General features: G+C 32.0%; 2 protein-coding genes across 3 annotated transcripts; one reads left to right on the forward strand and one right to left on the reverse strand.

The window, feature by feature from the left end:
- Nucleotides 1-27,014: 27,014 nt before the first annotated feature.
- Nucleotides 27,015-61,343, reverse strand: LOC140441852 (TATA box-binding protein-like 1). 2 transcript variants are annotated; one of them, XM_072532803.1, is made up of 5 exons: nucleotides 61,000-61,343; nucleotides 59,347-59,934; nucleotides 37,260-37,354; nucleotides 32,867-33,060; nucleotides 27,015-28,550 (listed from the first exon to the last, which is right to left on the reverse strand). In XM_072532803.1, the coding sequence occupies exons 2-5, from the start codon at nucleotides 59,913-59,915 to the stop codon at nucleotides 28,545-28,547; spliced, it is 864 nt and encodes a 287-aa protein (XP_072388904.1). In that variant the 5' UTR covers nucleotides 59,916-59,934; nucleotides 61,000-61,343; the 3' UTR covers nucleotides 27,015-28,544. The 2 variants fall into 2 exon arrangements, with proteins under 2 accessions (XP_072388904.1, XP_072388903.1); XM_072532802.1 differs by having other exon boundaries at nucleotides 27,015-33,060; nucleotides 61,000-61,340.
- Nucleotides 61,344-68,413: 7,070 nt separating this feature from the next.
- Nucleotides 68,414-98,899, forward strand: LOC140441854 (uncharacterized). The gene is made up of 6 exons (XM_072532804.1): nucleotides 68,414-68,733; nucleotides 69,184-69,251; nucleotides 82,237-82,575; nucleotides 86,979-87,456; nucleotides 92,513-93,079; nucleotides 98,483-98,899. The coding sequence occupies exons 1-6, from the start codon at nucleotides 68,642-68,644 to the stop codon at nucleotides 98,775-98,777; spliced, it is 1,839 nt and encodes a 612-aa protein (XP_072388905.1). The 5' UTR covers nucleotides 68,414-68,641; the 3' UTR covers nucleotides 98,778-98,899.
- Nucleotides 98,900-105,347: the final 6,448 nt, after the last annotated feature.

A 105,347-nucleotide genomic window follows, 5' to 3' on the forward strand; every position in this document is an offset into this window, starting at 1 on the left:
CTGTGCTGTTCTACGGAATGGAGTCATGGACGTTGAAAAAGATTGATACCAAAAAATTAGAGGCATTTGAACTGTGGATGTATCGCAGAATCCTGAGAATATCATGGACCGAGAGAGTCACAAATGTCGAGGTTTTGAGAAGAATGAATAAAGAAAAGGAAGTCATATTTACGATCAAAAAACGAAAACTGCAATACTTGGGACACATTACAAGAGGCGAAAGATATGAACTGCTTCGAATAATTATGCAAGGGAAAATAGCAGGAAAAAGGTCCATAGGAAGAAGACGAAACTCCTGGCTAAAGAATCTACGGGAATGGTATAGCTGTAGCAGCAACGAATTGTTTCGGTCAGCAGTTTCGAAAATACGTATAGCCCTGATGATCGCCAACCTTCGGAACGAAGATGGCACTTGAAGAAGAAGAAACTTTGAACAGAAATATTTTCTTTTTATTATATATTATCTATTTGTATACAACTAGTAAAAACACAACCTACAGGTATACATTTGTAGGTAAATGACAAAAATGACCGTATTTTATTTCGCGAATAATATAAATGTCTTCATTTTTCACAACAGTTTGGATATATGAACACTTTCATGCAAACATTAACTATGGTTTAAGGTATTTTTATTACTATCAATAAGGCTCAAGGGTTTACAATTGCTTCTACTTTTGGATTTTAAAGGTAAGTAAACATAAAGACAACCATCGAATGTACAGTCTATTGTACAATATGCAAGTCCAACGTTGTAGTGAACATAGCTGCAAGAATTTTAATATAATCAATACGCCATTTTATGATTATTTTTTGCAGCTAAGTTCTAATTTTGTGAATATTGTACTTTGAAAGTTTGAGTAAAGAACAAGTTTTACACGTAGGGAGGCAGGTTATGACAAAATGCCTGAACCACAAATTTGTTGTTTACAAGTGTCTGTTACGTTAAAATAATTACAACAAAGCAATCGTAAAGAAATATATTTGCTTTCACTACCATGATCTTGAAGCCTACTTATTTAAAAAAATCATATATCAAATCGGTAAAATCTATATGAATTGCTCATCAAAATTAAATTTTTACTCTTCTTTGGGATATTAATAATTTGATATGAAAAAATAACTTAATTATTTTTAAACATTGATACTAAATATGTAATATCTATTGCGATTGACACATTCCTTCTAGACCAAAGGCTTAAAATCCACTGATCGATTCATTAGTCGATAATACATATATCGAGAAATCTGGAAGAGGAAGAAGAAATCAGTATTTTAAGCAACAACCTTCCAGTTTCGACTCCTTATCTTGTTTATGAAGTGAAAAACCATTAGACCCCAATATCGATGTCCAAGGATAACTTGTTAATTAGTTACTTCAACCTTAAAACCATCAGACTATACAAAAGACTAAATATCTAGAACTCACCCTAAATAATAAACTCATCCGTACAATAATGAAAAAGGGATGATCGGCAAGATCAAAAAAAGCCTAATATTACACAAAATTCCTGAGGTACACAACAATAGTGAGATCATCACGGTAATCATCACTTACGGGGTAGTGGTCTGAGAAAATTAATGAGACTCAGCAATACGAGAAACAAACACGTGAATATCCAAAGACTTGTGTATGCAAGGAACGATTAAATCCAATTCTTGGTTCAATTTTGATGAAAAACATGCTGATGCATATTGAGGCATGCTCCAAGACATTCCAAGAAAGCATAATTTTGAGAACAGATTTAGTATTAAGTTAAAAACGAATGGGACAAAGATACCATTTCTAAGATAAACAAGAATACCATAAAGTGGTAGATAAACGGCTCTAAAAACCGCTGAAAGAACTGGGGTACGAGAGTATGGATCTAGAACCAAACATCGATAAAACCTATGAAAAATGCCTAGTATTTTTAAGCGGAAATCCATGCGATTGAAAGATGTGACAAGAGATTTTCATAATGTCCGATAGTCAAGCAACTATCAAAGCCCTGAAAATAACTGCACTGGAATGTTAAGAATTTAAATAAAATAATCAAGTAAATTTAGTTACTTTCCTATGGATGATTTTGGGCTATACTGGAATAGAGGAGGACGAAAAGAATCGGAACTCTTTTGCGGAATTAGTAAGAATTCTGGAAGAAATCGAAAGGGAAGTAGATCGAAGAAGATCCAGACATTGGGAACACTTACAAGGAAATAGAGCATGCTTATAGGAAACTATAACCAATAAATGAAGATCTAAATATTCTATTAGTTTAAACAAAAAAGTACTCATGTGTTAGGCCATTGTCGACTGAGAAAACACCTGAAAACATTCAATAGATGAAGCAGAATTATTCAGATCCCGTGAGTAACGAAGAATGCAGATTCTGTACGGTAGTGGATGAAACCTCTATACATAAAATATTCTTTTAAACTGCTGTGCCCTAAGGAACTCCAGACTTTATCTGGGGACATATGAGATAAAAAAAAATCAAAAATAAATATCAACGAAGTTTCTGAAGAAGATTCTCAAGAAGAAAGTGAAATGTTGGAGTCGGCATCGCAGCAAACAAAGTTTGGCAAAGATATAGAAGATACAGCAGTGCTAGACTCCGCTTTTGTCGTTTTTCCTTTGTTTTGCAGCGTTTCAATTATAAATAAATAATTTAGCAATAAAGCTATAATTCAAAAGTCACCTTTTTTTCCTGCAAAAATCCTAAGGATGTATAAGGATATTTAGTCCGAATATTAATTATTTGACCGTTCAGAATAAGAAGGGTCCAAGTGCTTTTCTTTCAAAATACAGCTAAAGTGGTTATTTTTTTGAAAACTTGTGTGGGTATACTGATTTTCTGATCCTTTAATAATAACATAATACGATATTCGACCGTAGTTAATGTACAGCTTGTCAAATTTAAGGTGATACTTGACAAATTTGTCCACTTGCGTAGAAAATTAAGTGAGAACGCATTCGGAAGAAAACAGATACATAATGCGCTCGGTCTCTTCGCCTCATTGGTACACTCCATACTACAAGTTTACAGAGAGTGACCTTATTTATTAATGGAACTTCTATGATATGTCTATATTGTATGTTATTTTGACGTTTCAATTTTTCCTTCTTAAATTTTTCTCAAAATACAAAATATTTTGTTTTTGTTACTTGGTATAAAAATTCTTCTAATAAATATATTTTATTTGACTCATTAATATTGACCAGTAAACTGTATAAGAATAAAAGAACAGTAGTTCTAAATTTTAGTAGGTCATAAATATTTTAATCTGTTTATATCTTTACAATAGAATAATACCAGCCCCGTTGGAATGGCTGTCAACATCCGGTATTTAGGTACTAAACTGTATTAACTTATATTTAACTTATATATAACTTATATAACCCGAATATTTTATTTTTGTAAGGAGATTTTGTAGAAATATATCGTATAAAATATATCTCAAATAGTGACTGAGTTGTCAATATGAATAAGTCAGATAAAATAAAATTATTAGAAGAATTTTTTTACCAAGTAACAAAAACAAAATTTGTTTAATTTATTGGTATTTCGTATTGTGAGTTAACGATTTTAAAAGTGGAACTCGAAACTTCAAAATAAACTTATTTTAAACTAAAATTGTGGCTTATTCCCAATAAAAATAGTAAATTACAATATTATGCCATAATAAAATAGATTAAGAATAATTTTTATTTTAAATAAAAACACACACAAGCGTACAACTCAGCTCCTACAGAGATATGTGTGTTAACCATTTCTTCATTTCGTCTTTTCTACACCCCTTAGTGGGACATTTTTGCATTTGGACATTGTGGTATGATGCATTGTCTATAACCAATACACTACGGGCCGGTATATTAGGAATAAGTTTTTCATGAATCCATTTTTTATAATTATTATAGATCATTTCGCTATGATAATCTCCAGACTTCGTACCAGATTTAAATGTCAAACATGCGTTTTTTATGAACCGGCGTGAACAATAATCAGCCTTTGCCCTTTGGACACTGGCTTGTGCAAACCTTCGGTGGTATTGTCTCCCCAGTATCTGTCATGGGTATGAGAGGAATGAATATAAGTTTCATCCATGTAAATTATGGGCCGATTTTTTCCCCTATATTGTTTAATATTTCTGAGAAACTTCCTCCGGAGCACTTGTATATCGGGTTTTCCATTAGGATTTTCCTGTTATTCTTCGCTTTCTTCCATCAAAATCCCATATCTCTCATCACTTTTCTCAAAGTTTCATGCGACCCTGTATAAATATTGTCTTCATTATTTTTTTGTTATATGTCGCAATGTAGGAACTCGTTTTTCCGTGACATAATAATTTATTATTATACGCCGAAGTAAACCTTTGTCAAAATCGCCAAAGTTGGATTTTGGGGCAGATCTCATTCTTTTGTTAGGCGTCGAAAATGATGTAGAAGCACCTTCTTCTGTATTTTTTATTTCACGAGAGATCCGTTTTATGGTGGCTATACTTATTCCCGTTGCTAAGGAAGCACGCTCTTGAACTTTTTTAAAATCTTTAACATGCGGATTTTGCATCGCTTCTCTCTGCATAAAAATAATTACATTTGCTATTATCTCCCTCGTTTGTCCAGACAAGACTTTGCCTTCTAATTTTGAATGAAAATCCATGTTTATAATTTAAAATACTTAACAATAATTATTTAAAAAGTCTAATCTATTGTAATACGATATTTCTTCAACACACAGTAACTTTAAACATAAGTAAAATAAAAAAAACTTTGTCGCAGACTATACAAGTATCTTGCACTTCGAAGGGCCATAGGGCCAAGAAATAATAAGGACGAATTGTGTTATGGTCGAATGCGCATCGTGGGTGGAGCATAATTTCAAATCGGCCAAGTATCACGTTAAATTTGACAAGCAATACAAGTAATTTTAATCATTCAAAGAACTTTAACCTTAAATATCTCAAAACTAGTAAAATTGCACTTACATCCCTTTTATTCTAAGCTCCTCAAATATTCGCGTAAAATGCAAAATTTACATTGGGCTCAATGCAAAGATCAGATCAAAATGGGTAAACATAAATTTAGAAATAGGTGTCCAAGATCAGACACAGACACTTCCAGGTAACCTCAGAAATATAAAATACAATTTATAAAGTTGCAAAAGCAGATTATTATTACTATTAAATCTATTTTCAGATTTTGAAATAATATAAAATTTAGAAAAAATTCAGAAATGCTTCAAGATCAGAAATAAGTTCAAAAAAGGTACTTTATCCCCTCGATATTTAGTATACTTTTTGCTCCGCATTGTCATGGTGTGAAAACTTTAGTCTGAAATTCAATTCTACTCTTAGGTTATATCAAATGTGTTAAATGTTAAATCTAGTACATAATTATTTTAAACTTTGTAAAAAAAATAACCAAAAAATTAGCTGAATGCAATATTCTTGTATAAAACTAAAAAATTACAAAACTTTTATATATTTAGTTGTATAAATTGGACCCACAATTTAACAATTTATTAAATAGTGAACAAATTTGGCAAGAAAGTAGATTTTGCACATATTTGTTGTCAAATTTATTAAAAAATTTAGAATATATGTTAATATTTAAATACTAATAATTAAATAATATATCTTTTAATTTACAGTAAATAGTAGTCAGCTATTAAGAAGAATGAAGAAAGAAAAAAGTTAAAAGACAATAAAATAAACAAAAGTACGGTATCTCGCAGCTCATTACAAGAATTACGAGAAGACGAATATCTTGGTTGAAATACCTAATAGAATGGTATAGTTGTACTTCAAAACAACTCTTCAGAGCAGTTGTTTCGAAGGTTAGAGTGGGCATGCTGATTGCCAACCTCCGTAACGAAGATGGCACTTAAAAAAGAAATAGTCTGCTACAAAAGTTATTAAAATGGATCATTAAAATCACCCTCTACCTTGAATGGACTTGGTGCATCCTGTTCTTACTAACAAGGCTCTGACGACCGAGCGGTATCGGTTTATGCCACCTTTAGGGACATAAGCCTACACCAAAGATGAAGAACTATTTCAGATAATACTCCCAAGGGCATTTAAGACTGTTGCTGATAAATTAAAAAAATCAAGGACCGAGAAAAGAATGGCTCTCAATCCCGGAAATGTATTAGATCACCAGAGGGTAACCTAATATCTCGCGGCTCGGTAGAAGAATTTATTTAGCCAGATAGCAACATGGAACGTGGAACGCATGCAATTTATTGCAGCTTGCAAATCTGCTAAATGTGAAAAATGGATGAAAATAGACACGCGCCAGTGTTAAATATCACACGTACATCCTGAGTAACGCTAAATGAGCTAGAACGATCGGATAATATCTCTGATCTCCTAGGTATTTACATAGAGGAAAAATTGAAACAATGGTACGTATCAGAACCTCCAGACAATAAAACTAGGTGACAGAATCCGAATTTGCCAACTTAACGCCGAAAAACTTCATACCGTATCAGAACAAAATATCGACATGACCATTATGTCATAAACAAATATAGAGAACGAAGATCAACAACGCTAAAAGAAGCCACCTGCAACTGTTTTTACGGTGTAGCGACATGTCCGGAACAATATAGACAACTGATACTTACTTCAAACCAATGTATGAGGAGACATACACCAAGTTGTCATTAAAATAGATAACATTAGTGTCGTTAATATACACAAGACTCCATGAAGCTCATCGCCACCAACCACACTGGAAACACACACACACACACACACACACACACACACACACACCAGCCCAAAAAATATGCGGACGAATTCAACAGCCACCATGTCAAAAGATACGAGTTTCTTTAAATCAGCAGCTTGGCATACCGAAACTAATGCGGATTTGTTTTATAACTGAGGGCACCCATAGTCGTCACATTTCAATTTCTAGATAAGTTCTAAATAACTTCTCATACAGCTAACACCCTCCCCCCCTCCAATTATTTATTCACTCAACTCCTAGACCAAGATGGAACTTCAAAAAGGCTAACTGGGTTAAGTTTAATGATGAACTGGGCATAATTGTCAGATGGGTTCCACCATCGACTCGTGAAGAGCACGAAGTTCCGTCCAGATGGCTGCGCGGGTGGTAAAGCTTTTCAAAGTTTAAAGAACACCACACGGCAATTAAAAAAGAACTTAGGAATCTTCGCCAAACAGTCGGAGCCCGAACCCTGAATATAATAAAGCTGGCAAAGCAGCAGGATTTGAATTCACCCAGAATGTCTAAACGTTGTGAATAAGCCAGCAGATTTCAAAAAAGGAAAAATAATTGCAATGCTTATACCCAATAAACCTAAAAACGAAATGAAAAGCTACCGCCCGATAGCGCTGCTAAGGCCGCGTTACAAGCTACTTAAGAGATTAATCACAAACAGACTCCGCTCAACAATTCTGAAGAACGTTCCAGACTGGTTTCCCTCCCCATCACAGCTGCGCAGACCAAGTACTTAGACTCACCATACACCAAGAAGCTGTTGCAAATAATAAGTAGGTATGAAATTTGCAAAATGGACTCCCTCAAGGATCGGTGCTTGCCACAATCTTCTTCAATCTTTATATATCTGACATCACTTCAAAGATGACAAAAAAATATGCATGTGCTGGTGAACTAGTACTAGCCTCCCGCCATAACATAATAGAAAGTTCAAGCAACATACTAATAGAATATTTGCAGTTTTCGGCAAATACTTCAGTGACTGGAGGTTTAACCCAAACACGAATAAAACATCTCAAGAAATAGAAATACGCAGAGGAGAACGACATGGATGTTTCCTGTCACCATTGTTATTTAATGTCTATAGTGAAAGCATCAGCCAGGAAGCTATTTTACTTCCTGGCTGTACTTTAATAAATGAAACTGGAGACCAAAACGATGAAATAAAAAGACTTATCGAAATTACCAGGGCCACTTTTATTAATCCGAAAAAAATTCTTCTGCAATAGAGAACATAAGTATTCCTCTACGACTAAGAATATTTAGAGGCTATGTATTTAACACCCTATTATACGGAGTAGACTAGCTCGTTTTCTATACGGAGTCATATAGGAAAAGAGCCGGAGGTTATGTTAACTATAAAGTGAGGAAAACTCGAATTGGGCAACCTAATGATGAAGAGTGAAGGATATTTTGAAGACCACTTCAAAATATAATGAAGGGAAAAATAGACGAAAAAGGAATCTGGGCCGTAGAAGAATGTCATGGTTGCGAAATTTGGGAGACTGATTTGGCTGCACCACGAATGAGCTCTTTTGACCAGTGATAAATAAGATCAGGTTAGCTTCGATGATTTCCAATCTCCGATAGGAGTGGCACAAAAAGCATAAGTATGACCGGGATAGATGAACAAGTACTAATGGCGAAGTGGCTCTACGGAGAGCGAAGTCTTATGGCAGGAGTAAAAAGAACTAGAAATTATTGAGACATTGTGCACATAAGACATTCCGCACAGTGTCGAAACGTACACTTACAGCTTTTAGTTCATCTTCTTCAGGTTCCTTCTCCTATCGGAGGTTGGAAATCATCATCGCTATCTTAATTTTATTGGCCGCGCTTCTGAATAATTCTAATGAGTTCTAATTCTTCTAAAATAATTAATTTAAAACGGAACAGTTTAAACCGCGAGAAAGAAATATTTAAGTAATTTTGGTAGAATTTACGTTATGATTTGAATAAAAACAGTGCAATAGCCATTACTTCACTTACAATCGTGCAAAATCTATTCTGTCAATCGAAATTTTTAAAATAGTAATTCATTTCAAAAATATAAAACAATAAAATAAAAAGGTTTAAAATTTTTCTCTCAATGTTATACAAACTGATTTTTATGTGAATACAAATTGCCTTAATTACATGTGGTGAAATCGTCAATCGTTATTGGGAGTTTTCTTTTAACAGCTGTGGGTTTAAAAAGCAAGTTACTTGGCATTGTTACTCGTTTATTTGGAACTAGTTTAAAAGTCGCTAATGTAACAATCCTACCTCAGGTATTTTGTAAACATTGTAAGTAGAACGGAAGGCCTAGACAAATTAATCGTCGAGAGTAAAACGAATAGCAAAGGACGAGGAAGGCCTTCCACACGCTGGTATCAAGTCACAGGAATTATTGGCCATGGTTAATACGAAGCTTCTATTGCAGCCCAAGACAGAGAAGGACGGAGATATTTTTCGAGAGTCAACAGACAGGAAATAATGAATGTAACATATTATGATGCGCGTTAAACAGAACTTAGACATTTGTTTAAAAACCTTTTCATCATTGGTCCAGCAATGCTGCAAGTTCAGCTAAATTGTTAGTAGGCTATGAGGGAAGTGTATTGGTACCTATACCAAAAAGAATAGAGGAATAGTTTTAAGGATTATTAAATGTACAGTAGTTGAAAACAAATCTTTATTTGAAACATCATACGAAGATGATTGGTATTATACAGAATAATTAATTAACTTTGGTATGGACCCCCTCGGAAATAAAGTAAAATTCGTTGAAATCAACTCCATTAAATTTAGTGAAGACGAGTATATTTTAGACGTTGTATTTTGAAAAAACGTTGTTTCCATAAAGTTTTAGATAATCACTTCTATATTTTTAAAGTACCTTCTGTATTTTCTACTAACCATTTTAAAGATGGACATTTTTCTACACGAAACAATTTTTTAAATTTTGCTGTCATGAGAATTTGTAGATGAAATGCAAATGGATTGATTGAAAACTGCTACTTTCGTCGTAAAAATATCAATAATCATCATTGGTCAGAGGGCATGACCTTCAAACACGAGATTATGTGAGCTTGCATTCTGATGATGTCACGGCCGCCATATTGAAAAGTGGTCCAGAATCGGCCCTATCTAACTACTGGCAGTTTATATAATTCTCTACGAGATCTGTCTCACAAGTATATTTTAGACGTTGTATTTTGGAAAAACCTTGTTTCCATAAAGTTTTAGATAATCACTTCTGTATTTTTAAAGTACCTTCTGTATTTTCTACTAACCATTTTAAAAATGGACATTTTTCTACGTGAAACAATTCTTTTAAATTTTGCTGTCATGAGAATTTGTAGATGAAATGCAAATGGATTGGTTGAAAACTGCTACTTTCGTCTTAAAAATATTAATAATCACCATTGGTCAGAAGGCGTGAACTTCAAACACGAGAATATGTGAGCTTGCATTTTGATGATGCCACGGCCGAAATATTGAAAAATGGCCCAGAACCGGCCCTATCTAACTACTGGAAGTTTATATAATTTTCTACGAGATCTGTCTCAAAACTATTTGACCTTTGTAAAAGTATCTATTTCGTAATAGTGATTTCTAACAATTCATTGTTAATGTACTTGAAGAAGATTGCCTTGATTTTGTGAGAATTAGAAAGTGCCCTTGAAATTAAGAAATTACTCGCGTGTGTGCCAAATTCATTCCTAAACTTGCTCACGGTAGATCAGAAAAATATTAGCTTATAAGTCGCTTTAGCAAACTTGGAAATGGCCAGTAATATTGAAGATATGATTAAAAAGATCCTTACTATTACAAGTTGCGGGTTTTTTTTCGATTATGAAGGTGTTATCATGAATATGCTCCAAAAGGTCTAATGATCAACAGAGAATTTTACGTTTAACTGTGAAAAATATTACGTGTCGCAATTAGTAGAAAACTACCTTGTTAGTTGAACGGCGACTGGCTTCTAGATTACTGTAATGATTTAGGAAATTCATCTAACTTTGTTTCATAAAGCAGAACAGTTTTTCACAAAGCACAAAATAATTCCATAACTTCAGTCACCGTACAATCCCGACATAGCTTCCTGTAACTTTTCATGTTTCCAAAACTATAATTTTTAAGATTTTCTTCTTTCTTGTTGATCTAGCAATATCTTTTGATCTCGCGATATTCCGCGAATTCTCGACATACATCTCCAACAAAACATCTCAAAAGCATTTATTGTTATATTGTCTTTATTTAAACATTTAATATATTGACAGCCTAAAACTAGCAATGTCAAATATCTGACCAGTCTATCTAGGGTTAACCGCTTGCAGATAGCTTTATTTTTAATAAACTCTGCTGTTGATTCGAGCAAGTCGGTTCAATATAGCAATTCTTACATGTTTGAATTACTTTGGTATAGTGCAGGACAAGATGTACAACTTTTCAGAGCAGCAGCCAACAAAGTGACCATAACCGTTATGATATCCAACCTCCGATAGGAGATGGAACTTTAAGAAGAAGGACAAGATGTGATGTTTTTATGGCTTTTACTATTAAATCTTTTTAATCATTTTTAACGCCAGTCGTCTTTTGTACAGACCGTGTTTCATACCTCTTATATGTGTAAAAGAATAAAGACGTGACACTTACAATATATCTTGACCTAAACTTTACTAAATTACTTGATCACTTGACTCAACTAACGGTGTTTTTAACAATGCCAAGTATTAAAGTACGTTATACATATTAATTAAAAAGATACTTTTGGTGACGACTAATTTATAATATAGCAAACAGTGTAAAAAGTTGCCCAACCCAAATGTAAAATTGAAGTAAACTGTTTTAATTTAGATATAAATCTATAACATTAACAACAATTTTTATTTCCCGCGAATTCTTAAGCAATCTTTTATTCCGTTTATATTATCAAAAGTCTTTCTAATGTATCTAGTATTGTTTAGCACTTGATATTAAGTACTTATTATTTTTATCTTAAATCACTCGTTTCTAGAAAAACAGATTCCAAATTTACAAATGTTATCCACAATTTTCTTTTAATGCAAAATACACACGCACATTAAATATGTATCCTGTAACAACGGAATAGTATAATTGATCATCACTTTTTCAATAATAAAATTCCCCAATCGTAATTAGCTATAAAAACATTTAAAATTTTCGTGTACTTTCACCCACAACATAGAATTTTTCCCACCAATTTTTTTTCCTACCAAAAGGTAATTTTCAGTTCTATATAACTAGCCAAGTCTGACCTTTGCAACATGAAATATACTATAACGAACATAGACGCATATAGAGGCACATTTTGAATGGAAGAAAAAATGGTCACGGTTAGTATACTTCAAAATATTCCTGTAGATGGCGACTGCATAAACTTTATTATATTATTTGCAGATATTTAAATTAAAAATTTAAATCACAATATCGTTAATAGTTTTAAAAATATTCATCTATTTTAAAGTATTAAAAGTAAAATATTTTATTTTCTACTAAAAACAAATGGTGCATGAGTAGGATTTGATCTCTAATTTTATAAAAGCATTCCCAGCCCGACACTTTCATATTTTAGAAGCAGTAGTACTTGGTGGACAAGGGACGGTGCGGTGGTGAAGAGGGGATTACATGAGCGCTCCCTGGTGTTGCAGAACAGAAGTAAAAAAGTAAAATGTTCCCGCACAACATACACTAAAAAATTATTTTGAAATGTGCTGTTATTCTTATATATCACTATCCCTTACATCCGTTGTAATGTAAGGGATAGTGATGCGCAACATATAGCCTCTCCGATCCAAATGTCAACCTCACCTGCCCGTGTAATGGTCTTGATCCTGACTATTCGGTGCATCCTGCCAGATAACAAACGAGGCTCTGACGTCCGAGAGATTGCCGGTATAAGCAATTCCCCCACTTACTGGCCAACGGCTTCGGACGGATGAGCTGGTAAGTGGCAGGGCACTCCTTTGTCCTAGGGTTGGGAAACTGGCCCTAAAGGCGGATGAGCTAAGACATTAGCCAACGGCATAAGAATATAGAAGCCAACGGGAAACCACTGTATTAAAGATCGTAAGATATCCCTAGTCGAATCATCATGAAATGAGAAGACAGAGTAAGCAGACGTGTACTGATCATGGGTATCGGAGATCAAGATCCGGCAGTAAATGAGTCAGGGCTTTTCAAGTCGTCAATCAGCGAAATCCCTACCAGAAAAAGGAAAAAGACGACCGTCAATTTAAAATTAAAACGTGGAATGCGACCAGCATGTTCGAATCCGGAAAACACACAATGTAATCCAAGAAATGAAAAGAATTAACACCAATATTTTAGGAATAAGTGAAACTCGATGGATAGGAAATGAAAAATGTAAAGTTAGAGACCATACGATATACTATTCGAACAGAAAGTGAAATAAAACACACAATCAAAGAAATGAAAACTGGGAAAGAAGTAGGACCAGACCAAATACCGACACAAATATTGCAACTTATCGCCGACTGCAATATACATGTTATTGTCAAATTATTTATTATCATATACATAACACGTATATTACCTAAAGAATGGCTTCTATCAACATTCGTGACAATACCGAAAAAGAAAAACGCCAGACAATGTTGCGATCACCGTACCACATAATGTGCCACATACTAAAAGTATTCCTAAAGATTATTCATCGTAGAATATATAAAAAGTTAGAACAAGACATTGGACAAACTCAGTTCGGATTTAGAAATGCTCAAGGAACCAGCGAAACATTATATGCAGTCAATGTGCTAATACAGAGATGTTTAGATGTAACCCAGGACATCTATGTCTGCTTCCTAGATTACAACAAGGCATTCGATACAGTGAAACATAATCCGTTAATAAAACTACTGAGAACAAAGAACATCAACACACGGGATATAAGAATAATAAATAACCGGTATTATGAACAAGAAGCTGTCATAAGAATAAATAATTTAAAAACTAATAAAATAAAAATCAAAAGAGGTGTTAGACAGGGCTGTGTCTTGTCGCCATCACTGTTTAATGCATACTCAGGAAAAGTATACATTAGAAGGGGAAATATTCAAAAAAGCACTAGATGAAATATTCAAAAAAGCATTAGAAGGTGAAGTAGCAGGCATAAAAATAAATAGGTTACCCATAAGTCAAATTAGATATGCTGATGATACAATACTAATATCAGAAAATATTATAGATCTACAAAGAATTTTAGATAAGGTTGTTACTGCGAGTGAAGAATTTGGTCTGTCACTAAACATAAAGAAAACAAAAGTCATGGTTATATCAAAGAAAAATATTAGATACATCAATCTACACGTAAATAATAAGACAATAGAAAGAGTTCAGAATTATAACTATTTAGGGGCAAACATTAATGAAACAAACGATTATACCAAAGAAATTAGAGTTAGAATAGAAAAGGCTAGAAATGCATTCAATAATATGAAACAAATATGTTGTAGAGGCCTCAGCCTAAATCTTAGAAAACGAGTACTTAAGTATTATGTATTTTCTGTTCTTTTGTATGGTGTGGAGACATGGACTTTAAATAAACAATGTCTCAATAAACTGGAAGCATTTTAAATGTGGACATATCGAAGAATGCTGGGAATCTCCTGGACAGACAGAATAACCGATGAAGAAGTACTAAGAAGAATAGAGAACATCACGGGAGATACTGGATTCCATCAAAATAAGAAAACTACAATATCTGAGTCATATAACACGTGATGACAGATATGAATTTCTAAAACTAATATTGCTGGGGAAGATTCAAGGAAAGCGCAGCATAGGTAGAAGAAGAATGTCCTGGCTGAAAAACCTCAGAGAATGGTTTGGATGCAGCTCAACTGAACTCTTTCGGGCTGTGGCACGTAAAGAAGAAGTGCTTTTATATTCGTTGATACAGCGTTCCTTCCCGTATGCGTTGTAGATATTTTTTGGAAGTAAGCTATTTGTTTTAAATATTTTATCTACTTAGATATTTGGATATTTTCAGCAACTGTTAGTTTTAAATCAATTGTGTATAATAGAGCCTCTTGTCCATTTTCCCTGTGACCATAAGGTTACATTGAACCTGAGAATACAATATTATGAAATCCTATTTTCAGAATAAAAGTACCTATAAATTCTGACGATATTCCAAATCAAAAGTTTGACCCTAATGTGTCTGATCTTTCACATGGCCCCAAATGAGATACAGAAAACGCCGTAAGTGTTCGTTATCTTGAAGGTGATAACGAAGAACTTCTTCCCAATTATTGAAGAAGTATGTCTTGAGGTTGAAGGTCAGCTTCATTGGCTTTACAGAGTCCCATTCGACAAAAACGAGAATTACTCGCGCTCTGCCCACTGCGCTACCTAGTTGGTCTCCATTGTTACAAAATACATATTTAATAACATCTACCTCAATATAAAACGTCTGTTTTTTGAAATAATTAAGACACTTCGGGAGGGTAAAATTTCAAGGGTACACGTGTAAAAATACAAATTGACGTTACTAGACTTAGTTATAATTACACCGAACACAACATGCATCTAAAACAACTAACAATATTGTTACATCGAGTAAGCGCTGCAAAGAAAACAATTTTATATTGGGTATGGTCTTATTTCAGTCAGAGAGAAGAAAATATCACAGAACAGAAATACGTACAGAAGCAAGACAGGGTTGCATCATTGACAGTATGTTATTGTTATATTGTCCTAGACTTAATTACAACTCAATTTGAAATATTCTACAATTTTTCTATTTTTCACTTATTAGAAATATTTAGCTCGTTAATATATATATATATATATATATATATATATATATATATATATATATATATATATATATATATATATATTTGGCATTTGTGGACCTGAGAAAGGCGTATGACTGTACCAAGGTCAGAACTATGGGAGGCAATGTATAAATTAGAAATACAGATGGAACTCATAGAAGCTACAAAAGCTTTGTATAAAGAAAATAAAGTGTCCATTAAACCATGGGAACAATAATCATAGGAGACTTCAACACAACAAAAGGGCTCCTGCAGGGTTGTTCCACATCTCCAACCCTATTCAAAATATACTTAGAGAAAGCCTTGACATGGAAAAGAAAATGCGAAACGTGGGAGTACCGGTACGGAACGAATACCTATATACGTTAAGCTTTGCAGACGATCAAGTAGTGATTGCTTATCGATCAGGGTGTAAAAGTTTTTGGTAAAACACAAGATTACACAACTTTATCAGTCTGGGCATTGCACCTTGTATTTTTTCGCCTTTCCAAAACTAAAAAAACAGTTTAAATTACAAGGTTTCGATGAAATAATATAAATGATCGAAACGAATACGACGACAGCACTAAAGTCCATTACAAAATCTGAATTTGGAAACTGTTTCAGATACTTAAACTAGCGATGGGAGTGTGTCGTTAAGTCAAATGGGAATTACTTTGAAGTATGCCACAAGCGGGATGACAAAGAAAATAGCATTGTGAGGTTATCAACAAACATCGAATATTTTTTTGGACATCATCTTATTTATATTCACAAATATACAAAAACATTGGTGAAAATAACACATTGAGATATGATACTTTTGGAAATATATTTTATGTACTTTATAGCATGATAAGTTAAATTGAGAATAAAAATTTTTGTTTCTATATTGCACACAGACCATTTTTTGCTAATTATTAAACAATATCTTTTTTATCAGTCTAATTATCGGACGTAAACGACTATTGCGCCCAATGAACAATGTATCGCTTCTGTATTTATGTATTCTGTGGAAATATGTAGAACATGATCAGTCAATTACTCTTATGACTTACTTATACCTAGGTATTAGACCATTCAAAATAATTTCTTCCAAAAGTCAATAGGCTAGTGTAATAATTTTGCGGAGCATAATTGCAAAGATAACTCACTGTTAACACTGAATCTATTGTTTAAGTTAACATTAAAACATATGTCATAATTTATATAAAATAATGTATTTTAAATTAAAATGGCAGACATTTATGTTTGGTACTAAAAATTTATATAAATACGTCATTCCGATTTTTTGTGACAAGTTTGTTTAATATGTTTCTTAATATCAAAATAGAGTATAAATGCAACTAAAAAGTCATCAGATTTTAATTTGTGATGAAAAATGCCAATAATGGTGAAGTTACGTCGAGAAGGTTTTAAAAGATTACATTTTGGCGGCTAATTTTCATTATGCCCTAGGAAACGAAGCAGACAAAGCACTGAAAAAATTACTGGGCATTATTTTTCAACTGGAATATCTTAGAGAAGTCAATAGAAAAGCAGTACCATCTCATAAGTCTCGAAATCTTTATTGCGTCATGGTTTTTTGTATCAACATTTAAACAAAAAAGCGACTTTCATTCATTGCAATATTGTGAATAAACTACACATTCTAGATAAAAACTTAAACACGACTTTCTTTAAAATGAGATTTTGTAAATTAAAAAATGTTTATAAACAAAAAAGTTATCGCAAATTAAACCCGAAAATAAGCATTTTTTTCAATTGTTTATAATTATTAAAATAAGCAATAAACACATTTAAAACACACTTCACAATTGAAAGTAAGTTCTTATGTAAGTAGTTACTATATTCCAGCAAAGAGCAAAGAAATAATGAAATAAGTCATACGCGTGATATCGTAAGTTATTGTATAATTTAGCTTATGAGTTTTACTAAGAAGCGTATCAGTAGCGGAGAATTTACTTTTTATTTACCGTTTGGCATATTCAGAACACATAATTAAAAGCAATATTTTTATAAAAAACGTTAAATGGAGTATTACAAAGGAACATCTAATATATCAATATAATCTAAAACATTTTTGGTCTCATTCAGGAATTCCATCTTAGTTTTTCTTGCTGTTCTTTCAATAAGTAAGTCCGTCTGGTGATTTGCAGATGCCTTTGTAAATATATCTTTTCGAGCGAAGATAAAATTATACCATCGATTCAAAAAAAAACACTACTATGAAAAAGAAGTCACTTTGGAAATGAGAGCATCAAAAATATTTAAAATTTGTTATTTCTCAAGCACCAAATTTTTTCATTTTGTTGGGCTGTGTTATCATTCCTGTTCCATACCATGCAAGTTAAACGTTAACTTTGTATTTCAGTTCTTCCTTTGACAGAATTTTTAGTTTTTTATTGAAGCTTATAAAATGAAAGTAGTTGCTTCGTTGTGTAGTTGCGACAATCTGCTGATTCAGCTGTTGATTCATCTGTTGTGTCTTTATTTTGCCGTAAAAACGCATTTCGACATAATTAAAATTAAATTTGAAATTAAAATTATGTTTTAACTAAATTAAAACATAAGGACATTGATTAATTCTGTTATTAAATAGACTTTTCGGTTATTTGACACTCAAGAGAATTAAAGTTTTCTCAGATATAAACTTCGAATCTCGATAATTGCGTTTTGTTCCATTTACTGCCGTAAATGCAATACGTAGAAATAATTGCGGTGAATATTGTATTTGTAACAATATGCTATATGCAATATCCAAGGGACAAAAGTGGAACATGTAGAAGAATACATATATCTGGGTCAGAATATCAAGGTAAACAAAGAAAACCAAAACTACCGAAATAAGCAGACGAGTAAGAATGGGATCGGCCGCATTTGGAAAACTCTCATACATACTGAAAGACAAAAAGATACCCCAAAACCTTCGAACCAAAGTGTTCGATTCTTGTATCCTTCCCGTTCTCACTTACGGAGCTCAAACCTGGACATTCACAAAAAAGAACATGGACAAGATTCGAAAAACTCAGCCAGCCATGGAACGACAGATGCTTGGTATCTCACTAATAGATCGGCAAACGAACGAAGCAATCCGGAACAAAACAAAAATAAAGGACGCCGCGAAACAAGCAGCTAAATTAAAATGTCTCGAAGATGGTAGATGGAACAAAGAAGTCGGAAACTGGCGACCGTACGATGCGAAGAGACCAAGAGAAAGACCTCAAGAAGACGATATCAAAAGAGTCGCAGGACCAATGTGGAAACGCCTAGCACACAACAGGGATGAATGGCGAGAAATGGGAGAGGCCTTTATTCGACAATTCGGATAGAAAAAGGGCTATAAAAAAAAACAATATGCTTCATTGTCATGCATGACTCGATGTATAACTTCTTCCAAATAAACACGTTTTGGGATGTTTTTAAGAGAAATTATGTGTGTTTTTAAAGAATTCTATTTGTTTATCCCATTTGAGAGAAAAAAAAGTCCCTTTCAAATGGCTGTACAGGTGCTTCGTCAAAACTTAAAACGGTTTTTTTGATCTGATTCTCTTCACAAGATCTCAAATTTTCATGTTTTTAAGAAAGTATATTATTTTTAATTGTTTACTTATAAATAACTGATGCAGAATGAAGTACCATTTTTCGCCTTATAAACAATTTAATTATCTGCGCCATTTTTTACATTTACAAAAAAAAAACAAAATACACCATCTGAAAGGTTATAAAAAACACATCTTTAAAAAAAGAAGTTTGTTTATGGTTTTCATCCAGAATACGTAGTTTATTTACAATATTTGAAATGAATGAAAAAAGTCGCTTTTTTGCTAAAATATTAGTAAAAAACAATGATGCAATAAAAATTTCGAGACTGATGAGATAGTACGCCTTTTCTACTGACTTCTCTCAGATATTCTAGGTGAAAAATAGCGCCCAGTAATTTTTCAGGTGCTTTTACGGGCTTCGTTTCATGGGGTATTAGGTAAATTGTAGCAATAAAACAATAAGCTGTACTTTGTGCACAAAAAGCTAATTGTCTGCAGTAGAACCGGCGTATAATAGACGGTTTTCAGAAAAACCGGCTGCATAATTGGCGTTTGGAATCATAATGTTACTTTAGAAGTACACTATTGTATTTTAAAAAACAAATATGTAATAATACATAGATAGAAAATAATTAATAAACGTATATATGCAGTTTTTCAATATTTAGAAAATATAGATCTTCCGAATAGCTGTATTTTTACTCAAAATGTGCAACTAAGAATCATTCAAAGATTTCAAATTGGGTAAACATATTAATCAATAGCCACAACGAGTTTTACTTATTATCTCTGTTCCACGAAGTTTACTAAATCACTTTAATTTCATTGAAATTAATTAAAAACACCAAAAATCAACAAAATAAATATTTAAACATAATATCATATCTACGTTTCATATTTCTCTTTTTGGTCGAAAACGGAAAGTACTTCGAGGGCAGGAATTATATCCTCCTAAACCATAATTTACAGTAGAATTGAATGGTCTATGAGTTAATAAATAACATATTATCTAAAGTGAGTGTCCCGTAAGACAGACTTATCAAGAAAACTAAAAATATGCATCTCATATTTTTTAATATTGGCGGATCATATATTCCAAGAGCTACCGAACAATTTTAGCGAAATAGTTTTGTTTATATCATTCTCATATTACATATCGTCTATAAGCTTTTTTTAGTTCAACAATGAACCAAAAATCAAATACTTCTATCTTACAGAAACAAATTGCTGTAATTCCCTTTATACAGGGCGGGGTACTACGCACTAGAAGACATGAATGTCCTGTCCTTTCTGTCTAAAAAGTATACGGTGGGATGCATCCTATATTGGCTCATCAGATAGTGATGATAGGTTGAAAACAAATTTCTCACGAGTATCTAGGAGCCATCTATATTGAATTGCAGAAACTAGAGACCACTGTGTATTTCTTAACTACATACCCTTCAATGAACTACGTACGTACTAATGAAAAATTTGGTTACGATGCCTGCTTTTTCATTACCAGTATCTGATGAGTCCCTATATAGGGAAAACATGTCATGGTGAGCGCGGAGCACAAACTTTTACAAAGAAGGAACAGTGCATTCATTTTATTAGTCATTTTTTGCACAGCGACGATATGTTGAATATACAGAGTGAAGATATAAATGAATCAGTAAGACTCAAATTTGAAAAAGAATTGCAAATTAAAAAATATGAAAACAAAAGGAAGATCAGATCTTACATTAGATTTCGTGGTATTAGTATTTGGGTCTAAATTATATATACACAGCACTGGTTTCTGTTCCCTCGATATCTTCAATGTAAATAATTTTTTCTTCACAAGCTGACGCATAATGCTGGTAATAATTAGTACTTAACCGTCTGGCATTTTCAGGCTTGCATATTATTGCTAATAAAAATTTCAGTTGGTATAAAATACTTTATGAAACTTATGTATCAGCCCTTGGCGCAGTGCTAAGCATACAAACAAGTTATTTATTAAATGAATTAACAAAATCCACCGTTAAATAACTGTTAATAAAGACTGGAAATATTGTAGAATTTAATGATTAAGCACTGTAATGATATTATAAAACTGAGATGCAAATTTTCAGGTGTGTATTATTTGTGGAACCTCACCGTGATATACTATATACATAAGTGTTTTTCAACAGTCAAATTTTAGTATTTTACATATATTTACGGTTTCTGTAACTTCACCTTATACTTACTGGTTGTTTTGCTTTGTGATAGATATCGCAGAATATTCCAGAGTTTCAACATTATGATATATAGATAGTTCATTTATGTAAATAATTCAACTCCTGTACTAAATTACTACTATTGTAAAAGAAAAAAGAATGTGCTATATATTGCATGGTTGTAAAGTGATATATTGAAATTATTGACGGCATATTTGCTCGTCACCGGGCGTGGAATGTACCGGCAATCAGTGCCAGATGTATTTACAGTTTCATCAACCAAAATTGAAGTCAGTATATTGATAGATATACAGAGTTGGAATAAAATAAGGAACCATGTAAATACCTTTGAGATTAAAAAGACGATATTCATGAAACTTTGCATACACATACAATGACACATAATGCATCTGGTACCATATATGTTCGGTTACTACTCTACTTCCGGTTTCACCGGAAATACCCTGTAAATCTGTATATTTTTATGGATTTTAAAAGAACTTGTTACTCCTAACTCAACACCAAGCAATATTGGGACAGTTAACCGCCATAACTTTAGGTATTGATCAAATCAGAATCCTCAAAAGCATCCAAACAAGTTTAATGTTTCGATGAGAATGTTTCCAGGAGAATAGGCCCATTTTTCATAGACGGAAACTGGTATTTCTGATAACCTGAAATTTAGATTTTCTAAATAACCAAATTCCTGCACTTAAACACAATGTTAAGTTACCACAAAATTTTTAGTTTCAACAATATGGAGCGCCTCCCCACTACGGACTACCTAAGTCTGACGTCAGAATGGGCGGGTCATTTTAAAAACCTTTCCAAACATTTCCAACTTCTGTGTATTTGTCCCATAAGTTTTTCATTGTTTGAAGAATAAATAATGACTTTTTGTTATAAACATTCATTCTGTGCGATTGGTAATATTTGTTGTTTGTGAATTTGTGAGGTAAGAATATCAAAGTATTAAGATATTTTTTATGAATATTCATATTTTAAGGTTATGTTAGGATTTGATTGAAACTTCAATTATTTTGTACTGTATTTCAAGTTATTTTGTTGTTGTTTTTATCAGGGTTATTTCAAAATAAATCAATGAATTTATTTATGAAGTTGAAAAATATTTGAATTAATGTTTTATTATTTTTTCGTTGACAGTGATTTCATCCTGTTAAATGCTAAAAATATTCTTTTTCTCGTAGTTTAAGTTGTAATATAACATTCTGTGGAAACCTTTCTATCAAATTGCCATAATGAGTGTTTAAAAAAATGTTTTTTTAATATTTTTTGAGTTTATTTTTTAGACCTGGGCATATAATGGCTAGTAAATATGTATTGAGTATATCCAGTATTACTGAATTTTTAAGTAATGACAACAAAACTACTATTAACTATTTAAACTACAAGAAAACGAATATATTTAGTATTTTTAGGGGATAAAATCACTAGCACTTAAAAAATGAATTTAACTTTGATCAAATAAAAGGCAGATATCGAGCACAGTTTTATTAATTTAATTTTGCCCAATTAATTTAACTATTTTTTACCTTCGTAAATAAATTCAATGATTTATTGATTAATTTTTAAATAACCCCGATAAAAACAAAAATACCTTGAAATACAGTAAAAAATAATTAAACTTTTAATCAAACCATAACATAATCTTAAAATATGAACATTCATGTGTTCATGTTCATTTAATGTTCATAACCATAGTCCTTGTGGTTATTATATTAAAACCAATATTTCTAACTTCTTATGGAACAAATACACACAAATTAGAAATGTTTGGAAAGGTTTTTAAAAACCTTTGTCCATTGTGACGTCAGAGCTTAGGTACTCCATTACCGACGGGTTAGAGATTTTTGAATGCGAATTTTTTAAATCGATGTTTATCACGTGTTTATATTAGGCAACCAACAGGCTTGCAAGATTTGAGACAAACAATTAGTGATGAATTTGAACTAATAGATGGGAAGTTTTAGAAAGAGTGACCCACGAATTTATTAATACTCTTGCACATTGTCAGGAGGTAAACGGTGAGCGGTTTGAACATTTGAAGTGATTTTTGAAATTATTATTCTTATTGGTCCTAGTAAATAAATTTATCTATTCTTTAACTTTAAAGTGATTTATATCTCGGGTTAATAATTTTTTTAAATAAGTTATTTTAAAATCTGCAAAAATATATAGTGTTTCCCACTTAATCAAATAAGTTAAAGAGTATTTCCAGTGAAACCGCAAGTTTCATGAATATCGTCTTTTTCGTTTCCAAGATATTTACTTGGTTTCATACTTTATTTCAACTCTGTATATTTTATTACACACAGGGAACATATTAACTTGCATTTGACAAAACTTCTCTGTTTGCTACTGAAGTTTTAAGATCTATTATTTTGTTTGAAGTGTTTTTATACAGGGTGGTCCTTAAGTAATTGTACAAAAAGAAACAGTAGATTCTACACTTTAAAATATTACGATTTACGCTAAATTGCTTTAATAAAATGTTGATATTAAGAAAGATACAGGGTGTTAAAGTGTATAACTATAACTTTCATGTTTGTAAACATTTATGCATAAAAATTTACAACTGGGTACTTTTAAATATGAGAAATTATAATTTGATGCACACTTTGATGTAGCGGATAGAGGGCGCCACATATGCCACATATGTGACATAAATTTGCACTTACTTTTTTGCTCTTTGAGTGAACTGTATTTGTGATACAAAATATTAAAGATACATTATTTCAACAAAAAAAAGGTATACCTGTTAATAACTTTTAAACTCAATAGTTTTCGAGATAATCGCATTTTACAAATCAGCTGCATATTTCTGAGTTAAGGCAATTACCCCAGGCAACGAAGCAAAAATAGACAAAAACATTAATAAATCTAAATTTTGGTATAAAATACCAATAACTAAAGTTAATAGTTAACGAAATATTAAATAAAATAAATATATCAGCAGGATAATTAATAATAGGATATGACAAAAAACAGAATAATAGGATTTTACATCAAACATTTTATATTTTATGTTAAATTAAAGTCGTAATCAAAACATTTTGTTTACAAACCAAATTAAGAAATAGTTAAACTAAATTACTAAACTTTTTGTTAAAGTAAGTGTTCGATATGTCTACCATTTTCATTAATTCATTTGTCAATATATTCCATAAAAATCATCTCATATTAAATAGCATCATTGGTTCTAAAGAAACTGTTGCAGTATTTATTTCTTCCCATATTTGGTTGCAAATGTTTATGGCATTCTTATAGACACGTTGTTTTAATACGCCCCATACACCAAAATCAAGCGGATTAAATTCTGGGCTACGTGGTGGCTATAATGTATAATGGACGAATCTATATCCAAATCTTATAGTATATTATGTCGCAAAGGTTAAATAATGTATTAAACTGTGATGTATCTCATTCATTGGTTACTTATATACACTCATATAAGCTTACGAGAACTATAATTACATATCGAACAAATGGACTATTATGATAATGATGATAATATTATGAACTAACGAACTAATATTATGCTGAACTAAATTGCCTGTTTGTTTACTATATTTATAACAATATCGGTTATTAGGCCAACGATGATGTTTTTGTAAAAATGCTGAGTCTTTAAGGTAAGATTTGTAGCAAAAGTATTATGAAACAAGACACGTGTGTTATTTCATACCTGTGCTTTAGTTTCCATTTGTCATAATAAAAATGGGTAAACAACAATTTACGTAATGAATAATAAGTATTATTTTGGGTTTTTTTATAAACTAAATAATTATATCAATATCTCACCACATTGCCAATGAATATGACTGCCACGTCCAATCCAACGTTCAGAAAAGGTATATTTAACTATGTTCTCAACGCCTTCTCTCTAGAATGTGGTGGTGTACCATCTTACATAAACCATATATTTTGGTTTTTCAGCATTTTACAATAGGGAAAAAGTAATACAACGCCAGTAGGTATAGAAATTTAAGAAGCGATAGAAAAGGGAAATTGTATACATGATGACGGCCAGCGTCTGAATACGGACACGGCACCTAAAGAAGAAGATGAAGAATATTTTCTCCAATAAGACATTTAGCAGCCATAACAAAAATTTTGTAATGTTACATTATCATCTTTGAGTTGTTTTAATAAGAATAAACTATGAATTATGCTTATCTACAGGTATTGAGTGCTTTACCGCACAAATATCACAACTAAGAATTATGAGGCAGCTGACTTATAAAATGCGATTATCTCGAAAACGGTTAAATTTTGAGGTTACTAACAAGTATACCTTTTCTTTGTAAAAATAATGTATGTTTAATATTTTTTAACACAAATAGAGGTAACTTTAAGAGCAAAAAAGTTAAGCGCAAATCTATGCCACACCTGTGGCATATGTGGCGCCATCTATCAGTAACATTAATTTATGTATAAAATTATAATTTATCCTACTTAAAAGCGTCCAATTATAAATTTTTGTCCAAAAATATTTACAAACGTAAAAGTTATAGCGAAAAATAGAATTTTAAATTTCCACTTTAACACCCTGTATCTTTCTTAATATCAACATTTTATTAAAGCAAGTTGGCTTAAAGCGTAATATTTTATTTAAAGTGCAGAATCTATGGTTTCTGTTTGTACAATTACTTTAGGACCACCCTGTATACGATATTGGTTTCTTTTTCGCAGAGATTCGATAGAAAGGCTAAGAAATGAATATACAACAGATGGCGCAAAGCAGCAAATGTTTAATATTCTATATTCACTACCACAGTTCATAGATTAAGAGCCTAGTACGCATTTGTTTTAAAAATCTGTGCATAACCTATATAGCAATGCTTAAACACAAAACTGGAATCCATATTCACTTAGTATCCCAGTTAAAACTGACTTAAATATAATTTTGTACAATTTATAATTGGTTTTCGAATTTGTCTAAAACTAGCATAACGTCTGACTCTTGATGTATATTACCGTTTCTTCTTCGATAATCTTTTCTACTTTTTTTAGATCTATGATTACTCTTAACACTTTTCTTTTGAATCTCTTTTTCTGCTTTTATTTCGAGTAAGGGTCAGTATGTTCCCTTTGGGTTAAATCTTAAATTATCGACATCATATCGTTTTAATTTTAATTCTTAACATTTAAAACGTAAATCAAAGATTTTTATACCGTTTTGGAAGTGGCACAAGTAAGTAATCATACCACCGGTCTATATTAACAGTCAAAATTTTACTCATATTGTTTATAAAATTAAAGTGGGATTACTTACTTTCAGGTTTCATTGTTGATGGTCTGATAGGACCGAACGTTTTAAAAATTGTAATCTTTTTGGATATTGTCATAATTTTATTAATTTTTATAAATATATTAATTACACTAGAAATTTTTACTTTATTGTAAGTCTTTTTAAACTATTGGGAATTTTCATTTTATACGATCTTCTGAGTTTCTTATAGAAATATACTCAGTAGAAAGTATTAACGATATGTCTTATAAAGTATAAATCTACAAAAAACGTATAAAATATAGAATTAATAAAGGATGTAGGTAGTAGAGAGTTTTTTAGTAACAAAAGTCCTACCACAGAAATATTTTATATTCTAAAGTTTTTCGAAATATGTAAGTAACGAATTAAAGGAAGAGAGTATCACTAAAAGCTTTACTATTTAGCAAATTGAAAACAAAAAATTGTTGATCCCTATATCCTTGAAAAATATAAAAAGTAAGAACAAATTCTAAAGACATTTAGAACACATTTTATTTTCGGTAATGCGATACAACTTACATATTTGTATTGTAATTCGTTATGATTCAGGTATTGCATTGCTTTTCGCAATATAAAGTGGCTTTAAATGATGAATATTTTGGATGATCACTATCAGTCTCGTATTCTTTTCAGTTGGTATACCAAATTTCGCTGTTTCAGTAGTAAAAATCTCAAGGAACTAATATTTCGAACGAATTTATTATTAAATTAGTACAACTCATTTTTAATATAAATAGAAGTTTTATTTTGAATCAAAAATTATAAAACTAAAAATATCTACACAAACATAGGTATCTGTTGATTCTAAGGAAAACGCAAATGTTATGTATCGGAAATTAAAAGTAAAATACAAACCGGTTACTTTATAAAACCAAATAAAACTAAAAACTGATTCTACTTTAATATTGTTTCACAGCAGACTGCCAGTATCATCATTTAGATCCGATGTAACAATGGTAAAAGTTTACACAATTTTGAATAAATATTCATACTCTCATTCAAGATTAATATTATAAAATACCATAAAATTAGTTTTAAAATAAAATGAATAAAATCAATAACAACAAATCTTACAATTTTGAGATAAGATGTAGCATTTAGAAAAAAAAATTATAATTTGTGCTGGCATCGTTTTTTTCTCAATACCATGAAAAATATGGCTTTTGATAGAAAGAATTATTCCAGCGAGTATTCATTCAATTTAAAAATCAGAGTCTTTCTCACTATATCATTTTCCTCATTCTTTTCACGCCATTTTGGCTGTTCAATTTCTAACACAACAATGCAGGGTTGGTACTGCAAGAAATAAACATACAATAGACATTCCATTACATCTTCAGACACAGCAAATACTATTCCGTTGTTCCCTGTCAACTTCACTTCGAAGTCCGTGAGCTACACAATTTTAAGCAGGTATTTGAATAACATGAAAATTGGTGTAAAATACATTTAAAATTGTCTTAAACACAAAATCGAATCAGTTGAATTTAGTAAGTTGCATTTTTTTTTTTTTTAATAAATGAGGAATTTGGCGAACGACAACTCCGACCATTATGAAATTGTACTTTGATGTGATTTTAGGTTATTGTTTAATAACTGTTATTTACTATCTTTTATAACGTCTAAGTAATATTGAAATTAAGTATAGGAGAGCGGTTCGGTAAGTACTTCGATAGCGCCACTATCGCAAAAGAAATTTACTACCTTGTAGTACTTTCTCGTAGACGGCTACTGTCAAAATTTCAGCCGAATCGGATCCGTAATTTTATTTTGACCGCGTGTCGCGTGAAATCGCGAAGTGAAATCAAACAGCGCTGGGATGATGGGTACGGTGACTCTTCTTCTTCGATGATCACCGTGAAAAATTGGTTTAACGGGTTTCAACGTTGTCGCACGTTGGTTTTTGATGAGCCACGCACATGTACCAGTAAAACGGCTATCGCGGAGTATAACTTGACAAAATTCACGATCTCGTACTGGCAGACCACTGATTGAAGATGCCCTTCATAGCTGAAACAATAAATATTTTAAGAAATTGCATGGATCATATACTATCAAATCCTACATGAAATTTTAGGATTGAGAAAACTGTCGGCGCGATGTGTACTTCGTTTGCTTGGGTTAGTGTTAACGGAAGTTTTTTTATCCTGGTATTATTATTTTCTTTTCTCATTCACAAACAATTTAATTAAAAATGGCTTGAAAATTTGAGGATAAAAGACCCTTAACCTAATTAGAATTGGAATTGGGAGGACGAAAAAATATTGATGGGTGAATTAGATGATGGCAGCCTTCAATCAAATGACGAAACTTCCAGTAATTCAGAAAGTGAAGACAGAGTGCAAAATTGTTTCAGCACGTAGAATCTGAGTACGAGCCAGAATTTTCTGGTGTTAAAAGCAGCTATTTTGAGTGTAGCAGTCCTAAAACGAAAAAAAGAAAGCCTAATAACCACTCTACTTCTGTTTCTATGCCTAGCACTTCATGTAGAGTTCAATATGAGATTTCTTCTGTGGGTATACTCAGCCTCAGCCTCATTAAAACCAAAAAGGTAATGAAGAAGTGTGTTTTCAACAAGTTAAGGAGCGAGAAACCGAAAACATCGTGGACGAATCTGAACCGCATACTTCCACTTTGACTACGAGCTTCAAAGGCAACAATGGTCATAGCTGGTGTACTGTATCTAATCTTCGGAAACGTGCTACAAAAAGGAATATTTTGCATATTGTTCAAGGACTATCTAGACAGACAAAACATGCTAATACACCATTAGATGTATTTCAGTGTTTAATGAACGATTCTATGTTCGAAAAAATTCTGTTGCACACCAATACTCAAAGTCTAAAAATTTTAAAGCTTTTAAACATACTAATTCTCTCGTAACAAGGGATGAACTAAATGCTCTTGTTAGACTACTAAAATTTTCTGGAGCACAAAAAGATAACCATCTTCATAGTGGAGAGGTGCTTGATACCAAAATTTCTAGCTCCGTTTATAGAGCAACAATGAGCTGCGAAAGATTTGATTTTCTTCTACATAATCTTAGGTTCGGTGATAAAACCACAAGAACTGAAAGAAAAAATATAGATAGGTTTGCCCCTATCCGGGAAATATGGGAGGAATTTATTTTTCATTGTAAAGAGTCCTATCGACCAGGTAACTATTGACGAGCAGTTATTAGCCGGCCTAGTATAATCCCGAATAAGCCGGCCAAGTACGGAATTAAAATTGTGATGACTCGCCACGTTGGCACCAAGTACGCAGACCCTTATCTCGGCAAACATACGCACAAAAATGGAGAATCTCTAGGAGAATACCGTGTTAAAAAATTGATTGAAACTATTTACGGAAGTTACCGAAACGTCACAATGCACAATTGGTTCACTTCAGTGAACCTTGCGGATACTCTTTTGAAGCCTCCTCACAACCTTACAATTATTGGTACTTGGTGGAAAAATGAACGAGAGATACCTCCTGAAATGATTAATCTTAAAAATAGAGAAATCGGAAATTCAAGATTTTGCTTTGACCTAGAGAAGACGTTAGTGTCGTATAAATCCAAAAAGAACAAAACCGTTCTAGTTTTATCGACAATGCACGAAGGTTCAGTTGCTTGTCCAACTACTAAAAAACCAGAAATAATATTGCCCTATAACCAAACAAAGGTTGGTGTGGACACTTTCGACCAAATGTGTGGTCACCGAAGTTGCTCTCGAGAAACTCGAAGATGGCCTCTTTGTATATTCTATGGTATGATCAACATAGGGTATACACTCTTGGATTATTATATAATCATAATTTATTATGAAATAATCAGGAACCAATCACGAGAAAGGCTTTTATGTTAAATCTACATCAACAACTCAAGATTATGGCTTGAAAAGCGTTTTGCGATACCGACTTTGCAACGTTCGGTGAAGCTTCTTATTAGCGATTTAATTCAAATTCTATTGGAAGTTGCTGACCTCAATCAACCTTCTAACAAACGTACTACATGTTACATCTGTCCCTCCAAAAAAAGAAGAATGAAGTCACTTCATTGCAATCACTGCAGACGAGCATCTTGCGCAGAACACCGTGCACCTGTGACGTAGATAAATAAATTTTGAATTGTTTCGCATATTTTAAGCATAAAAATGTTTCTTTGTTCATTTTAAAAATTAATCAAAATTTTATCTTAATTTTTTGTTTTACTTTTTTGGAATTGAAAAAAAAAATCGTAAACGTTACGAATGGTTAGTACCTACGAGAGTGGAAATTAAGGTTAACGTTCTGGGGTTAAAAATAATCTGTCTTATGCCTTGTCACAAATTATACCTTGATGTGAGCTGTACTTTAGACTAAGTCTTTTTTGCCCTTTCGCGCAATTCAGTTTGAAATTAAAATAGTTAATGTTTTCAGGATTTATTTTTATTCGGACATGCGTATTTCCAAGGTTCATAATGTTTTGCAAAAACTTGACTTGTTCCAATGCTAATATAAAAATTAAACGTAGCTTACTGGTGTAATTTATTTCTTGGAGTACCAACCTTGTATGTAATATATTATTACCAAAACAAAATGTATCACTGTGCTTGATTTTATGTTGATATAACCTTGTTTATAGTTGTATTCTGTTGCGCAAATACGATTCATATCTAATTTGTAGGTATATAACGACATAATATGTATCAGGTAGCTGGTGAACATTATTATATCTTAAAAACTGGCCCGAACAGTACCTAGTAATAAATAACGATAGTCAACAATAAAGAAACGTACTAAATTAACAAAATTATTTGATTAAATTTCAGTGTATGCAATATCCTATAGTATCAATTCGTTTTGCTTTGGTATAATGTGAAAGTGGGATCAAAGTGATATCGGAAATTAAATAGCACTACGCAAATTTATACGTTCAGTATGTTTTACGAACATAAATTATTTAACAATCATAATTCGTTTTGCTTTGGTATAAATGTAAAAATGAAATCAAAAATAATATCGAACATTAACAGTTATTACGCAAATTTGTATCTTTAATAAGTTTTAAATCCTACAGATATCCATAGTATGTATGGACGCAAATCGTCCGAACGAAAAACAAAAATCATCACAAAGAAAAACTTCTTTCAGTCTTCATCTACCGAAAATATTTACCTGACTAGGTTCAAGCATTATATTAAAAACTGCTAGGCCAGACCTCAGAAAAACAAAAAAAAAAACAATAAAAAAGAAAAAATAAAACATTGCTATTGGAACAATAATAAACATTAAACGTATATAATTTCACTTAAAATAGTTCAATTAAAGAGTCATGAAGTTTTATTCAATATTTAGCTTAACAGTTAGACAGTTTCTATTTTTCAATTAATCACTTTTAATCGGTGTTTCTGATTATCTCTATTGAAAAGTGTTTCTTTTAAATTGATTCTACGACAGTAGAAGCCTGTTGAGTTTAATGATGACATTAGTAATTTATCTGCATCATCATCTGATAATTATATACCTCCAGAACAACACTCGTCTGCAGAATCGGAATTAGTCAAATGTGATCAACTGTCCTTAAAAATAGCTGCAGCAACTGAACCTTAGACATCCAATTCACTTATTACGAATTATGGATTGGTCCTTCGAGCCGGATTAATATACCGACTAAAATATTTACCTTTTATAAATTATTTTTGGCTACTCAGTTATTGACCCTTAAAGAATATATCTTCTGTAAAGCTCTTACAACTATTATACAGTTGTCGTTTCTTGAAACATTTCTCGAGAATCAATAAAAAGGTCGACTTTTCAAAAAGACACACTCATCAATACTACATTATTGAAGATTTTTCTAATAGATCCTACCGTTTTTTTATAATTTTCTTACTATTTTAATTTGAGAAAACAAAATCTTTAATAGCGGATTTGTATTACGACATTAGCCTCAGAATTAAAGTCGATTTTCCCGACAAAATTGAAACACTGAAAAAAATACTGGTCGGCAACTTTAATTCTTTAGAAATTGAGACAATTGATTTTAATATAAATAAAAATATATAATCAAGTGCCAATGGTAATAAGCACTTAGCGTTTTGTTTTAGATGTATTTTGATGACAAACAAGATACAAATGTTCAATTTTCAATGCAAACCAATCAGTTTTACCACATGTAATGTAAAAAAAATTGAATTCCAACAAATAGTTTGAATTGATTGAATTCCAACAAATAGTTTTATTTTTTCGTTTTTAAGAGTCCAAGGTCTGGTCTTTGGTGAGGTTATAGAAACTTAGGAAAGGTGTATAAATCAATTAAATAATAACGCAAGAGTTTAATCCCACATATCGGATTCTCTTACACTGTTCGATTCGCAGATATTTTCAGTATCTTCTTCATCGTCATATTCGGCAAAAGGCATGTCACCCGTTTGTTGTTGTTTTTGTTTTTTTCTGCGCAGCGCCTCCCGTTCTTCTTTGGTGAATTCTTTACGAAATTCGTAAACTAAAGGATAAATATATTCGATAGCGGCTTGGACGTCTGCTACGCTTGGAGCTGAAATGAGAGAATTGTTTAGTACTTGCACATGCAACACATGGAATAAATATTTATTTATCCCTTTCCTTGAATTTTAACCATAAATCGTGATAAATCCAACAAAAAATAACAACAATAACCGTATATAATACGAGCACTAACAACTATATATTGAGACAAATTTAAATGTATAACAAATTTAGGTTTTATGTGCTAAATAAGCAATATTTATTTTAATTGACAAAAAATCACAAAACGTACAGTGCACAGATTCTAAATGTGCCGGTGGGAGATGGCTTCTATGCGCTGTATTATAGTCGATGTATGAGAGAAAGTTTTCAAAATAATGAAATAACAAATAATAATACAAAATTTGTTATTTCATTATTTCGAAAACTTTTTCTCTCATACACCAACTATAATACAACGCAAAGAAGCCATCTCCCACCGGCATGTTTAGAATCTGTGCACTATAATTAATATTTTCTTATACAACCCATATAACGTATTAATGTCACAAGAATCATAAAAATGTATGTAAAAATTATTATTATTATGATTATACATAAGCAACTGGACAAGTGCCTATTATACCCAAAAACAAAGAAATTACTTTAGTACCTAACCTACTAGTAAATTACAAAATTACAAAAAAATACAAAATGTTATTACGGCATAAGTGGGCTATTTTTACCAATTCGAAGCATTACATATTTTTCTGCATTTAAGGGTAGTAGCTAATGGCAACACCAAGTTAAAATAGATTCCAAGTCCATTTCGAGGGTTAGCTGGTTTGTGATTGGATTGACATATATTTTTGTGTCACCAGTCTAGAACGATATTTTACTTGAAATATAATAAGGAAAATCGCTGGTATAAACTGTACCAAGCAGGGGTCCAAGGGCAGAACCCTGAGGCATTCCATTTTCCACTAACCTGTCTTGTGAGAAAGATTCGCCAACTCTAACTTTCTAATGTCGATCTATCAGGAAATCATCTATCCAATGAAGTTAAGTACCGCGAACTCTGAAATGTTTTAGCTTATGTAAAAGTCTGCGCTTAGGTACACGGTCAAAGGCTATAGAGAAATCGAGATAGACAACTTCAACCGGCTGCGAACTGTTAAGTGATGACGTCCAGTCTACACAATGTAGAATATTGGTGAGAGTAGAGCGACCAGAGACAAATCCATGTTGTTGTGTTGGAATAACATGTTCCTGGAGAAGGAATTTGATCATCTCCTCGGAAATAATTCCATGACTTTGCCAACTACTGGCAGCAAGCTAATCGGACGATAATTGTTGGGGTCGAGTTTGTTGGCTTTATTAAAAATAAGGGTGATGGATACTAATTTCCAACTAGGGGGCAAGGAATTCTGGATAAAAGAAGTTTGTATAATTAGCGTTAGTCCGAAGTTTAATTAAGTGCTGTTTGACATGATCCACTGTGAATTCAACTTACTGTAAGGATGCGCCGACACGATTACAGTTAATAGCAGGTAGATAGCCATCATTCGATTCTTTAGTAAAAACCTGTGAAAATACTAAAGAGAAAGTTTCGGAAGATTCTTTGTCAGAAGAGCATAAAGTCCGGTTGGTTTTTCTAGTAGAGGAATCGAAACTTTAGACGTCAAGGAGGATCGTATGTATTTGTACTTTTTTAATGTTACCACTTTCAATAACACTTGTTTTTTTGCAAAGCAAAACACTGCAAAATTTTGTCTTAGAGTTTTTAGAGATGTTTGTAAGTTATTTGAAATCTGCGGTGGTTTTGGAAATCACTGAGAAGCCTGGTGTATTTAAATTTCCGCCATAGATGTCGTTTGTGAATAATTTGTTTTATTGCTGTTCGATTTATCCAGGGTTTAAGGTTGTTTTTATAAATATTACGGAAGGTGGTATTTGTAGAAATTATATTGTGAACGGTATCGAGAAATGCAGTCCATTTTAATGAGGGGTCGTTTAAGTCTGCAAAAAATAAATGCCAGTCGATTTGAGGGAGTTCAGTGTCAACTTCAGAAAAGTCGGTAGTAGCATATGTTACAATATTATTTTTGCGGGTAGTATTTGATTGAACTCGATGTGAGCCGTTATAACTGCATGATCTAACATTTCTATAGGAGAACTGACTTCGAGAGATGAAATCAGCTGTTTGTCGTTAACAAGCACTAGATCTAAAGTAGAAGGTTGGTTATTAATTCTAAATCTAGTAGGTTCTGTGATGAGTATCAAGATTTAATTTACTACAAAGCTTTTAAAGTATGAGCGTTTTCGGCGTCAGATAATGAAGTTATTGGCCAGGTGATCTCTGCGAAATTAACATCTGGACGAAACAGATGGACGATATATACATACTAAATTAAGCCAAATTTAATAATTTAATTATTAAAGGATTTTTAATAACAGATAAGTATCTATTCGTGGTAAAAATATTAGATAAATAAATGCATACACCGCTACCCATACGATTTTCTCTGTCTTTACGATATATTGCATCCCTTTATATTAACAAGGAGTCAGGAATTGTGGGTTTAAGTCAGGATTCGGCAAGACAAATAATGTCAGGTTTAAGTTGCACTGTGCATAAAAATACGTGCGGAATGATTGCTGGGTTTCGCAAGTTGTGAATTTATACTATGAACAGCTAACTCCTCCTGAACCGGTCGATTTCTATATTTTTCTGTCATTGGGGAGACTTTGTTACTGATTGCAAAGAATAAAATAGTCCACTACAAAAAAAAAGATGGTCTGCATATACGAAGACTATCAGTGTGAATATCTTCCCGTTAACGGTACCGTAGATCACATCTTATGCTTCAAGAAATGGAACCGTGCCAGAAGTATGATATAGACCTGCACAAGATGTTCATAGATTTCCTTAAAGAATTTAATTGTAAGATAAGCAGTGAACAGGAATGATTAATGCAAAGCTTTAGGATACCAATGAAACTCACGATTTTGAACAGCTGCCAGGGGGAGGCATACGTAGAAGGAAAGTCTTAAAGGACTTATGTTAAGTGTAAGCATTGTACACAGGTCAAAAATGGCATGCACTTCCGCGGAAGCCTATCAGGACTCTTCAGAGCGATAAGCAGAAGCTCTAAACGTGAAATATTTTTTCCGTCTAAAACAAACAGTTGAAATCCGAGTATTTCTTAGTTTTTCGAAATCAAAATTCAGATTGTTGCCTATATCTATTTTATTGTTATTTAACTATTTTTTTGTCAACAGGTACTCCCATCCGAAAAAACAACACATATAACGTCGACACAGTTAACACACTGTATGTATAAATTTTTTGACATTGACATTTGACATTTTGAAATTGACAAATGTCAAGGTAAGCAATGCAAATCAGACTACCGAAATAAGCAGACGTGTAAAAATGGGATGGGCAGCATTCGGAAGACTCTCATACATACTTAAAAATAAAAATATACCTCAAAGACTGCGAACCAAAATGTTTAATTCCTGTATCCTACCTGTACTTACATATGGAGCTCAAACCTGGACATTCACTAAAATAAACATGGAGAAGATCAGAAAAACTCAGAGAGCTATGGAACGATAGATGCTGGGTATCTCACTCAAAGACCATAAAACCAATGAAGACATTCGTAATAGAACAAAAATGAAAGATGCTGTCGAACATGGAGCTAAACTGAAATGTAAATGGGCTGGACATAACGAACGTCTTAAGGATGGCCGGTGGAATAAAGAAATCGGAAATTGGCGGCCTTATGAAGCCATATGAGGAAAACCGCAAATGCGATGGAGCGACGATATTAAAAGAACTGCAGGACCAATGGGGAAACGTCTTACAAACAACAGAGATGAATGGCGAGAATTAGGAGAGGCATATATTCGGCAATCCGAATAGAGAGAAGGGCTTAATAAAATGTATAAATTTTTAAGAGATTAGGGTTTTAAATAAATGAATCATCAATGTTCAAGATCTTATCTGTTAAAATTTTTGCAAAAGGATAAATAACTCCAAAAATATAAATTTTTCATCTGATACCTTATACCTAATAGATCCAAAATGTTGCACAGAATATAAAAATATCATATGTTCAAACCTAACAAGAATAGAGATAATTTGAATTTTCAGCCTACATGAAACATTCATAATAACACCTTATTGGGAATAAACATTACTAAAAAAAACATACACAATTATACAATAAAGTTTACTGTTTAATGTCTATATGGTCTTACCAGTTACTGTAACACTTCCGGTAGAGAAAATTTTTAGAGTAGCTTTTGGAGTTTTCAGTTTATAAGTAACTCCTGGGTGCAGTTCTGGTTCATACCTGTAATAATAATTTTATTATCAGTACGCATACTTCACAAATCGTTTAAATATTAATTTTATGTTTGTGGAAGTAATTAAGATTTGATAAATCTATCATAATTATGTATATGCTGTAATTGCGATTAATTTTATAGACTTGTATTGATATTGTATTGTTGTTTTTATTAACGTCACCGAACGTGACTGAAAATAAGTGAATTGGAATATCTTCCAATCATGGTGATCAGTTAAATCGGTTTCAGATTAGAAAATATTAATCAAAAACTCAAATTACAGACGCCATTAAGTAATAAGAATTTTTGGTATGCTAGTAAGAATACTGACATCCAATGGATACATTGAAAACCGATCATTATCCGACTGAGAAACATCTAACTGAAACTAGTGTCTGTACTACAGTGCCAACAGAACCAATAGAACCGACATAAAAAGCAGTATCGAAAAAACTTCTCAATGTCTAATCAGATAGATAAGCACAATTTTAATAGTAATCTTTCTAATGCTAATTACTCAAATAATAACAACATAAACAACAATGACGATAATAAAAACTTGAAATCGACCTCCCGTCAAAACAATATTAAAAAATGTCCGGTATTTAATTCCTCTAATGCAGTATATCGCAAACTTTCTTAACCCTGCTGTACCGTTCGACTTATGCAAACGTACTCTTCGGGTCAATATGGCCCAAGTATGGTTTACGGTCCTTAATCGAAATAAAATAAGCTAATGATGCTAAACAAAACTTTGTTAACAAAAAATATAGTTAATTAAACAAAAATTATGTTGCTACTGTAAATTAAACCTTATTAACAAAAATAAAAGGCTTTTTTTTCTTTCCCAGAAAAGCCTAAGAAGAAATACCTACAAAATTTAATTTAGTTTACAACTGGGACAGTAATAAAAAGAATGGGTTTTACAAATATGTTTGTGATATACACAACATTAAATATTAGTCTTGTTATCGTTTTTAGAGCAAAATTTACAGCGTGCTTGTTTAGCAGGCGGAGTTGGATTGTACATAGACGGTTCATTAGAATTTTCATCTTCTCTACTCGCTTCTGTTCGTGTTCTTTTTACCAGTTCTTGTGAGTCTTTAGTTCTTGGTAAATTTTTCCTGGAAAGGATAAGTGGTTTCACCGGTGTTTTTCTCAATTCCTCAAGAAAAATTCGCCGTTTTGTAAGTTTGTTGATGTTCCATTGGGGATTTATTGATGTCCATAAAACGAACGCGTTGTGGGCAGAAATGTTCAGCATATTATAAAAACAATCATAGACCAGCGATTTGTCTTTCTCTTACATGTAGTACTAAAAAGCTGATCTAGTATTCACTGCTCCCTTACTGGAATTGTATTCTAAAATAATTTGGGGCTTTTTGTCATTTCTGTCACTAATAGCCTTATCATTATGCAAAGTACTCATGAGAATAACATTTTTATTCTTTTTAGGAATATAATTAACAACAGTGGTATCTTGCGTAAAGTAAAAAGACGAACTATGAACTTCTTTATTCGCAATTTGTGCTAGAAGCTCTGGCTTATTTTTTCTTATAGTCCCCAGCATTGTATTTATTCTTTTTAGAAGAAGTTTTCCTAAATTGTATGATGTAAAAAAGTTATCACAAGTAATATTGTGGCCTTTCAAATCACTACGCAAGTCGCACACCACACGCATTCCTTGATTCCGTTCCGGCGTGGCATCTGCTTTCTTTCCTGTATAGATCTGCCATTTTAGAACATACGAACTTTTTACTTGGAATGGTTAAAAAATTTTGGTAGATTTTATACCCATTTTTCGCAAATTTCACATATTGCAGCAAGTTTATCAGTACGTCTCCTATCCTGTCTAGTAGTCTTGGTATCAAAACGTATTACTTGCTAAATTTTTGTAAATACTTCCAGGAACATTGTTGTTCGAAATACACTACGACCCGTTTCTTCATTTCACAAACTTTTAGTTGATTCGCCATGGGACTTAAAAACTCCAGCTAATAATAAAAGACCAATGTATGCTTGAAAACCAATTCTATCCAAGTCTTTCCAGTTAGTTCCAAAAACACGCTGTCCTTCCATGTTGGTAATATTTATAATTTGATTTGCAACCATGTCAGGAAAGAGCGTCAAGTGGATTTTTGATATCGAAAATTCGTGCACATGCGTACCTTGTAACTCCTGGAGCATTACTTATAACATTGGCCGTTATTCTTATTAACGGAAGATACTTGAACCATCTTAGATATGCAGATGATGTAGTACTAAGTAATAGCCGACACGTGGAATGCACTGAATACGATGATTTAGGAGCTACACACAGAATCCCTAAAAAAAGAACTGAAAATAAATTTCAGCAAAACTAAACTAATGTCAAACAAAGATGACAAACCTATGATAAACATCCAAGGGACAGAGATAGAACACGTAGATGAATATACATATCTGGGTCAAAATGTCAAGGTAACCAAAGAAAATCAGACTACCGAAATAAGTAGACATGTAAAAATGGGATGGGCAGCATTCGGAAGACTCTCATACGTACTTAAAAATAAAAATATACCTCAAAGACTGCGAACCCAAGTGTTTAATTCCTGTATCCTACCTGTACTTACATATGGAAATCAAACCTCGATATTCGCTAAAATAAACATGGAGAAGATCAGAAAAACTCGAGAGAGCTATGGAACGACAGATGTTGGGTATCTCACTCAAAGACCATAACAGAAATTAACGGCGACGAGAATTAGGAGAGGCCTATGTTCAGCAATCCGAACAGAGAGAAGGGCTTAAAAAAATTCCTAATAATTAGTATCAGAGAGAATTTATTTCAGTTTTTCCCAAACAAGTTTAAGTATACCACTTTAACATCTATTTGTAAAATTGATATTTCCATGTCAAGGACATTCACAATTATCAATAAAAAGCAAATATACATAGTTCTAAAAAAAGTGGCCCACGCGATGTTCGTACGAAGTTTTTTAATTCATTACCTAAAAAAATGTTTTAGTTTAGTAGCAAACAGCGAAAGAAATTTTAATTAGATTTGATCTACGGAAGACGAATATAATAAAATATTAGTATACTTTAGTACACAATTCAGTATATTATGTATTTATAGAATGTTTTAGTTTTAGAGACATAATATATTTTCTTTGTACACGGAACCGGTCATTTAGTTAACTATTGTAAATAGATATCAATACATCCTCATAGATAGGCCAGAGAAATTAGCAAATAAAAAGCTTTTTCGTGACACTCTTTGATACAGATATCTTACAACTGTTACTGCTTTTGATAAATTTTATGAAAACAATGTAATAAACAAAATATGCAAAAGAGTAAACGTCATTTTTTACTTATAAACAATATAATATAAACTATTAGCCCAGTTTGGTTAAAAAAAGGTCGAAAAATGTTTCGCAGATATCTGAAGGTTTTAAAACATAGGTGGGGGTTACCAGATGACGAATAGATGAAAAGGTACTCGTATTTTTACCTTGCCTTTTTTTTTAAACAATAATTTATGGTCACAATTTGATTTTTTGTCTAAAGTTTTTTCCCTTATATTTTAAATAAACAATATTTATATCATTTTTTTATATCAAGAATATCTTTATTTTCCCGTTTTTTCAATTAAAATTGATAAACAATTTACGAAGATATGCAAAAAAACAGTTTTTTTGCACTAATTTATAAATTTTATGAATTTTTTTACACATTATATTATTATATTCCTTATATTAATTATAATTGTTTGTATTTTTATAATTAACAATGTTGATTTTTATTCTATTTTTCGTACAAATATGATATACAATATTAATCTAATCTGCGTTACTGCTTTGATAAAATAAGTCGATTTTTTCATTACTTGTCTTATTAAATTTTGCAATGTTTATTGAACTTTACTTTTTTTTTATTTTCTTTACATATATTGGTTTAAAAGTTAAAATTTGGTTCATTCATTCGACTTCACTGTCAGCTCTGAACCTTTTTGTTGCAGGTTGTTTGTCTTCACTTATTAAATCAGTCTCTAAATATACATTTTCAGAATCACTCTCGTCGTCAAACGTAACTGTACCGTGGTTGCAGCATATTTTCTCCTTTACTTCTTCCTCAGTACAATTTATGCACAAGTTCGTACAATTCAAACCACGTTTTCTGCACCCACATCTAGTAGTTTTGCAACCTGTGGTGCATTTTCATGTAATGTGTTGTAATGTCTCTTCGGGAATTAAATTATCTAGAGTATAAATTGGTTCAAAACCAGTGGCACTTTATCTCCAACCATAGACACAAGCATCTAACTTATTACCTAACTACATTATTTGTAATTGATAGTAAACCCGAAGAACATGCTGTTTGGCTGCACCTTCAGTTAGTTGCAGAGTTTCTAGTTTAAAAGATGATTTACCGATACATATTTCTGTTGAATTGTAAGTATCTTAAATCATTTGAAGAAAGTGTATTGTTGTGTTTTTTGTTTATAATTATTTAATATAATCAATTATTCATTCAATAGTTTTAAATATTACTTACAATTTTAAATCAAAAAGTAATTAAATGCGTTTAGTTAAAACTTTTTTGTTCAAAATACACAAAATATTTTACTCAAAGAAGTATAAGTATATTGCTTTTTAAAGCCACTACACTGAGACTGACCAAATTTTTTTAGCGTGGTGCTGAAACAGTTTCCCCTCCACTTTCCTATGTCGAGCTTTCGAAAGGCTGTAAGTTTCGAAAAATTGGATGATTTTTATAGATATAAGTTTTAATATAAAGTTTAGATTTTCATTAAAAATTTTTGCAAATTTTACTTCTTAATATTTATAAATAATGGAGAAATAATTTTTTAAAAAATAGTCGCTAACTTCGTTCCTATTGGTCATAGAAGGTTTTTTTCTTTAAAAGTGAGTTTTTTTACCATCTATCCAATGGTCGTACGTACAAGCCTGTAGCTTGAAAAATGTAGAAGTTATTACAATTGTTTATAAGTAAAAAAAAACCCTTTTTCAAACGTTTATTTTGTAAATAATTTCGATGAAAACGCAATATACATTAAACTTCTGAGATAGATTAAGTCTTAAAGAATCCTATGAAATTTGCTAAAATGTGTCTAGGATCATTTGTAGGGCAATTTCAATAGTTTAAATAATTAGCCTCTGGGATAAATAAATTAAATAACTTTTAAACTATTTGACCGATCGGGGGAAAATTTTGCACACATTTAAAAGACGGTAATTACTCGATTTTCAAATGTTTCAATAACAATTTATTTTGTTAATAAAAAAATTAATAAAACTTATAAATTAGTGCAAAAAAAACTGCTTTTTGCAAATATCTCCGTAAATTATTTATCAATTTTAATTGAAAAAACGGGAAAATAAAGATAAACTTGATATAAAAAAATGATAAAAATATTATTTATTTAAAATATAAGGGAAAAAATTTATAGACAAAAAATCAAATTGTGACCATAAATTATTGTTTAAAAAAAAACGCAAGGTAAAAATACGAGTACCTTTTCATCTATTCGTCATCTAGTAACCCCCACATATGTCTTAAAAGCTTCAGATATCTGCGAACAATTTTGCCGTGAAATCGATTATTTTTGCATAACCGGACTGGGCTATATGTAAGATCGCTATTTGACTTTAAATATTAAAGGTGAATACCGGTCAATTATATAAAAAAGTGACTCAATTTTACTTAAAAAGCATACAAAATTCTTTAAAATGACAGTAAAGTAATTTCTGTTAATGTATTGCTTAATTATTGCAAAAATAGCTTCAAAAGTCGATTTTTTGAAAATTATTAATAACTTTTCTAAAAATGCACAAAAAACTTTAATTTTGCCTGATAATAAGAACAATCTTATATACTAAAAGGCTAAGCCCTTTTCTTGTGCGCAATACTCCTCCTAAACGGTGATAGATAGGAGAATAATTTTTTCGAATAATTAAACAGATTGTTGAGTAGATTCCCCCTAAGGTTTAAAATTTAAAAAATTCGAACCGGTTTAAAAATGGCGGCCATAAAATGAATTTTTCCTATAGTAAAGTATAGGAATTTTACAGGTTTCATTCTTCAAAATTTCAATGTTTTTTTAAAATATTATGCCCGCGTCTACTTTTTTCTTATACTTACTGATTGAATTCAGAATTGTATAATATATATAAATATATTAAAATCCATTTCTCATTCAATATTATACACAATGCAACAACGCGTCAATTCTCGAATGCTGGAATGCACCAACAAGTGTTTCCACTTAAGGAATAACGATAATGACCACTCAAAATTCGGGATCCTCCTGTCCCCGATTTTAATTTATGGGATCTGTTTTACACTATCTGATGAGTTGGTATTTTTTTATTTTTATGTTTAGTTAGAAAGTATTCTGTTTCCAACAAGTGCAGCGTGTGTGAGGTGTTGTGATTGATATTTAGAGATTTAGACTACGTTTTGAGTTTAATACTTGAATAATTAAATAATGAGGTAAGCATTACTTTGTTTTTAATTTATTAGTTAGAAATATATTATTAATTTTGTTGGGAATAAGCCACAATTTTACTTTAAATTAGGTTTATTTTAAATAAATAAATAAAAAATAAACTTATTATAAAGTAAAATTGTGGCGTATTCTCAAAAAAGTGGAACAGTAGGCGGTAGTGTAGACTAGCGCGCAGCATCATACTGTTTTCTGTATTTTTTAAATTTAAATAATATTTAAATATAAATTTAGTTAGTTAGTTAGTTAGAGTTCTCAAACCGACTTCTTTTTCTTAAACGTGGTATTTTACAATCTAAAATATGCAAAAAAAAGTTACTTCCGGTTTTACTTCCGTTTTATATTTAAGAGGGGCGGAGTCTAACAATCATATTGTTTCCGTTTCCTAATGTAAATCTTCCTGAAAATCCTAAAAAACTGTATCGATTTTCAATTTAAAAAAATTGGCGTCGATACAGTTTATTTTTAGGATTTTTGGAACATTTACACCAGGCGACGGAAACGATGGATCGTTAGACTCCGCCCCTGTAAAATATCAGCAAAACTTACATCAAAACTCGATGTCGAGTTGGTCCGCTAGTATCATATGTATTCAGCTATAAAAATTTCAAGGAGTATCACAAATAATTTAACGATTAAAAAATGTAGGTTAAATATTGTAAAATAGGTTTACAAAAGTACTGTGAATTTAAGCTTATAAATATTTAAAATAACTCAAACGCATTAACATATAAGTTAATTTTTTTATTTGAAATATCGGCATTTTTACACGAATTTCGAAACAAAATTCAATATCTACCTACGACCCTTAAAAACCAAGTTAGCAGTTTTTTTATTTCTCGATTTTACTATTTCAAAAACTGAATTCATAAATTCAAAATAAAAGTCGCAATATCCCTGGTTCGAATCAACGAAAATTGATGTTTTTTTTGTTTAATTTGAGGTACCTCGTTGCAAAGATTATACAAATTCAATTAGTTGTGAATTGTTTATTTAACTGAGTATTGTATTATAGTTATAAACAATATCCTTTAAAAATAAATTTTACAAAAAAAATAATTTTTTTATTTCAAAATCAAATCTAAACATGTTATTTTTCTTGAATTATTATGCTTATTATTTTTACAATTACTTTTCGTGACTGAAAAACATTAAATATATTACATACAAATCAATTGTTGTAAACTTTGTATAAATATAAATAAAAATGGTAAAATTAAGTATGTAAATTGTTATACATTAAACATACAGTATGTTAAGATTTAAATTAGATATACACACTATAAATGGCAACACTGCGCGCCGTCAACTTTCCACGAACCTCCGTTGCCCCGTCGCCAATAATTTGTCATTATACAGTGGTAGTTTAAGAAATAAGAGCGTAGATTTTAACTTATTTTTGTAAACAACATGTCTGCTTATACGCCTGCACAAAAGTTTCAAATAATAAAATGGTTTTATGGTGGTAATTCTGGACAACAGTGTGTAGATTCATTTTCTGTGTTTTTTGAGGGGAGACCAATTCCTTGCGTACAGTCAGTTCATAATATTGTTAAAAATTTTGAGAGTTATTGCCTCAAAAATTGAAGAAAATGTCACGCTTAAGATGTGTCACCAGAAAAAGGTTGGGAAAGAGAATACCGGAATACACAAATTTGTGCAACAATCGAGGTAGATACAACACGTTCAAGTATTGCTTGTCAAATTTAACGTGATACTTGGCCGATTTGAAATTAGGCTCCACCCACGATGCGCATTCGACCACAACACAATTCGTCCTTATTATTTCTTGGCCCTTCTAAGTGCAAGGTACTGGTATAGTCTGCGACAAAGTTTCTTTATTTTACTTATGTTTAAAGTTACTGTGTGTTGAAGAAATATCGTATTACAATAGATTTAACTTTTTAAATAATTATTATTGTTCTGAAGCTACTTTCTTGTGGCATTTTAAATTAATTACTATTGAAATGGGAATAAGCCACAATTAAAGGTTAAAATACGTTTATTGACGTTTCAATTTCCACTTCGGAAATCGTTCTCAAAATACAAACATTAGTAATTTTTTTTTCCAAAAAAACAAAATTTGTTTAATTTACTAATGTTTATATTTTGGGAACGATTTCCGAAGTGGAAATTGAAACGTCAATAAACGTATTTTAAACTTTAATTGTGGCTTATTCCCATTTCAATAGTAATTTAAATAATTATTGTTAAGTATTTTAAATTATAAACATGGATTTTCATTCAAAATTAGAAGGCAAAGTCTTGTCTGGACAAACGAGGGAGGTAATAGCAAATGTAATTATTTTTATGCAGAGAAAAGCGATGCAAAATCCGCATGTTAAAGATTTTAAAAAAGTTCAAGAGCGTGCTTCCTTAGCAACGGGAGTAAGTATAGCCACTATAAAACGGATCTCTCGTGAAATGAAAAATATAGAAGAAGGTGCTTCTACACAATTTTCGACGCCTAACAAAAGAATGAGATCTGCCCCAAAATCCAACTTTGGCGATTTTGACAAAGGTTTACTTCGGCGTATAATAATAAATTATGTCACGGAAAAACGAGTTCCTTCATTGCGACATATTACAAAAAAAAATTAATGAAGACAATATTTATACAGGGTCGCATGAAACTTTGAGAAAAGTGATGAGAGATATGGGATTTCGATGGAAGAAAGCGAAGAATAACAGGAAAATCCTAATGGAAAAACCCGATATACGGGTATATATAAGTGCCCCGGAGGAAGTTTCTCAGAAATATTAAACAATATAGGGAAGAAAATCGGCCCATAATTTACATGGATGAAACTTATATTCATTCCTCTTGCACAAACCCAGAAATAAAACTTATGAAATAGATCAAATTATGCACAATGCAGGTCACTCTGTCTTAAGACTACCTCCCTACCACCCGGACTTAAATCCAATTGAGAGTGTGGGCTGCTCTAAAACAATATGTGGCAAATAAAAATGTAGATTTTAAATTTAAAAATGTTGAAACATATTGTGATGAGTTTTTCTGCAAATTTTCCCAAGATGAGTGGAAAAAATATTGCGAGCATGCTATTTCTTATGAGCGTTATTAAATGGAAAAGGAACCAGCTCTAGACTTAATTGTAGACGATTTAATAATACATTTGCAGAAAGATAGTGACACTAATAGTGTGGATTCTCTAGAAAATAGTAGTTCGGAGACAGAAGACGAACTTTAATTGTAATCGTGTCTTTTGTGGTGAGTTATAAATTAAATTATCTCAAGTGTCTTGTGTAGTCAAGTAATTTGTATCTAAAAGTAGTATTAGACATCAGACTAATCAGTGAGTTTGAGCGCCAGCGGCACCGAAACACCTTTCTGAAGGACGCGTAAACTGAGCATTGAAGTCACGTACCGACAGACGTAGGCGGATGGACGGGCCTTTTGGGCACCCAGTCGCCGAGGAGAACAAAATTCATTTTGCCAATTCGACGACTGAGTGACCGAACACACACACAGTTTGGACAGCGAGACATCGACCCAGGTCGATGGGCGATGGCCCACTGTCTGGACAACACATTTAGGGAACATGAGTCCTAAGTAGTCATTCAGTTTTTAGTCATCCAAAGGGAGAAAAGCTCTTCTAGCTACCCCTAAAATTAGGTGGCTTAACCACATACGGAAGATGTTCTATTAAACAGGGTCTCCAAAGTAAAAAATGAGTAGTCTCCTCTGCGAGGGGGAGGGGTGGAAGGATAGCTTGTGGGTCAGATAGGTACCACTCGAAGGGAGTGTGACCGGTTTGATCTTCAGACATGTGGGTCCCACTATTCCATTGGAACACATATCTCTGTAGGAGCTGGGTTGTACGCTTGTGTGTGTGTTTTTATTTAAAATAAAAATTATTCTTATGCTATTTTCTTGTGGCATAATAATGTAATTTACTATTTTTATTGGGAATAAGCCACTTTCCATATTGGGAAAAATTAAGTAATAAATGTTTCGTCGGTATGTTCCAGGTATAAGATAAACTACTGTTCTTTTATTCTTATACAGTTTACTGTAACGCAAATGTAAAGCTTTCATCTCTGCCAATATTCCTCTTATTAAATTACAGAACGAGACATTTATAGAAGTGTTCGAAAAAACTGCCGCTTCAACATGACTGAATGGTCAATATTAATGAGTCAAATAAAATATAATTATTACAAGAATTTTTTTACCAAGTAACAAAACAAAATATTTTGTATTTTGAGAAAAAATTCCGAAGGAAAAATTTAAACGTCAAAATAACATAAAATATAGATATATAATAGAAGTTCCATTAACAAATAAGGCCACTCTCTGTAAACTTGTAGTAGGGAGTGTACCAACGAGGCGAAGAGAACGAGCGCATTATGTATCTCTTTTCCTCTGAATGCGTTCTCACTTAATTTTCTACGCAAGTGGACAAATTTGTCAAGTATCACCTTAAATTTGACAAGCTGTAGAAGCGTTGCTAGGAAGTTAGATGTTAGCAATGTTAATTTAACGAAAGTATTGAAAAAGCACGGTTACAAGAATTTTAAATAATCGAAAACGTAGCAGCTTTATTCAGACGACTACTTTCGAAGAATGGAGTTTTGTGAAACACTAATAACGAAGGCTAATGATGAACCCAATTTTATTAAAAACATTTTATTTACTGATGAATCTTCTGTTTCGTTAGTAGGGAGACACAATCCTTCCCTTACGAGGTATTGGGCGCGGGAAATCCAGCACAGAAGTGTTGTTTACCAAACTCAACGTCCTTGAAAAGTTAACGTCTGGACTGGCATTTTAGAAGACCACATAATAGGTCCATTTTTTATTGAGCGCAACTTGAATAGTAGAGTATACCTCGATTTGTTACAGAATCAGATTTTTCCCGCTATTCTCTATCTTCCTGATGTAAACGTGGAGAATGTTTGGTTTCGTCAAGACGGCTGTTCAGTTCACAACGCTGGAATAATTAGGGAGTACTTAAACAATACTTTCCCGAATCGAGTTATCAGTGGAACAGGCGATATTAACTGGCCTACGCGATCTCCAGATCTTACACCCATGGACTTATTTTTTCTTCTTCTTCTTCCTCTTTATAAGCAATTCTGCTTGTTCATTTGCGGATTGGTGACTTATCTCTTGCTATTTTGACGACACGGGTTTCCTCCATTCTGCTTATGTCGTTATTCCATTCTTTTTTTTCTATTTTGTATCCATTCATTTATACACTGTACGTTACATTTTCTTCTAATGTCTTCACTTCTCTTTCGATCTCTCAGAGTATTTCAGTAGCCTTTGCGTTGTGGCCGTGTCGGATCTTGTTTCTGAGGCATATGTCATTATTGGTCTTACACTGGCTTTATAAATTCTTGATTTCATCTCAGTGTTAATGTGTCTGTTTCGCCATATAGTGTTATTAAGGCATCCTGCCAGTCTATTTGCTTCTTGTAGTTGATCTCTCACTTCTTTGTCCAGGTCTCCATAGCTAAACAGTGTAATTCCCAGGTATTTTATTTCCAATACTTGTTCAATACTGATGCCATCAATTTCTATTTTACATCTTGTTGGTTCTTTGCTGACTACTATTGTTTTAGTTTTCTGAGATGAGATTTTCATATTAAATTCCTTTGCTCTTATGTTAAATCTGTGGACCAGTTTTTGCAAACTATCTTCATCTTTGGCTATCATTATTGCGTCGTCTGCGTAACAGAGTATTTTGATTTCTTTGTTTCCCATTTTGTATCCTCTTCCTTTGTTAACGCTTTTGATGATTTCATCCATGATCAAATTGAAGAGCATCGGGCTCAATGAATCACCTTGTCTTATTCCGCTGCCTATTTCTATTTTCTATAGGTTCTGTAAGTTTCCCATCTATTCTGACTTCCATTTTGTTGTTTTGGTAGATGTTTTCGATAGTTTTTATAATATTTAGCGGAGCTTCTCTGTTATACAGAAGATGGATTACATCTTTGATTACATTTTTTTGGGACATTTAAAAAGCATCATCTACGATCATCCTGAGGCTAGAACCTAAAATTAAAAAACCTAATAAGAGAAGTCTCCAATTCTGTTACAGCCGAATTTCTTACATCTGCCCACAGAAGTTTTTATGACAGATTGGGATACTGTACAGCCGTAGAAGGCCAAATATTTGAATCATTTCTGTAGGACATAAAGAATTATTTCTTATTTTATTAGGAATTATTTTTTATTTTCAACAAGAGTATATTTTTAAAGAAATGCGCCTTTATTTTGAATTCAACCACAAAAAATTGTTCACATTATTAGAAACCGCCTTATAATGGTCAGTGTAGTTTTATTGAGTTTATTGACATGTCAATATTGTCATTTTTATCAGTTGTTATCAATAGGTCCTCAAAGACACTTTGTCTCAGGACCATGTAATCTATGTAGAGCCATATGTTGCCATGTTACCAATTCCAACGGTAACTTAAACATCCTAATTTATAATAATATATAATGTAACATATCTATAAATTAATAACATTTAAAGGGTTTTCACCCATATATTTTAGTGGCTCATAGCATGTATACTTCGTTACCCTGATGATGGAATTTACATTCTGAAAATGTTCTGTAATGTATTTGTGATATAGCCCGTTTGTTTATTATATACCTTTTATAAAGGATTTGAAATAAAAAATTTTGTGATACATGGTATACAGCCAGCTACAGGAACTTAGTTTCCTAGTGGATTATAAACTTTTTAATCATTAAATTATTTAATTTGATAAAATAAGCCTTTCGCTTCAATAAAGTGCTTTCAGAATTCATCTAGATCTAATAGTGTACACACAATAACATAATAATAATGATGAACACATAATAATGATCCCCTCTCAATGTTATAGTAAGTAACTATTTGAATAATATTGAGAATGGAATTCTATTTAATCCAAAACATTTTTGAAAATATATAAATAGCATGGGAAAAATGTACAACCTGCCATCTAGTATGTTCTATTTGGTAATTTTTTCTCAACTCCATATTCTAATTCTAAAAATCAAATCCCAATTTTTAATTATCACCAGTGTGTCAATATGAATAATTATAATATTAAGCTCTGTGACATAATTGATAGTGTTTTAAAGATGAATTGGAAATTATCGCTTTAACCAGATTGTTTGCCAGCTTATGTACTCAAGCCTTTTTACTCTTGCAAAACCTATCCACTACTTATTTAATTCATCAGTGAGTCCTGGTATTTTCTTGATTTTTCGAAAACTAGATATTTAACACCTTTTCAAATCCGGTAATAAAAATGATATTGAAAATTATAGGGCTGTTTGTAGACAATCAGTATTACCCAAATTATTTGAGTGTCTTGTAAATAATTTCTTAGCATATAATTGTAAAGATTTAAATGATGTTCAACAACATGGCTTTTCTAAGGGTAAGTCTACATGCACGAACTTAATATTGTGTACTAATTTTATTGCTAATTCAGTTGAACAAAAGGGGCAGGTTGATGCTATCTACAAGACTTCTCTAAAGCCTTTGATAGAGTTAACCATGATATGCTATTGCTAAATACTTGAGTGGATAAGTAATGTGTCTGGTAGGTGTCAGTATGTAAAATATGGAAAATGTTTATCTCAGCGAGTCTCTGTGACCTCAGGAGTTCCTCAGGGGTCTCATATTGGGCCTCTTTTATTTAATATATTTGCTAATGATATATCATCAATCATTAAAAGTAGTTACTTTCTAATGTTTGCTGATGACCTTAAAATATTTCGAATAGTTAATAACCTAGTTGATGCCTCTTTGTTACAAAATGATCTTAAAGGCTTAGCTATTTGGTGCGAGATAAATATGGAATACTTAAATATAAAAGTATTTTAAAATTACTTTTGGTAGATCAAGGGAGTTAATAAAGTATTGTTTTTGTATAAATGTACCTTTAGATGTAAATTAATTTTTAAATATCATACAAATGAAACTTCAACTAAAGCTCTAAAGATATTGGGATTTATTCTTATAAATTGTAAATATTTTCAGCAAAAACAAACTTATCTGTTTTGGAGAATGGTTTTCTTATTTGGTCTCCTTTATATAATAGTGATATCTACAGTATCGAGAAAGTTCAAAATAAATTTTTGAGGGTATGTGTTTACAAGATTGGTTTTAATACACATAATGATGATATACATTCAATATTAATATCTTGTTGGTACATCGTAGAAGGGTTGAAGCTGATTTATGTTTCCTTCATTAGTTGTTGAAGATCCAGTTACTAAGTTTAATAAGTTTTAATGGTAATACTAAAAGAACTCGTAATACTGAGATTTTCAACATCCCATTTCATATTACAAATTATGGTCAAAATGAACCCATTACAAGAATTTTAAGAACTGCCAATGAGCACAGCAATAGTTTAGAGTTATTTGGAATACCTTCAACAACATTTAAGAAATCAGTTAAAGTTTTGAGCATGATTAGGTACCTAAATAAGTTAAGTTCCTAATTAAATTTAGTTTAATTCTAATTTTAGTTTGTTTTTATTTAACGGAACTTATGCTTTGTACAGGTTGTTTTGTAAAAAATGGAATATCCATAAATACATAATAATAAATAAAATACTAAGAGCCAAACAGATGGATGGAAAAATACAGACAAGAAGAGGTCACAAATGAAGTGTCAGACAAATGATAAAAATAAAACATGAAATTACAGATGAAATAATCAACATACAATTAAAATGGTAGTGTATTTACAGAGAATATCCAATCGCAGTATCTCAAAAAGTTCAGTTAGATTTCTAAAGATTGTGTACTTGTTTATGTTTACATTTAAAAGTAACTCATAATTGGTATTGATTAACTGAACTAACTAATACAATAATTAAAGTTAATATTTTTATTAAGATAATTTATAACAATAAACAAACTTAATAGAATTTTTAAATTCCAGCTACTATTAATTTGAATATTTATTGCACATTTTTAATTCAGGGCCAGCTGATATCAAAAGTTCCTTGAATCAGCTAGTTTTATTAAAAAAAAAACTAAATAAAAACAGGCTTGTCTTGACCATTAAAATAGCAAATTATCTAGTAGTTTAGTTTTAAATTTTTTTCATCTGTATAAAAATGTAATGTTTGTCCTAAATTGTTATCAAGAGAATAAGAATAACCATATGAATAAAAAGTTGAAGGATTGAAAAAGGAGAATAGGTACAAACTACATAACTGAAAGGAAAATACTGCGAGAAGAAATCTTAGGAATTTATTATAATTTCTTCTCACCAGATATTAATTAATATTTCTGATATAAAAATGAGCAAATATACTAAATATATGATTATAAGTATCAATAATCACTAGGAATAGATGACGACAGTAGAGCTAAATTGGTCTATGTAACAATTTTGACAATTTCATCTAGTTGGTATTAGGCATTAGTTTCATTAAAGTTAATGTGTAAAAGTGGTCTAAGATCCATTAGAAGAAGGGTGACTCATAGACCACTTTTGTCTTAAAAATCAATTGATCTATGGAACATAGACCAGCCTAATCAGTGACGTTTATAGGTTAGGTTATTTATCAAATTTAACAAATAGTTCTTAGTTTGTGACTCATTTAGTAGTCTAAAATTGATGTATTTCATTTGATGAAATGATGAATGAATGGATGATTGATTTATCATTTTTCTTATCATCCCACTTCGTCACCCAGTGGACAAAGCAGATGATTTAGATCCCTTGATGAATGCAGTGTTAGAACGTGGACCATCTGATATCCAAAATATGGGTAATTTGGGAGAAGCCTTTGACAATGTTTCAAATACTAAAAAGTCTCTGGTGAAGAATACACTACAACAAAAGGTAAAACTATATTGGGCAAAGTATTTACACCCACTACATGTAATTGTGTTTGAAATGCAACACTAAGATTACAGTAGAAACACAAAGAACAATACATGATGTCTTCTACAGAATGCCATCCAGGGGCGCTCAAACGGTACAATGAACACAGTACCATCTAAATGGCACAGAATAATTCTGGCCAAGATTAGTTGAAAGCAAGCTACTAGACAATTTGTAAGAACGGGCCAAAAAGTTTGTAAATCTTTTTTTTTGCAAATGGTAAGTATCAGCAATCATAGTTTGAATTATGCTCTTAATAACAAAAATGGACCCTCAAATATTCCTACGCCAGGTCAAAGAGGCAAGAAAGTACCAGGTAACAAAAAAAAAAACAGAAGAACAGTTGAATTTTATACAAAGTCACATACAAAGTTTCCCTAAATTTATAAGTAATTATGGAGAGTGAAAATCTGATTGTTTGTATTTATCACCAGAATTATCTTTAAATAATTTGTTTAAACTATAAAAAAAAAATGTAAAGATGATGGTGTAGCCATTTTACTGAATTTAATTTACATTTTTATGTGCTAAAGTCAGATACATGTAAAACATGTGACGAGTTTGAAATCAGAATCAACAGTGAAAGTGACTTGGTACAATGTATCGCAATAAGAAGTAATGAAGATGAACACTTGTAACTTGCAAAACAAGTGAGAGATATTTTAAATGATTGCAAGAAGAAATCTCATGAAGATAATACAATTGTTAACTGCACATTTGATTTGGAACATATCTTACCTCTTCCACATATTAGTGAAGCCTATTATTTAAGGCAATTAAATTTGCTTAATTTTGGTGTTCATTCCTATGGAAAAGAAAAGGAGAGGGTGATCATGAACATGTGGTATGAAACTGTAGCAGGAAGAAGATCTCACGAAATTACATTCTGTCTTTATAATTATAGGTATGTGAGAATTGCCTGTTGAAACTAAAACATTATTATTGTTCAGCGACTTTGTTCAGGGCAGAATTGAAACTGGAATGTTTCATTTTTTTGTTTTGTTTATGGTGAATCTATTGCCCAATTTAGACAGTATAGTAATTCACTACCTAATTAGTGGTCACACTTACTTGCCCAATGATACAGATTTTTCTTTTATCAGTAGAGCTCAGGAACAAAAAAAGTCAGGTTTATTCACCAGGCCAATGGATGGATCTTGTCAAGCAATGTATACAACAAAATCACTATATAGGTTTAGATTGATCTAAAAAATGGATTTACAATGGAATAATGAAAGTACAGTTTGGTACTGAATGAGTATATTTATTTATACAAGTATTTATGAAAACATTCAGGTTAGATTTGTAGAAAAGTCAAACTGAAATGAAATGTCGAGACAAATGCATTTAGAAGTTTTTGTCTGCTGAATCTTTGTGCTCAATGTCAGCCACTGAGGTCATCTCAACGCACCCATTACTTAGCTTTTTGATTACAAGTGGCAAATGTAAATTCACAAGTGGTCTAACTGCTCTTGCGCACTTTTGTGCGCAAAAAACGGTTACCTATATGTTTGACATTTTGAATTTTGAACATTTAAACATAAACGAACTTATTAGTCTTCTAACTTGATTCCATTTTTTAAACCATGTTTAAACACTGGTTAAGTCACCAATACTGAAAGAATACTATGAATCCTTAAATACTAGCCATCGAGAATTTAAACCACAATTAAAAATTTGTAAAGACACTAATGGTGAAATTCTACATGATAAAAACTCAGTTCTTAACAGATGGGCACAACATTTCAACGAACATCTAAATATAAACGATATTGAAGGAGAGTACAACATAGAAAATCAACAAAATATATGTCAACTACACAGTGAAGACCCAACAAGAGAAGAAGTGTCAAATGCAATCCTAAAACTCAAAGATAATAAAGCCCCAGAAATCGATGAAATCTGTTGTTAAATGTATAAAAAAGGTGGTGATCAACTTTTTGCAGCAATCCATAAACTAATAGTACTTATATGGCAGAATAAATGGGTACCAGAAGAGTGGCTGAAGGGAATAATATGTCCGTTGCATAAAAAGGGTGATCAACTGGAGTGTAAGAACTATAGAGGCATTACTCTGTTAGCATCTGCGTATAAAATCTTCGGCAATGTATTATTTGAAAGACTGAAACATTTTACAAAGGATATTGTTGGTCAATATCAATTCAGATTTACTGCTGGAAAGTCAACTACACATCAAATACAAGCACATAATAGGCAGATTCTAGAAAAGTCACTAGAGTATAACATAGAAACACACCATCTCTTCATTGACTTCAAAGCAGCCTATGACAGTGTGAAAAGAACTGCATTATATAATGCAATGATCGACTTTGGGATCCCACCTAAGTTAGTTAAGTTGACCCAACTAACAATGCATAACGTAAGCTCATGCGTTAGAAGTGAAGGAGAAAACTCTATGTTCTATGACATTAATAATGGTCTATGACAGGGGGACGTGTTGGCGTGTCTGCTCTTTAATATTGCCTTGGAAAAGGCAGTCAGACAATTAAATATTAGAATGAATGGAACTATTTTTAATAGATCGACACAAATTCTCGCATTCGCTGACGATATAGTAATAGTAGGCAGAAGTATGAGAGACATGGTGCAGTGTTTTACAAGGCTTGCGGATGCAGCAAGTGAATTAGGACTTGTGGTAAACGAGGAAAAAACCAAATATATGTTGGTTTCTAAAAATCCTCGATATATCCAACAGAGAATTCAAATTAACAACCATACCTTTTAGCAAGTCACAGAATTTACATATCTTGGATCACTAGTAAACACAACAAACACGACAAGCGACGAAATAAAAAGACGCATAGCAATAGCAAACAGAACTGTTCACGGCCTCCAGAAACATTTAAAAAATAAAAATATAAAACATGCAGTAAAGCTTAATATATACAGAACCTTAATAAGACCGGTTTTGATATATGGAGCTGAAACGTGGATCTTATCTCAAAATGATAAAAGACTTCTTGGTATTTTTGAGAGAAAAATTCTTAGAAAGATTTTTGGGGCTGTAAATGAAAATAGGCTATGGCGTCGAAGATACAACTTTGAACTATATTAGTTATACACCGATCCACATATTGTGAAATTCGTTAAAGTGCAGGAACTTAGATGGGCTGGACACATTGCTAGGATGTCAGATCACAAATACACGAAGAGATTAACATTTTCAAAACCAGAGGGCACAAGAAACAGAGGATGACCACGAATGAGATGGATTGATGATGTGGAAGAAGACCTACAGATTGTAAGATGATGTTAGAAGATGGAGGGAAGTTGCCAGGAATCGACAGGAGCAGCAACTTCTTTGTGAGCAGGCCAAGATCCACAAAGGATTGTCGAGTCACTTATAATAATAATAAATTTGCTTAATTTTGGTGTTCATTCCTATGGAAAAGAAAAGGAGAAGGTGATCATAAACATGTGGTATAAAACTGTAGCAGGGAGAGGATCTCAGGAAATTACATTCTGTCTTTATAATTATAGGTATGCGAGAATTGCCTGTTGAAACTAAAACATTATTATTGTTCAGCGACTTTGTTCAGGGCAGACTTGAAACTGGAATGTTTCATTTTTTTGTTTTGTTTATGGTGAATCTATTGCCCAATTTAGACAGTATAGTAATTCACTACCTAATTAGTGGTCACACTTACTTGCCCAATGATACAGATTTTTCTTTTATCAGTAGAGCTCAGGAACAAAAAAAGTCAGGTTTATTCACCAGGCTAATGGATGGATCTTGTCAAGCAATGTATACAACAAAATCACTATATTTGTTTAGATTGATCTAAAAAATGGATTTACAATGGAATAATATAAGTACAGTTTGGTACTGAATGAGTATATTTATTTATAGAAGTATTTATGAAAACATTCAGGTTAGATTTGTAGAAAAGTCAAACATGAAATGAAATGTCGAGATAAATGCGTTTAGAAGTTTTTGTCTGCTGAATCTTTGTGCTTAATGTCAGCCAGTGAGGTCATCTCAACGCACCCATTACTTAGCTTTTTGATTACAAGTGGCAAATGTAAATTCACAAGTGGTCTAAGTACTTTTGTGCGCAAAAAATGGTTACCTATATGTTTGACATTTTGAATTTTGAACATTTAAGCATAAACGAACTTATTAGTTTTCTAACTTGATTCCATTTTTTTAAACCATGTTTAAACACTGGTTAAGTCACCAATATTAAAGGAAAGACCTAAACATGTTTTACCAATTATCTCAAATAATCTTGTAAAATAGACCAGTTTAGCTCCACTGAGTATTACAGAATTGGACCCACTTATTGCAGCGATGATTCCTAGAGAATAACCATGAACTATGAGCTGGAATTAATGCAGAGTGCAGAATCGTTAGATTTGTAAAGTCACAAAGACTAAACTGGCTTGGCCACTTAGAAAGAATGCCTGATAATCCAGCTGTAAAGGTAATCTAGAGATGGAAACCCCAAGCAAATAGGACAAGAGGAAGGCCTCGTAAAAGGTGGATAGGATAGATGATGTAGAAGAAGATCTTAAAACCATAAACATCAGGCATTGATGAAGGAAAGTATCTAATGGCATAATAGAAGAACGTTTTTAAGCAGGCTATGACCCACAAAGGGTTGTAGCACCATTAGAAGAAGAAGATGAAGAAGAGAAGGATATATTGTAGTTTAACATTCTAAATGGATCTGCTACTTTGCTCTACTTTAATATGCAGGTGTATATGATCGGCCTACGGATGAGCAGAGACGGATACTTGCAGCTTGGTTACACACTCCATAGATATCTACTGTGCTTGAGTTTGTACACTTAAAAACCAGAATACAGATGGATTTCTTATTTGACTACCATTTTGAGCATATTTTTGCAAAATAGAGTGTCACCTGATTAAAGTGATGACGATGACATAGTCTTTTTATTTGGATGTTATCAGTTGAATGGCCACTAGTTCAAGATTCACTAAAGTTCCAGATTTTTAAAATAATATAAACTTATGTAAAACTATGAGATCATTTTAATAGATCTTAAATTAATCATTAGGTTATTAGTTTCTGATATTAATGAAAAATGAAAATAATGACATTGATTAACTTAATAGTTTTATAAGAATGTAACATTGCATAACATTATATTAAAAACAGTTGTTTTAATTTCTTTAGTGTATCATATATGATGATGAGAGAATTTATTATCCCATCTAAAAACCAATGAAATATTACAAATAATGATACTCCTCCAGTTTTATTGGGATTGAATATGAACAGGTTAAATCAACTTAAAAAATATATTTAGCTGTTTTTAGATTAGAAAATTTGGTTTTCTTTTATAAATTTATCACCCCACTTCTTAACTTATGCTCACCTCTAGTATTAGTGGCCTAATTTATGACTAATTTTGTGTATGAAGACTACAGAAGAGATACTTTAGAAGTAAAAACTAAAATAATAAATGTGAATTGGAGTCATACAACTGTCAATGGTTAAAATAATACCTAAAGGAGATAGTAAAGGGGAGATTTTATTTAGTACCTAGTTAATAAAATAGTCATAGCAAAAAAATGCAACAGTTTCACTCATAATTATTAAAAAATTGTTATACTTACTCCGCTTCTCTGTGCCTCTCTGAAAAGGAGCTAATTTTTATTGAAAAGGGCATAGAGCAAGTCCCAAGTACATTAACCACTCTATAATTGTTGAATCTCACATTGAATCCAAGTTTTTGTAAACATCGTGCAAACCTACGTGCTGCCTGTTTGGCAGCTATCTCACTAGTAGCACCAGTACAAGTTATTTTTCCTGATGACCAAATGCTGGCTGTTGTATAAGGTCTTCTAAGTTTCATAGTAACCATACCATTTTCTTTACGGTATTCCACATTTGCACCTGATAAAGCTATTTCGCGGAGATTTAAATGACACCTAACACTAAAACTACATACTACATTATTTATTACAATGTCTATTTCATTTTCTTCAATAGTTTGTTCTTGTTCATATTCATTGTTTTTAAGCTCACACTGTTCAACACTAGTTTCATCAATTTGAGATTTTTCTTCCTCAGTCTCATTGATAACTTCTACTTGTTCATAACCATTTATATTTTGTACCTGATGTACAAGACCATTGCCATTAGACAGTCCTTTGATACCATTTTTCTGAATAACTGTAGCCATGTTACAATTTCAGTTGAATCTAAAAATTTTAAAACTTAAGAGAATACACATGCATGACCAAACTAAATTTAGTAAATTGTAATTTAGGATTACACCATATAAATTTGCGAATGCACTCAAAATTTTCACAACATTAATAAGCAGCTTTTTCTGAAGTACAGTAGGAAAAAGACAGAACTTATATATAATAATTTAATATCCAAATGTAAGTTAAAGCCAATTCATCATCTGATAATTAATATAATACCTAGACCTACACCTACAGAGAGATCCATATTCCACATTAAGCAAAGTAGGAGAGAGAATTCGAGAAACTAGTATTTATACTGATTGACCCTAAACAAGCAACTACTAAAAAAAATGATATATATTAAGACATAACAACCTATTAAAATTAGGTCAGTAAATTTATGATGATAAAAAAAGTTTAAATAACAGCTGCAAAACACAAAAAAGATTCAATAAAGATAATAACAGCTATATATCTGGTAATTAACTCAAACCTCACACTTATCAACTTAGAACAGAATGTTGTTAATTTTCAATGTACAGAACATCTAAATACATAATAAGAAATAATTTAAAATATCATGTTAACTGAAAGTAATGATATGATTTAAAAGAAAAGCACTAAACTGATTATTCCATAGGCACCATTTAAAATTAAGAACATCTGAAAGTATTAACATTTAGAACTAAACTATTAATAAGGAGTACTGAAAATTGTTGTTAGTCTGAACTAAATATGACACAACACAAGATTGAGGATCTCCAAGCCAGACCTAAGAGTTGGTACAAAAATTTAACATCATGATCAAGTAGGTACAACAGCAGAAATAGCAGGACAATCCCTAATTAATGAATATCTTGACCTAGAAGATCGAAACAGCATGTTTAACTTTTTGTTATTGTGATTATTTGAATTGCCTTGCCCATAGATCTACCTTCCTATTTTACTTCTCAAGAAACTAAGGCAAGGAAAAGGTAGAGTAGCATTCATTAATTGGAAGGACTCAAAAAAGGACATAATCAAAACCGAGATGGTTTATTTAATTTTTAATATAAACATTAGTCAATCAATTACCTTCAAAGTTACACATGTATTTGGTTTTAAATCGATGTTAGACCACACAGGAAGTAAAAAGATCCAATATATCTAGTTTCAATTACTATTTACACGATTATTTACATTTAAACGCATACTTTTAACTCCACAGTATTCGATAATGCATGTAGTAAACGATACTGTTACATTTGAGCTAATTATTTGGGTAATTTTAACACTAGCCTTTGTAAGAAGCCATGACACACCACGGTAAACTCCACTCTTCAATCTAAAATTGACTGATGATGGGATGGATGAAATGAAATTAGTCGCTAGCTCAGTTCTTTTTAGCTGAACGAATCAGGTTGATTTGATAGTACTCAAACCATCATTATCTCTCTTTATCATTTGTAAATCCTTGCGAAACAAACGCAGGATAACCAACTGTGAAGTGTTGTTTTGTTAATTCAAAATACGTTCTTTGACGTTTCGCCATAGGTGGGCCAAAAAATATTAGGATATGCAGAATGAGAATATGCAATCGATTGTAGGTCGTTTGTAGATGATTGTAATAGGTCCAGTGCACAGACCGCTATCCAGTGTTTTTATGGGCCAATAATTAATTCGTTCATAATCAATTAATGATTTTTGGGCATTACGCTAGCGGACACAAAAATGAGAGTTACTAATTTTTTAGATAAAAACTAATGTAATATATAAGAAATACTTGATAGCTTATTATAAAACTAACAAATCGTTTGTAGATTCGGTTATTTAGTTTTTAGGATTAAATAATTAAGAAAAACAATTAAATTATTCTGAGTGTGCGCCATCTGCTAGCCGAATTCCAGACTAATTATTAAAGAGAAACTCGGTTGAGTTCACGGTTCGTAGACTACTCACGGGTTGAGTTCACGGTTCGTAGACTTACTACGGTTGCCTCTTCCGACTAACTAATGAACATTAAGCCCAAAATTACGTCACGAGAGTACAGTAATTTGAATCGTAACATTGTTAATCGTCGTTTTTATGTCTTTGATGTGTGGAAAATAGTAGATAGTTATAAAATAAAGATGTCTAGTGGATTATAATACCTAATTATAGAAAACTGTTGATATGTAGGTAGTTTGGTACTTAAAATTAAACAGAATAAAGTCCTAGATTTACGTAAATCTAGGACTTCAATCTCCATTTTACACTGAAAATTTGTCGCGTATACTGAATTTTCATCAATACTGGATTAAATATTGAATGAATTACCGAATTACATAACTATTTTTTTCATATCTAAAATTATTTTTACAATTGGTCACACTATAACCTGTGCCTGGCATTCTAAAAGTTCATCAACATTATTATTACGTTAATACACAATGAAATTTTAAAGTTTTAACCTACGTTATAAAAAGATACGAAGACAATAGGTACGATGTACAACTACAATAAATAACGTTTCTTCGATAATTCAAAATAAGTTTTTATAGAAATCAACACCAAAATTAAAAAATACAAAAATATAAAGTAAACTGAGATATTTAAGAAACGATAAATAATAAAGCAAATAATAACCTGAAAGATAATTACCACGAACAGACTGTGATAATAAAATGGGTTTTGTATTTTTGTGTACTCTGGTGACGTAACTCAAGCATCCCCACCCCAGTCGGAAGAGGCAACCGTAGTAAGTCTACGAACCGTGGGTTGAGTTTACCCAAGCAATGACGTATAAAGTACAAGCTGAATATAGCCGCAAATGTCAAAAATATTTTTTGACAGTATTGGCATGTTTTTATAATGTAATGTATATGTTGTATGTTTCAAATATAAAAAGATAAAGCTTTTAAAAATACATTTTGATTATACTATTTTATGAATTCTACAATTTTTAATTTATATGAAGTAATAACGAGTAAATATTTGTCTCTTTCAAGATTAATTGCAAACATCTGTTGTTATCTGGCAACTGCTGATTTGACGATTGCCAAATCTATCTCCTAATCTATCAAAGGGTAATTGCTAAAAAATTTCTAATAATTAACTGTAATTAATCTACAAAGAAACAAATATTTACTCATTGTTGTTTTATATAAATCAAAAATTGCCGAATTCATAACATAATATAAACAAAATGTACTTTTCTATAGCTTTATCTTTTTATATTTGAAGCATACAGCATCTACCTCATAAAAACATGCTAACACTGCTATACCGAAATTTTTTGTTCCATGTTTGACATTTGCGGCTATAATCAGCTTGTACTTTCGGTGAACTCAACCGAGAAACTCATAGAGCAAATAGATGTTCGTAAAATAAACACATTTTGTACTTATTAAAAAAAGCTAATGTAGTAGATGAAAAATTGTTAGAATAATTTAATTGTTTTTTTACTAAGTTTTTTCTTAACTATTTAATCCTAAAAACAACTAAATGGCCGACCCTAAAAATTATTTGTTAACCTACAAACTATTTGCTATCTAGCTATTACATTAGTTTTTATTTAAAAAATAAGTAAATTGTTAAATTATTAACCACACAAAAAACTAATTTGTTATATAATAAGCTACAAACGAGCTCCTATCTATAACATTGGTTTTTTTTATGTGTTTATTTTACAAAAATCTTTTTGCTCTTGTAATAATCTTTGAAGTATTATGCGTTTCATAAAATGAGTTTATCTTCAATAATAATTAGTCTGGCATTCTGCTAGCAGATGGTGCACACTCATAATAATTTAATTGTTTTTTTTTAATATAATAATAAATAATCCTAAAACAACTAAATAACCGACCCTACAAACGATTTGTTAGTTTTATAATAACGTACAAACGATTTATTCTCTATTATATTAGTTTTTATCTGAAAAATAAGTAATTTTCATTTTTGTGTCGGCTAGCGTCATGCCCACAGACCATTCGTCATGCCCAAGCTGGACCTATACAATCATCTAAAAACGACCTTCAATCGATTGCATATGCTCATTATTCTTATTCGAATCACAGAATAATAAAACAATCAGAATGCCCACTCTGCTTGTCAATATAAGTATACTTCATCTAATTTACATACCGTTGTACGTCATCCGCGTCATAGCACGTGACTTCACATGGTACCAACACGAAATCACCGAAATATTTAGGCGGTAGGTGTGTTCTTTTTTATAATCACTTTGCCGAGTACACTGGTATTACAGCCACTAGACATATTTTATTATATACGCGTAGAAATAATATTTAAAGATTTCTATTAATGTTAACCTAAAGAATTACACAATAATGTCATTTCGACGTTTCATTTAATTTGTATAAATGCATTATAAAGCGTTTTTATGAAGAACATTTATTCGGAACACACTGTAACTGTAATCGAACGAAGGTGATATTTTGGCATAAATTGGTAGCACTTATTTGACAGTTGCGGTGTTGACTAATGTTAATAAATAATGAAAAAAGTGTTGTTTTTGTTTAAGTAATCCATTTTACATCTTTATACGACGCATACAAGCGGCTCAAATTGTTTGTTAACAAGTTTATTTTTTAACTGTTGTTTTGTTTCTATTTATTTACATTAAATATTAATTTGTTTTGTTGTATAATTCACTCTTACAATAATTATGTGACCTATTTGATTTAAAATGGATTCAGGATTAAAATTGATTTTTTTATACTTTGGCAACTATGTCAACTTCGATCTCTGTCAATGATAATGACGTGTAACAGTAAGTAAATTAGATGGACTGTACCATAGCACACTACCACCTAGCATTGAAACTTCCGTGTTAAGGAATAAAACAATGATTGGCGCATCACCTAGTGATCGGGCGCATAACTATATATACATGGCGCTAAATTCAAAAGTTTAGTAATATTACCTAGGATTGTGAACTCATTTTAAAGTAAAGGAAAATCGATATAATCCTAAAATAACAAGAAAAATCTTTATCCTATACGATAATAAATATTTTTCGTATACTTTTTGGGTTTTCTTGTTATGTTGGGACTATATTTATTTTCCATTACATTAAAATGCCAAAGTGGTTAAAAAAATTACAGAATAAAATATAGAATAAAATCTTTATTTATAAAAATGTTACAAGAAATGTTATATGTGTTACAAGAAATATTAATAATACAAGCCATGTGTAGTATAATTTAGTTTTCTTAATGTTGTAACAAGAACGGGTCAGTATTTAAATAATTGTTTTGTCATTCTTATCAAGTTTTATGTGAATAAAAGCCTAATTCTGCAAAAGACATTTTACTACAATTTTATTCGCATAAATTTACAATGGGGAAGTACTTTAGACCAGATAAACTAGAGGCTGGTCCAAACTGTCAAACTTCCACCAAAGAATTCAAACATTAGTAAGTATATAACATTCAAGAATTTTTTAGAAAGCAATGAATCTAAAGATAAATCCCTAGAAGGTAAAGATAAGTACATGCTTTTAAAAAATTAATCTACGATTACATAAGCGAAGCAATCAATCTGGAAAACCAATTGCTTTTTTCACACATACCCTCACAGATTCTGAATAAAAACATTATGCAATTGAAAAAAAAGCAAATGAGTTGAAGTATTTAAAAAAATGCAGACATTATCTGGTAGAAAAGCAATTCTAACCAATTACAGATTAAATCACTATTTGGTTTATATAGAATGACGGTATATATCAAATCTAACAAGGAGAACTAGCTTTACTTCACAAGAATTTATTAATTATCTACACTCTAAAGGAATATATTCAAGTAGAACAACACCATATAAACATGAAGAAAATGGTTAAGTCGAAAAATACAATGAGTTATATGGAAATTGGTGAATCTAGCATAGAAAACCAAAAATTTAGAATTCACTTAATGGAAAACTGCTTTACCATGTGCTCTGCACTATATAAGAAGTTTACTGTTGAATTGTTATATTATTGAATCAAGATAATGATGAAGGTCCAAATAACACACTAGAGAATTCCACTACTAAATAAATACCAGATGAGACAGAAAATTTACCTGTTCAAAAACCTGATGATAATGATGAACCAAGATTGGAAAATTCAGATTTTCATTCTAGCTGTAAATCAGCTGGAGCTAAAAATAAACCAAAATAGTTACAATATTTTGTTCAAAAATAGGGACGGGTGAATGTAGTATAATTTAGTGTTCTAAATGTTGTGACAGAAACTTGTCAGTATTTAAATATTTTTTTTGTAATTCTAATGTCAAATTAAAGCCTAATAAGCAACAGACAGCCATCAGACATTCTGAGTTTTTTGTAGTACTTTCATCCTAATGCAATAACACACACTATCAGTGGTCAGTGAAAACTCTTACAGTCTGGCGTTCTACTCACAGAAAGAGAGAACTCAAGGACCCTGCTAAGTTGGAAACAGAACAATTAAATGATTTAGTTCTAGAAAGAAGTTTATATACATTTATACTCATACTATATGTTATATATTTATATGATAATACTTTTATTCTTATAATCAGAATCATAATATGAGTTCCAGAAAAATATTCTGGTTATCAACAAAATTATGATTTTGATTAGATTAGCAAAATATTGCTTCTTGCAAAAAGAAAACCCAAGAATGAGGAATAACCGAATGATAGCAAATAGAAAAAACGAACAAAAAAAAAGAACAATGGATAAGGTAAATAATTTATTTCTAAGGTATGCTTAAAGTTTTCACCCAGAATGTAAGCTTTGCTAAAACCTGATATAGTAACTTTATTTGCTCAGTATAAACTCCAAACAACAGAGGATAATAATGTTTTTATGCCTGAAATGACAAACACAATTACAATCAACAGATTTTTTCACCAGTATGTCATCTTAAGATCAGACATCCCATCCCTGTCGTCAACAGAATAGGAAAGATCCCTGTCAACACATTCAAATTTATTTATTCATAACTCTGAAGGCCTTACCGCTGTCTATGTGGATGCAGGCTAATATACTGGACAAGCCGATTAAGTGTTACAACTTAGTGGTTAAGTACACAGTATTTTAAGATAATAAAATTAAATAATGTGAAATAAAAATATATTATGTACACAAACACATGCATGTACACACATATATATATATATATATATATATATATATATATATATATATAATTAAAGATGTAATGACATTTTAAAACCTATAAACCCAACTGTTAGTTCTATGATTCTAAAATCCAGCACAAACAAAGATGGAAAAATAACATAACAAAAATAAAAAAATATGTAAAGTATTACCTAGTTACAATAAAAACATGAAGTATTTTACACAGTTAAGTTTCCAAACTCTATGGTACCAGTAACTCTTCTACTAATATTTATATATTTATTGAGGGACATATTAAATACATTTACATTTAGGTTGTTTAACAAAGATAAGTATCTATTCAGTGGGCTATTAGCACCATAGGTTGTTTTACAAAATGGAACATTAAAAGTACATAGATGAGGCAAACCATGGTATTATAATATGGTACTCTAAGACCAATCTCACTCACAAGAGAGGGACAGATCCCTCCTCATACTTAAAGCAGGCAAGCTCATAGACCTCTCCATGATAGTGTAGTCATGGTCTGCTAATCTAATCCAACTTTGAAAGGCGCACACCTGTAGAAATTTATGCCGAACCCTCTCTAAGGTGATGCTTTTTAAGATAGTTGTTGAACCACCACCTACAAATAATTCAAATACTAAGCTAAGTAAGACTGGTTTTATAATATATAATTTTAGGTTAAATTTATAAACTAATTTTATAGTAAAAGGTCAGATATAATGTGAATAAGAATATAGGTCAGTGGTATAATAGTTCTTACCTGGTCCTGGTAAAAACAAACTCGGAACGGCTGTTCTCGTAATACCGCTATTTCCAACATTGACTATATCTTCCTCTTTAAAATGACTAGCGCATACACGAAAATTGTTATAAATAGTTTCTTTTGCAGCATTCTCTAATTAGGGCTCTTAACAGCATTCACCCATTTATCAAACATATCCATATAATATCCTGGACTTAAAAAAGTAGTATCAAAGAATATAGACGCTTAAGCGTCTATATTCTTTGGTAGTATCCATGCAATCTGGAACACATCTTTTTTGTTCAGTTCTTCGTCTCTACATTGTTATTCCATGTAAAAAATCGTCGAAAATTGTACGATTTTGCACTACAAAAAATTTTAAATTATAAAATAAATTATAAAAAATAAAACAAATACAAATATGGCGCCGTATTTGTCTAAACTCAACTTTGACTTGATCACAGCACACTCACTCCGTGCAGGAACGAGACTAGCAGCGCCACCAAGCGAATGGGCGCCTAATCCGAACATGATTTGACCTTGGCTATCCCTGTTACCAATCTAGGTGTAATTTATCTATGGACTGTACACGCATCTCGTTCGCGCAGTGCTCAGTGCACCACATGCAGGTCTAGGTGTTCCATGTCCCCTTGTTCCTGTCCTATAATAAGAAGCGTCTGTCGTGTCGTGTGTCAATTTTTTCTTCGTGCTGTTGGTATCATCAATACTTGCACTCACTAAAAGAGTAAAACAATAAAGAGATAAATACATCGTATTCTTTAGTTTTATGTTGAAAAAATAAGTCTTAATAGAAAGTATCATCAGTGTAACATATTTACAAACAAAAAACATGCATTGAACAAGTGTACTAAATAGTACACCATGGATTTACGAACTGTAATAAATAATGTAAGAAACTTCTTCAGTTCTCTTCCGTTTCAGCCCGCCGGGTCTGAAAGAAATAGAAAGAGAAGGTAATTTGCTGTATACTTTATTAAACTTTGAAATTTATGCTTATTAGTATATAATAAAGAACAATTGGAACTTATAGCACTCCAAAACTGATTATAAGCAAAATATAAGACCCCCAAATAGACTAAAAGCCCAAACTTTTAATTAGTGTTAGTAAACTAGTTAATTGTAAGGCACAACAAATGTATCTCGCTTAAAACAAAGTAATATTAATAAAATGTACATTGTTTATTATTAACATGACATAAAAACCGCCAGACTAAACTGTTGTAAACTAAAAATAGGATCTAAATTATTTTCTCCACTTTGGAAAAATGTATCAAAAGCTAATAATAAAATAATAAGTATGTATTTAAAAAACAATTGTTCTGAACACTATAAAAACTACATGTATTTCACTGTTTCATATGAGTTCTCAAAATTAATGTAATTATTACTATTTATATTTTCAGTGCTTTGGATTCTATTGATTCATGTATGAGCCCTAAGATCAGAAGAATTCAGTCTATTAACTTGGATCGTAAGTATTATAAACTCTATATTGTAGTAAAATTATGTATGTAGTTTGCTTAAAATGTTGCCATTGTCTAGGAAAAACATAAAAACTAGTAGGTATATAATCCTGGATGATACTGGTACATACATAGATTTTTTTAGTTTCTTTTTTTAATAATTTAAGTGAAACACTTTTTGAAATTTACTTTTAAGTGATAAAATAAAGATATGTAAGATTGTGAAGCACAGTAAATTCCACTTTTGCCATATGTTTTGAATAACTTGTTACCAAACTATCCATCAGATACTTGCAGGAACAATGTAATGGCGGCACCACACTTTGCTATGTGTTATTCGTTATGTGCCATATTTGGCTGAATTAGACAAAGTGCGGAGGGTGAACATTTGTCAATTTTTTGCTTTATTCACAGCCATAAGCAAATACAGTCAAAATCATTTATAACGAACTTCAGGGGACTGATGGTTTTTGTACGTTGTAGCGAGTGTTCTCTGTAAGCGGTTCTATCGGTTATAATGAACAGGTTGCTATAAACGATATTACGCTGGTAGGAACAGTTAGTTCTTTGTACCTAGGTTTATGATGGAAAAATGTGTTACTTTATCTATACTTATAATATGTTATAACATATTATACATAACATTTAACATATGTGTTTATTGTACTTACGTAAATCTAAATATGTACATACATATATGTATAATATGTATTGAAATAAGTATAAGTAGTCAATAAAGTATGCTCATAATATAAAGACTTCTCAAAATCTTTGTATTATAAAAATGTAGGCATACACATATACTATTTACTTTTAAAAAGACAAAGAAAAATACATACATTTATGTATTACAAAATATGTAAATACATTTTACCTGAATATTTAATAAAAAAAGTCTGAAATTTTTGTTTGTCGCCTTCCTTGAACTTCTGAACATTTCTTCTGAAAAACATTTTTTCAATTGATGTGGAAACAATCGATAATGATTCTTTCACACTCTGGGAAGTTTCAGCAGTCTGAATAAATGCTCTTATAGTGGAACAAGCAGCATACGCTTCAGCAACAGTAGGAATTTTTCCGAAATCTTCCAATTCTTCATAAGCCTCATCAGGACTTTGTTTATCACTAGTTTGGTGACTCAGTACGATGTCAATATCTGACAGTTCTTCGCTCGTACTTATTTCGTCATCCACTCGTACATAGTCATCTGCAGAGTAGTCAGAACCGATAAGGGAAATGCCATCCTGCAAATGCGTTTGTGCAATATCGTTGTATGCGATTCCTGATGGTTGTAAGTGGTTAGTTAGGCCGGAAAAACGAAAACAATTGATGATCGTTTCCTTCCGCACAGATTCCCATGCCTTTGATATCATTAGTATAGCGTCAAGAATACTGGCTTTCGTACCGTCGTTAATCTCTCTCTTTTCGATGATTTTGTACACCAATTCTTAGACTTCTTATTACTCTTGGTCCATGGACTGCAGTACGGACGTACAATTTGGAGGCAGGAAATTTGGAAAATTATGTGTTTCTTTTTTTGTAAAAGTCCACTGACCCATTTTATTAAAGTGTTTTCAAAAATAGCCGACGTTATCCAGGCGTTTTTATTGAAATCGTAATCAACAGGAAGATTTTTCATGTTTTTACAACAGTGTGGCATTTTACTTTTTCCTATCACCAAAAGCTTCCTTTTTATGGAGCCGGACATGTTGGCTGCAACAAGAACTGTAACTCGCTCTTTTGAGAGTTTATCACCGGAATATTTCTCCCCTTTAAACTTTAACGTGTGATCAGGTGTCACTCTAAAAAATAACCCCATCTCATCAGCATTAAAAATTTCATCATTGCTATAGCCGGACCTGAGTGTAGGCCACACATTTTCAACTCAGTCATTTGTAATTGATCTGTCAACAACTGCTGACTCATCTGAAATTTTTCCATGGACACTACTGTGGCGAGCTCGGAAACGTTGAACCCAAGAAGCATTACACTTAAAATTCTTCTTCAAAATCACAGCGAAAGTGTCAGACTTTACCTGAAGCATCGGCCCACTCACGGGTACAGTGTTTGCGCGTTGTTGTTTGAACCAATCGAGCAAAGCACTTTCAATGTCACTGTGATTTGATGACCGAACGCGTTTTCGTTTTTCACACTTATTAAATTGCATAATAATTTTCTCTCGCCGTTTCATCATTCCAGCAATTGTTGAGCGTGACGTTTTAAATTCCCGGGCAATCGAACTTGCGGAATCACCGGAATCGACTCGGCAAATTATTCCAAACTGTTCCTCAATAGTAAATTGTTTCCGTGACATGTTTTCTATGAAGGCTAGACACAACTGAATTCAAATTAAGAAACTCTTGGCTTGGGCCAAATAGTGTAATATAAACAAAATTTTGTAATACAATGGACCCGTCTTGGGAGTTCTAAATGTCTAAAGGACAAGTAATTAAGTGTAAATGCCTGCCCGTATGTACTATAACCATAAATTAATAAATCCTTACTTCTCATTTCGTGGTACTAAATATCGGTAATACCTGTGAGAAATACAACACTACAATGTCCATTTTCATAACTTTACAGGATAGCACTTTTAAACTTATTTATTAAGATTTGGAAACAATATTATATTGAATATTGTATCTACTGTCATTTACATCATGCGTTGGTTATAATTTTTTATTATTTATTTATTATACAGTGTGTAAAAATGTCATACTTGAAAAAAATGGATGTTGTATCATCTGAGGTACAGATATGTACTTGAAATTGTACGCTGTAACCAATATTTTAACTGCTAGTGTTCCAAGAAATACGTTTGCTCTAGCCAATTTGTTCATTATAAGCAATATAAATGCGTTTTTTGTGTGTTATTTTATGGGACCTACTATTTTGTTTGTTATATCCGATTGTACATTATAGCCGGTGTCGTTGTAAACGATTTTGACTGTACCTGAATAGCAAATATGCTTATTCATCCACTTGTCAGTTTTTTGACACACTTTAAAGGAAAGGAATATGCTGAATGAATGCTGAATATTAAGTGTCGACTGACCATGTGCCCACACTTCACTTGCACTGGTGTGGCAGTTCTCTTGCTGTTTATCTTAGCCTAACTTTATTGCAATACTCGTTATTCTTGAATCTTGAACCATTAATTATATAAATTTGTGTTTTTATATATACACCCAACATACCTATTATGCTTTGATTTGTGATTTACCTACTTTGAAATCTTCTTCTTCTTTTTATGTAGACATGACTCTGTCTACTGTGAAATGGAGTGGATAAATGAAAAGGTAATGAGATTTCTGGATTTATACCAGAAGCAGCCTTATCCAAAAAATAGTTACCATAAATCAAAAACAAATAATAATGATGCCTAGAATGAAATCAAAATGACTTGTTATCATGCACCAGCATCTTCTCTGCTGTCTTTTAGTCACTTTGTGTTTACATAATAAGTATTGGTAAACTCCATTTAAGTAAAATTAATGATTTTACAACTACCTTTAACAGTATGTTAGACTACTGATGGGAAGGATATATCCATATATTTTAAAATTAATTGATATTTTTATGTTCATATTCAACTTTCATCAGCACATATATCAATATTTAAGATTCAATTAATTCCCACACAGGATTAATATACCATATTGGCATTTATGTAATATAATTCAGAACATAATTATATCACATATTATAAATAACAAGTTATTTAAAAAAAGTAATCTATTGATGTCTCAGCAGTTTAGAATCCGATTGTCAAAAAAATGTGTGTTTATAATAAGTATTGAGTTTCGTTTTCTATCTTTATTTGTTTATTTTTATAGTATTAAGTATTTCAGCAGTGTGAATATTGTTTTGTAATTTGTATTTAATAAAACTAGAATGAAAAATGGCTCCATCCAAAAGCAATGTTTGGTTGCATTTTAATAAACTTAATAAAAATAATCTTGCACTACAATTTTTGCTCCCAACATCAAGAAAGACCTCCAATATTAAAGGGATTTTATATATTAATGCATCTTTACTTTTAAATTTGGAAGAAATTTTTTTATTTATTTATTATTTTATGTTATTTAATTACACAAGCATATATCGATATATTGCATAATATATCCATATATTTTTTTCATATTCGCGATAGCCAATTCCGACAGGAGCGCTCAAGATTTCAAAGATGGACGATAACTTCGGGAAAACAAATCATTTTGTCATTTGATCTCGAAGCTATAAAACGTTTAATATAAATCATTTACACATGTGTTTTGCCAAAGTAAAAGTTGGAGTACGTTCTTCAAATTTTATTTGTTGGCGATTCGAGTTTATACATGCGGTAATTGACTCCCAAACCCGAATAAAAATAAAATTAAATGTTTGTTTTTTTTACAGTATGTCTGAAACACGGAAAGTAAAAGTTACATTATCTCAATTATTTTTGTGATTGCAAGGTCGGCAGAGATCTTTAGTTGAGGGTGATGCAATTTTTGGAGCTGGCCACATTATATTTTGTAAATTACGACTTACGTTTTCTACTAATAACTTCATGAGATCTTTGGGCACTTTAGCTGATGAAACAGCATTTTTCAGTCTTCTCAATTTAGTTTTAGGTATTACTATAAAGTAAATTAGATATAAATATATTAAAATATAAATAATATTTTAATCAACACTTATTTGGAAAGTAATCGTTCTCAGTAAAATGTAAACTACACAGTCATGTACTTGGTTATAGGTCTGCCAATTCGCAAAATGCATTGCCAAATTTTTCTCATATTCTCGTCCAGTGGAAACTTATGTATGGAATTTTTTTGTGAATTATAATAGCATAACATTGAGGAACACTGCAATAGTTTTTTGAAGTCGAAATCATTGTTAATTACAATAAAAACCGGTCGCTAATATGTATACAAATTAATGACAATTTCAATGTTTTCCCGAACTGGATGCTTTTAAAATCTGCCACCAGGCGTCGCCCTCTTTGCGGTTCCTCGCGAAAACATTATTAAAGTAATGAACTTGATACATGAAATCAAGATTTTTCCATAAGCTTTGTGAAGAATTGGGTGCACATATTTTTAATTTATTATCGCAATCCTTCTTGGTTCTCCAAAGATAAAGTACTTGCACCTATATATGAACTAAGAAACAAATTATACATGTATCTACAGACAGAATCACATGATGATGTGCAAAACTTTATTAATACAGAGTTTATAATATAATTGGCATATCTCTGTGACATATTTAACAAATTAAATGATCTTAATAAGTCTTTGCAAGCAAACAATACTCATATCCTGCAATTGGCAGAAAATTACTAGGTTTTAGAAGGAAAAGAAAATTTGAAGATCAAGTAATTGACAGTTTCCCTGCTTTACAAGGTATACTACAACAAAAATCAATAGGAATCCTCAATCCTTTTTTAAAAATAATGTTAACACAACATTTGCTATTATGAAACGAACGCTTTGAAAAATATTTTCCAGATAATCTAGAGCAAAATGACTGAGTTAGAAACCCTTTCCAGTCATTCACACCATAGAACACTTTCAACAGAGGAAGAAAAACAACTAATAGAATTGTCCTGTGATTCCTGATTTTCTCATAAATATCAAGCCATCAGCACTGCAGCATTAAAGAATTAAATGCAGATTGAAGTGCAAATTTGAAACTTCTCACATGTGCGAAACAGGCGATTTTCTGCAGTTGTAGTAGTAAAGAACAAGTGCAGGTCAAAACTAGACATAGAGAAAGAACTGAGAGTGGCAGTTTCCAAACTGGAACCCACTATTTCATAGGCTCTGCTGATAAAAACAATCACATTATAAATGTCCAAATAGTGGTTTTCTTATAACCTATTACTAGGTTAGTAGGTACTAAAATTGGTAAGTATTTTTGAGGGTTGAGTTGAGGGGCATCATAAAGAAATGGCAAAGTTTGAAATGGTGTCACAGAAGAAACAAGTTTGCGAAGCCTTGGTATAGCCAACATCCATAAAGAACAGGCACAGAAGTAATGCTTTATATCTTCCAGGTTTTCTGTTATAATACTGTTGGTGTATAAAATAATTATTACAGAAATGTCATTTACCAGAGCAACTTGTTCCAACATCCAGTTTTACTACATATGAGTATAAATAACTTTATATAATCTATATAATTTTTATATACTTTCTTGAATAGATTTGGTAGCATTTTTACAATTACAGTTTCATTAATATTCCAATGATTTGTTATTTGAGGCCTCTCCTTTATAGTTTCTTTCCCCTGAAACAAGTTAAAAGACTTTGCTACGTCCAGCATTATAAAAAGCTTTTTTTTTAACAAGTTCTATTTTTGTTTTTATCAAAATTCAATATTAAATTAGTATTCTAAGAATTAATAATCTTTATGAAGTTTCCTTTTTTTCATCTGCCTATTAGTCTCCATTTTAATATTTTCTTTATTGATTTTGTAACTTCTTGTATAGGGACATGTCCCAGCCATGATAGACTTTGACTTTCAACAAATCTTATAATATCGTGCCCTTCATTCAATTCATTAATCTCATTGTTTCTCTTGATTCTCCATGTGTCTTCTTCCTCTTGCACCAGGCTGTATACTTTTCTCAGTATATTTCTCTTGAATGTGTGAGTTGCTCTTCATCTTTTCTGTCGTTACACAACCATAGTTTACTTTGGATCTAATTATTGTTCCGTAGATAGTCATTTTGGTTATTTTGTCTAATAATAATTTCGATGTCATCAATCTTTTATTAGCAAAGTATGTACGATTTCCACTGGAAATCATACAAATTTACGGAACTCTTTTAATAATCTTATTGATAATTTTGTAAAAATTAAAATAAGGAGAATAATTTTTTTAAACTATTTACATTGTGTTTTATACATTTTGTATGATTGACAAAAGATAAAATAAATATAATTAAATTTAGGAAAACTGAAGGGCACCTTTTGCTAGTTTTGAAGGCGGTCATCTTAGATCCTAGCACCTGTGACTGTGACTGCCTCACAGTACCAATATTTTCTGAGAAGAAGTCAAAAGTGTGAATCCATAAAGTGTATTTTTAGGGATATATTGCGTCCTAGGGCTTTATAATTTTAAAGGAGTTCTGAAACTTGTTGTTCATAGTCCTTGTCTTTTGTATTACCAAGAAATCTATTATAGACTAGGGAAATAAGGTTTTTTTCATGATACTGACCCGGCCAGGTAAACGACAGTTGTTTTGAGTAGTATGGAGCTCTGTAACAAAAATCTATATGTTTCCACAGTCGATTTTTTGGACTTGATTAGTTATTAACAAATTAAGGTCAAAACCGGTAAATTTTCACTTTTTTCGTCTATCAGCAAAAAGTGAAGCATTTGAATCAAATTTAAGAGTTACAAACTTATGAGTCATATAAAAACCTTCAAAATGGCCTTTTGTAAATGTTGTTATCCTTATTTGTTGTTGAATTTTGCGTCTCGTAATTTAAGGGTTCTGTTGTACTAGTGCTAATGTCATCGCATTAGTAGCGCCGCGTTAGTGTATGCCCAACGGGGCAGTGACACTACCGCGGGGAGTAAATTATACGAACGAGATTGCCGTTTGTATATTTTACTCCTTGATGGTGCCATTGTCCGGTTGGGCCAACGCTAACACGACGTTATTAGCGTTCTATAACTGGGCCCTAAAATATGATCAAAATTTCAAAGCGATCGGTGAAATTATTTAAAAGTTATTTTATTTGTTTATCTCAAATTAAATTTGTTTGCAACAATATATGTAAGTCAGAATATAATCAAGTTATATAATAGTCTCCCGTTTTATACCGCTGTCGCGGCTTTGGGAGTATAGCAGGGTAGTCTGCTATATCTAGGGCCTACGGTATATAAGGAAGGTAACATGGCCAGTGCTACGCTTCAACCGTCTATTATTACCCCTGGTTTTACCCAAGGTACTCATTTTTATTCAGGCTGAGTCGACCTGGGGCCTATAGACATTTTTAAAATGTCTAGATGTTCTTTATATAGAATATAAAGAACAATATTATATTCTTTAGATATAATCAAGTTATTTATACTAAAACAATTTTTAATTGAAGGTGATTAATTGGCAATATCGCAAAGCGACGAAATCATATTCCACTTATCAACTTTGCAGAGGCGTACCAAAATAATATTTAATTATTTATTTAAACACATAAGTAATTACGTAAAAATTAAATCTAAGACCGTTATAATTATTAAATTATCATGTGTGTTTTGACAGGTATCTTATATTTGTCTAACAAAATAAAGAAAACATTTTATTGTTATTATAGAGTGCCTAATACGGTACTTCAAAAAAACAGAAAACTTTGCAAAATACTTATTTTTACATTAGACTAAACAAATTTGAAATTTAAACATACGATATCGTCATTACACTTCATGTTCCATTTATGGAATTGCTGTGTGCTGTAAACGTTATATTTGTTTTTTTTTACTTTTTTTGAAAGTTTCCTTGTGTTTATTTTTTTTATCCTTGTTTATATTTCATATAAATTAAAATGAGCTAAGCTAAACTATTATCATGTGAATGCGTGTATGTAGTAGTGCATTTTTTAGTAAATTCTCGAAATATGAAATAAAGAGAGCACTAACTACTACAGATTTAATGGCTTTGTTAGAACAAGCCAGACAGAGACAGTTAGAATGTAGAAGACATTGATAATAATATTTGTCCTGTGATTCCTGATATTCTCAAATATCAAGCCATCAGCACTGCAGCATTAAATAATTAAATGCAGATTGAAGTGCAAATTTGAAACTTCTCACATGTGCGAAACAGGCGATTTTCTGCAGTTGTAGTAGTAAAGAACAAGTGCAGGTCAAAACTAGACATAGAGAAAGAACTGAGAGTGGCAGTTTCGAAACTGGAACCCACTATTTCATAGGCTCTGCTGATAAAAACAATCACATATGTCCAAAGTGCTGACTCACTTGATGTGGTTTATGTGTCGCCGGAATCAGATGAAGTTTCCGATGTAGAAGACATTGATAATAATATTTGTGAAGAAGGAATAAAATCGGATATTGGAGTTACATATGAAATACAAGTGAATGGGAATTCTGACGATTCTTATTATGATATTCGGACCACATATCAAAACGTCAAAAGAAAAAAAAAACAGGCAAAAATAGTAAATCCAAATTTGTCCCAAGTTGGGTAAAATCAGATACTCATTCATACTCAGTAGTAATTCAACATCAGTCTGATTGATATTTAGACAATATAAAAGCCAACCGTGGAGGCAAGTCACTTATTGAAGTTTTTTCATTCTTTTTTGATAAATAAGTAATTGACAGCATTTTATATTTTACAAATATTTATGCATCCCAAAATAACCGTCACGATTTTGAAATGAGTGACATAGATTTAAATAAAAATATTGCATATGTATATTATCAGGGTTATCACGCTCCGCGTCAAGTTGATATGTATTGTTCGAAGGATGAGGATAAAGAAGTGCACATTATATAAGAGAAAGCATCAGCCGACATAGATTTCGTTTAATCAAACATGAAGAGAAGAGAATAGTGAAGAAACCGCTACGTCAGTGTCATAGATGAAACTAGATGCGACAATATTGGCCACATTACAAAAAGAAACGATACTAGTGTAAGAATGTCGGATGTGCAAAAGTAATACTATTTATTTATGTAAAAGGTGTCGATCTACACCCCGAATGTTTCGAAAATTTTCACCTTAAAATTTAATTTACTTTTCAGATACAATATGTTGCTTTATTAAAAATTGTACTGTTTTTCCTTGAAAATGAGAAAAAAAATCTTTTTGGTTGTAAATTAGTCTTACTTTATGTGTTTTTAATTCCATCTGAGAAATTAATTGTCAAATTTCTCTTTGTTTATTGTATCAGGCGTTAATAGGTTAATACTATAAAAAGAATAAACTTACCTCAAATTAACTATTTTAAAGTTAATAATAAAGCCTATTTAATAAATATATTCCCAAGAAATAGAACATACCGTGTCTATACACATATAGAATGTAGAACAAATAAACTATTTCTCTCATACCCATTCTTTCCAAGAACGTAAATATATAGACCAGCGAAATGTTGATAAGTTTACCGATGTTTCAAACTATCCAATGAACTTTTCTAACTACAGTCAAAATCGTTTACAATGACACCGGCTATAACGTACAATTGGATATAACAAACAAAATAATAGGTCCCATACAATGAGATACAAAAAACGCATTTATATTGCTTATAATGAACAAATCGGTTAGAGCAAACGTATTTCTTGGAACACTAGCAGTTAAAATATTGGTTACAGCTTACAATTTCAAGTACATGTCTGTACCTCAGATGATACATCCATTTTTTTTGAAGTATGACATTTTTACACACTGTATAATAAATAAATAATAAAAAATTATAACCAACGCATGATGTAAATGACAGTAGATACAATGTTCAATATAATATTGTTTCCACATCTTAATAAATAAGTTTAAAAGTGCTATACTGTAAAGTTATGAAAATGGACATTGTATTGTTGTATTTCTCACAGGTATTACTGATATTTAGTACCACGAAATGAGAAGTAAGGATTTATTAATTTATGTTTATAGTACATACGGGAAGGCATCTACACTTAATTACTTGTCCTTTAGACATTTAGACCTCCCAAGACGGGTCCATTGTATTACAAAATTTTGTTTATATTACACCATTGGCCCAAGCCAAGGGTTTCTGAATTTGAATTCAGTTGTGTCTAGCCTTCATAGAAAACAAGTCACAAAAACAATTTACTATTGAGGAACAGTTTGGAATAATTTGCCGAGTCGGTTCCGGTGATTCCGCAAGTTCGATTGCCCGGGAATTTAAAACATCACGCTCAACAATTGCTGGAATGATGAAACGGCGAGAGAAAATTATTATGCAATTTAATAAGTGTAAAAAAGGAAAACGCGTTCGGTCATCAAATCACACTGACATTGAAAGTGTTTGCTCGATTGGTTCAAACAACAACGCGCAAACTATGTACCCGTGAGTGGGTCGATGCTTCAGGTAAAGGCTGACGCTTTCGCTGTGATTTTGAAGAAGGATTTTAAGTGTAATGCTTCCTGGGTTCAACGTTTCCGAGCTCGCCACAGTAGTGTCCATGGAAAAATTTTAGGTGAGTCAGCAGTTGTTGACAGACCAATTACAAATGGCTGAGTTGAAAATGTGTGGCCTACACTCAGGTCCGGCTATAGCGATGATGAAATTTTTAATGCTGACGAGATGGGGTTATTTTTTAGAGTGACACCTGATCACACGTTAAAGTTTAAAGGGGAAAAATGTTCCGGTGGTAAACTCTCAAAAGAGCGAGTTACAGTTTTTGTTGCAACCAACATGTCCGGCTCCATAAAAAGGAAGCTTTTGGTGATAGGAAAAAGTAAAATGCCGCGCTGTTTTAAAAACATGAAAAATCTCCCTGTTGATTACGATTTCAATAAAAACGCCTGGATAACGTCGGCTATTTTTGAAAAGACTTTAATAAAATGGACTTTTACAACAAAAGAAACACATAATTTTAATTGTCGACAACTGTCCGTCCCACCCTCCAGTTGACAGGTTAAAACAAATTAAACTCGTTTATCTGCCTCCAAATTATACGTCCGTACTGCAGCCCATGGACCAAGGAGTAATAAGAAGTCTTTCGGAAAGAATTGGTGTACAAAATCATCGAAAAGAGAGAGAATAACGACGATACAAAAGCCAGTATTCTTGACGCTATACTAATGATATCAAAGGCATGGGAATCTGTGCGGAAGGAAACGATCATCAATTGTTTTCGTTTTTCCGGCCTAACTAACGACTTACAACCATCAGGAATCGCATACAACGATATTGCATAAACGCATTTGCAGGATGCCATTTCCCTTCTCAGTTCTGACTGCTCTGCAGATGACTATGTACGAGTGGATGACGAAATAAGTACGAGCAAAGAACTGTCAGATATTGACATCGTACTGAGTCACCAAACTAGTTATAAACAAAGTCCTGATGAGGCTTATAAAGAATTGGAAGATTTTGGCAAAATCCCTACTGTTGCTCAAGCGTATGCTGCTTGTATAAGAGCATTTATTCAGACTGCTGAAACTTCCCAGAGTGTGAAAGAATCATTATCGATTGTTTCCACATCAATTGAAAAAATGTTTTTTAGAAGAAATATTGTCAGAAGTTCAAGGAAGGCGACAAACAAAAATTACAGACTTTTTTCATTAAATATTCAGGTAAAATGTTGTATTTACATATTTTGTAATACATAAATGTATGTATTTTTCTTTGTCTTTTTAAAAGTAAATAGTATATGTATGCCTACATTTTTATAATACAAAGATTTTGAGTAGTCTTTATATTATGAGCATACTTTATTGACTACTTATACTTATTTCAATACATATTATACATATATGTATGTACATATTTAGATTTACGTAAGTACAATAAACACATATGTTAAATGTTATGTTTAATATGTTATAACATATTATAAGTATAGATAAAGTAACACATTTTTGCGTCATAAACCTAGGTACAACGAACTAACTGTTCCTACCAGTGTAATATCGTTTATAGCAACCTGTTCATTATAACCGATAGAACCGTTTACAGAGAACACTTGCTACAACGTACAAAAACCATCAGTCCCCTGAAGTTCGTTATAAATGATTTTGACTGTATACGCTCGTGAATCGAACCAATTTATATTGTTACGGGGGCAAATTTTATGGAACTATCTTACTGCTCACTTATTTACATTGGTGAAGCATACACAATAAAAATGACTCCGGTAAGAATTTACTTCTCAATTAACATTGTTGCCGTTAGCTCTTAGTTAAATTTGTAGATGAGTCACCTTTAATTGAAAATTGTCCGACTATAGTAACAATTTTGAAGTAATATGTATTTTTAAGTAGTAGTAAGTGTATTTTTCTTTTTAGGAGAGAATTATTATATGAGTCCAAAACCTTTGAGAAGAGCATCTGTATATAAAACTCCCCCTAGTACAAAAAAGGTAGAATCAGTAGTTCTAGATGACGATGATGATGATCTAATTAGCAGTAAAAAATTAAATGGAAACACTCTCAACAGTAATGCTAGGACTGGAAAATTTACTTCTACTCCATATGGTAACAGTTTTAGTAAAAAATTGGTAAATGGATCAGATAGTAAAGATGTATTATTTGTTAAAGAACTCAGACCATCCAGTGATGAAGATGTAACATTTGTCAAAGAACTCAAATCATCTGCGCTAAAGAGAGCTGATGCATTAAAAAAAGGTAAAAGATAATTTTGATTTGAGGGATCTATTATTACCATTTCTCTGGAAAGTAGTTTTGGTTTTTATTTGTCAACCACTTTTATATTTTATATATCGAGCGTGCTTTTTTTAAGTAAGTACAGTTTTAAAATTACTGTTGAGGCCTGTGTTTTGCGCATGAGCAGTGTGTATTCACATCTGTTGGCACGCCACATACGTCTTATGGCAACATCGATCGTTTATACGTTTGCATTTGCTTATTTCAAATACCTCCCCTGCACCGGTTATGAAATACATTTGATTAGAGCTAAAGCCGTAAAAGCAGTTGAAATAAAAATGAAATGGAAAATGACTTATGAAAAATGTAATTTCACTGAATTGCAATAAAATTTACATGGATAGATTCGTCTTCTATGATGTTATTGTAGACAATGGTGTAGAAACATGAAAGAAACTGCTGAAGAATTACTATTCATGGAAGGTAAACAAAGAAGAATAAGAACAAATGTTTTGGTGAAAAATGTCGGATTATAACAGAAAGAAAAAACAGCATATTTACTGATTCAACAGAGGCACAGAACCCAACAAGCAGAGGAGGAATATAAATAACTACGTAAAGAAGAAAAGAATATCCACCGCAGAAAGGGAGAAAATACGAACAAAGAACTACAAGAACTAAGTAAGCCAATAGACAGAAGTAAATTTTACCAGAAATTGAACAAAAGTTGAAAAGGATTCAGGCAAAAGAAATGAAGAGATAAGGAGGATATGTTGACAGAACACCAAGAAAAACTAATCCTCCTGAATGGGACCAAAGATATTTTAGATTATATTGATGTATTAGACTTCCGTTTGTAATACTCCATTTAACAATTTTTATAAAAATATTGCTTTTAATTATGTGTTCTTAATATACGCTGTAGGCTAAATAAAAAATACATTCTCCGCTACTGACACACTTCTTGGTAAAACTCATGACACAGCTAAATGAAACGATAACTTAAGAGATCGCGTGTGACCCATTTGATTGTTTATTTGCAGGAATATACGGTGTAGGTAAAAGTTTATGGTCGGTATAGTAGAATTTAACATGATACCTAACACAGATATAAAATCATATTTTCAGCGAATAGACAAAGATAACAATCATATTTCCCTTGGTCTCCCCTCCATATTCCAATTAAAACATTGAATTGATTCAAAAAATTGGCGGTCAGTGGCGCGGTTATATTGCCATTCAAAACTGAATGATGATATTAAAAATGAAACACTAATTGACACAAATACTGGTACAGAATTTCTTAAATCCATGAGAAATTTACAGATTCGCATTTTTATTTGACGAAATTGTAACCTAATTTCCAATAAAACAAGATCATTTTGGCAAAACCTCCATTCGTTTGTTCTCTTCAATGGTAAACTGCATACGAAGCAGGCCGAACGCAATTCTATGTATTTCTTTTTAGAGGTAACCGCGTAAGTATGAAGATAAAAATTTGATATGCCGAGTGTTTATACAACAGAAGAACGGGTACAAATAATAAAATGGTATTTTGGGGCCAATTCAGTACAAGAAACTATTAATTTATTTATTATGCCTTTTGAAAATAGGCCAATACCTATAGAAAAAACTGTATTGGTCATTATTCATCAATTTCAGATCAACCTCGCGAAAAGAAAATTTCTCAAGAACGAGAAATTAGGGAAATTCAACTTTGTGCATTGGCTGAAGCGACGCCGTGTTCATTTAAACAAATTTCCGATAAAGTTGATTTGAATGCAAAAATGAGGAATATTTTGAAAAGAAACAGTTTTGTTATAAAGTGCAGACAACTCAACAAATATTTCCTGATGATCAATTTAAACGGATGCAATTTTGTGAAATTACAGATGAGTCCTCCTTCACAATTCACAAGAAACATAATCCATCCGTTTTTCGTTATTGGTCGCAGGAGAATAAGCATTTGAGTGTGTCTGTGTGTACGCAGTATTCACAAAAGTTGAATGTTTGGACTGGAATTTTGGGAGGCCATATTATTGGTTATCGAAGCTTTGCATGAAACCGAAAAAGGTATTCTACTAAATGGTTACCGGCTAAACAACCAGATATGCAGATGACACCATAGTATTTGCGGACAACTCAGAAGACCTACAAGTTCTTATGAACAAAATCACGTATTACAGTCAATAATATGGACTCAATATAAACGTTAAGAAGACAAAGCTTATGATAATTAGCAAGAAAAGGATAACAGAAGGTCTTTATGGTGTTGAATCGTGGACCTTGAACGAAGATATGTGCAGAAAACTGAAAGCATTTGAAATGTGGCTATACCAGAGAATGCTTAAGATCCCGTGGACTGACCGAGTCACAAATGAGGAGGTCCTCAGAAGAATGAATAAGAACCGAGAGGTACTGACCACCATCAAATCTCGACGGTTGCAGTTCTTCGGACATATTATGCGAAATGAATCCAGATATGCTCTCCTTCAAGTCATCCTGCAAGGAAAAATATTTGGAAAACGAGGTCCAGGAAGAACATCGTGGTTAAAGAACCTCAGAATCTGGTTCAATACAACATCTGTGCAGCTTTTCCGCGCTGCTGCAGATAAGATAAGGATTGCCATGATGATCGCCAACATTCGTAACGGATAGGTACATCAAAAAGAAGAATATTATTGGTCCGTTTTTCATTGAAGTCAATTTAAACGTAGTCAAATATATCCAATTACTGCACAATCAAATTAATTAATCCTGCGCTTCAACGTCTTCAAATTAACTTCAACGAGACGGCTTGGTTTCAACCAGACGGCTGTCCTGCACATAATGCAAAAGTCACTATTAAGCGTAAATTTTTGCTGAACGTGTCATTAGTACAGACGGTACAATAAAATGACCCCTGGCTCACCTGACTTAGCTCCTCTAGACTTTTATTTTTGGGGGATGCTAAAAACGAAAATGGTACAGGCATGAGTTCGAGCGGAAAGGAAAAGATAATCCAACTTAGCCAAAACATATCATGAACTCAACGCCATGAGAAATGCGTTGTATAATAGATTTGGATACTGTTCGTTACAATTTGGTGGGCTGTTTGAACATTTAATTACCTAAGAATTTTATTTGGTTTAGAATTTATAATTGTTTGGAATTATTTTTAATTTAAACAGTAGTGTTGGAATTATTTTTTATTTGATTTCATTTTTATAGAACAAATTTTATACTTTTATACTAATTTTATCTTTTTTGTTTCATTTTTATAGAACTAATTGCTATTTTTACTCCTACTACCTCCAAAAAATCTAAACGAAAATATGGTTTCAAAGATATTATTTGGAAAATACCAAATAATATCTTATTTTTAATTAAAATACGTAATTTTTCGTCCAGTTTAAATTTAATATAATAAACCTACTCCTTCCTAATGCTTTACTAGTACTGTCTTTATTTATTATACTTTATGAAAGTCCAACCCACGAACCCATGCAATATGCATGGTATACGAAACTAGTTCTGTTCTGCTCGTTACCACAGTGTCATGTGTAAAATCAAAGTATCGTTACTTTGACGACGCGATGTTGCCAAATAGTTTTGTATGAAGCTTTTTTATTGTGGCGTCACAATGCAGTTTATTATTTTTATTGGGAATAAGGCACAATGTTATTTTAAAATAAGCTTATTTTGATGTTTAGATTTCCAATTCGGAAATCGTACTTAAAATACGAAACATTAATAAATTTTATTTATATAAAACGATTCAAAATGTTACATTAAACTTATTGTAAAGTAAAATTGTGGCATATTCTCAATATGTAATTTAAATCAATTCGCCCAAATTTAGAACATTGTTCAAATTATAAAAAGACAACAGGTCAAATAAAAACAATAAGTTTGCCAACGTTCAACTTCTGTTAAATTTATTATTTTCACTAATGCATTTTCGACGATATAAAGGGCAGACCTAATATCTCTATCTCTTTTTAAACTGGTGTTTCTCACTAAATCTCACGTAAGGTCCATACTGACGGTAGATTATTACCCAGGCTGTATAGTAAAAAGTAAAGGCTTTATCGTTACGCAACAAGAGTATAATTATTTACTTAGAAAGTATTAGAGAAATGAATAATTCTACTAAAAAGAGAATTTTGACAGTGGCATAGAACATGAAACCGATATCTTTGCATATTTTTAAATAAAACACTCTGTATCTCATAAAAGAACAATATTTTGTAAGTGATTTCGCTTAAATGGTCGCATTTTGACATCAAAATTGTGTGTGTAGTAAAAATATTTGCACATATTAATGAAACACCTTTTATGTTTTGTACTTTATTTCACTCTTTCTTTATCCATATTCCACCTCTGTTCATCGTTTTCAAAACTGTTAATATAATATTGTTTAAAATAATAAAAAATTGTTTTAGGATTAAACTATATACGGCCATACAGTGGAAGTATTTTTAAGCCAAAAATAGTACAGAATGAACGACAGTTAAAAGAAAAATATAATTCATCATTCGCATTATTAAATGGTACTTCATCAACCAATATGAATTCTTCCATACGCTTAAATGAAAAAAAATTATATAAAGAGATACTGGACTCCACACAATTTTTTACACCTAGAACATCGTTTAATGATTCTTTGTTGACCAGAAGAGGTAAAATAATGGCTGCAGCTTTATCACCCATAGGCTCTATGTCTACAAAAGATAGAATTAAAAAGGTATTAAACGATTTTGATAGCGATCCAGTAGTAATTAAGGATTCAGATTCTGATTCTGACATTGTTATCGTCAATCCTCCTTCACCGAAGCCTGATATTAAGGTTGAACCAGTCAATAGTCTAAAGAACATAATCAATTTTCCCGAGCAGAGCAAGAGTAAATGGTTAGATGATATGTAAGTAATGTTTTATTAATAGCTAATAATTGTAATGGGAGTGAGAGACAATGCTTTACTTCGGAAATGTCGTAATTTACTGATGTTTACAAAGGATCCTATACAACAGATTATTGTTAACAAGGTTTAGTCGAGTGATGAAGAGCTGATGAGTATTAATAGTCTTTTTTTTTATTATTTTAGTTTAAAATACACTCATGGACAAAAATATCGAATATTTTGGAATTTTAAAATTTTTGTTTTTTCAAAATAAATTCTGGTCAAGCAAGTCGTTTGTTGTAAAATAGAGTTTATTTTAACAATGTTTAATAAACAATTTTAAGTTTTTATGCAGAGAAAATTGTGAAAAAAATAAATGTTTAATATTAGGTAAATAAGGTTATTTTACTCTAAACTTAAATGATAATTTAAATTGTTTAAACAACTGGATTAAACTGAAAGAAGTGCAGGATCAGTAACGAGTATTCCCCACTCTAGCTCTTATTACTGCTTGCATTTTTCTCAGCATGCTTGCAAGTAAATTTTGGACATATCCTTGTGAAATTGCATTTCATTCATCCTGTGCAGCAAGCCGAAGCTGCTTTATCGTATTTGGAACGGGATTTCTTTGCCGTATGCTGCGTTTTAGGTGATCCCACATGTGCTCTATTGGGTTTAAATCCGGGCTAGACGGTGGCCAATCCAATCTTCAAATTTGGACCTCATCAAGATAATTACTCACTATGGCAGCGGCATGTGGTCGAGCATTATCGTGCATTAACGTGAATCTTTCATATCCAATGTAACCAACATATGACAAATCATGATTTTGCAGGATGTTTTAAACGCAAGAATCACCAGTCATCTGTCCAATCACTTCCACAAGTGCGGTACGTACCTCCCAACTAATACCTTCCCAAAAAATTATGCCATCAACTCCAAAACTAACGGCCTGGGCGAGACTGTAGCTGGCGAATCGTTCTCCAACTCTTCTGTAGACATAATTTTGACCATCTGGCTTCCATAATAGGATTCTGGTCTCATCAGTGAAAAGAACGTTTTTCCAGTTGTCGATATTCCACTAAATATGTGTTCTTGCAAATTCCAAACGACGAGCTTTATGAGTGGAGGAGACGTGGAACTTTGGCGTGCCGTCCGGGCTTAAGTTTGCTTCTTTTGATCTTCGTCTAACTGTTTGTGAACTCACATTAACTTGTCTAACATTTAATAGCTCATTTCTGAGGTGCATCGATGTCAATGAACGATTTCGTGTAGAATTAAGAACCAAAATCGGTCATCAATTGCAGTTGCGCACCTTGGGCGTCCTTGACCAGGCCTTCATACAAAATTTCCTGTTTCGCGGTACCTTTTTAGAGTATTCGAAACTATAAATTCAGTTCTGCTAAGACGTCGTGCGATACCTTTTTGTGCATATCCTTCCTCGTACAAAATTACAATATGTGCTACTTGGACTTCATCGCAGTGCCGAATTGGTGGGTACTTGTTTTAAACTTAGTTGAATAAAAACAATATTTAATTAAACTTAATAAATTAAACTAAAAATAACCGAATTAGTATGATTTTTCTTTTACGTGAAAAAGGATTTTTATGATAAAATGTACAAATGACACTAACCACTGAATAAACATCAAAATATTTCAAACGAGTTGAGTACATCAGCCTACTATATGAGTATTATCAGTAATCTAAAATTATTTTGAAATAATAGTGACTACAAATAAAAATTGGAAAATTCCAAAATATTCGATATTTTTGTCCATGAGTGTATTTCGTTTATCTTCCTTTTTTTGGAATGTCGACTGTTATCAAGCGGTCGCAGCCAATTGGCCTATTGTAGATCTTCCATTTATTTGTCATACCCGTTCCAGAATTCTGAAGCCCAGTAGCAGCTTGTATGTCTAGTCGGTGAGCATCATATGTTTTTTGAGTCTCTAGGTAGTCTACCAAAAATGTGTGCCGCCTGAAATCTAGTGCCTCGCAGTCATGGTCGATTGTTTCAGATTCTCTTCTATAGACTCTGCAGTTTAACTCCATAGATTAGCCTCAGTGTATACAGGTGTCCCTTCATGGATCATGACTAGTTAGGAAGTCTGATGATTTTGAGCTGATTTCTGATTGCTTGAGGACGATGCTTTTTGGTACTCGCTGTATAATATTCCATTTTGGCTTCCCCGTTTATAACGATGTGCGGTGGAGGGAAATCCAGTAAAACCTTATAGTCCTGATGTTGATGTGCCCCTCAGAACCTATGTCATTCCAAGTGTTCAATTTTTCACAAGCGAAATACAATGCTATATTTTTCGCTGTATCAAATCCTATATTCTCAACCTCAGTATTAAAAATCATTACCTTAATCCAATCCTTAGTTCCTACCTTAATTGCTCCTAGTAGTCTTATAATATAGTCTTTCATCATCAACAGCTATTCCATTTATCATCGAATTTAAGCCTCCTTTCAGTGTGTACATTAATTTCTGTTCCTTGCTTTATTTGAGGATGGCACTTTTTGCCACACCTTTGGGCACACCACTGATTCATGTTATTGTTGATTTTACCATCATGTTATAAATCCAGTAGAATATTTTTGGTTTGAAACCTCACATTGTTTCATTAAGATATCTTGCTACTATTAAAGTAGTCACTATTATTTAAGTCAGAAATTCCGAAGCATATTTAACTGATTTTTATCCTTCCCTGGTTTCTTATTGTTAATTTTTTTTTATAATTAATTAACAAAAAATTAATAGAAACGTAATGCCTTTAAATTCCAAGGAACACTGTATAGAACCTCCCTAAGGTGACATTGGACCAAGTCAAGTTCTTCTTCCTATCTTTTTACTCCACTTTCGTATTTGACAAGAAACAAAATGAAAAAGAAGATATGTCAATCAAACTTGTTTGTCAGTTTAAATAATTGAGTAGTTATTTTATTTGTGTTTGAAAAATTAGCCTAGCATTATTGGCATAATGGGAAATTTTTTAACTAAACTATTTTTTCATTTAGAATTTTATCTATACTGGTGAGTTTTAAAACCAATGGGATATTACTTGTATACTATATACATGTATACATATCTCCATTTGTCCTAAGACCCTCCCTATGCTTAGCAATTTAAATCCATCCAGCCATTTTTATCCTAATTTTTATTTTTATCAGACGGTATTTAACGTATATTTGGCCCTTATACAGTGTGTATCATCCAAGTAGACTAAATTCGATTACCAATAAATAAAAGTGTTCGAAAAAAACGCTTGTAAATGTCGATACCACCTTTTCATATGTTTAAAATGGCTATGGCGAACACGCTGGCTACATCATAATCTTAAATATAAGTTTCGTCCAACATTAATCAACATTTAAGACATGTCCAAGCTAATAGCAAGTGTTATGTCTTCTTAAGTAAGCTAAGTCTTCTTCTTATATTAGATCCTTTGACTCTCTGATTAGATCTATGATTTTATACTTGTACTCGTAGCTGTGATATTGACTGCCAGCTATCTTGCCACCTTTTAAAGAAAGGGTCGTCCTAGTGGTATCTTGTTTGTTGGTTTTGAATCTCTTGCTATTCGGGCGGTTCTCTCTCTGCCCATTCTCGTGACATGTCGGTTCCATTCTCGTCATTTCTATCTTCCCCAACGTACTATGTCGTGTATGTTACAGAGGTCTCTTATTTGCTCAATAGGCATTTTATCTCTCAGAGTTTTCCCAGTTATTGACCTCAACGTTCTCATTTCTGATGTTCCCAATATTCTCTCGGTGGTTTCCACTGTGTCAGCTCTTGTTACTATCGCGTAGGATATTATTGGTCTTACATACGATTTATATAAACATACTTTCCCTTCCAGCCTCATATCATTATTTGTCCAGATTACAACTCTCAGGCATGCTGACACGTAAGCCGCTTTGTTTGCCTGATTTCGAACGCGTTCTTAAAGATTTCTCCGGCTAGATAGTTCGACTCCAAGATATTTAGCTAAGTCAGGAGGTTTAATTTTGCATACAAGAATTTTTACATACACTAATATTATCTGCAATTTGCGGGTTTGCTGGATAAGGTTTGTCAAAGCATTTTTTTGTCATTGTTTTGGAGCAGTAATAAAGAACTAACGCCATTCAAATTGCTACCAATGAAACAGGGACCTATAAATATGGTCTGCAACAATTCCTGACAAAGCATTAGCCTTTCCAGGGTTTTAAATATTATATTCATTTGTTATCCAGTGAAGATTTTTCATAGACCAATATTGTCAAAATTCCGTGTAAAGGTGCCTTCATCAAAAAACAAAATATCGGGTCACATTGTTATCTAGCTTTGTCTCATTTTGCTCACAAAAATATCAAACTAGGAGTATGTGCTTTTCGACTACAAGTATGAGGATTTTCATCAAACTCTAAATTTATTGGATTGGGAGCTGCTTTTTTTACCTGTTTTACATATCCAAGTTCGCGAAACTGTTTTTTTACTAATTTACTTTCCCATTTTCACGAGTACGACGGAGAAACACATATACTTTTCCTAGACTTGAAACAGGCGTTTGACAAACTAAACAGAAGAAAAATGATCCAAGACTTGACAATGACAATGCAAGATTCCCAAGCAATAATAGATACCCGAAGAAAACCTATTATTTATATCATTATAAGGACTCAAAATGGACCAACCAAAACCCCCCAAAGGCAAATTCTAGGTGCGCTACTAGTGATGGTGTTACATGAAGTACTATATAACTACCTGGTTTAGGAGAAAGAATCCACCCGAAATGCTAGTTTTTGAAATTTTCATTTTGGCCAGCTTTTTATGTATAATACCACTCTGCGACATACAGTTGTCTATGCTGATAAATAGGGTTTGACAATAAATTTTAACTTTCGACAATCTTTGACCTCGAGCTTGTTCTGTTTATCTTCAGTCCTGCTGATTGTCATAGTGAAAGTTGGCTAAATAGGACACTGACGTTGACTAAGCTTGAATGGGTTATGTGTGATTGCGCGCGCTTGCGTGTGTGTATGTGTATGTAAATATAATATTTAACACTAATTTAAGTTTAATCAACAGGATAAGTGATCACCAACAACGCGCAGCTGCTAGGCAACGCGAGCTTCAGGAACTCGTGGGTTGTTCACAACAACATGAAAAAATAAATAAAGATTTGCATATAGAATTACTATCCAACAAAATCAACAATGCGTTAAAAATTAAAGAATCTTTGATCCCATTACCAGAAAAAGAACCAGAAGTCGAACTACCGCCTTTATCTGATGAACAACTTAAAAAGGTCAGCAGGGCCTTTAAGGGCGATCCCAATGAAGTCCTGAGTAGAAAGTATAACCTTAACATTACGCGACGAGACCTATTAACGTTATCAGGTTTAAATTGGCTTAATGATGAAGTCATTAATTTTTACATGAATATGATTATAGAAAGAGGAAAAGATTCTAGGTATCCATCATGCCATGCATTTAATACATTCTTTTATACTAAATTACTAAAAGATGGCGCAGAATCTCTTAGAAGGTGGACCAAAAAAATTGATATTTTTGCTTGTGACATAATATGCATACCTATACATTTGAGTATGCATTGGTGTATGGCGATTGTCGATATGCGAGCCAAAACGATCAAGTAAGTATTTTATCTTTACATATAGCGCGATGCAAGTTATAATATGTAGGTACGATTGATTCCCAAAATTTATAACAATTAAAAAGTAGACAGAGTCCACAAAGATAAAGAATAATATCTTGATAATGCAGGTACGTGTATCTGTAACCACTAAATTTTATTAAGGTTGATCTTCACCCTCGATTAATTTGTTTCTGATCCTAGAGATGGCTCTACTGCGGCATGCTGCTGTGGTAAATTTTTTAACTTAATTGTAGATTTCTACATGATGACTCTGTAATATTTTCAAACCCTAACATAAATTGCAGTTTTCTATCATTATATCCATTGGCTGAGTTGCCAATTTGTGTAAACAGTAATTTTATCAAATACGCTATAACTTATAATACTAGTAGACCAAGTAAGCAAAGATATCTTTAACAATATCTTTATGTATAATACTTTACTGCTCTGCTGTGTCAGTCGGAATATAATATACCAAATAAACATTCATATTATCTAAAAAATTTTATTGACAACGAAATTATGTAGGTACTTGCGGCTATATCTGTAAATATCGTATTACCATTAAATTCGTACATCATGTTATATTACATTTTTGTTGATAGTTAAAAATTAAATGATTTGATATTATGTAACATTTTAGTGGGAAATAACAAAAATGTTATGCGAACATGTCTTTCTTTTGGTCTGTTTATTATTATCTATTACTATCTCAGTCTTTATGGATTAATAAATTTTACTATGTCTTCCTCTTCGTTTATATTTCTATTTCTTATTTCATGCTTCATTAGTCTTTTATATACCGCTTGTTCTGGCTTTATTGGTCTGTTTATTCTTATAATTTTTCTTTTAATAATACTTACTTTTTTGTATATTGTCTTTATTGTGATAATATATCATATTATTTTAATATAATTTAGAAGTTTGAATATCATATTACACAACGTGTTTATTTCCAATTTTAATTGAGAGCGTACCGCCTACTGCATTTTGTTTTGACCTTTATTTGGACATTGTCTGAATATGTATACTCCGCAAATTAGTTTATAATAGAAATAGCAAGCAATTTTACTTGAATTTTACAATGAATCATTTACTTGAATTTACCGTACGTAAATAAAAAATCCTTTTTGATTCGCTTTCCGTATCAGTTATTTTATTTTAATTAAATTGTGGACTATCACGGGTTGTGTTCCTCTGCATGTGCTAGCAGTAGAAAAGAGACATCTCTATGAGAGAAGAGAGCATTTGACAACAGCTATAAAAAAAGAAGAAAGGGAAAGATCAATGGAAAGATGGCAAAAAAAGGAGAACAACAAGGAAGATGTTGCCCAGTGAACCAAGATGCTGATCCCGAGCCTAAGGGGACTGGTTAGATTGTCTGTTTTAGGGCATATCTTCATAGGTTCAGAAAGACAGATACAGATAAATGCCTGTACTGCGAATATTCCGACATTGTTACTCACACAATGCTGGAGTGTAATAGACGTACAGTGGAGAGAAACAGAATGTATAAAGAAATAGGTATGAACCCTTTGACTGTAAGAGAGATGATCGTGAAGATGACGGGAAGTGCGGAGGGATGGAATAGTGTTCACAATTACATCCGAGCAGTCTTTAAAAAGAAAAAAGAAGAAGAGAAACACCAACCGGGCCAACCACAGAGATAAGATCTAATTACTATTTTAATGGGAATAAGCCGCAATTGAAGGTTAAAATAAGTTTATTGACGTTTGAATCTTTAATCTTTGATCTTGCACTGATAACTTGTTTATACTCCAACAATTAATAGAAAAAAGAATAGTACCAAAGTACATCTAGCCTTCATCGACCTAGAAAAGGCGTATGATACAGTTCCAAGACTTAAATTGTGGCAAGCTTTACAACAACTCGACATTAGTCCATACCTTTTAGGAATAATCACCACACAAGTATACAGGGATAACACTACTTACCTAAAAATCGGAAATAGACTATCAGTGCCAATAAAAGTAACTAAACGACTAAAACAAGGATGCAGTTCCGATTAAAATAGTAATTACTTTAAAATGCCACAGGAAAATAGCTTCAGAACAATAGATAAGATTTAGATAAGAGAAGGGAGTGTTCCAAAAATGTCGTCAGCCTTACAGTGGCCACCCCACTTTCGGAGTACGGTACGTGCGACAGTCAAATGCCCACAAGTACTCTTACTGGGTGGTTTTGGTTGGTAGGCAGGATAATAGATACCTGAATATTTGGCACTGCTATCTTTAGTACTTTAAATTAAACTAAAACCCAAATTTTAGGGACTCAAAATGGAGGTAGCATTAAAAAAATTTCAAACCTTCCCCCCTCAGACAAATTATGGGTACGCCACTGATTATGCAAGGAACACTATTGTTTATAAATACTAAAATAATTAACTAAAAACGCCTAAATAGGTTTTTAAAACGTCCCCCCTCAGACAAATTATGGGTACGCCACTGGTTATGCAAGGAACACTATTGTTTATAAATACTAAAATAATTAACTAAAAACGCCTAAATAGGTTTTTAAAACTAAATAGGTTTTTATAGATATATTACTTATAGAGTGTAAATTTTATGATATCGTCCTTTCAAAATAAAAGTTGCAGTATCTACTATTCTGTAACTCTGTAAGTTTCAGCATGACCGATTCAAAATTCAAACCGATAACATTCCTATTAAATTTTGTTATAATCTGCCAAAGTGTTGTACAAAGTAATTGATGTGGCAACCCTGTTAATGTGACGTTTCGTTTGAAGCGTTTGGAAGCCGAACGTAATGCTATCTATCGATGATAAATACTACCATTGCTTCAGATGGAGCCATCTCCCTACATTACAATTTGAAGGCGGCAGTTCAAAACATAATTCTTGTTTAACGAGATTTTTCATATGTTTAGGAAAAAATCATGAAAAAATATTTAACGTTTTATTGCAAATATTTTCCACTTTTACAGTTTTATATATGTTGTTATTAAAAAAAATTTCGGTTTCTTACCGGTAACTTCATTATAAGTAGAAACATATTATTTTTCCTATTGGAACAAAACTGTAAATTCAAAAATTTTCAAAAAATTCATAAGTATTTCATATAATTATATCTTGATGCTGTAAAAAAATTAACAAAATCCTATGTTTGGTTTTCCCGCTTTATACTTGGACAAAAGTATTTTTTTTTTATTTTTTTCAAAAATGAAAACATAAAGCTTGCTTAAAAGTTGTCAAAATACTTCTAGTCATCACATACCTTCTCAAATTTTTTGAATTTGGAGTTTGTCTTTTGGGGATGCAGATCAACATTAATACAAATCAATAAAAAATTGTGCAGGCTTACCAACAATACTTGATTATTCTATTCATTGAACTCTATACTATTTTTTTATATTTGAATGGATAAATAAAGAATAAAATAATCTTCTAGATAAAAATAGAAAACTGCAAGACATTATTTAAAAAATCATTTTTCGAGTTTAATTATATGCATAAATGACAAAGTCCGTTATATCTGCTATTATAAGAGATATTTATTGTTAAAATAACAATAACTGTAAATTATAAGATTATAATTATTACAAACGAGAATTTTACCGCTATAAAATTACTTTTTCTCGTCAGACTCTAGTTATGTCCCAATATATCTGTCAAAGACTTGTAATTTTTTAATAGTCATAGACTTCCACCCGTCAGAAAATATGAAAAGTTGTTTTGGCTGCTGCTAATGAAAGTATCCTGAAAAAATTAGCTGGTTATCTATGAATTTCGTCATAGTAGTTTTTCCATGTTCGTCGTCAGACGCGTTAAATGACCTATACGAGCCCCTTGACATATCAGTTGGTCCAACGTTAGATTGATAAGAAAATTAAATTTTAGAGAACAAAAATAATAGCGCAGCGTAAATTTTTTAAAAGTTTTAATGCATCGAACATTTTTGAATTTCTTGATTTCCCTTATTTTTAGTTACATCCCCTTTATTTTTATTGACATCCACAATTCTTCGAGGCATAGTTTTTACCAAGTTCTGATAAAATTCTAATGTAAACGAATCCCATATTTCTTGCAATTTTTTCTTCAATTCGTTGACGGACCTGGCAGGATGTTTTTTCAAAGGTTTTTTCATTTCGCGCCACAAAGTGTCAATCGAGGACAAGTCGGGACTGTTCGAAACCCATTTCAGAAGTGGTATGCTACGGTCTTCAATCCATTTTAAGCTCTTTTTTGAGGTATGACAACCTGGGCCGTCCTGTTGGAAGACAAAATCTTCCTCTGATGTTAAGTGGTGTTCCATAATCGGTAAAAGAGATTCTTCTAAAATATTCAAATATTTGTCCGTGTGTATAATCCCATCGATAAAATGTAACTTTCCCACAACTTTAGACTACATGCTGTCCCAGATCATGACAGATGCAGGAAATTTGTCTTTTCTCTTCGGACAGTCGGGATGGAAAGCTTCATTTTTCCTGCGAATGACGCGTCTCCAAATGTCTCCAACATACAAACTTCAAATCTGGACTCATCACTCCATTATATCGAATGTAATTTTTCGTCTATTTTTCTTTTGTTGTAATGTTAAAAGTTGCTTTTCCCTAGTCTAAAATAAAGTAAAATTTATTAAAAACAATTCGTACTAATTTTTTCAACTAATAAACTTACTTTGTAAGTATCAAATCCTAATTTGTGGGCCTCTCGGTGGTATATTTCTGAACGTATATTGGGGCTTTTCCCGTTTTTGGCTTTCAAAGGGCTTTGGTGGTTTCTTCCACTTTAAATTCGTTTTCGTCTACTTCTTTCTTGCATATTCTGCTCTTCCCTTTCCTGTTGTTCTAGTGGCTGTCCAAGTAATTATTTATAGTATTCTCTCTTTCTTTCTATCATGCTGATTTTCTTACATGTTTTAACTTACAAGGGTTTTTCCCTTTTTAAACCTTTTAGAGTTCAATATAACATCTTCGCATTTCCCATTTTTATTCCGAGTTCCTCCCAGCTTTTGTTTGGACTTATTTGAGCATTAGTTTGACTTTTTCTTTCTGTACTGTCTATATTGAATAGTCTTCCGTATTTTTGTTGTTTTAAAGATATTTCCTCCAAAGCTGATTGCTATTAATTTCTTTTTTATTTCCTTATTCGACCAACGTTTTTGTTTTCTTCCATTTTTTTACTAACCCGTACACTTCTGCTACTGTTGTTATTATAGTTTTAAACTTTTCCCATAACTCCTCTATGTCATTATTGTCTGTTGTGTGGCCTTTCAAAAGGCAAAGTAACCCCTTTGAAAGCCACATTTAGGCTTCATAAATCACCATAAGTGTCTACTCAGTTTATCTGCAATTTTTTGTATTTCAAAGTATCGGTTATAACATAGTATGTTCTTATGTAATTTATTTAATTTATTATAGGTATTACGACAGCATGGGTAATAGTAACGACAAGTGTTTGAATGCAATTATAGGATACCTCGAAAAAGAACATTTGGATAAAAAGAAATCAGAGCTGGATACTTCAGACTTCGAATTAGAAAATGTTACAGACATTCCTCAACAAATGAACGGTAGCGATTGTGGAATGTTTGCCTGTACTTTTGCTGAATTTACTACAAGAAACGCCGCAATAACGTTTAGTCAAGAACATATGCCCTATCTGAGGAAGAAAATGGTTGTAGAAATATTGGCGGGAGAACTTTTGATAAAGTGATTACATTTTTTGTGTGTAATTATATTATTTTAATTTATTATTAAATTGCAAACTAGATTTTTTAAATTTAAGTAGGTATTAAAATAAATATCATTTTTTGTAAGTAAACTTTATAAAATGTACTTGTTTTTCTGTTTATGTGATACCAACCTCTCATGTATATAAATCACTGACCAATAAAACAAAATTAATCGAAAAAATATGTTAGTGAAATTACATCGCTTGAATTTTAACAGTTTTCAGCAAAGTTGTCACAATTTATACAATGCTAATTTAATAAAAAATTTACAGATTTGCAGAAGATTTAAAAAAATGGATCCCTTTAGGTGACTGCTGATTATTACAGCCAAAACTGTAAGCGAGAGGGCTCACCAAACCGGCGTGACAGGTAGCTCATACTAAAGTAACATGACATTAAAAAGGCTAGTTAAATTCAAAATGTCATCTTCTGAGTTTTTACTATTCCGACATTCCAATTAAATGAACATATTATAGCCAATAATATCCAATACCACCAGGCAGGCATCGTAGGCTAACAAATGGCGCATTAGAAACAAGAAATAGACTATGTAATTTTTTTAACAAGCCTGCTGGTACCCTGCATTGGGAGCATGACAACTACGTTTTATAGCTCTGTGCATACATATGCCTAAATAAAAATAGGACATTCTGGTAAAAAGGTATGGTGTTTTTAGCCCTTATCTGTTTTATAAATAGTTTTATTATTGTAAACATTATGGTTTTACAATACAAGCTAATTTTTTTTAAAACGAAAGATTTTTATGCAGCTTCTTTTTTATTACGAAAATATAGACAGAACTCAAGTCTGGTCGTGTTTAAAATATCTAGATAAAAATTGAACATGCCAATAAAAACATGTCATGTTTTTAGAAATTGAAGAATTAAAACATATCTGCTAATCAAGAAAGTTATTGATGAATAAATAACCTTCTTCTACTTCTTGGAGATCTTTCAATCTGTTTAATTCTGAAGCTGCTTCTGGTTAATTTCCTGGGAAGGAGATTGCCAACTATCCCTCCATCTTTTAGGTGGTCTTCCTGGAAGTCTTGAACCGGGAGGGTTATTTTTTAGGGCAATTTTTGGGAGTCTATTCTCATCCATTCGTCTTACATGACTGTACCACATCCTTTTATGCTGCCTTCCCCATCTTACAATATCTTGAATTTTGCACTGCTCTCTAACGTTTGTATTTCTCACCCAGTCTCTTCTTGTTTTGCCCACTATTGTTCTTATTGTTTTCATCTCGGCAACCCTTAGCATCTGTTTCGTTTTGTTGGTATCTTCGCGCACTCCTATGCCATATGTCATGATCAGTCGTATGCAAGTCTTGTAGATTCTAATTTTACTATCTGTGCGCATATACGGATTTGACCAGACTATCTCCCGCAGACATCCCGACAATGCGGATGCTTTGTTGATCTGACTCCTTAGGTCCTTTACTGGGTCGTGTCTGCTTGATATATCTATGCCCAGATATCTGAATTGCATCACCTGTTCTATGGGGTTGTTCTCAACCACTAACTTACATCTGAGCGGATATTTTGCTATTGTCATACTTTTAGTTTTGTTGGTAGAAATGGTCATATTTAGTTGGCGGCTTATTTGAAAGAGCTGTCTCTGAAGATCATCTTCTGATTCGGCAATAATTGCTGCATCATCTGCGTAACACACCATACCAATTCTTTTGTTGCCCATTCTGTATCCTAGATTGAGAGATGTTACTTTGTTTATAATTTTGCCCATGAGTAGGTTAAACAAGAAGGGGCTTAAACTGTCGCCTTGTCTAATTCCTTCCGGTGTTAGAATATTTTAAGTGAGTTGGCCTCCTGCTCTAACTTTGGTTACATTGTTGTTATTTAGGTTATGGACTATCTTTGTTATGTTGGTCGGCGTTTTATTTTCTATTAATATATTTAGAATGTCTTCCATGCCGAACTCTATAGCTTTTTCTTTTATTTGTTTTATTATGAATACTGCATCTGTTATAGACCGCCCTCTTGTAAAACCTTGTTGTTCTTCAGCATTGGCGATTTGCCTTTCCAATTTGTCCTTAAGAATACTAGTAAAAAGTTTCATAGTTGTATTTAAGAGGGTTATTCCTCTGTAGTTTTGTGCGCAAGTTTTTTGTCCTTTTTTAAATATGGGGATTGTGTTGCTCTTATGCCATTCCTCTGGTGTTTCTGTGTCGTTTAAGATTTTGTTAAATAGTTGTGACAGTTTACTTGCAAGTTTAGGGCCCCTACATATTTTAAGAGTTCATTGGGTATACCATCTGTTCCAGGTGATTTTCTGTTTTTTAGCTTCCTGATCTTTGCTTCTACCTCTTCGTCATTGATTGTAGCACTTATATATGTTGCCATGTCTCTATAGGTACTCCCTTGGTCTGTACGAACTCGTTAACTGGTTTTTTCTGTTCCGAAGCATTTTCCATACTTTCTTTTGGGTACCATATAGGTCGTAGTGAATTTAGCCCAATGTTCTCTTGATTGATTTTATTCTTGCGTTTACTTCGTTTCTTACTTGGACATATTCTGCGAGAGTTTAAGTGGACATTAAGTACTTGTGACGGTGTTATCACTCGATTTCTGATTATAAAATCTATCATTGATCGCTGGCCTCGATTATTGTTAAAAGTGTATCTATCTTGGTCTTTATGAGGAAAGTATGTGTTGTTGATTCTCATTTCATTTCTAGCGCAAAAGTCTATTATTGCTTCGCCGTTTTCATTAATTATTTCTTCGTTGTACTTTTGTTTTATACCTGGTATCACATCGTTTAAGATCCGTGCATTAAGATCCCCGAATACAATAATTTTGTGTTTAGCATTTATGTTATCTACGGTGTTTTGTAGTTGCTGATAGAAATTTTTAGTTTCTGCTGTGGGCTTAGATATGTCTGGGGCACATGTGCTTATCAGGTGTGTTGTGCTGTTACGCATTTTTATAGAGATTCTTAATAACCTATCGTTGATGTATTCGATATCTTCGATGCTTTGTGTGTATTTATCGTGCAGCAAAATTCCGACTCCTGATTGTGCTCTTTCTTGTTTAGCTTTTCCGCTGTATATGAGTGTAAACTCTCCGTATTTTGATGTTCCTTGGCCCTTTTTCTTTGTTTCGGAGATAGCGCAGATGTCAATATTGTGTTTCTTCATTTCTATTATGATTTAGTATCTTCCGTTCCACGACGTTATGTTCCAGCACGCGATTCGTGTGATGGGGTGTTTAGGTTTTAGTTTACCAATTCGTTTTTCCGTTGTCATAGAGCGTGTTGTCATCTGATAGTTCCGTCTGGTATACGAGGCTGTATCTTCAGTTCTGCGAGCCAGTATGGATTCTTTACCCCGGGTAGGTGGCTAACCTCACCTTAGGGACCCTCCTCCGTTATCCGGGCTTGGGACCGGCAGTGTCATCCAATGAGCTACTCAATCCACCCATCAGACAACTCAGGCGGAGAATAAATAATGTTTTCTTTAATTTGAGACACGGTGTATAATAAATAATAGAAATAAATATTGTTATTATATTATTAGTAAAAATTATTACAAAACTTCACCTGTTGCCTTCATTTTTTTTACAATTTTTTCTCATGCAAGTTGTTAGACATTTCTGTTTGAATATTCCGGACTTGTGTTGTCATAGATACCTGGAAATTTCTCAATGGGACAAAACGAATATTAAATTCTGGACTGCCTTCCATATTTAAATTTTTCAACAAACACACATACAAAATGCAAGGAGCATGTGGCAAAAAGTAGAACAAGCTATTTTTTACAACGTGGCGTAGCAAGCCACTGTCACTGTCATTTTGGTGTGCGCTGAATCATTCGTTTGCATTGGTTACATTTTAAGTAACAGGCTAGACGCGCACTACTTGTCATGCCACTTTGGTGGGCGCTCTCCCTAAACAGGTACAGAAAAACTAATGTTCGATGTAACAATCATGGTTGCTGTGGAGCAGATTATGAAACCTGAAGTTTTTGTTTCAAATTCCGAGATAAAACGTATTTGTTCATAAACTGTAATTTTGATAACTGATTCATTATTTATATGAACTTTTTTTTTTCATTTGGAAGAGCCAAAATTATTTGAATTATGAAGAAATATTCGAAAACTGTACTTCAAGTTTCTAGTTCGGTTTTAAAAATTATCCAGTTGTTAATATTTCGTCCCGTTACTCCAGTTTAAAATAATAATAATGAGGGTTCTATGTTTCCTAGAACAGGAGATATTGCAAATTTTGAAGCGAGCTTCAATTTAAAGTTCTACTTCAAAAACTGGTGGACTTTTCCCCCAACGCTATCTTGACAGAATAGGCGCGAGAACCTTCAGTTTAAAGGTTTACAACTTTATTTCAAATTACTATAATTTGAACTCTAGATAGATAGAAATGACGTTTCATTTTATCTTTTTATAACAACTCGAGAACGACTAGATCGATTAGGCTAATTTTGATTTTTAAATATTTGTAAAAGCCCAAGGAAGGTTTAAAAGGTGAGAAAATATGATGAAATTGTAAGGAGAACAATTTTATTTTGACATACAAACAGTTACATAATATATGTATAGCATTTTTAATATAAAAATGCTTGCAAGTCATTCAAGATTTACGACGTCAGAACCCCAAAGCGTTGCCAAAACATCAGAATAGTTAGTGAGAAATTTTTAAAATGTCAACTATTTGTCAAACTATTATATTAACAGTAAATACACTTAGTTTTAAGATAACTGCAACACACTAAAATACATAAGAAAACATTTTAATACAAAATTATATATTCTAAATTTTAAACTTACCTCTTTTAGGGCTTTAATAGTAAAAACGTCCCGCCATTATTTCTTATTCAAAATAATCTATCTTATATGAAAGCTTATCAGCTTTCTACAGACTATTTGTATTTGTTTTGGCATAGCACAATAACAATACACAACAATAATTAGTTTTTGGAGCTATTAATCTAAATTTAATATGTATTTATAAATATAATTTATTAATATATATTATGATCAAATGGTGTAAGAAATCAAAACATAAACAAAATTCTTACTCTAAAAAAGCGCCAACACTTTTGCCACATGCTGAACTGTCAATAAAATTTGAAGTATTCCCGTATCAGTTGCGTACAATTGTCTAAATATTAGACTTAGTTATTTCATAAAATTTATATTATTAATAATAACAAATGTTTTTGTTTTTTAATCAATATAATTCTAAAATTTCCAATATAATGATGATTACATTTTTATGATTATTACACCATGTTGACGCGTATGAAAGATCGAGCAGTTCCGTATTGGTTTCGTATTATTAGCTGTGTTAGAAAAATTTTAACTCTAGATATGGTTGACGTTCTGGAAATTTTAAATATAAGTGACGTCACTTTATATAGATTGTGACGTGTAAGCATTTTTATATGAAAAATATATAGGGGTAATGCTCTGAATTTTTTGGTAATGATAAAGCTAGCATAGTCATAGCTATATCTCGGCAAGGAGAAGGGATACAGGGCTCATCTTGGCAGTATATTTTTTTGCTAATTAATTGCTGTTGATTAGTATACTAACCATCATCTCCTAGCTTTAAACATACCCCCGGAAACCGAGATATCGGCAAAAAAGCAATCCGCAAGGAATTTATTGCCGAAGCTTTACCTCAAGAAACAATTTATTGCTGCAACAGTTTTCGAGAAACAATGATTATGCTAATTTTACGGTAAATCTAGCACAGCCGTAGCTATATCTCTGCAATGAATAAGGCGTCAGAGCCCCTCTAGGCAGCATATTTTATTGCCAATTAATTTCTATGAGCCCCTTCCCATATCAGTTGGCACACCTATGGAATTTGCAGTTTAAGTCAATTACCATAAACAAATTATACTCTGCATGATTTTATAAGTTCCCATATTAATTAATATGGCATTTTGATTAATATTTATTAAACATATTACTATCATTATGGTTTTTTATTTAATTTCAACAATAAAAAAAATCACTAAATCCTGGCTATGCATTCAAAACAATAATATTGTCAGTTAATGTCAAATGTATTTTGTAGTATTCACAGGTAGTATTGTAAAGCTTTTTGCCCTTCGTCGATTGTAGAATGGGTCGAGGTAAAGTTATAGATGAGAAAATTTGTTCAATCATTATTAGATTTTTTAATTCTGGAAAATCCAATTCTGAAATCGCGAATATGTTGCAATTGTCACGCTATAGTGTAAGAAATATACTCAGAAGATACAAAACTACAGGTTCGGTCGTCACAACACCTAGAAATGTACGAACAAGTAAAATAACCGAAGCAGATCGAAGGGCATTAAGACACATTTTAGTGAAAAATCGACGAGCAAATTATATGGAGTTAAGCCTTTTATGGAGTGACGTTATTAGAAGACAAGTTTCTATATCAACATGTCACCGAGAGGCCCATAAATTAGGATTTGGTACTTACAAAGTAAGTTTTATAGTTGGAAACATTAGTTTTGTTTTAATAAATATAATTTTATTTTATGCTAAGGAAAAGCCACTTTTAACATTACAACAAAATAAA

The sequence above is a fragment of the Diabrotica undecimpunctata genome, chromosome 5, assembly GCF_040954645.1.
Source record: "Diabrotica undecimpunctata isolate CICGRU chromosome 5, icDiaUnde3, whole genome shotgun sequence".
In the NCBI taxonomy this organism is placed as follows: domain Eukaryota; kingdom Metazoa; phylum Arthropoda; class Insecta; order Coleoptera; family Chrysomelidae; genus Diabrotica; species Diabrotica undecimpunctata.

What these genes read in the sequence shown, in the direction of transcription:
- LOC140441852 (XM_072532802.1), bottom strand. Translation starts at nt 59,915, where the DNA reads ATGGCTACAGTTATTCAGAAAAATGGTATCAAAGGACTGTCTAATGGC. An exon ending in GAGAGGCACAGAGAAGCGGA is followed by an intron (nt 37,355 to 59,346) that starts GTAAGTATAACA and finishes TTATTATTACAG; the next exon opens with GTATGAACCAGAACTGCACC. An exon ending in CGGAAGTGTTACAGTAACTG is followed by an intron (nt 33,061 to 37,259) that starts GTAAGACCATAT and finishes CTCTCATTTCAG; the next exon opens with CTCCAAGCGTAGCAGACGTC.
- LOC140441854 (XM_072532804.1), top strand. Translation starts at nt 68,642, where the DNA reads ATGGATTTACGAACTGTAATAAATAATGTAAGAAACTTCTTCAGTTCT. An exon ending in GAAAGAAATAGAAAGAGAAG is followed by an intron (nt 68,734 to 69,183) that starts GTAATTTGCTGT and finishes TTATATTTTCAG; the next exon opens with TGCTTTGGATTCTATTGATT. An exon ending in TCAGTCTATTAACTTGGATC is followed by an intron (nt 69,252 to 82,236) that starts GTAAGTATTATA and finishes TTTTCTTTTTAG; the next exon opens with GAGAGAATTATTATATGAGT.